This window comes from Nuphar pumila, chromosome 11 (assembly GCF_984573655.1).
Source record: "Nuphar pumila chromosome 11, dmNupPumi1.hap1.1, whole genome shotgun sequence".
NCBI classification, from domain to species: domain Eukaryota; kingdom Viridiplantae; phylum Streptophyta; class Magnoliopsida; order Nymphaeales; family Nymphaeaceae; genus Nuphar; species Nuphar pumila.
Window position 1 is genome coordinate 33,079,930 of NC_143259.1, and position 144,179 is coordinate 33,224,108.

The 144,179-nt window shown below is 36.2% G+C and overlaps 2 protein-coding genes across 2 annotated transcripts; both read left to right on the plus strand.

Annotated features, from left to right (window-relative positions):
* Positions 1 to 27,340: 27,340 nt before the first annotated feature.
* Positions 27,341 to 98,414, plus strand: LOC149822231 (pre-mRNA cleavage factor Im 25 kDa subunit 2). Its single transcript, XM_089981036.1, has 7 exons — positions 27,341 to 27,533; positions 93,082 to 93,127; positions 96,424 to 96,517; positions 96,880 to 96,953; positions 97,085 to 97,171; positions 97,253 to 97,363; positions 98,072 to 98,414. Exons 1-7 carry the CDS (start codon positions 27,412 to 27,414, stop codon positions 98,141 to 98,143), a joined length of 606 nt encoding a protein of 201 aa, XP_089837162.1. The 5' UTR covers positions 27,341 to 27,411; the 3' UTR covers positions 98,144 to 98,414.
* Positions 98,415 to 128,341: 29,927 nt separating this feature from the next.
* Positions 128,342 to 134,412, plus strand: LOC149822232 (transcription factor MYB17-like). The gene is made up of 3 exons (XM_089980996.1): positions 128,342 to 128,474; positions 132,835 to 132,964; positions 133,481 to 134,412. The coding sequence occupies exons 1-3, from the start codon at positions 128,342 to 128,344 to the stop codon at positions 134,166 to 134,168; spliced, it is 951 nt and encodes a 316-aa protein (XP_089837122.1). The 3' UTR covers positions 134,169 to 134,412.
* The last annotated feature ends 9,767 nt before the right edge of the window (positions 134,413 to 144,179 follow it).

Sequence of the window (144,179 nt, forward strand, 5' to 3'; positions counted from 1 at the left end):
GAAGAATTTTGGACATTAGACCCCGATTGACAATTGTACTAGTTCAGAAAGTGACAAAATTGATAAAAATGGGCAAAATTGTTCAAGAAATGTTTTTTGTCTTTGCCGGGCTCTGAGTGACACTGAAAATTTGGGTTTGAGCTGGATTAAAGTGAAATGAACTGGACCGAGCTGGGTTTACGGGTTTCAGAACTCAAATGAACTAACGAGACACCTACTCAACTAAACTCCCAGACTGAATTATCAAGAAATACTACCATTTTTAGAGAAATGGTCACTGGAGTGAAGTGAACTATGAACACGAGTTGGGTTTGAGCTGGAACAAAGATCAGTAATACTGTCATGAACTAAAACTGAAGCTCAAACACTAGCTCAATTGACTGTACTCAGCTCAATTTCAGCTAAATGAGCTGAAATGGGCTCCTAGACACTTGAAAGTGGATTTGAACTGAAACTGGAGCACTTGAGCTTCTGGTGATCTCAAGCTAGACTCAAAGAAATAGGATCGACTGGGAATGACTGACTCAGAGACAATTGGTTTGGTTTTGAGTGAGAAATGAGATTATTTATGAGGAAATTATCCTATTTTGACAAGAATGACCAAAAATGAACATGACCTGCTCACTGTGAGCTCAGGTGAGCTAGAAATGATTGACATTCTAACTGTTCTAGGCTTAAGAATGAGCTTGGTCGACTCTGACCGACATGGGTCTAGGATGACCTAGGGGTAAAATGGTAATTTTCCTAATGAAAGTGGTAAAATGGTAATTTCCTAAAACAGACTCAGGGTTGGACTCTTGTACTGACCTACCAGGGTTTGCATCTGCGTGAGGGGGGTTGTCTGAGAATAGATGAGAAAAATTTAGGGTGTTTACAAGCTCACAAAGGAGAATGTAGTGTCCGCCAAAAGGTTAGCGATACTGAAGAGAAAGAATAAAGATTTATGAAAGCACATGTAGAATTTGGAGAGACAAATGCAGTCACAATATAATACACTGGAAGTGATGCTTACTAGTGGGTTTAATGAGATCAAGGGAACGAAGAGGCCACCGAATAAAGAAACTCCACCAAGGCAAAGAAAGAGATGATTTATATATCCACATGAGTAGTCAAGTGCCAGTGAATAAACATATTATGTGATTTGTGTATCCCGATAATTCTATGTTGTAATTCTATCATTCTTTGTTGTAATTATATAATTCTTTCATTAATAAGTATAACACAGAAGTGCCATTGAAAAATCGACAAGACTACATAAACTTAAGTTTGAAAAATCTTACAAGTTTCCTTTACTTATGTATTCCAAACGTTACAACGATATGTACTATGTAGGATGCAATTTCTACAACGATTTGAACGTTCGAAGCAGCGATTTGCATGTTTGAAGCAACAACGATTTATGAAGTTACCATGATTTGTACTTAAGTTTGCTAAATCGTATAACAATTACTGGCTTAGGGTTTATTATATATCGTGATTCCTGTGATAGCGATTACTATGTATGGCGATTATGAAGTTACCATGATTTGTACTTATGTTTGCTAAATCGTATAACGATTACTTGTTTAGGGTTTATTATTTATAGAGATTCATGTGATAGCGGTTACTTAGTATAGCAATTAATAGGTATAGTGATTATATAGTTACCACGATTTGTACTTATGTTTGCTAAATCATATAGTGATTGCTAGTTTTGAGTTTATTATGTATAGTGATTCCTGTAATAGAGATTACTCAGTATAGCGATTACTAGGTATAGTGATTATGAAGTTACCATAATTTGTACTTAAGTTTGCTAAATCGTTAAGTGATTACTGGTTTAAGGTTTATTATTTATAGCATTTCCTTTAAGAGCAAGGAACGTCACATAACATTAGTTTAGGGTCTAGAGTTTAGGAAAACGTCATCTGACACACTACTGATGTTATGTGACATGTCATTCATTTACACATACTAACATCGTTTCGATGATACTAGCAAATAAAATGACATCTTTTAATTAATGCACAATATAATTTATTTATTTATTATATTCTTTGGGCATGATTTTTTAAAATGGGCGGGACGTGAAATGACATGAAGGCATATAAATGAATGAAGCATCACATAACTTCAGTAGTGTGTTTCGCAAGGAACACAAAACGTTTCCTTTAAGAGCAAGAAACATGTGACATTTCATTTAAAGAAGAACTGACGCCTTTCCTATAACCTGCTTCGTGAGCAACGAACAGAAAAACCGATGTTTTCTTTAACCAACTTCATCGCAAAAGCTGTATCGATGTCGAAAAAGAATGTTGTGATTCAGTCGAACATCCACAAAAAAGGTACCTTCGATTCCTTTAACCTGCTTCATCTTTTTTATGTTGTATATTTGATTTATTTTGTGTATTGTAGAAAGAAATTACAATATAATGCTACAGTTCATTTATAGAATATTCAACTAATTTCAGTGCAACATCCATAAAACAAGGTGCCAGAAAACTCAAGAAAGTGCTAGAAGAGAACATCGACCGGATGCGAGATAAATTTACAGAAAGAAACACTATAAGTAATTTTGTACGTATGAAACCACTATCAGTTATACATTAACGTATGTCGTGGTATGTATATTAACTAGTGCATATTTGTTGTAAACAGACTATACACGATTTTGTCATATATATTCAAAGCAAGGGAATGATCATGCCGGTCTGCATCGTCACCACTTATTTTATGGTATATCTGTTATCTTATGTGTTTATTTATTTTTTATTTACTAATGTACCTTCATGTTTTAAACTTACTATTATTATTGTTTCGTTCAACAGAGTATCGTTTGACGAATGCCATACGCAGCTGGATTTCTAGATGAACTACAATTCTGGGGTAACGATAACCAAATGACAGACTTTTGGTCAAGTGAAAAGGTTTGTGACCATATCGATTTGTAAGATGTTAAATCTATTTAAGATCTTGTTTTGATTCTTAATATCGATTTTTAAGCTATCAATAGGAATTTGCATATCGATTTAAGATATTGTTTTGATTCTAAATATTGATTTCTATGCTGATTCTAAATATTGATTTTTAAGATATCATTAGGAATTTCCAAATCGATTTAATATATTGTTTTGATTCTTAATATCGATTTCTATGCTGATTCATAATATTGATTTAAGATATTGTTTTGATTCATAATATCGATTGAAGATATTGTTTTGATTCTAAATATCGATTTTTAAGATATCAATAAGAATTTCCATATCGATTTAAGATATTGTTTTGATTCTTAATATCGATTTAAGATATTGTTTTGATTCTAAATATCAATTTTTAAGATATTAATATGAATTTCCAAATCAATTTAAGATATTATTTTGAATCTTAATATCGATTTTTATATTGATTCTTAATATTGACTTGAGATATTGTTTTGATTCTTAATATTGATTTCTATGCTGATTCTTAATATCTATTTTTAAGATAGCAATAGGATTTTCCATATCGATTTAAGATATTGTTTTGAGTTTTAATATTGATTTCTATGCTGATTCCTAATATCAATTTAAGATATTTTTTTGATTATTAATATTAATTTATATGTTGATTCTTAACATCGATTTTTATGCTATCAATACGCATTTTCATATCAATTTTATAAGATATTTTATAATCAATTTGCAGATATTGATTTGTACATTGTGGCAATAAGAAAAGCATTGGGTCTTATACATGTTGGATGTGCAAAAACAACAAATATGGTTCTACAACTCCTTGGACTTTAACAGTGGTATACACCATGACATTGTGCATTTGGTAAGTTTCTATCTATAGGATTGTCGTATCTTGTATCGTAGCCCAGAATTTCCTTGCTTTTGCATAAACCACAAGTTGGATTTTTCAGAGACATGTTGGGTGTTGTCATTGGCCCATGGAGGCTTTACGTCATAGAGGATGCTCCTTTACAAAATAATGGCATCAATTGTGGTATCATTTATTGAAGCAATATACTATGGACGAGAACCAGAATTCACCATTGTATTTTGTACACTTAAACATGTTTTATTATCCTATATTATTAGTGACTACATTTCTATATTTGTTTGATTTTAAATTTTTTTTTGCAGGTTGATATACCTGGATTCTGCACAAAACTATGAAAAAAATTGATGGATTTTTTAATTGCGGAAGATAAAAAAACCCAAACTGCAAGATTATCTAGAAAGGAACGAAAGACGTGAGGCCCCTAGGAGTAAGAGGAAGTCGTTTTAAACATCTATATATTCTCAAAGATAACATAAAGAGGGTTACATTCTACTGTTGAGAGAGAGAGAGAGGGCAATTTTTGGTTCAACATTCAATTTGCCGAACATGACAAATTTTTTGTGTACAGACATTTGTAACAGATTTTTTAGACTGTGTATACAAATTTTGTAAGACTGTGTACAAAATTCACATTGATCAAAAAATCAAAATTACGCACCTGGCACACATGTGTTGAATACGCAAATCGCCACCTCAAGCGGGAAAATCACAATAATGTAAATTTCACAGGCACATATTTCAAAATCATAATACAAATATCTTGCAAATTGATATAATATTGCATAATATATTACAAAATGTTTCTTAATATCGATTTGTATGTTTATTCTTAATATCGATTTCTAAGCTATTAATAAGAATTTTCCTCTCAATTTTTATGATATTTTATCATTGATTTGCAGATATTGCTTCCAAACATGATGTCTACTATAAATTTATAGGATATTATATCGATTTAAGATATTGCTTTGATTCTTAATATTGATTTGTATGCTTATTCTTAATATCGATTTCTAAGCTATCAATAGGAATTTTCATATCGATTTGTAATATAAGTTATCGATTTGCAGAATTATAGGATATTATATAGATTTAAGATATTGCTATCAATAAACATTGTGTCGATTTGTTGTTTCTTTTTTTTTTTGCCTTTTATCAATCATTGTGTAAATTACGATGAGACAAATTGTTTCTACCAATTTTTGTGAAATATTGTTTTGTTTGTTAATATCGATTTGTAATCTATTATGTTGAATTGCCATATCGATTTGTAATATATTATGCTCAATTGTTGTATAGCGATTTGTAAGATATTATGCATTTTCTAGTGTCAATTTTTATGTTATTTGTAGTATGATTTCTATTATAGAATTACAATAAAGAATTATAACATTGCAACAAAGAATTACCGATTTACAATAAAAAATTATAAAATTACAACAAAGAATTATAGGATTATAACAAAGAATTATAGAATTACAACAAAGAATTATAGAATGCTAAACATTACAACGATTTACACTAATGAAAGTTAAATGCTACAACTATTTTGTAGCTGAAGAATCCACACGCGATTCCTGTGTTGCGTTGCTCACTTTTTGAATTATAACATGCACTTCAGTTACTTTACGATGTGACCTTAACATAGGAGTCATAAATGAAGTGGTTAATTCATGGTTATGATCATTGATTAAAGTATGAACTACATATTTCCCATTCAGAAGTCTTCTTAACACAATTCTTGTTGAACAACCACATCTTGAATCTGGCTTGCTCCTTGTTGGATTTTCACTTGACTTCTTCCAACCTTGCTTAGACAAACATATGTCTTTCTCACCATGGCACCTTGTGCATTTGTTATCATTGCAAAATTTTACTTTTGCAAGTCAAACTGACCTTTAAAAAAGATTTTGAAAATAACTTGCCTCCATTTTAAAATACAGGATAATTCCGAAGAATGGGACTTGTCTGTCGGTACGAGGTTCAACCGTTCCTGGCACCATAACCAGGGGTAATTGAACCAAGGATCAATTATGTGCTTTTCTTTTCTCAACTTGTCTAAACTGATGTTCTATTCCCTAAATGCACAAAGAATCAAGCATGTGCCATGAATTTCAGAAAATGCAGATTTGAAAACATGATGTATGCTTGAAATAATTGGAGATATTTGAAAAAGGATACTTCAAAAATCGTAAACCATGTTGAGAGAACATTTCTGAAGAAAAGAAAATCAATTTTTGAAGAAATCTTGATGTGTTGTGAAAATCAATTTTTGAGAAAATTCAAATAACTTTGAGAAAATTGATTTTTCTGAGATGAAATTGGAAAATATATCAAAAAGGGATGGGCATGTGTCCCTATGAAAATCCTTTCATGATGCAATCTAATTTAGATGAATGAATGCAATTTTGAAGAAAACATTTTCTAAAGAACTTTTGAGAAAATTGCTTGAAAAAGAAGTTTATGTGCCTTATGAAATTTCAATAAAATAGATTTTCCTCGTATCCCTGACTATGGCCACAAATATGGATTGAATCTAATTCATTTAATTCTAAAAGAAAAACTATTTAGAAAACTTTGAAATATGCAATGGTTTTTGAAAATAGCATAAGAGTGTACGCTGATTGTGGCTTAAAAAAAGATGATAAATCTGGATTTTGTTCATATTCTGACTATGGCCATAACTACGAACTTAATCAAGTTTATTAACTTCTTATAAGCTAGTGCATGTGCCATTTGTGTAGACCATGGTGGAATTGAAATATGCATGAATCATCATCCATCACACAATTATTATTTATTAAAAAGTTAAACTATATGCAATGCAGTCCTATTCTAAGTAGAAAAGTAAATTCTCATTCCAAATTTATATTTAATATACATCACTAATTAAATTTAAATAGAGTAAAATAAAAATAAAATAAAATCTTGAGTGTTCCTGCAAAACTAGAAAACTTGTTAGTGAAAATATGTTGGCTTTTTTGGATTTATTCAGTAATATCTGGAAATTACTGGATTTATTCGGATATAGGCCTTTTTTCATGTTTTCCTGAAATAAACATAATCAAACATGGTGTAAAATTGAAGAAATAATAAAAATTAACAACTTTAAAATTTGAATTTTACATAAAATAACAAAAATACCCATGAAAACAAGACTATGGCCTTGAAATCAAGGTTTTCAGAAAATATTTTGGTAAAACTTTGGATTTAGGGCTCAAATGGATTCCAATCAAAGCCAAATCGGGTATAAAGTACCCTAACATGATTATAAATATGATCAGACCCAAAAAATATGAAAAACATGCATAAAATTTGAAATATCATAAAAAGAGCAATTTTTAACTGTGTTTTACCTAAATCAGGATTTCGTGGGCATCCCATTTTTGCAATTTAATCAAAAAATATATTAAATGAACTCAAAAATTAACAAAAATCGACATGGATAGTTATGATAACCCTAAAAATAAAATAGAATAAAAAAAATATGTTTTTGAGATTATTTTAATACAAAAATTGAAAAAACCCCTAAAATATTTGATTTTTGCCCGCAGGCACATACCTGTCATAGTGTCAGGCCCAAATTAGGTATCAAATCACCATAGAAATTTATAAAAATTTACAAAGAGATACTAGACAGAAAAACAGAGTTTTACTTTTTTACAAATTGGAAAAATCATTTTTAGTTAGGGAGATATCATTTTGGCAATACACGATCAGTTATAACGAATATATAACGAGTTAAAATACATGCATCCGGTTTCAGGTACAGAGAAACATAACAAATCACATTAAAAAATTTAAAAAAATTAGCAGTGAATAGAATACACACAGAGGAAAATTTTTATTTTTAAGGATCATCAATCAGATTTTAGGTTAGGGAGATACGATCTACACAAGTCGATCTAGGGTTTAAACAAGGTATACCAAGCTCTGAAAACCTGATTCTTTCTTCTGACAGAGGAAAGATAGTAGACAGATGCATAAAAATATGAAAAACATAAAAAAATATGAGACATTAATATAAAACCACAGCAACTTACGGATTGTCAATCGAATCTCTGACGACGGAGATATCACCTCTTCAAGTTGTTTCTGAATCTCAATAGCGATTTCACGGTTTAAAAATCACGGTTCGGTGTTCTATTTTTTTGGCAGAGTTTCAGAATCCAAAATAATCCAATTTTTTATAGAAAATTACTGACAAGCACCTGAACCAATCCTAAAAAAACCAGATTTTTTTGAAGGAAAAATGCACATGAAATAACGTTGTTCTCGCATGCTCCAGATTGAAAATCACACATTAGCAATAAAGCTTGAAAAACCCTAATCTAAACGTGAAAAAAATAAGACAAATATGCAAATAATGTCACAAATTTGAATTTGATGCTTGAGTAAATGAAATAAACATTAATACAGTGAAATAAATAAAAAACTCAGGGAAAGCATGGTTAGAACTCGATTTAGCCTTTGAAAAGAGAGATTCAACCCATTTAACAGGCGAATCTCATCTTTTATTGGCTTAAATGTAAACAAAATGATATCTTAAACAATTTCAACCAATTGGAATCAAGGAAAACACCCTAAAACAGTGTTAGATCGCTTTCTTGAATCAATTTTATGGTTCTTGCATGAAAGAAAACCTTGAATCTCATAACAAATGGGCGGCAATAGTGAAAACCATGAAAAACTTGCAATAAAATTAACAAAATAATGAAAACAAATAAACAAAACTCACCTTAGGTTGTTGCTGCAACAATGGAAGAGGGAGAGCTGCTGGAGGAGAGAGAGAGATCAAGAAAGGAAGAGAGAGAACCTTAGAGGTCGACCCCATTTTTACCTCTATTTATAGTTTTTCAAACTCTTAATTAAAGAGTTTTAAAAAATTTGGAACACTTCCTAATTGGATTAATTAGGGAGGGGGGGGGGGCGATTTTTTTTTGGAGAATTCTAGCCTAGGTGGGACTCTATCTAACCCTAATTGACTTATATAACTTAATTAGTAAAAAGAAATTCCAAATGTGGCGCCACCTAGGCGGGCCCACATTTGGTTTTTAAAAACTCAAATTTAAAAGCTTTAAAAATTGTTAAAAAGCAAAGATGAAGTTTTAAAATCACTTTTGACTCTTGTAACCTAGCTAGAACACTGACTAATCCTAAACTAACCAAAACTTTCAAGTGTGACACCACCCAGTGTGGGCCCCACTTGATTTTTCAAAAAACAATTTTGAAAATAAAGGGTTAAAAATGATTTTTTTCTTAGAAACTTTAAAAGAATATCTAAGCTAAGTATTTTTTTTTGTATTTTTGAGATATGAATGAAATGATATGAGATTGAAAATTAGGGTTTTGCATCCCTGCAGGGTGGGTCCCGCTTGAAGAAGGTTGAAAAATGATTTGGAAATCAGGTTTTTGAAATGAAGGATTTTAATAAGGAAAGTTTTTGAAGAAAAGTTTGAAAATAAAATCAAGGTTCTAAACCAAATAAAGTCCTAAACCAACTAAAACTCTAAAATTTAGGCTTTTGAAAGCCAAATAAAGAGGGGTTTTAAAGATTTTCTCAAAATAAGTAAAAATAAGTCAGAAAAAGCAGTCAGAGTTAGAGTTCTAATTCAATCAAAACTCTGAAATAGAGTCCTAAATCAACTGGAACTCTGCAAAATGAACTAATTTTTGGAAAACAAGTGGAGAAAATGAAAATGGAGGTAGAAACAATAATCAGTATGGAGTCCTGATCAGATTAAGTCTCTAGGACAGAGTCCTGATCGTTCTAAAACTCTAGTTTTTTTTGGCATTTTTAAAAGATAAATAAAGGAATTTTAAAAAGTTTTCTTAGAATTTGATAAAATGAGCTGAAAAACAAAGTTAGGATCAGAGTCCTAGTTCAATTGAAACTCTTGAAATAGAGTCCTAAGTTGACTAAAACTCTACAAAAAATGGATTTTTTTTTAAAAACAGGCAAAAAGGTTTTAAAAACAAGTAAAAATGGGAGTTAAAACAGAAGTCAGAACAGAGTCTTGATCCGATCAGAACTCTGAGACAGAGTCCTAATTTGACTGAAACTCTTGAAATTTTGATTTTTCTGAAAACAGGCAAGAAGATTTTAAGAGTTTTTCACGAAAACAGGTGAAAACAAGATGAAAACTGAAATTAGAATTAGAATCCTGATCCAACTGGGACTCTGGGATAAAGTCCTAATTCGACTAAAATATTTAAAATTTAGGGTGTTCTTAGAAAACAAATGAAAGGGTTTTAGAAAACATATGAAAATAAGATAGAAATTGGAGTCGGGTTCAGAGTCCAGATCCGACTAGGACTCTGCGGAAGAGTCCTAATTTGATTAGAACTCTAAGATTTAGACTTCTTTTGAAAGATTTTGAAAGATTTTTTTGTGAAAATAGGTAAAAATAGAGGTAAAGAATAGAGTCCTACTCCAACTGAAACTATGAAAAAAATCCTATTTCAACTTGGACTCTAAAATTTTATCTTATTTTGAAAGATTTTGAAAGGTTATCTTGAAAATGGATGAAAATAAGCACGAGAAGTAGAGTCTTAATCTGACTGAAACTCTGGAATAGAATCCTACTCCGATTGGGACTCTAAGATTTTTGTCTTTTTGAAAGCGAGAAGAGAAGGTTTTTGGAAAACAAGTGAAAACATGAATAAAGGATGAAATCAGGATAGAGTTCTAGTTCGACTGAAACTCTGGGACAGAGTCCTAGTCCAACTGAAACTCTAAAATTTTGAACAAAATGAAAGGAATGGACAAAAGTGTAGGGCTACTTCTGGTTTAAAACATAAATGAAATTTTGAAAAGGCTTAAAAAGGTAAAAAGACAGAGTCTTAATCCGATTAGGACTCTGAAATTTTGAGAAATTTATGAAATGAAGAAATTCAGAAGCGACACCACCTAGATCGCTCTCCTATGAGAATTGAAATCAATTAAAATAGAGTTTAAAACAAATCCAGATCATTTTCTAAGGAAAATATTTTGAAATATAAGATCTTGGGGGTTGGCAAATGGCAAAATGTCGATTCAAAACCCAGGTTTTAAAATTGTTTTCGAAAGAAAAGTTTTTAAAACTCGAATCTGGATTTAATATTTTGAAAAACAGGAGTGCTGGATCTCGATAATGAGATGCAATGCAATGAAATGATATACAATGACATACAATGATGCGAGATGATATGAAATGATATGCATTGAGATGCAGAAGGCAAACCCTAGTCGGACCCCTGACAGAGATAAAGATTTGAATATTTATGTTCGCAAGGCAAGAATTGATGATTGAAATCGAGCCAAAATAGATATTAAATTTTGATTGCAAGATGAAGTGTTGGAATTTAGTGCAAAATTTGGGCTTTGAATAGCCCTGGCTCGGGTGTCGACCCACTGGTTTCCTGAAGAATTTAAAGAGTGAATGTCGGTGACAGGAGGAAAGGTGTTTGTAAATGAAGATGGAAAATTTGAGGTGTTTACAGATGTCCCTCTTTGCTACTAAGCCGGTTGAAAGCCAAACTTAGTGGTTAAAAAAACACACGCCAAATTTGGACTATAAAATGCCCAGTTAGAAGAATCTGACTCGGTGTAAAAGAATTGGCTCTGGTGATTATAATAGGTATGGGATGGAGAATAAAAGAGAAAATTTACCTCATCGGGATGAGGTTCAGGCTTAGCCCTTAACCAGGATGGGACGAAAAATACCTCATGGAAGAATGAGATTCAGGTTTGACCCTTAACCTAAAGGGGACGAAAAATACCTTGTGGAAGAATGAGGTTCGGGCTTGACCCTTAATCTCAAGGGGACGCGAAATTGTTGAAAGGAGAAACCATGATAGAACCTTCGGATTTTGCACAATAAATCCGAGAGGGGCTTGCAAAAGGAAGAAAATGGGGTTCTTTAAAGCTTGAAATTGGATTGATCTTGGGCATCTCATTGTTGAGGTTGAATGGCTTTTAAAATAGATGATCTTTTGCAGAAACAATTCAGGTTTAACCCTTACTCTAAATGGGAACTGTCTATGGTGGGACAGTGGGGTATACAGGAAAGTGTGTGAATCTGAAAGCCCAGGCGCTCAGATCAAAAAAAGAAGGGAAGGATCTTGAAAACTCTCATTATCAAGTCCTAAAAAGGGATAAAAACAACACCAGAATTTATCAAAATGAATATCAAGCTCTCACTTCATGTCGGGATAACTTGAAAATATTGTTAATAAGATAGAAATTGTAGTTGATTAAAAAATAATTGAAATGTAAGCACATTTGTATAAAAAATATTCCCTCTTCTACCTAGAGTATTACCTCCAACTGGGCTTACTCTGTAAAATCAAGAATCAAAATCAAATTTATTGTTGTTGAGTTTTTTCAAGGAAGCTATCCATTTTTTTGATATGAAAAGAAAGGAATTTGTTCTTAGTTTCATAAGAGCAATTGATGAAAAGATATTGATAAAATAATTTCACATAAATAAAGATAATTCTTGGCAATTTCAGCAGTTTGATATCTGGGGTTTATCCATGATGATCTTTTGCACTCTTTTGAGACATAGAGAATGAGTTTTCTTGAGATTTGGTGAGAATTTCATCACATCAGCCTCCAACACGGCTATGTTATGATTTTTTCTGGAAGAACATATCACATACTCCTTTAACTCGAAGATGATTCGAGTTTTCTTTGATCCCAAGAATTATATTGATAATATTGTCTCTTTAATTGAAATCTCTTAATGATCTTTTGCGCTCTTTTGAGACATAGAGAATGAGTTTTCTTGAGATTTGGCAAGAATTTCATCACATCAGCCTCCAACTCGGCTATGTTATGATTTTCTCTGGAAGGACACATCACATACTCCTTCAACTTGGAAATGATTCACGTTTTCTTTAGTCCCAAGAATTATATTGATAGAATTGTCTTCTTAGATTGAAAATCTCTTTATGATAATAGTGATTAAATATCTTTTAGAGATTGGCGGGAGGTCCATCGCATCAACCTTCAACTTGATGATGATTTAAACTTTCCCTGGAAGGACACATCACATACTCTTTCAACTTGGAGATGATCTGAGTCTTCTTTGGCCTTGAGGGTCTAGCTCATCCATCAGTCTTCAACTTGACGATAATTGAGAGATCCCTTTTGCAGATAGTTGATTGTAGCTTGATTGATTGAAGTGATATTGAAGTTGAGATTGAGTGAATTCTTTTATATCACCCAGGATATCTTCTTTGTCTTATTACCAGAAGAATAGTCTTTAAAAATATGTCATAGCTATGATCAATATTGATTCACTTATGGCTTCTCAACATCATTGAATTTTTTTTTGCCAGTCATATCAAGGATTTTTCTTCATCCTTTTGGTTGACCAACAGACAAAGCTTGAACTTTCTTTTTTATTCACAAAAGTCTTGTCCTTTTGGAAGAAATACTGAAGGTAGTATGAGGTAAAATTTTGTGCGATACAGATTTTGAAATCAACAACTATTTTTTATAGCAAATTGATAAAATATTCTTGGAATCCTTGGTGAAAGAAATTGCTGAGGTCTAAATGATACATCCATGACTAAATTCTCCTCTCCTTTCTCCAAATGAGAGACTCAGTCTTGACCCTTACCTGAACGGGTAATAAGAAATACTCTTCTCTTCACAGAAGAGAAGGTGTTTGCAAAATAAACTTTCGAAGAGAAATAATGTTTTCGTCAAAACTCCCTATCTCTAGACTTCTTTTATGGAAAGGTGACCGATAACAAAGGTTGAGAAAAATATCATAGAGGAGCGAGTCCATCACACTCTCCCTAGAAAAGAGCCCTCGATGATGGGATGGCTTAACAAAGAATATTGGGGGGTCATAAGGAGAACGAGCTTCTGTCGAAACTCTTCTTGAAAAAAGGGTTCCTTGTGCGATAATAATAATAAAAAAATGCTTTGCAAACTGTTCGTGAAACATGAGTCCCTTCAAACTCTTTCTAAAAAGGGGGTTCAACAAACCAAAAAAATTTGCATGCAAAGAGAACGAGCTCCCTCGAACTCTCCCTATAAGAAAGGGTCCCTCACAAGAGAAATGATTGATAATTGATTTTGAGCCAATTGGCAGACGAATTTGACACGAAGGTTAAATCTTGGATGACCATGATTGACGAATGAAACCCAAAGGTTGGAAAATAATGAATGATTTTGATAGAGTTGATAACGCGAAGGTTTGCTTGATAAAAATTGATGACCAAAGGTCGATTGATTGTTTGATGAAATGGGCGGCTTGCAGGTCTGATTGATAAAAAAAAATGATGATAGAAATTGATTGATAAGAATTGATTGACCTAGAGGTCTGAAAATGATTGATTTTGACAAAATTGGTGACCAAAGGTCTGATTGATAGACTGGAGTGACCCGAGGGTCTGATAAAGATTGTTCGACTCACAGATCTAATGATTGACATTGAGCTTGAACCCTAATGCGAGACTAGTATTTAGATTGAATTTTAGAAGAGCGAATAGTATGAAAACTGAATTTTGAAGAAGCACCAACATGAATACTGGGTTTTGAAAACAAAGTACTAGCACGAGCACTGTGTTTTGAAAAGGTACTAGCATGAACACTGGATTTTGAAAAAGTACAAGCACGAACACTGGGTTTTGAAAACAAAGTACCAGCACCAGCATCGGGTTTTGAAAATGTACCAGCACGAACACTGGGTTTTGAAAACAAAGTACCAGCACAAGCATTAGGTTTAGAAAAGGTACTAGCACAAACACTGAATTTTGGAAAAGTACCAGCACGAACACTGGGTTTTGAAAACAAAGTACCAGTATGAGCACCAGGTTTTGAAAAAGTACCAACATGAACATTGGGTTTTGAGAATAAAGTACCAGCACGAACACTGGGTTTTGAAAAAGTGTCAGCACGAACACTGGATTTTGGAAAAGTACCAGCACGAACACTGGGTTTTAAAAACAAAGTACTAGTACGAGCATTGGGTTTTAAAAAAGTACTAGCACGAATGTTAGGTTTTTAAAAAAAATACCAGCATGAACACTGGCTTTTGAAAGAGGTACCAACACGAATTCTGGGTTTTGAAAACAAATACCAGCACGAACACCAGGTTTTGAAAAAAAGTAATAGCACAAACACTGGATTTTAGAAAAGTACTAGCATGAACACTGCGTTTTGAAAAGATACCTGTTGATTGTGATGGGAGATTTTCAATCTTCACCAGCACGATGACTATGACAATTTGCTGGGGTCTCAAGATTTGTCCCTTATCCTGAATGGGTAAATAAATTTGATGTAAATGCAAAATGGATGCAAATAAATATGAATAAATGCAAATGAATGGTGGAAGATTTTGTTTGATCCTGTCTGTATACAAGGTATTCCAAATAGAAGACAAATTTTCATAACAAAAGATGCCCCAATGTAGTCTGAGAGAAAGATATTCAGATAAAAGAATAATTGATCATTATTGAAGGAAATTTATTAAGGAATACAAAAAAATAGAAGTTTTCTAAGTATAGAATTTCTTCAGATTTTGGGCATTGATAGGATTGGGTAATTCTACCCCGTCTGCATTAATCAGACGATATGAATTACGTGATAATGCTTTTTTGACCACGCAGGGACCTTCTCAATTTGGTGACCATTTGCCATGAGGGCGGTGCTTGAGATGAGCTGTTGATCTAAGGACCAGATCATTAACTCAAAATCTTCTTTCGATGACTGACTTGGCATATTGCCTAGCTATCTTCTGACGATAAGATTGAGCATGCTCTGCCGCCTTGAGTCTTCTCTCATCGAGTAGATCAAGTTGTACCAACATCTGTTGCAGATACTGATCGAGTGGTAACTCTAGTAGAGATGCGAATTTAAGAGCGGGCTTCTGAACATGAAGAGACAGTACCACATCGGTTTCATAAACAAGCTCTGAAAGAGTTGCGTTGGTTGGGGTCCGAATGGTAGTTTAATATGCTCAGAGTGCATCATGGATTTTCTTGTACCAATCATGACCCGTCTTAACGGTTCTTTCCAAGATGCGAATCAGAATTTTATTTGTAACTTCCACCTGAAATTTGAAATTTGAAATCTCTTCTAAAGTGTACGCCTCACAAATAGAGCCTTCTACTCTTGCTTTGTTACAAACCTTTTTTTTGAGGTCAAACATGCATCTGTCAAAAATATACATTTAAATTTAAAATATCTGTCATTAAAGAGACATATAAAAAAACATATACCTTTCAAATGGGTACATCCATCGATATTGCACATGGCCACCAACCCTTAGTTCATATAGCAAATGTTCCATAACATCAAAAAATGATGGTGGAAAAATCTTTTCTAGCAGACAAACAGTGGTGATAACAGAGTCCTCGAGATTATTTACATCAGATACTATGACTTTTGATGTGCACAATGTTCTAAAAAATCCACTTAACTCAGACAATACCCCTCATATAGGTTTGTCTAACATATCATGGAATGCTAGGGGTATCAATCATTGCATAATGACATGACAATCATGACTCTTCAACCCATATAAATGTCCATCGTCAATCTTCACAGCCCGAGCAATGTTAGAGACATATCCATCAGGAAATCTCAATTGTCTCAACCATTGACATACATGCTTTATTTGATCAGGTCCAAGCACGTACTTTGCCTTAAGTTTCAGTACTTTGCCATTATACTCTTTGAGTTCTAATTCTGGTCTTTTACATATTACTTTTAAATTCATACGGGCCTTCGGATTATCCTTTGTTTTCCCTTTAACATTCATTACTGTATTGAATATATTATCAAACACATTTTCTCCACATGCATCACATCCAAATTATGTCGTATCAATATGGTCGGCCAATATGGTAGTTCCTAAAAAATAGATTTCTTTGTCCAATTGTGATCCTTCCTAAATATATGGAAGGGTGTTGGACTGCGGGCATTTGTTAATACATCTCGAAAGTATCACAATCTTCTTAAAATCTCTATGCCAGACAATCTTGTGGATGGACCTTCCATTTCAGTTATGCCTGCTCTAAGCACATTCCTTTGTCATCGGAACGGATGATCGCTGGGTAGAAATCGATGATGGCGCTCAAACCAGCAAGGCTTCCTTCCATGCGTCAATCTAAAAGCTTTGGAATCCTTCATGTAGTACGGACATGCCAACCTCCCATGTGTGCTCCAACCAGATAACATACCATATGCAAGGAAGTCACTGATTGTCCATATAACAACGGCCTTCATATTGAAAATTTGTTTTTGTGGGCATCATACGTGGTAACACCGTCATCCCACAATACTTTTAGTTCATCAATCAATGGCCTTAAATATACATCAAGATTTTGGCCAAGTGAGGTCGGATCAGGGATCAACAGAGACAAGAAAAGATTTGGACGTTTCATACACAAGCTTGGTGGAAGGTTGTATGGAGTTACAAATACTGGCCAACATGAGTATGAAGTTGATCTACCCCCAAATGGATTAAATTCATCTGTATATAGACCGAGTCTAACATTTCGCACTTCCATTGCAAAGTTCTGATGAGTACGATCAAAGTGCTTCCAAGCTTCAACGTCAACAGGATGTGTGATTTTGTTTTCGTTGTGTCAAACTTTATTTGCATGTCATCTCATGTATTTAGCTGTCCTTGAAGAAATATACAATCACTGCAATCTAGGAGTGATAGGAAAGTAGCGGAGCAACTTGTATGAAACTTCCTTTGATCTCGTGCTACCATTGCCTCTTGTCTTTGGCTTGAATCGAGGATGCCCACATGACGGGCATGATATGTTGTTTTCCTGATCCTTGAAATACAACATGCAGTGATTTGAACAAGCATCAATCTTTTTATACCCCATACCTAGAGCGTTGACCATAACTTTCCACAATAGAAATTTTGTGGCAAATTTCTCATCTTTGGGCAACATACTCTTCACAATCATGCACAAACGGTCAAAACATGATTGACTCAAATTATACTCGGACTTCAAATTCATTAGTTGAAGAACTACAGAAAAGATAGTGTGACTCTCGCAACCGTTCCAAAGTGGCTCATCAGCATCTCTAAGTAAATCATAAAATCTACTAGCTGCATCGTTTGGTGATTCTTCATCTACTGCAGTTCTTACATCACTAGGACTCATAGCAAAACCCAGTTTTATTCCTGCGACATCAAATATCAAATCCATATATGGATTATCCCGCACCACATTCACCCGTGCATCAAAATTGTTTCTAAATTATTCTCCATGAAACGTCCGATTCTGATAATCACTCACAAAACCCTTTCTATATAGGTGATGTCTAACGCCATGAGATTCTACAAATTGATTATTCTTACAAATCTTGCAGGGACACCTAATTCGACCTGTGGGATCCACTGTACTGACACTTGCCATTGGAAATTCAATAAAACTTTTAACACCATCCATATATTCATGCAATAACTCATTGTCCACTATCATACGGTACATCAATTCATGGTTTGTAGTCATTTTATCGTATGATGTTACGAATAATAACCTAACCAGTTAAAAGAGAACCATCAGAATGCTATGATGAAGAAAATATCAAATTTATCATGCAATATATGATGTCATACAATAACAAGAATTATGATGCATGCATTGATAACTTAATATTTTTATGTGCAAACTATTAATGACACGATACATTCATTTGAAGCATGTTTTCATTATACAATTTCACGTGGAAGCCATAATCAAATTGAAAGTAACTACATGCAAGCATGGATACAATTACATCAAACATTGCAATACATCGAAATCATTCATATCAAACAAATGTCAAACATGTACCTGCAGCAAACACACTCTAATATTCCACTAACTACTACCATGCCGAGCATGGAATCTGTATTCCAAAAATAAGAACACTTCTATTCTCATACATTAAAATCATGCTCAGCATGATATCCGAACTTCAACAAAGCAACCCTAGATATCAACAACTAAGTAAGTGTGTGAACAATAAAGTGTTATATCTAATAAATTAAATAACATGTGATGCGCTTGCATCACTTACTCACCACATGTATTTACCCGATTTGCATTGTTTTTGTCACTTACTTACCACAGGTGACTAAACACAAGTGGGTTCCGTAGAGAAATCTGCAAAAAACACTGTTTTAAAATGAAGTCACCACATACCGAAAAAAAAACAGAGGCAAATGAAAATATCATGCATAGGCCTTGAGAAGCCCAGCACCCAATGACCTACCGAAACGCATTGGGTCGACCCCCTGCCGGAAAACGCAGGGGGTCGACCCCTTGTCGGAAAACGCAAATTACATGCACGTCTGCGGGCGGCGGCGGAAGGCTGACAGAGATCGGCAGCCGGCGAATGGTGGGGGGCGGAGAGAGGCCGACGGGACGAATAGGGCAGCGGGAGGAAGAGGGCGGCAGGAGAGAGAGGTCGGCGGGAGGGAGAGGGCGGTGGGCGAGAGCGGGAGTAGCGAAAGAAGAAAAGAAAAAGAGGGTTGGGATTAGGGGTTATGCAACATTTAGTGACAGATTAATTCCATCGCTAAGCCACCATAAATCAAAACACGAAATTGGCAATGAAATATATTTTGTCACCAATTCCACCGCTAAATCGCGACGGAATATATTCCGTCACAAAAGACGTCGCTAAATGGTGCGTCCATTACGATAAAATATTCCCTCACAAAATCCGTCACTAATTAGCGACGGATTTTGCGAGGGGATATATTCAGTCGCTATTTTCGTAAATTTCATTAATTATAGCGACAGATGCGTTTCTCTTGTTAATCCGTCGCTAACTAGCGACAGAATAATTTCGTCGCTAATCACCTATTTTGTTGTAGTGAATAGTTCTGCTTCCTTCTTGTTAATAGATTAGTTCTTATTTGGTTGAATCATGTTTTTGTAATTTTTCAGGATGCTAGAATAGTTTTAACTAATTTTAATTACCAATAATATTTAATTTTAAAAAAATAGGTTAATCGATAGGTAGATGAATTAATTATTTTAATTCTTTTTATTTCAGCAGCTCAAAATAAGTTAATTTCCTGCTTTTAATTTGTTAAATCTCTGTCTTTTTGTTCCAGAATTTTGATTTCAATTCTTAGTTAGAAATTAATTATTTTTTTCTTCTTATTAGAAATCGAGCATAGTAGTGTTTCTCATTTAGCCGATTTAGTTGCAATTCAATTATCGAATTTCATAGAATAAGTTAGAATATTTTAATTTATTCACATTTTGATGTAGTTTAGAGTAGTTGTGATTAATTAAGTTAGCCCAGATTAGGTTTAATTCACGCCATTTATTTTAGCTTTATTTTTATTTATCATGCATAGTTAGTCAAAATAATAGTCGATTTTTGCTTTTATTATTCTATTTGATTCTTTATTAAGTTAGATAGATTGCTTAGGTTACTTTTTATTCTTTTTAGTTTTATTAGTTAAGTTTGAAAATCTATACAACATATGGTTCTTGTGAGTTTAGTTTGTTATTAGCTTTTGTCGTTTAGTTAATTTGTTATTAGTTTGTTATAAGTTAGTTTCTTTATTTGGTTAGTTAGTTTGTCATTTGTCTTTTAGTGATTTAGTTTGTTATAGGTTACTTAGATTTTTATTTTATGATTTTTAATCAAACTAACATTGATTTTTTGTCTAGTTTTTCCTAGTTTTATTTTCGTTTGGTGGTTTAGTTTTGCAGGAAAACAGTTGGACATGCGATAGGCTCTCAAAAGTACCCCTGAAGAGCCTTCTAAGGACCCCAAAAGGCCCTTTGAGCCCTCAAAAGAGCCAAAACCTTTTAAGAGTGAAAAATTAAAAGCCTTTAATAGTAACTCTGAGGTTTAAGTAAAGCAGAGGCATAAAAAGGACTAGAGCTCAAGCATTGAAGACCCTTTTTATCTTTTCTTTTTAGCTTAGGTTTATTTAATTCATTAATTTGGGTTTTTTATAAAACCATTTATTATTTTTTGAGCCCTCTACAAGAAGGTAACACATTGTAATAGTTAGTTATTTTTATTTGAAAGGCAATAAAGCTTGATATTGTGTAGAATACAAAGTTTTCTCCCATTCCCTGAGTTTGACCCGAATCTCACACTAGAGTGACCGGTTTTTATTATTTGGTGTTTGACTTTCACAAAACCGTTTTTATCAAAAATATCTTTTTAAAATTTATTTCATAAAATTCACACCAGCCACTGAACACTACGGATGCATCTTGAAACTTCTACAAAAGTGTGACAATCACTTACCCTTGTCTCCAAAACCTACGAGTGATGGGAGACCCACGAGAATCTATCACTCTGAAAAACAATTTCACATGTCATTCGAGGCTTGTACCACCTACCATCTCCAAGGTAAGCCTGAAGTGTATTATACTATGTTTTTTTATTAGGTTTTCAACTCATTCAATGATACTCTGTATATCTAAGCATTTCGCCTATGAAAGCAAAAAATCATTTTAAGTAAGTTTATGTGTAGGCATGATTTATTCAACAACTTGTACATAAAAGTTTTTTAATATAATAATACCTTTCAATAATAATCACATGCTACACATTCATCAACATGCTCTATGACAACAAATGTTACTCAAACCTTGGCCACAACCTCGCCAAAATAATTCATTTCATAAACAATAACTTCAAGTATTTTAATTCAGAGCCTGCAGGGTTTTATTAAACCCAAATCTTGTTATTGAAAATAAAATCTTTATAACAAGCATTCAAAGCATACTAACCTGAATGAATGCATGCAAACAAGATTTAATATATATAAACATAATTCAAAGCATATGAACATGGATCAAGGTATACAAAGACTAATATAATTTACATCTACAATTCTGATGCAAGTAACCAGAATATGTTTAATATTTTAAATTATAAGTTTTTGGTATAATAACTTAGTTTACTTTTGAAGGAATTGAGATGAAATAAATCACTGGTGCTTTCGATTTATTCTAACAAGAATTTTATTATATTAGATTATACTTTTTTTTGAATTTTGGGCAGTATTTGTTCTATAAGATTAAAGAATATTTATTTTAAAAAAATCATTAAAAAATAAAATTTATTTAAAATATAACAAGAATTTTCACAGAGTTTCCTCTATAATATCTCAAACATTGAAAAAAGATTTCGAACTTGAATTCGAGTTGTAAAAATTTGAACATGACTTTGCGTCACAAATATTTTTATAAAGGTTTTTCAAAAAATTTGACTCAAATATATAAAAAGAATTTTTAAAATTTTTGAAAGAGACTCCTTTATAAAATTTATTTTTTTCAAAAATATCTAATTTTTTTGCCATAATTTCTACTAAATTAATTTGAAAATTTTGAAATATCAGTTTTTTTTGCCAAAATTCTAATTATAATAATTCAAAAATTCAAAAATCTTTTTGAAAATTTTTGTCAGAATTACTGCTATGCTAATGCTATTTTTCAGAAATCTTTTAAAAGGATTTTTCCAAAACTTCTGCTATCATAGTTCTATTTTTTGAAAATATTTTAGAATTTTTTTTTTCAGAACTACTGCTATAGTAGTTCTAAGTATTAAAAAATATTTAGAGAAATTTTAAGAGAACCTCTCATGCATAATGGCAGGGCTGAATTAAATTTTGGTAAAATTGCCAAAATTTAAATCTGAATAGAGAAGTCCTAGGGTTTAGAGGGAGAATAAGAGGCCCTATAATTATAAATTTGAATCTAGAAGAAAGATTCAGGTACTAAGCTAATTTAGAAAATTTGGGCAACACTTCCACGATCCTAATTTGATATTTCTGCTAAATTTAGCAAAACTCTAGCAGGAAACACTTTTGAGGTTGATTCTAACTCGTCGGAGCTTCTACGAAGAAACATATTTCACCTAGGAAGAGAGGGAAGAGGCTAGAAGAGGTTTTGATGGAGGTTTGGGTTTGAATTCTAGAGAGAGAGAGAGTGTGTAGGGCTAGAGAGAAAAACAAGAGAGAGAGATCTGGTTCAGAACATGGGAGAGAGAGACGAGATGAGGGGGTATTTATAGGGAAGAGAGGAGGTGCTGCCCCCTGTGAGCCCCACTAAAATGATAACTATCATTTTAAAAATAAAATATTAATTTCTTTCAACACTTGTCAGAAGAAAAAGCAAGCTTGGTGTCACCTCCTCACTGTGGGGTGACAGATAGCAGCTCATGGTTTTGAAAAACCATGGTTGCCCATAGTTTTGGGCCTGTGGTTTTCCTAAAACCATGGATTTTGATTAAAATAATATAAAAATTTAATTTTATATTACATTATATTTTAATTTTTAGTTTTTTATACTTGGTCTATCTTTAATCAAATCTCATCTTTCAGAAATACCAATGAGAATTAAGAAGTTACTCTTTAACCCTTGTATAGTTCAAAAAATTGCTGGACTTGACATTGGGGGCGATAAATTACCATTTTGCCCCTAATAAAATTATTAATTCTTTGAAAATATCTCCAAAGGAAAAAATACCTTTTTACCCCTATATAGTTGAGGATTTTACTGAAGGATACCACTGGATTGGTAAATCACCAATTTGCCCCTAACAATTTAATTAATTATGAAAATGTCCCTAAATTTTGAATTTTAAGCAATTCTCTACTTAATTTCAAATATAAATTCAAGTATTCATTTTGATCAATAATTACCTTAAAAATTCAGTTTTTTATACTATAACTTATATCCAGAATAGATCAGAATTAAAATCTTGAATCCTTTTCATAATTTATTAATTATTGAATTTTTAGGTATTATAGCTCGAGTGAAACCTCAGTGTGAGGTTGCAAATTCTTTAGTTCAATAACGTTAATAAAATACATAGCATAATATACCCCTTATTGGATTGGTTGAATTAGAGTTAGGAACCCGAGAGTGTACCTTTAGGTAGGAGAAAAAATAAAACATAAAAATTTATAATAGAATCATTGTAATATTTTAATTTGTGCATAAATTGTTATATTATTGATATAATGCATTGTTACATGTTTATTTCTGTAATATGAATGAAAACATGATTATTTGTATAATTATGAATTATGCTTAATTCTGATATTGTGATGTTGCATGATTTAGATGTTATCTAAAAGTGTGCCAACGTTTATTTTTGTGATTGAAATATTTGTATTAACGTCTTTGGTGCTTACCTATTGAGGCTATAAACTTATGCCTCTACTTATAATATTTTAGTTAACGAGTAGGCAAAAAGGTGATAGTAGGCTCGGGGTGACGGCAAAAGAGTCATGATTCTTTAAAGCTTTGAGATGACTTAATATTTTTATTATTTGTTTATTTGATTAAGTTCTGTTAACTCTGATAATGTTTGAGACTAATATTTGATTTATTTTAAATGCAAATTATGGTTTGATTGAGTTATTCTAGTCTCATATGTGGTGTGTGTTGTATTTGTAACCTGCCCAAGGCTTGAACTATATTTAAAAATAGTTTTCATTGTGTTTCTTGAAAATCGTGTAAAGGAGTTTTAAAAAAAATCCCTAAATTTTTTATTTCAAAAATTATAGTGTTACATTATTTATCAACATACTCAGACTCTAAAGGGTTTGGTTCGGGTCAGGTACGAGTAAACCCGACCCATTGACACTCTTAAGCCAACCCCACTACCAAGTAAAGGTCGAAGCAGTCTTCTTCAAGGGAAGGTCCTTACTTCCCGACGATGGAGAGTGTAAGTCCTGCTTCAATTTGTGTCTTCCAACGATCAGTTGCATAGTATTCGTTTACAAACACCTCTCATATACTCTCTCACTCAAATATAGGAAGTCATGTGTGATATAATAGTTAAAGTGATGTCCTATATTGTTGGCCAATGGTTCATGTTCAAAGTCTAGGTATACAAAGTCTTTGGTTATGGCCGTTACATTATTAGCTCCATCAACAGGCCTCCACCAATACACTTTCCTGAGAATATTACCTTCCTTTTTTTTGGATAAGAGAATGTTATATTTCTGCTCTAACTATGAATCAACCATAAGAAATGATGGTTTGCAATCTTCTTATATATATATATATATATAAATAAACTTACACAAGTCTATAGGCATGTCCAGGTACCTAAAGTGTTTGTGACTTGTAAGTGTGCTCATCATAGACAATGTGGTTTGTCACACTCATTGTTACTTGTATGCTTGCTTTCTGGCTATTTTAGGATGGTTATATGCTTGCTTTCAGGTGGCATGACCATGTGTTGAATGTTTGTGTTGCAATCTTTGTTCAAATGCACATTTATAATATGAATGTGTTTGTTCAATATTCGAGTAACAATTATGTACATAGGGCATCAACCATATTAAGTCACATGACTCTCATCCATGATGAGAGGGTTCCAAGTCATCTCCCTCAATGTTTACATGTGACTCTTCTCGATGGGATTTGTTCAAATTTTCTTTTAGGTTTATCCCCATGCTGGTCATGTGTGGTCTTTCTCTGGTCCAACCAACATATCGAATTAGGTGATTCTTACAGAGTGTTTAGTTCATAGGTTACAATTTTTTCTTCCTAGTATTTCTTCCTGTATCTCTTCATGAATTTCAAATGGTAAGTGTATATGTTTTTGCACATTTTGCTATGTTATTCTTTCCTGCTTTTGTTTTTTTTTTCCATCTGCTGGTCTATCTTTTTGCTTAGTGATGCCCTTTTTTAAATTGAATTTGTTGAATTTTTCTTCGTTGAATGTGTTTTTTTTTTCCCATGGAGGAACAAGAACTCCCTCTGAAATACACGCATCAACCGTACGTGAGATTTTAGAGAATATATCCTAAAAGTGCCCATATTTCTACATCATATTGGACTTCTGTGTTTTGTAAAGGTGCAAACAGATTCATCATGGAGTCCACCTGAAGTCTCAATTCACTCTCATAATTAGCATAAGAAATGCTTCCCATCAGTTCATAACCAACAGGGGCGGGGGCTCCGCTTGTTTGGTAGGAGCTGTTAGTTGTGTGAGAGCGTATCCTGTCAAACACGCCGGGTGAGATTGCTAATGTCACCCAGCGTTTTACAACCACAAACCCTACCCCCCACTGTACTGTAGCTTAGTCCAAGTGGGGACCTGCAGTGGGGTGGGGTTTATGGTGGTGAGATTGTTAGTCTCACCCAGCGTTTTACAGTATCGACTCTCACCATGTGTTGGGACGTTGCAAGTTCAAAACCCAATGGCATGTTGTGTAACTGGTGGGTCTGTATAACCCCAGCTTGCCTATCAAAAAAAAAAAAAAAAATCAATGCCCAAAATAATACTGGAACCAATCCAATAGTCAGGATGAGAGAAAACACGGAATTGAATGAGTGGAGATCCTGTAAAAGAAATTTTGATTATTTTTAGCGGTTAAAATCCTGTACCATAGGTGGAGAAGCTCTAGTAGAGGCGTAGAATTTCACTCTTTTGGGTTCAACGTACTGGATCACACTCGATGCCAAATGAGCCCATAATACTTTCCCATACCTGAACACTTTCTGTGCCTCTTACATGACCATTACAGGTTGGAGTGATGCGCTTCCTCCACGCACTGCTAGGGTTGGTTTGTTTCAGAGAGAGAGAGAAGTGTGGGCTAGGGTCGGAATCGGGGCATACCCGGCACGTTGGCCGGCCTAATTGTACCCCACCGCCAAAACGATATGATTCACTCAAACGGACGCTTCCGGTTCCAGATACGTTTCCCCAATAGGCAGTCTGTATGGTGCAAGCGTGCCCTACAGAGAGGCTTGCAGCGCCCCTACGAGGCTATGATACGAGGGATGTCAACCCTAGGGATGGCAGTGGACCGGGTGAAAGCGAGGCCCCGCCCCGTTTGGACCGGGGATGAAGGGTATGAAACAGGGATGGAGGCGGGGACGAAGGTTAAAATCCATCCCCGTCCGGGGGTGGAGGCGGGGATGGACGTGCACTTTTCCCCGTCCCCGCCTCATCCCCACCCGACCACTTTTCCCCGCAATATCCCCGCCTCATCCCCGTTTGAACCGGGGATGGAGGACATGAAACGGGGATGAAGGCGGGGGTGGATGATAAAATCCATCCCTGCCGGGGATGGAGGCGGGGGTGGAGGATAAAATCTTGAGGCGGGGCGGGGGTGGAGACCTTGTCCCCCGCCCCGCCCCACTGCCATCCCTAGCAGTCTCCCCCTAAAATGGGTGGGTCTAAACTCAGATCCGATTAAGTGATGCGGGTATTGGATTAAAAATCGGGTTGGATTAGATTTTTATATGAAAAACCATACCCGGATTAGAAAAGATATTTTCCATACATGGTAAAATAATATTTTTTAAAATTACGGATCTTAATCGTAATTCTGGTCGGTCCCGAGTTTGGTATAAAATTTCATAAAGCATACCAGACCCATTTAATAATCTGACCTTATGGGTCCGACCCGAGTAGATAATCGGACCTCTTTCTTTGTAACCAAACCATGACCTTATAGAATCCGGTACGGGTCGAGATCGGGTCAAACCCGATCCGTTGACACCCGTAGCCCTGCGACCGCTGAGAGAAGAGAAGAATAGGGAAGATGTGCATCCCATTTCTCTGCCTTCTCTTCTTCCTCGTCGTTGTTCTTTTGGTTGTTGAAGGAAAGAGAGAGAAGGAGGCGGAGAGACGAGGAGAAGGAAGGGATGATGCATACGTCTCCGGTGGTGAACTTGTACCCTCTCTCGAGCTACACCTTCGGGACGAAGGAGCCCAAGATGGAGAAGGACACCTCGGTAGCCGACCGCCTCGCCAGGATGAAGGTCAAGTGAGTGCTGCTATTCTGTTTTATTAGCTGCAATTGAAGTCCTTTTTTGGGCGTATGTGTAGTGGGGATACATAGATCATGACATCATTGACATGATCGGTGTTCGGAAACTTGTGGGTATTCCTGTTTTTGGTTAGCTTTCTTCATTTTTCAGATCAAAATGCTCCATTTTTTTTCGTATGAGGGCATGTTGGATGTGAGCAAGATGATGAGAAATTTGTATTTAGTGTGTGTAGTATAATGATGAACTGACCATTTTTTTTTTAATACTGTTATGAAACTTGGTTTTGGTGAGTTAACCGGGTTAACGCCCAAAACCTGGCGTCGTCCAAATGCAACCTTAGTCTTTGATCTCATATTGTTTTTGTCCTTATTGTCGAAATCATGACTGCTGTTTTTTTGTTTGTCTTTCCCTTGTCAAAATTTGTATGTAAACATTGTGAATTGTTGGTAAATATCAGAAAATGTTCTGACACCAAAAATTTTTAACCCAAAAATATGTGATTTTTTAAAAAATGTTACAAGACTTTATCTATGACATTGCTTCATCCGGACTAAGCACTAGAGGCCCACTTATGCCCAAGAGCTAGTGCATATTGGCCCATTAGAACTAAGTTAGAGAAGGATATAACCAAGGATAAGAACCCTTTATCAAAGAACAAAAAATACAGCGAAAACATTTATTTTTGGTTTTGGTTAGAATTTCAAGCAAGTTATAAGTATACTAACTCAGCCGGACTTGGGTCCAAGTCCATATCATGAATCGGTTCTAACTCAAGAATCCGAATTCAAAGTATAAAGGAAATATACAATTCATGAATCAATTTAAAACAATTCACCATTTAACTGAATTGTTTATAAACCATTGTCAAACACATTAATGAGTCTTTCAACTTAAGATTAATCTTTGTCAAACACAGTTAAATACATGCATTATATTTCAAAACATAAACATATCCATATGTGAGTTTTTGCATTATTAGAGCATATTTTCAATACTAGTTTTCACATAATAAATGTGTTCAAGTGTAAGGCTTTTGTTTCTCTTCTTACCCTCCTGTGGGTACTCGCAAGCCACTGTCTTCAAGTCAGATGAGACAACTCGAGAGTTTATTATGATATGTATTTTAATAATCCGAGTGGCTACCTGAAACAGATCCAATAAGGGCAGTCCATGACCAAGAGAGACCCCCCTAGAGGTCACTGATTCTCAGGATACATAATAAATTATGTAAAAGACATTAACATACCATCTATGACACATTGATAGTTCAGGCCCTACCTTCGTGGACTGGGGACCAAATGAGACAACTTGCTTTAAGAAAAACACATAACAGTCCAACGGAGTTTTGTACCACCTACCATTTTCAAGGTAAGATCGAGTCTGAATGAGTTATGAGGTATCTTTATTAAAGCAAGGGTTCAATGCATTTTCATCACATGCGCCTATAGAACCCTTTATGACTCAATAGCCCAAGTACCCCTTCGGGGTAACTTTTCATATTGCTCTTCAGACATGAGCATCATGCCCATTCATGGTAGTTATACAATTTTATTTGCTTAGTCATATTGATAACCCATTCGGTATGCTCTTGTGCCTTTAAAACAATCGAGTATCTTGCCTATGAAGGCGATAACCAAATTAGTATGTGTGTATGCATTTTTCATAACTTGGTGCATTTTTAGCATATCATGAGTTCTTTTCCAACCCCTTGCTTGTTCATGAGCGATCTTGTGTGCAAGCATGCTTTCTATGTCTTACAACACAATATCATCACATGCCACACACATATTCATTCACTTTCTTTTAAATTACAAGCTCATTCACGTATCTACATGTGTATGCATGCATTTTATGTCTTATAGCACATTATAACATCATATAACATCATGCTGTATATCAACATATCATGCTGTATATTAACACATCATGTATATTCAAACATTATGCAGCCCATTATAACTTTATAACAGAAAATTACAACACAATATTTAAATTTTTTCACAAGTGATGGCACTATTGCCCAGCCTCAATAAGCCCACTTACTGTACCTTAACAGGTCAGGTGTCCCTCTGGTTCACCTCTGGAACCAAGCCATGTTAATCTGGTTTACTTTTGGAACTATGACATGTATTCAAACACAAGTTTCCAATTGTGTAGACAAAATTTCTCAATCATTAGAAATTCTATCATAAATTATGCAAAATAAATTTGGCTCTGAAATTTTTAGTGTAGATTCATACACATATTAATAGTGTATATAAAAAACCTTTAACCTAAACTCATTCCAGATCAAGAATTAAAAATTCTGTAAGTGCAAACTATTTTTTGTTCAGAGAATAATCTTGATCAAATCAATATTTTCAATGTAAAATCAGTCAAATCTCATATAAAACAAATTAAATGCTAGGATTTTTACTGCAATTGTCTTGATGTGTCTAATACAAGTCTTCAAAAACCCCAATTCGTTTCCAGCAAAAAATTAAAAATAACGTAATACAGACTATTTCTGTTATTTAATAGACATTTTTTCAAAAATTACATGTTATGGACTGAACTTCTTGTGATTTTTAATTTCCAAACCATGAGGAATTAGCCTCTAAGATTTTTATCATGTGTTCTTACATATACAGACTAACACACATAAAAATCTTAGCCATAAATTTTGAATATTTTGGAAGATATGATTTTTACAAAAGTGTACATCCTATACAGATTTCTTGTCAGGACAGGAATTCTATGTTGACTTGTTAAGTGCATAACTCCCAAACCACACTTCCTCTGAGTCTTAGATTTTTACTGGGATTGCTTCCATATGTCTAGAACATCCCCATCATTTTACAGGATTTATGGGTTTACCGTTTTGGAGAACCAGATTTATTTTTACAACTGGTCGAATCAAAATATACAAAACAACATGCAATTTTAAGGAAACCAAAACTTCACGATTTTCATAAAAAAAACACCAAAAACATACATCAAACGATTTGGATCTATAAAAAACATATCATATTCATGCTTGCACATATTAAATCATGCTATAATCACAAAAACATAATTTATAACATGAATCTACATCCAAAATCACACACAATTCCATAGAGAATACGTTTTTCTCAAAAAACAGTTTTCTAAAAAAAGATTTTAGCTTATTAAAACCCTTATATTCAAAGTCATATAAGTTCCTAGGTGAGGTGGATCTAGGCTGATATGCATGCTGATACACACATCCCAGAAGTATCTACCTTACACACAGACACAAGGTTGCATTGTACCTACCTCGAAATCGTTGAATATACCAGAAAAACTCTCCGAATTTGTGTTCCAACAAGATTCCTCCTACGTATACACCATCAAGATGCAACTACTCTACCAACCTTCAAAGCACCTTTTCTTCTCCAAAGAGAGGGGCGTGTAGGAGGAAGAAGGAAGAAGGAAGAGGGAGAGAGAAATAGAGAATAAGGAATATGCAAGAGAGAGAGAGAGAGGCATATGAGAGGAGGTTGTAAAGATAGGTAGAGCACTTTCAAACACGAACAAAGTATCAACCAACAAGTGCAAAATGCATAAGCACAAATGCCAAAAAGGACTCAATCACAAATGATACGAAGATCACAATCACAAGTGCCACCAAGGGCATACACAATGGATAACAAAATAATGTCTTTATTGAAGAACAAGTATACAGGAAGCATTACAATTATAAAGGAGATGGACCCCTATTTATATACACAAGAGGGAGAGAAAAGAGACTAAAAGGGAGAGAGAAGACTAAGAAGAGAGAGAGGACAAAACCCAACGACTAGATTTCTAGCCATTAGATTTCAAGTCAACACTTGTTGACTTGGTCCAACCTCCTTATATATATACAATATATATAATATGTATATATATATATAATACATATATATATATATGTATATTTCTGTACATATATGTGTACTATATTATATATAATAATATATATACATACAGTTTTATGTATGTACAATTTAACACTCTTCCTCAAACTTACAGTATGATGACCGAAAGTTTGCCTAAGAGGAAATGAAATCTAGGAGCAGAGAGAGGTTTAGTAAAGAAATCTGCCAGTTGGTACTTTGATGTATCATAGAGCAGATCGATGATTCCTTGAAGATACTCTTCTCGAATATAGTGGCAGTCCATCTTGATGTGCATTGTTCTTTCGTAAAAAGTGTTGGTGCTGACAATGTAGATAAAACTCTTATTGTCGCAGCACATCTTTGATGCTCCTAAAATTTTGATTCTCATATCAGCCAACAATCTTCTCAGCCACACCACCTCCATTGTTGTTGTAGCCATGGCATGATACTCAACTTCATTTGAAGATAGAGAGACCTTCTGTTTTTTTTTTTTTACCTATACAAGATTAATGAATCACCTAAAAAACACAAAGACCCATGATTGAGTGTCTGTTATTAGGATCGCTTCTTCAATCTGCATCAGTATATGCAAGTAAATCTAGTATAGATGAGGAAGACAAATAATCTTCTAGAAATTGAATTTCTTAGATATCTAAAAATACATAAAACATTTCGCATGTGAATAGATATGAGAGCGTGCTGAAACTGACTAGTTGTGTGTACAATGTGTGCTATATCCGGTCTAGTAATAGTTAAGTAAGAGAGTGCTCCGATAAGCTGTCGATAAGGACTTGGATCATTTAGAGGCTCTCCATCATCAATTTTCATTTTGACATTTGTTACTTCAGGAGTATCAACCTTTTTGTTATCTGTCCACCAAAAACTGAGGCGAGGCGTAAAGCGTAAGTCTTATTTTTTTTTTTGAAAACTTAAAAAAAATTATAAAAAAATATCTAAAAATATAAATAAATAAAGAAATACTTTATTGATGAAGTAACAACCAATAAGAAATAGAAAATCTCAAATAAGTACTAAAAAATATGAGATTAACACATATAAAGTAACTAAAAAACTGATTACATAACTGGAAAGCCTAATTATATAATTGAAAAATATAATGTCCTATAAAGCAACAACCAATAAGCAATAAAAAATATCAAATAAGTCCTAAAAAATATGAGATTAACCTATAAAAGTTAACATAGAAAAAGTAGAAACTAATTAAAAACTAATTAAATATAACATATAAAAGTAACTAAGAAACTGATTAAAAGTTGCATAAGAAACTGATTAAAAGTTACATAACTATTAAATATGCCTTCTTCTTCTTCTTCTTCTTCTCCTCCTCCTCCTCCTCCTTCTTCTTCTTCTTCTTATTATTATTAGCAACCTCTATTCCTAGAAATTATTGTAACAAACCCAAATGAGTCATTTTAAAACTAGTTTTAAGAATATTTTTAATATTATTAACTCCTTGTTATCTCCTCCAGTGATTATTTATATCATCAACATAGAGAAGTAAGATGACAATACCTGCATCAAAATTCTTAACAAACAAAGCTATGTCAGTCAAACACTATCTAAATCCAATATTAAGCATAACATCACTAATTTTATCATACCAAACTTTGAGAGCTTGTTTTAGGCTATACAATGCCTTTTCTAGACGAAGAGCCTTCTCTTGAGGTATTCTCATACCAGGAGGTGCCTCCATGTACACTTCTTCTATAAGATTGCCATTTAAAAAGCATTTTTATCATCCATGTGATATATAGCCAATTTTTAATTGAAGCAACTGCAATGAGAGGTTCTAACCGTGGTCATGCGAGCAACAGGTGCAAAGATTTGTTCACAATCAATACCCTATTCTTGTGCATACCCTTTAGTGAATAGCTTAGCTTTGTATCTCTCAAGGGTCCCGTCACTATTGGTTTTTATCTTATATATCCATCTACAACCTATGAGTTTCTTTTTCTATGAAAGATCTTGAACAATCCATGTATGGGCCTTTTCTAATGCATATAATTCTACACTCATGGCTTTAACCCATTCAAAGTGATCTTTGGCCTGAGTGTATGAGGAGGGTTCTATATATGAATGTATTCGAGCTATGCATACTTGATATTTGGACGAAAAAAAATCATAGGATACAAATATAGATTGTGGTTGTGACTCTAGATGATTTCTTAGTTTACAATTCTTTTTCATTCAAGTTAGAATTTTTTTAAGTGCACATGGAGGTTTTTGATGCCCCGTCTAGAATATTGTAATCAAGATTGATCATTATGAAATTTTTCTTCAAGAAACTCACTATCTCTGGATTCAATAATATTTTTAAAATCATATTCACAATCATCATTAACATCTTGGTTGAATCCAAGGTCAAATAAGAACGAGTACTCAGTTCCTTCCTTAGCTTGCTCTTTTTCAAATAAATTTTCTTTTTTCAAGAAGGTAACATTTTTAGAAATATACAAATTTTCATTTTTAGGATCATGACATTGATACTTTTTTTGTTATTAGCATAACCAGAGAAGACACGCAAAATAGCTCTTGGTGAAAATTTGTCATTTTTGTTGGTTAATATGTAACATTTGCAACCAAAGACTCGTAAGCTGGCATAGTCAGGAAAGATTTTAACAAGTTTTTCAGTAGGAGAAATATTTTGTAAAGAGGAGGATCACATTCTGTTTATAAGATAAACAGAGGTTACGAAAACTTCCACCCAAAAAATCTTTTGCACATGACGAGCAATAAGTAAGGTCCTTGAAGTTTTAATGATATGCCTATGTTTTCTTTCAACTATGTTGAGGTGTGTGAGGACAAGATCTTTAATGTGTGATGCCATATAAATTGAGATAAATTTTAAATTCATTTGAAACAAATTTTTCCCTTGAATCCTATCGAAATATAAAGATTTTGTTTTCAAACCTATTTGTAACCAATTTATGAAGGTTTTGAAAATGAAAAAAGACTTCGGATTTATGCTTAAGTATATCCAAGTATGTCTAGTTAAAGCATCCACAAATATGACATAATACCTTTAGATAAAGAAGGTGCGGGACCCCAAACATTCGAATGTACAAGCTCAAGTGGTCTAGATGAAACAAAAGTTCTATCATTAAATGATAATTTCTTTATTTTTCCAAGAATACAGTCTTCACAAGAGAAATCATTAAGATTACAAAACTTTTTCAAATTTGAAAAATATTGGATTTTGAATACATTTGGATGTCCTAATCTTCTATGCCATCATTCAAACCCAATTTTTGAACATTACAACAAAAAATATCTTTGGGTGCCTCCAAAAAATTCATATAATAGAGACCTCATTGTCTATGGCCTTTCTCAATTAGCTTCTCTGACTGGTGATCCTGTATCAAACATTCATTTGAAGAGAAAAAAACATTGCAACCACAATCGGATATTTGAGAGACAAATAAAAGAATTAAGTTTAGTTTAGGGATGTGACGAACCTTTAGAATAAAAAAGCTTTTTGAGTTTGAAAGATTTTTTTCAAAATTCTCTATTCCTTCAATTTGAAGAGATGTACAATTGGCCTTTAAAACATTTGACACACTTGAGTTGTTATGAAATTCAAATAAAATATCTTTGTTTAGAGTCATATGAAAAGATGCACCAGAATCAAGAAGCCAAGGAATTTTACCAGACTTGAAATAAGATGAAACAACGACTCCGGTTGAAGATGCACCCTTGAGAATAGTTGAAGAGCTTCCACTAATTGAGACAAAGACATGCTTCCAATGGTTGAATCTTGTGGTATAGATATATTATTTGACTCTTGTAGAGAGCCTACCAATGCAACTTTCTTCTTGAATGCCCCTCTTAGTTTGGGACATGGGGGCCTAATTGTTAAAAATGTAAAGATACATATATCTATTTATATGTACATATATATTTATATATATATTTATTTATGTGTAATTAGGTTAGTAACTAAGGTTAGTTTAGTTAGGTTGGTATCTCTGTTTTGGATGAGATTGTTAAAATGTAAACTTGTAAACATATATATATATAATATTATTATATATATATAAATAATATTTCTTCTTTTTTTCTTTTTTCTTTTTTGTCATCTAGTTCAATTTGAACTAGAATGACATAACTAGTCAAGTCTTAGTTAAGACTTGACTAGCAATAGAGCCGTTGGACTCTAGTCTAACAACTCTATTTAGAGTCGTTGGACTGAGTCTAACGACTCTATTGAGTCCCTCATTCTCTCCCTCTCTCATCCTGTGTATATATAGGGGTACAACCCTTCTTGTAAAGTATGTGTGTAAAATGTTTCTTAAGCATTGCTTTCTCCTTGTTCAATAAAAGAATATTTTTATTCCTTTTTGTTTCCTTTTATACCCTTCTTAAGGGTTATGCTTAAATGTCTTGTTAAGACATCATTTCGAATCTCAGTTTGTGTTTGGAAGATCATCATCTCATTTCATGATATCAGAGCTGCGGAAGTATTAGACCTTGAAGAAAAGCTGCGTCGGTTTCTATGCCCGTTTGCAAAAGTGTTCGCCACTTGAAGAGAAGTGTTTTATCACTTCGTTGGGAAAGATTCCACGTCTTATTGTATTGTATCTCTTTCTTTTTCTTACTTCTCTTCTTGTTTCTCTTCTATCCCTATTCTTTCTCTCTCCTTGTAATCGATGGATGACAATGATAAAGTCACCATCATGCCTATGAAATTGAGCGATACAAACTATGTAACATGGGCTTCAATCATGAAGCACCATATATGGGGAAACGGCCTATGGGGGATTGCGGATGGTTCCGATTCGGAACCTAAGCTATCTCTTACTAGAAAGGAGAGAGATAAAGAGGTTCCTCTATCGGAAGAAGAAAAAATTAAGGCTCTAGCCTCTTACGAGAAAAATGGAAAGAGTGGAGAATATCTCATGCGAAGATAATGTCATGACTTATCAATAGCGTTGACATTAAAAAATGCTCGTCTTGCCAAGTTTGATCATGCCCATAAGGCATGAAAATACCTTAAAAATATGTATTCTCTCGAAGATATTGCACACGTGTGCAATCTCTAAGAAAAAGTTTAAATGATGACCCAAGGAGACAAAACAATTCATGAATATTACAATGGTTTGTCCGAACTTTGGGAAAAACTTTTCCTTTTATAACCAAAGTGACATTGTGCCGAAGACATCGAGCTTCGTCAGAAACAACTTGATACTGAACATTTTTACCAGTTTATAACTGGATTGAGGTTAGAATTTGAAACCACTAAATCGACCCTCCTTCACCGGGGAAAAATTCTTTCTATTGTTGAAACTATTGAAGAATTAACAATGGAAGAAAATCGTCTCCGAAAAGGTTCTTCTAAAACTGAAGATGATTCTGTTCTAGCTGTGTCTAGACTAGGGAATCATGTTCGATCTTATAGACCTCCTCACTTTAATCGTCAAAATGGTGACTATGACAAGAAGAAAGTTATTTGTCATCATTATCATGAACCGGGACACTACAGGTCACGATGTCCCAAACTTAAGGAGCTGAAAGAGAAAAGAGTTGCAATTGCTGGATCGGAGCCCAAAGATCAAGATGCACCAGTTTCCATGACCCAACTAATGAAGATTCTTCAACCTCTCATCAAAAGTGCCTCTTCTTCATCTGAAGCTTCAATCGACGCAACAACCTCATCTTTTTACGATCCAAGTAAAATTTCTTGGCTCCTTGACTCTGGTGCATCTTTTCATATGACCCAAATAATCAAAGTCTATCCGAATGTGTTAAAAACAAAACAAGTGTGTCAAAGGTCTTTACAGCCGATGGGACTTCTCTTGAAATAGAAGGAATATGAAATTTTGAAAAAAATTATAAAACAAAGAAATTTTCTATTCCAGAAATTAGATATGTTCCCAAATTGAATTTAAATCTTTTATTTGTTTCTCAAATTTTTGACTATGAGTGTAATATTTTCTTTTCTTCTCATGGTTGTTGGGTACAGGATCGCCAGTCAGGCAAGCTGATTGGGGAAGGCCATAGAAAAGGAGGACTCTATTACATGGATTTTTTGGAAATGCCGAAGAATGCTTTTTGCTATAATACAACAAACAACAACAACAACAACTACGCTTTCATCCCAAAACAATTGGGGTCGGCGATATGAACCAAAAAAGAAAATCATTCTGGGTCTTCCACATGAATCCTTCTCCTCCAATCATTTCTATCCAATGCCATGTCCTCAGTGAGGTTCAAAGCAGTCATATCCTTTCCTATCATCTCCATCCATGTCTTCCTAGGCCTACCCCGACCTCTTTTAACTAATATATTTTCCCGTTTCTCCATCCTTCTAATTGGAGCATCATTAGGCCTTCGCCGAATATGTCTAAACCACCGTAAACGATTCTCTCTCATCTTATTTTCAATGTGTGCAACGCCTACCTTCTTACGTATCTCCTCATTTCGAATCTTATCTTTTATTGTATTTCCACACATCCATCTCAGCATACGCATCTCAACTACACTCATTTTTAGAATATGATGTCTCTTCGCAGCCCAATATTCCGTACCATATAGTAAAGCGGGCCTAATAGTCATCCTATAAAACTTTCCCTTCAACCGCAATGGCATTCTACGATCGCACAACACTCCAGTTGCACTTTTCCATTTCATCCAGCCAACCTTTATCCTATGATTTACATCTCCATCAATTTCTCCATACTTTTGAATGATAGATCCCAAATATTTGAAACAATCATCCACCGGTATTTCTTGCTCACCAAGCTTCACTACACTCCCATCACTACGTTGCTTACTAAATCGACATTCCATATATTCTGTCTTATTCTTACTCAACTTAAAACCTCTTCCTTTCAATGTCTGTTTCCATAATTCTAACTTAGCATTAACCCCAACTCTAGACTCATCAATCAAAACAATATCATCAGCAAACAACATACACCACGACACATTTTCTTGAATTGATCTCGTAAGCTCATCCATCACTATAGCAAATAGGAAAGGGCTTAAAGCATATCCTTGATGTAACCCAACCGTTATAGGAAAATTGGTTGTCACCCCTCCACAAGTGCGAACATTGGTTACTACTCCTTCGTACATATCTTTAATTATACAAATGTACTTGAGAGAAACACCCTTCTTCATCATATTCAGAAAATTAAGTTAGAACTGTGGCATAAGAGACTTGGTCACCCACATATAGCCAAAATCCAACTTTTTCCAAATCTAGGGAAATTTTGTAACTCTGAATCATTTGACTGTAAAGATTGTATTCTTGGCAAAATAAAAAGATTACCATTTCAGGACAAAACTTTTTTCTCTTCAAGACCACTTGAATTAGTACACTTGGATGTTTGGGGTTCTGCACCAGTAATTTCTAAAGGAGGATTTGCTTACTATGTTATTTTTGTCGATAATTTCTTTCGACATACGTGGATTTACTTTCTTAAACATAAGTCTGAAGTATTTTCATACTTTCAAACATTTCATAATATGGTTAAAAACAAGTTTCAAAATGATATTACCATTTTTCGCACAGATTCAGGGAGAGAGTTTTTATCCACAGATTTTAAAAATTATCTTAAGTCATATGGCATCACACGTTAAAGATCTTGTCCTTATACACCTCAACAAAATGGGCTGGCAGAACGTAAACATCGCCATATTATGGAAACCACTAGGACTTTATTAATAGCAAATCAAGTCCCGAAAGACTTTTGGGCAGAACTGCCTTAACTGCTACCTATCTGATTAATAGGATGCCATCCTCTTCTTTACAAAATATCAATCCCATTGAAAAACTTATGAACGTTTCTCTAGACTGAGAATATTTGGGTGCAAATGTTTCATATTTACCGACAAAAATGATAAACTTTCCCCTCGTGCGATTCCTTGTGCCTTTTTAGGATATACTGAAAATTAGAAAGGTTATAGGTGTTTTGACTTCAAAAATAATAGATTATATGTGTCTAGAAATGTCTCCTTTCTCGAAAAGGAGAGCTTCTTTGATTTTAAAAAACCAAAGGAAGACACTAGTACTCTTTTTTGTTAGATCTGACATCAAAATCTGATGAATATGATCTTGACTATAACTTTGATAATGATCAAAGAATTATTGATCTTAATAATAATGTTGACAATGGAGAAGTTCATAGAGACACTAGTATCCAATATTCCAGGCAACAAGGGTCTAATTCTCCATGTGCACTTGAAAAATATTCTGACATTCCAACTAGACGATCATCCCGAGTCTCGAAGACTCCAGGAAAGTTTGTCATACGAGTCCTTCTCACCTACATATAGAGCAGTCATTGCATTAATTCACTCATATGAAGAACCATCTACATATCTCCAAGCAAAAAAATGATGTCAAATGGATAGAAGCCATGAAAGCTGAATTAGATGCACTAGAAAAGGCTTCTACATGGACTATTCAAGATCTTCCTCCAGAGAAGAAAACTATAGGATGTCGATGGGTTTATAAAATTAAAACCAAGAGTGATGATACTCTTGAAAGATATAAAGCCCGATTAGTAGCCAAAGTTTATGCCCAAGAATATGACATTGATTATGAAGAAACCTTTGCTCTTGTGGCTCGTAAGACAACTGTCAGAACCTTAATTGCCTTAGCCTCTATTAAGAAATGGTTCATTTTTCAAATAGATGTCAAAAATGCCTTTTTAAATGAAAAGCTAATTGAAGAAATATACATGGAACCCTCTCCTGGTCTAAGTATTCCTAAGGGTAAAGCTCTTTGCTTAGAAAAAGCTCTTTATGGACTTAAACAAGCACCCAAAGCTTAGTATAACTGACACTGCTTTGTTTGTTAAGAATTCTGATGCAGGAATCATTGTGCTTCTTCTTTATGTGGATGATATGATCATCACTGGAAGCGATAAACAGAGAGTTGAAATGATCAAAACACTTCTTAAATCTCATTTTGAAATGACTGATTTAGGCTTATTGAAATATTTTTTAGGCATTGAAGTTGCTTATTCTCCTAGAAGATATTTATTATCTCAGACTAAATTTGTTTTTGACATTGTTTTCAGGTCTGGTATTACTGATGATAAGAAAGTAGTCACTCCAAAAGTTGTTAATGTTAAAATAAAGATTTATGATGGAGAACTTCTTGCCTATCCTACTCCTTACAGACAGCTTGTCGGGGAACTTTCCTATCTATCTATTACCAGGCCAGGTATAGCACATGCTGTTTGTTAAAATGTGTCTCCTAAAATCATTATTGTAAATATAAATATATATATTTATATACATAGAGATACATTTACATATAATATATTATATGTACATATATCTCTCTCTATATATAAATATATATATTTATATATTCTTACCCGAAAAGGGTATTATTGTAATTTTCTGTTTTGCGCATATTCCATTTGGAATATGCTGTAATTTTCTTATTTATTTTTTTGTTATTCTTTTTTACTTTTTCTTTTTCTTTTTTGCTATTTTTAAAGTGCATTGGGGGTCCCCCAATAGAGTCGTTGGGCCCCCCCAAAGGTCACAAATGTGACCGTTGGGGGCTTCCAACGACTCCTTTGGGAGCCCCCCTTTGCACCTTTTGGCACTTGTATAAATAGGGGTGTTCCCCCCTTGTAATTCCTAAGCTTGAGAGTCTCAAGCATTTGTTCCTTTTATGAAATACATGCATTATTGCATGTTTGCTATTTTTACGCTTTTTTGCGTATTTTGTTCAAGTGTTGTGAGGGTGTCTTCGTACACTTCTTTTATAAAGTATTTGTGCTTGTATGCGTATTGTCTCTTCATAGACATTTTCACATGGTATCAGAGCTTGGTTGGTGATAGAGGATTGTGGGATCCTCTTCTTTTCAAGTACCTCGAAAAGCGTGCCTTCGGAGCTTTGGAGGTTGAAGTGGTGGATCTTGCTTCTCAAATATTTTAGAAGAATCTTGCGCAAGCTAGCATTTGAGATATTGTGTTGGTACGCCTTTTTCCTCTTTCTCTCTACTTCATAATGGGCGAAAAAGAGTCTCACTTTACTCTTGGCTTCAAATTAAATGGGTCCAACTATCATATTTGGGCCGGAAACATGGAGGCTCACATAAAAGGGAAGGGGCTATGGGGTTATGTGCAAGGCACAATTCCGGAACCGGAACCCAAGATAACCGTGGTAAACGGAAGTGAGATCAAGATTCTTGAAGGAGAAGAAAGAGTTAGAGCTCTTGAAGAGTATTCTAAGAAGCACGATGAGTGAGAAATGAAGAATTTCAAGATTCTTTCTTGGTTCTTCTCATCTGTTGAAACCAAGATTAATGCCAACATTATTAAATTCAAAAAGACATCGGAAGCTTGGCATTATCTTGAAAAAATGTATACATCGAGGGACCTATCTCATAAGTATTATCTTCAAAAGAAGGCTCTCTCTCTTACTCAAGGTGAAATGACTATTAGGGAATATTTTGCCGATCTTTCCTCCGTTTGGGATGGGCTTGCCATGCTTGAACCAAAATGGAGTGGAGAGGCAATTGAACTCCGTCACAAGCAACTTAAAGAAGATCGGTTCTTCAACTTTTTGAATGGGCTAAGGCCCGAATTTGAGCAAATAAGGTCGTCTCTTCTATCTTCTTTTTCTCCTCCCTCTCTTGAAGATGTACTCACCAAATTAAGTGGTGAGGAGACTCGTATGAGTTTATGTAAACAAGGATCAAGTGTTCTTATGGTTCCTTGTAATCATGAAGAAAGTAATGAGGTCAATGCCGTATCAAGATCCGGGAACAATGTAAGAACCTATCGTCCCCCTCATTTTAAACCACAAAATCAAGGTGATGGTGGGCCAAGAGGAAAAATGGACTATAGCAAAATTATTTGTCATTTTTGTAAAGAACCCGGACATATCAAACCCATATGTCCCAAATGGAAAAAGCTTCTCGCAATGGCTATCACCGGTGTTCCACAAAAGGAGGAGGCATCATCAAGTGGGTCACTCTCTTTAAATCAAATAGTGGAAACCCTTCAACCCCTACTCAAGGGAGCTACCTCCGGTGCCGCCGTGTCTACCTCATTTCTTCCAGGTAAAGTCTCTTGGCTTTTGGACTCCGGTGCATCTTTTCATATGTCCCCAAACATGTTTTCACTTTTCGATTTCTCAAAAAATGTTTCTCCCTCTTTTGTTTCCACTGTGGATGGAACATCTCTTGAAATTAAAGGTATAAGTAATTTCGAATCTCAAGATTTTTTTATTCCAAAAATTAGATTTATACCTAAACTAAACTTAAATCTTCTCTCTGTTTCTCAACTCTCGGACCATGGTTGCGATATTAAGTTCTCTTGTGATAAATGTTTAATACAGAATCGCCGGTCCGGGAAATTGATTGGGGAAGACTTTAAAAAAGGAGACTTATACTATATGGAATCTCTTCGAGTTCCAAAATCTTTTTGTAATGTGGCCCAAAACAATGATATAAATGTATGGCACAAAAGACTTGGTCATCCTAATATCACCAAGTTGTCTTATTTGCATTTTGCAAAAGACCTATGTAAAAGTTCATTTTCTTGTAATGATTGTATTCTCGGAAAAATGCAAAGTTTACCTTTTGAGCAAAGAACCATGTTCTCTTCTAAAAATTTCGAAATTGTTCATTCGGATGTTTGGAGACCCGCACCTGTGACTTCAAAATGAGGCTTTTCTTATTATGTCATTTTTGTGGATGATTTTTCCAGATATTCATGAATCTATTTTCTTAAGTTCAAACATGAAGTTTTTTCGTGTTTTAAAACCTTTCATTCAATGATCAAGAATCAATTCAACAGTAATATAAAGATATTTAGGAGTGATTCTGGAGGGGAATATCTCTCTAATCAATTTAAAGTATATCTTGAGGATCATGAAATTATCTATCAAAGGTCTTGTCCTAAAACCCCTCAACAGAATGGGTTGGCCGAAAGAAAACATAGACACATCATTGAGACCACTAGGACCCTTCTTATTTCCCAAAACATTTCTAAAAATTTTTGGGTAGAAGCAGCTCTTGCTTCTGTTTACCTGATAAATCGCCTGCCATCTAGGATATTAGGAAAAATATCCCATTTTGAGATTTTATATAAACTTGAACCGGATTATAATAGGTTGAGTCTTTGGGTGTAAGTGCTTTATACTTATGGATAAGAATGACAAACTATCTCCCAAGGATATCCCTTGCGCCTTTCTTGGATATTCCGAAACTCAAAAATGGTTTCGTTGTTATGATCTTCGAAATGATAAGTTATATGTTTTTAGAAATGTAACTTTTTTGGAAAATGAAAGTGGCTTTGAAAAAAATGTTTCTCAACAAGAAAATTTTGATTATTCCTTCTTATTTTATCTATTGTCTAGTAATGATGATATATCTAGTGATGATGATGTATCATCAAATCACGATGAGGAAAATGATGGTGATGTTGGTGAACATAACTCACTCAATGAACAAGAAAGTAGACTTTCAAGTGATCCAATAACCTACTCTCGTAGAAACCAAGACACCTTTAGAAGTGCTATTGACCAGTATAGTGAGCTTGTTCCTACTATCGACCACCGGAGATCTGAAAGGAATAGAAGACCTCCAACTCGTTTTGTTTCTTTTGATTCTTTCTCACCCCGATATAGGGCTTGCCTTAGTGCCATTCACTCTTATTTTGAACCAAGGAATTTTGAAGAAGCCAAAAAATGTATAGAATGGCAAGAAGCTATGCAGAATGAACTTAATGCCCTTAAAAGGGCTGAAACTTGGGATTTCCAAACTCTACCCATAGGAAATAAAACTATAGGTTGTCGATGGGTTTTTAAGGTTAAAACTAAAAGCGATGGATCCTTGGAAAGGTATAAAGCTCGTTTAGTTGCTAAAGGGTATGGGCAAGAGTATGAAAATGATTATGAGGAAACTTTTGCCTCTGTAGCCCGAATGGTTACAGTTAGATGTCTTATTACTATTGCATCTATTAAAAATTGGAACATTTTTCAAATGGATGTGAAAATGTTTTTTTAAATGGTGATCTTAACGAAGAAGTATATATGGATGATCCACCAGGCATGAAGATCCCTAAAGATAAAGTTCTTCGTCTTCGTAAGGCCCTCTATGGTTTGAAACAGGCCCCCAAGGCCTGGTATGACAGGTTTACCAGTGTAATGTTGGAAAATGGTTTTTCCTCATGTTATACTGACACTGCTCTATTTACCAGAAGATCTAATGCAGGAATTGTGATTCTATTACTCTATGTTGATGACATGTTAATTACAGGTGATGATGTTCAAGGAGTCAAGGGTATTAAGTCCGTCTTACTTCAAAATTTGAGATGTCAGACTTGGGTTTTCTTTCATATTTTCTTGGAATTGAGGTTGCCTATTCGCAACATGGTTATTTTTTATCTCAGTCTAAGCTTGCTTGTGAGATTATTGACAGATCAGGAATTTCTGATGACAAAGTATGCGAAACTCCTGAAGTCGTGGGATCAAAAATGAAGATTGACGACGGTGTTCCCCTAACCGATCCTACTCCTTACAGGCAGCTGGTAGGCTCTCTAATGTACCTTAGCATTACTCGACCCGACTTGTCACATGCTATTCACATCGTCAGTCAGTTCCAGCACGCTCCTACAACCGTTCATATGAGTGCTGTCCTTCGCATCATCAGATATTTGAAGGGAACAATGAACAAGAGAGTATTTCTATCTTCTTCCTCTGAATTAAAATTGCTTGCTTATACTGACTCAGATTGGGGAGGTGACCCTAGTAACCGTCACTCCACCACTGGTTTTTATATTTTCTTAGGAGAATCTTTGATCTCATGGCGATGTAAAAAGCAACATAAGGTCTCTTTGTCATCCACTGAAGCCGAATATAGAACCATGACATCTACCACCATGGAAATTGTATGGATTCGACGTCTTTTGGAAGATATGGGAGTGGTTGTCGAAGAACCAACAAAGCTATGCTGTGACAATAAAAGTGCAATCTATATTGCCAAGAACCACACCTTTCACGAGCGAACAAAGCATATAGAGATGGACTGTCATTATGTTAGAGAAGAATACCTGAAGAAGGTCATTGATCTACCATATGTGACGTCTGAGTATCAACTTGCTGACTTCTTCACAAAAGCTCTATGTTCGCCCAGATTTCATTTCCTTCTTGACAAACTTGCGGTTATCACACCGTAAGTTTGAGGGGGGGTGTTAAAATGTCTCCTAAAATCATTATTGTAAATATAAATATATATATTTATATACATAGAGATACATTTACATATAATATATTATATGTACATATATCTCTATATATATAAATATATATATTTATATATTCTTACCCGAAAAGGGTATTCTTGTAATTTCTTGTTTTGCGCATATTCCATTTGGAATATGTTGTAATTTTCTTATTTATTTTTTTGTTATTCTTTTTTACTTTTTCTTTTTCTTTTTTGCTATTTTTAAAGTGCATTGGGGGTCCCCCAATAGAGTCGTTGGGGCCCCCCAACGGTCACAAATGTGACCGTTGGGGGCTCCCAACGACTCCTTTGGGAGCCCCCCCTTTGCACCTTTTGGCACTTGTATAAATAAGGGTGTTCCCCCCTTGTAATTCCTAAGCTTGAGAGTCTCAAGCATTTGTTCCTTTTATGAAATACATGCATTATTGCATGTTTGCTATTTTTACGTTTTTTTGCGTATTTTGTTCAAGTGTTGTGAGGGTGTCTTCGTACACTTCTTTTATAAAGTATTTGTGCTTGTATGCGTATTGTCTCTTCATAGACATTTTCACACTGTTCACACAACAAGCCAGTTTCAACATGCTCCTACTTCTGTTCATATGGGAGCAGTCATGCGTATTATCAGATACATCCAGTCCTCTTTTTCACGAGGACTTTTCTTGTCTTCTTCCTCCTCTCTTGATTTACTTGCATATACTGATGCCAATTGGGGAGGTAATCCTAATAACAGACACTCAACCACTGGTTTTTGTGTCTTTTTAGGTGAATCATTAATCTCGTGGAGGTGCAAAAAGCACCAAAAGGTATCTCTATCATCCACCGAAGCTGAATACAGAGCCATGGCAACAACGACCACGAAAGTAGTTTGGCTCTGACGACTGCTTGCTGACATGGGAGCTGAAGCAACAAAAGTTTCACAGATGTGCTGTGGCAACAAAAGCTTCACAGATGTGCTGTGACAACAAAAGTGCGATCTACATTGCAAGTAACAGAACATTCCACGAACGCACAAAACACATCGAAATGGATTGTTACTACATCATAGAGGAATATCTACATGGGACAATTGATCTGCCATATGTTACTTCAGAATATCAGTTATCAGACTTCTTTACAAAGCCTCTCGTTGCTCTTCGATTTCACTTTCTCTTAGACAAACTTTCGCTCATTGTACCGTAAGTTTGAGGAGGAGTGTTAAAATGTAAACTTGTAAACATATATATATATATATATAAATAATATTTTTTCTTTTTCTGTATTTTTTTTTGTTTTTTGTCATCTAGTTCAATTTGAACTAGAATGACATAACTAGTCAAGTCTTAGTTAAGACTTGACTAGCGATAGAGTCGTTGGACTCTAGTCTAACGACTCTATTTAGAGTCGTTGGACTGAGTCCAACGACTCTATTGAGTCCCTCATTCTCTCCCTCTCTCATACTGTGTATAGATAGGGGTACAGCCCTTCTTGTAAAGTATGTGTGTAAAATGCTTCTTAAGCATTGCTTTCTCCTTGTTCAATAAAAGAATATTTTTATTCCTTTTTGTTTCCTTTTATACCCTTAAGGGTTATGCTTAAATGTCTTGTTAAGACATCATTTCGAATCTCAGTTTGTGTTTGGAAGATCATCATCTCATTTCAGAGATGGGACTAGTCAAGAAATGTTGACTAGTCAACTTTGAGAGTGTTGGGGGTCCAACGACTCTATTTAGAGCCGTTGGATCCCCAACGACTCTCTCTTTTGAACTCCATCATTTGTATAAATAGGAGGCAAAACCTGACTAAATGTAATACTTTTTGCATTGATTCTATCATCAATAAATTATTATTTTTTATTGTTGTGTTAACCACCTTTGGCAGATTTGGTCTCTGAACCCATTTTGTGGTTTATGTATGTTCTTTTGGTGAAACTTTTTGAATGTCCACTTTGTTGATTTGGTGAACATCTTTGGAAAACCTTGTTTCCTTTCATGGTATCAAGGCTTGGAGATCAAGCTGATTTTTTGGTGCATTGGGAAGCATGCTACTCAAGATTTGAAAGAATTAAAGCCTCTTTTACCAAATCCATTTAAGTACGTGTGAGATCGTGATTGTGCTTCAAGAAAAAAGTTTGTGGAAGAGTGTTTGTGCTCTTCATTAGAGGTGCTCTCTTGATAGTGGAGCGCTCATGATCCTCTTTGTTTTTTTCTATCAACCATAAAACCTATCAAGCTCAATGACACAAACTATGTAACATGAGCTTGAATCATGAAGCACCTCATATGGGGGAAAGGGTTGTGGGGATTAGTAGATGGGTCCGATTTGGAACCCAAACTAATTCTTACTAAGATAGAAGGAGAAAAAAAAGTGCTTCTTACGAAGGTGGAAAAAACCAATGCAATGGTCACTTATGAGAAAAAAATTGGAAGAGTGGAGAATAGGACATGCCAAGATTATGTCTTGGCTTATTAGTAATGTTGATATCAAGAAGTGCTCGAGTGTAGCTAAATTTGAGCATGCAAATAAAGTGTGAGACTCTTTTAAGAGAATGTATTCTTTTAAAGATATTGCACACATATGCAATTTGCAAAACAAAGTACATACTCTGACTCAAGGAGAAAAAAATATTAGAGAATACTTTAATGAGTTGTCAGACTTTTGGAATGAGTTGACTCTTCTTGAGCCTAGGTGATATTGTCCCGAAGACATAGAACTCTGCCAAAGACAAATTGATGCAAAGCATTTCTATCATTTCATCAATGGTCTAAGACCAGAATTTGAGTATACTAAATCAACTCATCTTCATAGAGGAAAAGTCCCCTTTATTGAAGATACCATTGAAGAGCTAAGTATGGAGAAAAATAGACTAAAAAAAATGACATCTAAAGGTGATAATGATTCAGTTAGGCTAGGTAACCATGTCCATACTTACAAACCACCACATTATGGGAAACCAAACAATGATCACTATGGAAGACAAGACAATGAATTTGAGAAGAAAAAAATTATTTGCTATTATTGTCATGAACCGGGGACACATTAAGATGTATTGTCTTAAAGTAAAGAGGCAGTATGAGAAGAAGGTTGTTTCGGTTGCACAAGAGTCAAGTGAGCTCAAAACTACACAAGAATCAAACATTAGGAGCACGTCCTTGACTCAACTTGTAGAAGTTCTTCAACCTCTATTCAAAGGAGTTTTAGCAACCGGAGCCGTAGTCTCTTCTGTTGGCATCTCTGACCTCAGTAAATCTCTTTGTCTTCTTGACTCAGGTGCCTCATTTCATATGACACAAAATGGTGATCTTTTATCCAAATGTCGTAATTCAAGCGGGTCAAACATATTTACTGCGATGGGATATCTCTTGAGATAAAGGGAATAGGAAATTTCAAAAATATTTAAAAAAAGTTTTCTATTCCAAAAATTAGATATATTCCCAAGTTAAATTTAAATCTTTTATCTGTCTCTCAATTATCTGACCATAGGTATAATGTTTCTTTCTCTTCTATTAGTTGTCGAATGCAGGATCGCCAGTCATGGATGTTGATTGGGGAAGGCCATAGAGAAGGAGACTTATACTATATGGATTTTTTGAAAATATCCAAAAATACATTTTGTTATAATGTTCAAAAACTGAATTTAGATTTATAGCATAAAAGACTTGGCCATCCTAATGTATTCAAAATTCATCGCTTTTCAAATATGAAAAAAATTTGTAATCTTGAAAATTTTACTTGTAAAGATTATATTCTTGTCAAAATGAAAAGATTGCTATTCCAAGAGAGAACTTTTATCTCTACACGACCGCTTGAGTTAGTGCATTCTGATGTTTGGGCCCAACACCTGTTATATCTGAGAGTGTGTTTGCGTAATTATGTAATCTTTGTTGATGATTTTACTAGACACACGGGGATTTATTTCCTTAAACACAAATCTGATTTTTTTTATATTTTCAAATATTTTAGAATTTGGTCAAAAATAAATTTCAAAGAGATGTCTCTATCTTTCCCACTGATTCAGGAGAGAATTTTTATCAAAAGAATTTAAAGATTATCTATAATCAAATGATATTACACATCAAAATTCTGGTCCCTACACTCTACAAAAAAAATGGCTTGGCTGAAAGAAAACATTGGCATATTAATGAAATAACAAGAACTTTGCTTATTTTAAATCATGTACCATCTGTTTCTTTGAAAAATATATCACTAACTGAAAAACTTTTTAAACTTACCCCTAATTATTCTCGATTTAGAGTTTTTGAGTGTAAATGTTTTGTTTTCACTCATAAAAATGATAAACTTTCTCCTTGTGCTATTCTTTGTGTCTTTTTGGGATATTTAAATAACCAAAAAGGCTATAGATTAGAGTTAACAGAAACGCCTAGGCAAGTGGGGAAGAACACTTCCTCGAAGCGCGTTTCGGAAGCGTGAAACGTTGCGCTTCCAAAACGCACTGGGAAGTGCCAAATTTTTTTGGGAAGCATACTTCTTCCTCGCTTCCCCCCATCTTTTTCAGTTTTTTTTTTTGTATTTTTATTTTATTTCTCTTTTTTCGCTTTCTCCTTGCTTCCTACGTCGCTTTCGGTTCACTTCCTAGGTCGCTTCCGGTTCGCTTCCTAGGTCGCTTCCGAGACTATTCCTGATTCGCTTCTAAGTCGTCCCATGCTTTTCGCTTCCTAAAATTTTGAAAGTGCCTTGCTTCTCGCTTCCGCTTCCTCGAATGACAACCATGCTATAGATGCTTTGACTTTGAAAATAAAAAATTGTATGTTTCAAGAAATGCGTCTTTCTTAGAAAACAATTTTTTTTAATTTGAAAATCCTAAAGAAATAATTGAGTATTCTTTCCTGTTGGATCTGATTCTAAAGTTTGGTGATTGTGATGCTAACCTTGATGAGGATCAGGAAATAAAAAATGTCATGATAATGAGATAAGTAAAGAACAACCTCGAGATCAAAACTGCATCAAATATTTCAAACCTAATAATTTTGAACATCCATGTGCCCTTGAAAAACATATTAATGAAAACCATATAGAAATACAAACTAGAAGGTCATATAGAGTATCAAAACCCTTTGGGAATTTTGTGTCCTATTAGTCATTTTCAAGCTTACATTGCATTAATACCTTCCTATATATAACCCTCAAACTAATATGAAGCAAAGGAATATCCTGAATGGGTAGAAGCCAAGAGGGTAGAATTAGATGCTTTAGAAAAAGCGAATACTTGGACTGTTCAAGATATTCTCCTAAGAAAGAAACCCATAAGTTGTTATTAGGTATACAAGATAAAAACAAGAGTGATGAAACTCTTGAAATGTACAAAGCTAGGTTAGTTGCTAAGGGATACTCCAAAGAGTATGAAATAGATTATAAGAAAACCTTTGCTCCAGTTGCTAAATGACCACAATTAGAATTGTAGTAGCCCTTGCCTCTATTAAGAAATGACCTATATATCAAATGGATGTTAAGAATGCATTTTTCAATAAAAATTTGGTTGAAAAGATCTGTATGGAAACATCGCCTGGTATGATTATTCTTAAAGATCGTTTAGATAAAACTTTGTATGGTCTTAAACAAGCATCAAAGGCTTGATAGGACCGGTTTAGTCAACTTATGTGAAGTTGGCTTTTAATCTTGTTTGAATGACACATCTTTATTTGTTAAGATTTTTGATGCAGGTGTTATTATTCTCCTCCTCTTGTGGAAGGTATCATCATCACAGGAGGAGACAAACAGGGAGTAGAACACATTAAGAAATTTCTCAAAACACATTTTAAAATAATTGATTTGGGGATTTAAAAATATTTTCTTGGTTTAGAAGTTGCTTATTTTTCTAGAGGTTATTTGTTGATTCAATCTAAATTTGCTTTAGATATTGTTGCTAGGTTTGGTATCTTAGATGATAAGAAGGTTGCCACTCTCGAAGTTGTCAATATCAAAATAAAGATTGATGATGGGAGAACTACTTGAAAATCCAACACCGTACAAACTTATCGGAGCACTGTTTGTCATAAAATGATGCTGAACCCATGACATTCCAAATCGTAATCCAAATGCCAAATCAAAATACATTTGAATACTAACAAGATACAAACTAATGCAAGTTTTGTGAATAAATGATTTCATTCACAATGAACAATAAAATACATAACAAATAAATACATAAAAACCTCACTACAAAATGCACTTATGAACACTAAAAAATATCTAGAACTACCCATCACTTTTACACTTTATAAAAGCATACACCCACCCATATTTATAGAGAAAAGTAGAGGAGAGAAGAAGAGAAGAAGGGGAATGGAGAGGGGAAGTCCTCTCTAATTAAACAACGAGAGAGAGCTCCCTGTGAAAGTATCTTCAATAAGATACTAAGATCAATACCTTAATATTCTTGATAACAAATACGTGCACACATGCACAATATGAACACTTAGAACACTTGTGCACAAAAGCGCAAATCAATTTCACAAATGCACTAAAAGAATAAAAGCTTTATTGAATGCTTGGGCTTTGACCCAAAGCCATACCTAATACAAGAATGAGGGCCCATATTTATAGGGCATTAGTGGGCCTTGGAAGGGGCTCCACACATAGTCGTTGGAGCACTTCCAATGGTCACAAATGTGACCGTTGGAGGGGTCCAACGACTAGTGTGTTGGCCCCTCCCAAGGTAAGTACAACTTTATCTAATAAAAAAAAAAGAATTTAACAAAAAAAGAAAAATAAAATACAAAAAAGTGAATCGTATAAGACTAAAAGACTAAACTACCCCTATGGCTATCAATACAAAAATATATATTTTATATATATAATAAGTAGATACATATATATAATATATGTATTACCTTATATATATAAAATATATATTGGAGTACATGAAATTGATTACATAATTTAACACCCCCCCTCAAACTTAGGGCACGATGATCGAGAGTTTGCCAAGGAGGAAGTTGAATCGTGGAGCACACGAAGCTTTAGTGAAGAAATCTGTCAGCTGATATTCTGACGTGACATATGAAAGGTCAATGACACCTTACGCCTCACAAACATAGTGACAATCCATCTTTATGTGTTTAGTCCGTTCATGAAAAGTGTGATTTTTAGCAATATAAATCGCACTTTTGTTGTCACAACATAGCTTGGTGGACTCTTCTATTGTGACCTCCATGTCTTTTAGCAACTGATGGATCCATACAATTTCTATGGTAGTAGCCGCCATGGCACGATATTCGGCTTCAGTTGATGATAGAGACACTTTTTGCTGCTTCTTACATCTCCACGAAATCAGTGAGTCTCCTAAGAACACACAAAAACCAGTGGTGGAGTGACGGTTATTTGGGTCACCTTCCCAATCAGAGTCAGTATAAGCAATTGATTTTAAAACAGAAGAAGAGGACTGAAAAACTCTCTTATTTAGAGTACCCTTTATGTATCTTACGACTCACAAGATGTCACTCATGTGAATCGATGTTAGTGTATGCTAAAACTGACTTGCAGTATGAACTGCATGAGAGATATCTGGTCTGGTAATACTCAGATACATCAACGATCTTACAAGTTGTCTGTAGGGAGTAGGATCAGAAAGAGGAACACCATCATCAATCTTCATTTTAGCTCCTACTATAGCAGGAGTTTCGCAAACCTTTTCATCTGTAATACCTGACCTGTCAATGATCTCAGAAGCAAACTTAGTTTGAGATAAGAAATACCTTTTATGAGAGTATGCTACTTTAATACCCAAAAAATAAGTTAGAAAACCCAAATCAGACATTTCAAATTTATCTTTCAAAATTGATTTTATGCTCTTAACTCTGTTAGAATCACTACCAGTGATGAGCATATCCATCCACATACAACAACAAGATCACAATCCCTTCATTGGACTTTCTAACAAACAAAGCAGTATCAGTAAAACATGATGAAAAACCATTTTCTAACATTACAAAATTAAACCTATCATACCAAGCCTTGGGAGCTTGTTTCAAACCATAAAGTGCTTTCTGAAAGCGAAGCACTTTCCCTTTGGGGGCCTCCATTCTGGGTGGGGCATCCATATAAACTTCTTCATTCAGATCCCCATTTAGAAAGACATTTTTAACGTCCATTTGATAGATGCTTCAACGATTTGTATAATCATCCATGATTTCAAAGGGTTTTGCTGAAAACATGGATCTTTGAGAAAAAGGAAGACTTTTCATCTTTCCAAAAATACATTCATTACATACAAAATTTCTTTTACAAAGATGTTTAATAAAAGGCAAATAAGAGATTTTAACAATGTTGGGATGTCCCAGTCTCTCATGCCATACATGAATAGCTTTGTTTTGAACAACATTACAAAATTGATTTTTGGGAACTTGGAGACAATCAACGTAGTAGAGGTCTCCTCTCCTAGAGCCTTCCCCAATCAATCTCCCGAACCGACGATCCTGAATTCAACATTTATTAGAAGAAAATTTTATATCGCAACGATGGTCCGAGAGTTGAGAGACCGAAAGTAAATTTAAATTTAGTTTTGGTATAAGACGAATTTTTGGAATAAAAAAATCTTGTTTTTCAAAATTGCCTATTTCTTTAATTTCAAGAGGTGTTCCATCCGCCGTTGAGACAAAAGATGAAAGAGAGTTTTTAGAAAATTCAGAAAGAGAACAAACACTTGGGGTCATATGAAAAGATGCGCTGGAATCTAAAAGCCAAGATGTTTTACCGGGAGGTGAGGAGGTAGACATAGCAGCTCCGGAAATGCCTCCCTTAAGAAGAGGTTGTAAAGCTTCTACGATTTGTTGAAGAGAAAGAGACCCATTTGATGATGATGGCCGTTCCTCCGGTTGAGATGACATAATTATTGCAAGAAATTTCTTCCATTTTGGGCAAATAGGCTTAATATGCCCCGGTTCTTTACAAAAATGACAATTTAACTTGCTATAGTATCTTTTTTTATATCGATCATTTCCTCCTTGACCTTGATTCTTGAAATGAGGAGGTTTGTAGGCCTTCATATTATTCTCCGGTCTTGACACGACATTCACCCCTTCACAATCTTCTTGAGTAGAAGAGGTAGCAAGAATGCTAGGATTACTCTTACTAATTCCCATACGGGTTTCCTCCCTACTTAATTTAGTGATAACATCTTCAATTAAGGGAGATGTGAAAGCGAAGAGAAGAGATGATCAAATTTGTTCAAATTCGGGTCTAAGTCTATTTAGGAAATTAAAGAAACGATCTTCCTCAAGTTGTTTATGTCTTAATTCGATCGCTTCACCACTCCACTTTGGTTCAAGCATAGCAAGCTTGTCCCAAATGGAAGATAACTCGGCAAAGTATTTCCGAATAGTCACTTCATTTTGTTGGAGGGTCAATGTCCTCTTTTGAAGATAATATTTGTGTGACAAGTCTCTTGAAGTATACATTTTTTCAAGATATACCCAAGCTTCAGAAGCTTTTTTTGAACTTAATAATGTTGGCATTGATCTTGGTTTCAACGGATGAAAAAATCCAAGACAAGATCTTGAAGTTTTTCATCTTTCATTCGTCATGCTTTCTTGAATAATCTTCAAGAGCCATTTGTCTTTCTTCTCCTTCAAGGATCTTAATATCCTCCTTTTCAACGATTATAATTTTTGGTTCGGGTTCCGGTATCGAACCTTGAACATACATGAATTTGAACCATTAAGTTTAAACCCAAGGAAGAAGTGAGAGTCATTTTCGCCCATTAGAGAGGATAAAAATTGAAAAATAACATGTACCTCAAAAGATTTTCAAGTCTTTTTTGACAAAAGAGGCTTCTAAAATATTGCTCTAAGAAGATGATCCACTTCAAACTCTAATAGCTTGAAGGCACATTTTTCGAGGCACTCAAAAGAATAAAAAAACGCATGATCCCTACGGCTATCAATACCAAAAAAGAAAAAAGAATTTAATGAAAAAGAAAAAGAAAATACAAAAAAGAATTATAAGCATATTCACGAAAAAGAATATGCGTAAAAGGACTAAACTACCCCTACGGCTATCAATACCAAAATATATATTTTATATATATAATAAGTAGATACATATACATATATATATAATATATGTATATGTATTACCTTATATATAAAAAATATATATTGGAGTACATGAAATTGATTACATAATTTAACACTCCCAACGGCTAGAGTTCTAGCGGTTGGGGAGCAAGTCAAACTAGCTTTGACTTGACTCCCATATATATTATTACAATATATATATATAGTGTCTCACTGTAAGTTTGAAATTGCAAAAGAAGAAACCTATTACACAAAATGTCTTCGTAGACTTCATCAAGTTCCATTTGGTGCCTCTTCAAGGGGTGCTCAATCGTATGCTCTATTACATAAAGGATCTTCAATATCATTAATTCTTGATATTTTCAAAACATCTTTCAAATCATCCATACTGCCAATATTTGGAGAACTTGTAAAGAGAGCAAACCAAGAGTAATCTAACAAGAGAGGCTCTTTCTAGTGGTTAACAGGGCAAGTGTCTCTATTTAATAGACAGAATCGTCTGTCAAGTTCTGATATCAGACTTAGAAGATGATTTTGGTTCTATTGTTGAGAAGGTACTCCCTTCTCTTCTTGTCTTGCTGTGACAGTTCAGCAATTAAGAGTAGGTTTTGTGATAAGTAGATTGGAGGTGTTTGACCTCACACTGGTCCATGCATGCAGCACGGTTTCTAGACCATAGCCATTTGTTGCACGTGTCAGTTAGTAAAATACTGGGTATGAACTAGAGTGATAATTCATTTGACCATGATCTTAAGACAACACAGTCGATGCCAAAAGGGATCAACTGTTGTTGAAAGATCGAAGGGAATACATCCAGTCGTCACCTCTTTCTTCTTTTAAACTTGCCGTTTCCAATCCATATGATGATTGGATGTCTATTTTATCCTGTAGATGCTCGAAACTTGTGGTGGTTGCATCCAACGGACTTCTGATGGGTTAATCTCCTCTACCAGACTGTTGAGTTTTCTCACAAGATCAAGCTGGACCAGAATAATCAGGCCTTACCATGAATATCACCCATCCAGGGACAAGGACCGAGGTCGAGCCGGCCCCAGTCCATTCCCGAATCCCCACCATGATCAACATTCAGACACGCTATATATATATATTGTCGTGAATCGAGAATCAACCTAAAGTGCGTGTGTGCCGAGATTAACATGAATCAACAACAATATAAACTGTATGCAGTTTCTTTCTGAATCCCCTAAGGAACAAATGCATTGATCACATGCAATACATGCTTTTGCCATAAACGAACATTTGAATCTGTGACACACATAACCAGCTATGTGTGAATAAAATTTTTTCCAATAAAAACCTTGCACAACCCATCCTATGCTCCTTTTCCCTATTCTAATCAAGAGAGAAAATCTGTACCTTATTTTTAAAGTTCGAAAACGATGGAGGAAGCGTCGGATGATCGGAGAAGAAGGTAGATCCTTCTTCTTCTCCTTCTTTTCTCTCTCTCTCTCTTTTCCTCTTTTTTTTTTGAGTTTAAATAATGGGCATGTAGGGGGTGACACTATATGGATCCTGAGCTGGATCAGATCCTAATTAATATGGGTCTTGGATTGAGTCTAGATCCATATTAGCTTGGATCATATGAGTCGGATTCGGTTCGATCCAATCCAGACCTGGTCCCATTGAGGCAGACCTTTTTTAAAAAATTACGATTTTCGGGCCAACCGTAACCCGAATTCGGAAAAGTAAAATACCGTTGAACTCCAATTTTTGAGGTGCATCTAACGATATATAATTTGAATTTCGCCTTCGAAATCCGAATGAATTTAACTCGAATTTTGCTTGATTTTAAAGGTTGAAAATAAAACTTTTTATCATCTTTTAATTGGCTCATTTTGATCTTATCAATGAGACCTGGGTCACGCCCAGACTCAATTATCACATCCTAATATAGAGGGTTTTCCTATATTTCTACAACACTTAGCCAAATTTCGAAAATCTCAAAATTTAACTAAGTATAAAAATACACGATATTACATAGATTTTCATCATTATTAATACTATGAAAAAATAACTCAATCACAAATCATCTTTATACAACAAAAGATATAAATAAGCATGTATCAATTAGAAGCAATATTTAATTCAACAACTAATGCATATATGAATTAACCATGCAATAATTTAGAACCAATGAAGAAGGCACATATGAACCAATAATAATAAACAATCTTTCAAAAACACATGCTTAGACATAAGCGAAAGAAAGAGATCCCAATGCGACTCCACACAAATACAATAAGAGTGCCCAAGTTTTACCAAAAAATAATACAAAGTGAGATCAATCTCAAGAGCAATCAAATGCACACAATAACCGCTATGGGCATACACATAAGAGATTTTACTAATGAAATGCTTAGAAAAGCATGTAATAAAATATGTGGAATTACAAAAACAAAGTGCAAAAGCACATACAAGTCTAAGCATGAACAACACAATGACACAAAAGCACAATACAAGCACAAAAGTACATAAGTATAAGTCTACTATGGGACAATACAAAGAGCCAACAAATGACAACATAAGTAAAAAAATTTATATATTTGTTTATTGAATATGTGCTTGAAAAAAGCATAACCTTATGCAAATTATGCAAAAAAAATTAATCATGAAATAACTTATGCAGTTAAAGCATATACAATGCAAAATGCATTAAAATATTTCAACAACCATTTCTCGTAAAAGAGCAAATGAGTTTAGAAAAATTACGAAGAGATTTTAAAAATCTCATACATCATAATGAATGAATTTTGCAAATTAAAACACTAGTTTGACCACCACAATCAATCACTTCTTAGGCCTCAAACATAAAGTGTATCAGCGACTAGAACATGAGCATAATCATCATGCCACTAAAGGGCCAAAGGCACACACGTGTATAAACATCTCTTGTCTACATATGATGACACTTAAAAACAAGTGTATCAACGACTAGAACGAGAGCATAATGTCAATGAAGGGCTAAAATCACACACGAAGGTGTGAATAAACATCTCTTTTCTACCTATAATGATACTAAAAAATCAAGTGTATCAGTGACTAAATCAAGAGTATAATGCCAAACAATGGGCTAAAATCACACATGAAGGTGTGAATAAACATCTCTTGTTTACATATAATGACACTAAAAAATCAACTGTATCAACGACTAGATCAAGTGTATAATGCCAACAATGGGCTAAAATCACACACAAAGGTGTGAATAAATATCTCTTGTCTACATATAATGCCACTTAGATAAGAGGCTTAATAGGAGAAAACACAAAAGGTAAGAGAGCTTATAATGAAAGTACACTAATGTTATCAATAAATTTATCAATTTTAATAATCTTTTGAAACACCATGGTTTCAAAAATAGATAACTTTCATAGATAAACAAAGTTACAATAATCCATAATAGCAATAGCCATACAACAAATGAGTGATACAACACACTCAGATTTAGAGTTCAAATAACTGTCAGTTAGAGGAAAACCATGAGTTTACAACCTAAACTGACACAAAACACGGTGCATATAACTCACCCCAACATCTCTGAATAAAAAATAACAAGGCCAAGAGAAATGATGCATCATATAAATTTTTGTGAGAGACATAACAAATGCCATAAAAAAAAAAATACTCACGAAAATCATTTTCCAAATAGGTGAGTTCATAAAAAGAACCGATTTGAAAAGACGGTTTCAAATAAAAAATCCAATAAAGAAGAAATCTTAGAATGAATGTAGTGCAATTATATGCCCAACAATATGTCTCATGACAATTTTTAATAAGCAAACAAGAATCATGCTTAATATAAGCAGTTCTTCAAAAATGAATTCATAATGCACTAAGGCACATCACATACAAATGATCTAATAACTCTCAAAGAGAAGACAAGAACAATATATATATATATATATATATATATATATATATATATATATATATGAACTAAAGAAAACCTTTTAGATTTAAATCATAAGTCTACTATAAGACAATAATGACATGAAACATTAATAGAGATTCTCAAGGAACTATTTATAAACCCAAAAGCATACACAATTATCACTAATCATGAATACTCAAAGCAATAAGATAATCTAATAACTTATAGCCGGATAGGCTATACAAAAGCTATGAATTTTAATACTATATACTAAATATCACTCACAATGCATCAAATATAAACCTTTTAAGGGGCAACATACAATTTATAAGGAGAAAAACAAGTTAATATTATGTCATACAAAATGCATTCAAGTATATGTGAACAAAGCATCCAATGCAAGAGTCATTTGAAATACGAATGACAAAGAAAAATGAACACAAGTCATATAAAAATATCCAAGATCATTCTCAAGCATAATCAATCGTTGATGTTTTTCAAAGAATTAATTTAGCACAATGAGAGCAACATCTTAAAGTCAATCATTGAAGCCACATAAAAATATGGGACATGAGCATGTCGATATGAGAGCATACACGATATTCATGGTATTACCAAAGAATTAAAATTATGATAACTCAAGATATACATTATACAAGAATCTAAATTTCTCAAGGAACACATTTTTAACATAAAATTCACATAATATACTTAATAATCATGCTTTGACATATGCTTAAGGGCACCAATGATCATTATGATAAAACAAAATACACACTGTTAAGGTAAGTCGACTAATTAGAGTTTTATTCATGCTTAAGGTTGTTTCTTATATTTTATAAATAATAAGGGACCTAACTATACTTTTATTCTTTTGGCTAATCTCTACTTAAACAGGAGATTAGACCTAATTTCAATGTTAAGAACGACTTTTCCTCTCTCTCTCTCTCTCTCGGTTCTCTACTGTACCAATCTACATGGTATCAAAGCCGACACTCTATGACCTCTGGTTCTGCGCCATATCGCGTGAAGGTGGATCGTGTGAAGAAAATCGCGTGAAGGTGGATCGCGTGATCTCGAGATCGCGTGAAGGTAGATCACGTGTAGAAGATCGGGTAAGGTGTCCATTGTTTTCTTTTGATCGCGTGAAGGTAGATCACGTGTCGAAGATCGAGTAAGGTTCCATTGTTTTTTTTGGGTACAGATCTGATAACAGATCTGTAGTCTGACAAAAGTCATGACTCAGATCTGTAATCAGATCTACAAGTCATGGTGAAGCCATGGGCTTTTGGTCGACCCGATTTGGTGAGTGTAGGTATGAGTGCTGTGCAGATGATGTGAAGTGGGTGACAAGCAATATCTGTGCCTATGCTTTGGTGATGAAAGAATGACAGCGTGGAGCAGACGCTGTTCTCAAAGTTTTTTTTTTCGGCAGCATGAAGCAGACGCTGTTATCAAAGTGTTTTTTTTTGGATCTGATACAAATATGCAGTATGGATCTGCGTATTGTGGAGCGGATCATTACTATGTTCTGCTGCTGTGCAGTAGCGTGAAGCAGACATTGTTATCATTTTTTTTTGATCTGATACAGATCTGCAGTGTGGACCTGCATAGTGTGGAGCACATATTTTTTTTCTCCCAATCTGATACAGATCTGGGTGTCGTGGTGAAGAAAAATCACCGTCATCGATCTGCTTATTGTGCAGCAACAACAGTTGTTGAGATTTCTTTTTTTTAATCATTATGGGTGAAGCTCCCAAATCTGATTACAAGAATGAGGTTACTGGGGAATACAAAGCCTTTGCCAATCCTTTCTCGTATGGCTCTTCCGTTAAATTGAATGAAACAAATTATGCAAGGTGGTCCAGGATGTTTATGATGTCGGTGTCTGGACATCGTAGAAAGCATATTTTATTGGAATCTGAGCCAAATGATAAAACTGAAAAATATAATACTTGGGAAGAAGATAATGACATTGTTATGTCATGGATCATGAATAACATTGAACTTCATATTGCAGATGGCCTAATTTATTATAATACAACCAAATAGATGTGAGATAATCTTCGAGATACATATTCTCAAGAGACGAATGTGAGTCGTATTCTCCAAGTTAAACAGGAGATATATAATTTACAACAGGGTGATCAGACCTTTGCCCAGTACTATGCTTCTGTTAAGACTGCCTTTAAGAGACTTAATGCTCACAGACCTCTGTGTTGCTCAAAATAGAAGGATCATCAAGAACAGACTATGGTTGCTCGGTTCCTCACAAGCTTATCGTCAGACTTCACAGTTGCTAAAGTCTAAATGTTGACCGGGTCTGATGTTCCTACTCTTGCTGATGCATACAATCGATTGAGTAGACTTGCCATCTCTCTTCCACAATCTCAACTTGCATCTCAGTCATCCGCTTTAGCTGTTCCATCTAGTTATGGACGAGGAAATACTATGAATGTTAAAGGCAGAGGTCGTGGAAGAGGTAAACTCCAATGTACCTATTGTGGAAAATTAGGATATTTAGAAGATCGTTGCTGGGATAAACATGGACGGCCTGCATTTCTTCCATTAAAGCCAAATGTTCCAAAAGCTAATGCTACAAAACTAGAGGTGGAGCATGAATCTAATTCTCCTAGTGAACCTATCACTCTTAGCCGTGCAGAATATGAGGAGCTGGTCTCTCATCGTCCTTCAAGTTCCTCTTCTCCTGTAGCTGGTGTGACCTACTCTACCGGAGATCATCTTTCTCCCCATGATAGTAAGTGGATTATTGACTCTGGTGCTTCTAGACATCTATGTGGAAATTCTCAAAATTTTTCAGATCTAAAGGCTATTACTGCACATCGGGGAGTCTCATTAGCTGCTGGGAGTTCCTCTCCGGTTATCGGTCAGGGAAATGTCTCTATATCCCCTTCCTTACAGTTGAAAAATGTCCTTCATGCTCATTCATTTCCTCAAAGTTTACTGTCAGTGAGTTGCCTTACAAAAGAGCTAAATTGTAGAGTGATATTTGATCCTGTGTGCTGTCATTTTTAGGATTTGCTGACGGGAAAGAAGATTGATGGAGGCTATGAAGAAAATGGAGTCTACTATCTACATCACCCTGTGGGAAACATTTATGCTGCAGTCGATTCTTCCTCAAGTCTTGTTCAGTGGCATCATCGTCTCGGACATCCTTCATTGTCGAAGCTTCGTCATGTCATTCTTCAAATTCCGTCTACTACATCATTCCAGTGTGAAGCATGTCAGTTGGGCAAGCATCATCGGAGTTTGTTTCCTTCTAGTCAGAGTCCGTCCAGTCATAAGGTCTTTGAACTTCTTCATGCGGATGTATGGGGTCCTAGTAAGATTCCTACCAGGACCCAATGTCGTTATTATCTTGTTATTGTCGATGATTTTTCTAAGTTGTCTTGGGTATTCTTAATAAAAGAAAGATTTAAAGTTCCTAACATTCTAAAATCTTTGGTCATTGAAATAAAAACCCAGTTTGAGTCAGTTGTTAAGATTATTCGCACTGATAATGCTCTTGAGTTTAAAACCACAACATTCTTGCAATTTTATCAGGATCATGGAATTAAACCTCAAACCTCCTGTGCCTATACCTCTCAACAAAATGGGGTGGTTGAACGCAAATATAGGCATCTCCTTGACGTAGCACGCACCCTTATGATTCAATCCAATGTTCCTGCTTCATATTAGGGTGATGCAGATATCACTGCCTGCTATTTGATCAACCGCATGCCTTCATCATCTGTGGAAGACCAAATTCCTTTACAAATCCTGTATCCGAGTGCACCTCTCTTTCCTCTTTCGCCTAAGGTATTTAGGTGCGTTTGCTTTGTGCACAGACTTGGACCCGATCATGATAAGTTAGCACCTCAAGCCACTAAGTGTATATTTATAGGATATCCAAAAAACCAAAAGGGGTGTCGATGTTATGATCCAAACTCTCGCCGGGAGTATGTCAGTGTGGATGTATCCTTCTTAGAGTCCCTTTCATACTATTCTAGTACTGGTACTCGACTGCAAGCTGATCACGATGACTCTTTTTCTCTTCTTGTTCCTCCTTTTCCTTTGGAATCAATGCCCTTATTATCGAATCCAACTCCACCTACCTCATGGTTTCTCAATCCTCCATTGGTGTATGTGTGTAGAGCTCCAACTCCTCCAGTGCCTCCATCTACTTCTTTTCCTGAGGTAAGTACTTCTGATAGCAATGACATTCATGTTGATGATGACAGGCCAATTGCTCTGCGGAAGGGGACACGACAATGTACCTTATACCCTATATCTAAGTTTGTGTCAGATGCCAGACTCGGTAATCAGATGAAAGCTTTTATTTCAGCCTTAACTGCTAAAACTATTCCTATGAGTTATCAAAAGGCAGTTCTCGATAGTTGATAGAAGCAGGCTATGCAAGATGAAATGGATGCTTTACTGTCTCAACAGACATGGGACCTCGTTGATTCTCCAGAGGATGTGGACATTGTTGGATGCAAATGGGTATATACCATTAAGTATAACTCAGATGATTCAATTGAAAGGTATAAGGCCAGGTTAGTAGCAAAAGGCTATACTCAGACATATTGGGTTGATTTCTTTGAGACCTTTTCTCCTGTAGCACGAATGAGCACCATTCGTCTTGTTCTTTCTGTAGCTGTTCACCGTGGATGGAGTTTGTGTCAGCTAGATGTGAAAAATGCATTCTTATATGGAGATTTGTCTAAGACAGTCTACATGCAGCAACCTCCTGCGTTCGAGGTTGAGGGAGAGTGTCAGAAGGTGTGCAGATTAAGAAAGACGATATATGGTTTAAAGTAAAGTCCTCGGACATGGTTTCAAAAGTTGTTTGAGGTGATGTCAAAGTTTGGTTTTAATAGATCAGCGTCAGATCACACATTATTTATTAAGAAAACTAACTCATACATAGTAGTTATGGTGGTATATGTGGATGACATCATCCTTACAGGAGATAACATGAATGATATTGCAGCTACAAAGGCTCATCTTCAAAAACATTTTGTTACAAAAGACCTTGGTTCCCTTAGATACTTTCTGGGCATAGAAGTAGCCAGGGGCAGTGAGTGTGTGGTTTTGTCACAACGGAAGTATGTTCTTGATTTACTAAAAGAGACAAGAATGTTGGGAGCTAAACCAACAAATATTCCCATGGATAACAAAGTTCATTTGTTTGATGAGGGGTCAAAACCTGTTGATAGCAAGAGCTATCGCTCATTGGTAGAAAAGTTACTATATGTGACAGTGACTAGACTTGATACTGCTCTGGCTGTAAGCAAGGTTAGCCAATTCATGGACAAACTGACTGAGGTACACTGGAATGCTATAATGATGATACTTAGGTACTTAAAATCCTCTCCTGGAAAAGGGTTGTTATTCAAGAAATGAGGCACTTTGGAGGTAGTTGCTTATTCGCATGCTGATTATGCTGGGTCTGTAGAGGATAGGAAATCTACCACAGGATTCTGTGTATTTGTGGGAGGTAACTTAATCTCTTGGAGAAGCAAGAAGCAAACTATTGTTGCTAGGTCAAGTGCTGAATCAGAATATAGAGCTATGGCCCAAACATCAGCTGAATTAATGTGGGTTTGAACAGTATTGACTGATCTTCAAGTGAAGGTTTTATCTCCTATGGTGATGATGTGTGATAACAAGGCAGCTATATATATAGCCAATAATCCGGTATTTCATGCGAGGACAAAACATATTGAAGTTGACTGTCACTACATACGAGATATGGTTCAAGCTGGACATATCTCTACCAAGCATGTAATCTTTGAGGATCAAGTTGCAGATATCTTTACAAAGCCTCTTGCCAGGTCCAGTTTCTCAAAATGTTGCGGCAAGCTGAGCATGATTGATATCCATGCTCCAGCTTGAGGGGGAGTGTTAAGATAAGTCGACTAATTAGAGTTTTATTCATGCTTAAGGTTGTTTCTTATATTTTATAAATAATAAGGGACCTAACTGTAATTTTATTCTTTTGGCTAATCTCTACTTAAACAGGAGATTAGACCTAATTTCAATGTGAAAAACGACTTTTCCTCTCTCTCGGTTCTCTACTGTACCAATCTACACATATAACAAAAAATTAGTATTTTGCAAACATGAAAAACATATAAGCATAGTATTTAAGATTTAAAAAAAAATCACATGCTCTTATAAAATATAATTTTCATGACGACATTTTTCAAAACATATACACATTCATAATCAAAACGTATATTTCATGTAAACATGCTTACAAAAACATACATCAAAAGTCAATAATTTTTAGTAACTTCTAATTTTAATTAACTTGAAAATATATTTATTTTTAACATATTAATAAATATCTACTATATTTCAAACACATTTTTTAATATATACCATAAATATTTAAAGTAGAGAATAAAAAAAATACATATCGGAATACGAGAGTTTCGAGTCGAAGCCGTTAATCAATTCAATTTTTTTTTCGAAGCACAAACACAAACAAGATACCAAGACCAAGATACCTTGCTCTGATACCATGTCACGAAATGTCGCGGAAACCAAATTATTCCAAATCGTAATCCAAATGCCAAATCAAAATACATTTGAATACTAATAAGATGCAAACAAATACAAGTTTTATGAATAAATGATTTCATTCATAGTGAACAATAAAATACATAAAGACCTCACAACAAAGTGCACTCAAGAACACTAAAAAATATCTAGAACTACCCATCACTCTCATACCTTACAAAGACACCCACCCACCTATATTTATAGAGAAAAGTAGAGGAGAGAAGAAGAGAAGTGGAATGGAGAGGGGAAGTCCTCTCTCAATATGGAATGAGAGAGAGCTCCCAACAACTAGAATTCTAATCGTTGGTAGCTAGTCAAACTAGTTTGATTAGCTCCCAACGATTAGAGTTCTAGCTGTTGGGAGCAAGTCAAACTAGCTTTTACTTTACTCCCATATATATTATATATATTATATTATTATTATATATATTATATATATTATTACAATATATACATAATATATATTAAAAAAAAAAAATATATATATATATATATATATATACTTATATTACATTAATCTTAAGACTGTCTTGTCTTTCAATTACGAGACCTAATATAGTGCATGTAGTTTACACAACAAGCCAGTTTCAACATCCTCCCACCTTTGTTCATATGGGAGCAATTTTGCGTATTATTACATATATTAAAACTTTTATTATTCAAGGACTTTTCTTGTATACTTCTTCATTATCAGATTTAACTGCTTATACTGATGCTGACTGAAGAGGTGATCCCAATAACTAACACTCAACTACTAGTTTTTGTGTGTTTTTAAGTGATTCATTGATCTCATGGAGGTGTAAAAAGCAACATAAAGTTAATTTCTTCAATTGAAGCAGAATACCGAGCCATGGCTACAACTACTATAGAAGTGGTCTGGTTGAGAAGATTGCTGGTTGACATGGGCGTTCACATTCAAGGAGCCTCATGACTGTCTTGTGACAACAAAAGTGTCGTCTACATTGTCAGCAACCGGACCTTCCACGAATGAACCAAACACATTGAGATGGACTGTCACTATTTACGAGAGAAGTATCTACATAGCGCCATTGATCTTCCTTATGTTACTTCAGAATATCAATTGACATACTTCTTCACCAAACCTTTCGTTGCTCCTAGATTTTACTTTCTCTTAGGCAAACTTTCAGTTATCCAACCGTAAGTTTGAGCGGGAATGTTAAAAATGTAAATATACATATATCTATTTATATGTATATATATATTTCTATATATATTTATGTATAACTAGGGTTAGTCTAGTTAGGTTAGTATCTTTGTTTTGGTTGAGATGGACTAGTCAACAAATGCTGACTAATCAACTTTGAGAATTGTTGGGAGTCCAATGACTCTAATCAACTTTAAGAATCGTTGGGAGTCCAACGACTCTAAATAGAGCCGTTGGACCCCAATGACTCTCTTTTGAACTCCATCATTTGTATAAATAGGGGGCAAAACTCCCACTAAATGTTATGCTTCTTGCATTGATTCTATCATCAATAAAATATTATTTTTTGTTGTTGTGTTAACCACCTTTGGTGGATTTGGTCTGGGAACCCATTTTGTGGTTTGTGTATATTCTTTTGGTGCTTTGGTGGAACTCTTTGAATGCCCACTTTGTTGATTTGATGAACATTTTTGGGAAACCTTGTTTCCTTTCACTGTGTCCCGATTCATGACAATGATGACATAACTTTTCTTTTATCGTAGTCTTTGCCTTGTCTTCTATAATGAGGTGGTTTATATGCACTTATATAATTTTCTGGTCTAGAGACAACCAAAACCGAGCCATCTTCATTTTTGGTTACATGTTTTTTCGTCTATTTTCCTCTATACTCAACTCTTCTATAGTATCTTCAATAGAATAAACTTTTCCTATATGAAGAAGAATAGACTTTGTAGATTCAAATTCCGGTCTTAGACCGTTGATGAATTGGTAAAAATGCTCCACATCCATTTGTCTTTACCAGAGTTCTATATATTCGGGACAATGCCATTTTGGCTCTAGAAGAGCCAATTCTTCTTAAAGTTCGAATAGATCATTATGGTATTCTCTAATAGTTTTATGTCCTTGGATCATAGTTTGAACTCTATCTTGCACATTGCATATATATGCAATATCCTTAAGAGAATAAATTCTCTTAAGATAAACCCAAGCCTTGTTAACGTGCACAAATTTGGCAAGGCTTGAACATTTTTTAATATCTACACTACTAATAAGCCAAGACATGATCTTGGCATGTCCCATCTTCCATTCTTTACACTTCTTCTCATAAGTGGTTATAACCTTGGTCTTTTTATTTTCGGTTAGAAGTACCTCTTTCTCACCCTCTACCTTAGTGAGAACTAACTTAGGTTCCAGATCAGATATATCTACTAGTCTCTACAACCCTTTTCCCCAAATAAAGTGCTTGATAATAGAAACCCATGTTGCATAATTGAAATCATTGAGTTTTATGGGTTTAATGGTGACATTATCATTGTTATTCATTTTACAATGGCTAAGAGAAGCGGGAAAGAAAAGATAAGGAAAGAAGACAGAAGAGAGGAGGAAAGAACTGTTAAGAAGACACATTTGGATTGGATCAGATCTTGATCCAATCCATAACACCGCCTAAGGCACGCGCCTCTAGGCGGTGGCATACTTGTAATTACATTCCTTTTTTTTATTATGTATTTTGTAAAATGTACATTTTGAGTATAAATAGAATGATACAAAGGGGGAGAAGCATTCTGCGCCCCTACTTTATCTCTCCTCTCTTCCTCTCTCTCAGGTTTTCCTATTTCCCTCTCTATCTCTCTCTCTTGTTACAGCCCACATATATCAAAATCTTACATGGTATCAAAGCCAGGTTCGGGCTGAAGACATATCGTGCGGGATCTCTCTCTTGATCGTAAGTTCCTCTCTCCCAAAATCCCTAAACCTCTCTCCTTCTTGCCGTGAATCCCTCTTTCTCCCAAATAACCCTATTTCTCCTCTTCTTCTTCTTTCTTACCGTGAAGATCTCCTTTTACTCCGAAAACACCATCTGTTTTTGTCTCCATTGTGCCCTAATTTCTGCCCTAATTTTCAATCCGCCCCTAATTTTCTCAAATTTTGCCCTAATTTTGCCCTAAATCTTAAATTCGTCTAATTTTATCTTAAATCCCTCTATGGCTGCCCTCTCTTCCAGCTTTCTTTCTCAACTTATCTCTCAAAAACTCAATCAAACCAATTATTTGACGTGGAAACGTCAAATCATCCCCTTTATCAAGAGTCATCGGCTTTATGGCCACATTGATGGCTCTCTTCCTGCACCACCTGAGTTCAATGTGACTGATGTGAAGAATGCTGCCGGGGAAGTTGAAAGCACATTAACTGAGCCTAATCCGGATTATGATACATGGACGGCACATGATCAAGCTCTTGTTGCTTATATTACATCAACCCTTTCAGATGAAGTGCTCGCAGGGATTGATGATGATCTCACTGCAATGGAGTTGTGGCAGGCCTTAGTCACAACATATTCCCAAATTTCTGAAGCCCGATTTCTTCAACTTGAGAGGCAATTTCAAGATTGCAAGCGTGGTACTAGATCAGTTTTGGAGTTTATGACTGAACTGAAGAATATTAGCGATCAACTGGCCATTGTGGGACACCCTATTAACGATAAAGACAAAGTTCAACAAGTCCTAAGTGGGTTGGGACCTGATTTCGATGTCTTCTGTACTGCTTTAGAGGTGTTGCCTTCCCTTCCCTCATTTGAAGACCTCAAGGCAAAACTGCTTCAACATGAAGCCAGCCGATTGCAACGTCAGGACTTATTGCCGCATGGTCAACACAATGTTCTTGTTACAAACACTTATTCTCATCCAGGGAATCGTGCTAGAGGGTTCCATGTGCAACCAGGGACGGGAAGAGGAATCCTTCCTACTCCTCAGGCTACCACACAGGGCAATATCCCACGGAGGATCCCTACTTGTTTTTATTGTAACAAAAAGGGACACGTAAAGTCTGAGTGTTGGCACAATCCGCAGAACAAAGGCAAAGGGGTTCGACGCGATAACACGCAGACGAGTTCACATGTGCCAGGCAACCATATTTCTCCAGATGTGCAACAAATTCTTATGACTGCTATGTCCAAGATCAATTTTAAACAGAATGAGGAAGGAACTTGGTATGTGGACTCTGGTGCAGCAACTCATGTGACTGATAATGCAGGTAAACTTTCTAGTGCTCTCCCTTATTTAGCTCAAGGCTCAGTTGTTACAGGAGATGGATCCCATCATAAGATATCCCACATTGGAAATGCACAAGTGTCTTTGTCTCACTGTTCTTTACCCTTGAAAAATGTTCTAGTTGTTCCAAATATCAAGAAAAATATTATTTCTGTCTCTAAGCTTATTGATGATTCTAATTCCTCTGTTGAATTTACTCCATCTTCTGTTTATGTTAAGGATGCTCGAACCAAGAAGACATTCGCTGAGGGTGTTCGCAAGGGCAACATGTACGTTCTTGAGGAAGCTCCAACAGTGTCTGCGTCAAGTGTCTCTGTTCCGTCTTCTCCTAGTCCTCATCCTGTTGCTTTAACAGAGTATGATAGGTCATTCATTTGGCATGGCCGTTTAGGTCATTGCAGTCATTCTTTTATTCGTGATCTTGTTAAGAATGGGTTCATCCCCAAGTCCAGTCTGAGTCCTGCCAATGAGTCAGACATGTGCTCTAATTGTCATATTTGTAAGAGCCATGCCTTGCCTTTTCAGTTGATAAATAAACGAGCTTCCAAATTATTTGAGACAATATATTCTGATGTTTGGGGACCAGCTCCTCTTTCTTCTTCTTCTGGGAGCAAATATTATGTTGTTTTTATTGATTCTTACTCTCGATACACTTGGATTTATTTTATGAAGCATAAATCCGAAGTGTTTCACTTGTTTACTCAATTTCATGCCTTAGTCCGCAACAAATACTCCTCTAATATTGTGCATTTCCAATGTGATGGTGGGGGAGAATTTATCTCAAAAGAATTTACTGAATACTTACTAAATCATGGGATCACTAGACAAATTTCCTGTCCACATACACCTCAACAAAATGACATAGCAGAGAGAAAACACAGACATATAGTTGAATCTGCATTAAGCATGTTACATAATACTGGCATCCCCATGACTCTTTGGACTGAAGCTTTCCATACTGCCGTATATATCATCAATCGTTTGCCATTGTCATTACTTGAAGGAAACTCTCCATATTTCCTTTTACATCATGAACACCCTGATTACAATGTGCTGCGGGTTTTTGGGTGTATTTGTTATGTTCATGTTGATGTCTCTTTACGAAACAAATTTCAGGATCGGGCTATTATGTGCAGATTTATTGGTTATTCTGACAGTTATAAAGGGTATAGATGTTACAATCCCAAAACTGGGCGTGTACACATTTCCCGTCATGTTGTTTTTGATGAACTCAGATTCAAGGACTCGACAGACACATTTGTGGAATCCAATGCTGATCCTCAGTCTTATGATCCATGGCTAAGTGCTGAAATCTTATCTCCACAGGGTGATCCACATCAATCTTCGGCTCCAATATGTCATGACACTTCCTTTGCCTCATCCCAAGTTGATTCAGAACCATCCACATGTGATCCTCGACCATCTGGTTATTTTTCAGGGATGACTTATAGTAGAAGGCTTCCCTCTATCCGTGCTTCAGACACAACCGATGTTCTTCCACGCAGATCAGAACGGGTGAGACATCCAATTGACAGGTGGGTCAGCTATGACAATTTTTCTTTAGATTTTCAGATCTTTATGACAGAGGTGAACAAAAATGAGGAGCCCAAGAGTTATGATCAAGCCTCTCAAGATAGACGTTGGATTGATGCCATGAATGAGGAGATGTCTGCCTTGCATGAATGTCAAACTTGGGCTCTTGTTCCTCGACCAGACGGGAAAAATGTAGTGAGTTCCAAATGGGTTTATAAGATTAAATATAAACCCGATGGCAGTGTTGATCGATACAAAGCCCGTCTTGTTGCCAGAGGATTCACTCAACAGTATGGTGAGGATTATGATGAAACTTTCAGTCCAGTTGTCAAGATGGGGACAATACGAGTCATTCTTTCACTGGCAGTGTCACATGGATGGCCTTTATATCAGTTGGATGTGAAGAATGCATTTCTTCATGGCTATTTGAAAGAAGAAGTATATATGGAGCAACCTCCAGGGTATGCATCAAGTGATCCTACTCAATGGGTTTGCAAACTACAGAAGTCATTATATGGGCTCAAACAAGCATCTAGATCATGGTTTGACAGGTTCTCTCTCCATATTCAGCAGGCTGGTTTCACTCGAAGCGCTCTTGATCATTCTTTATTCTTATATCGGTCAGGTGAAACTGTAACTTGGCTTCTCATATATGTGGATGATATAGTACTCACGGGAAACTCTTCCTCTCATATCGCTCATGTTAAAGAGGTCCTACAAGAGGCTTTTAAAATGAAAGATCTTGGCGAGCTACGATACTTCTTGGGGGTTGAACTTGATAGAAAGGATAATGAGATGACTCTCACTCAACATAAGTATGCTCTTGACATATTAAACAAGGCAGGGATGTCGCAGTGCAAACCCATAAATACTCCCAGTGTTCTTAACTTCAAGTTGCGTGCTCTTGATGGAAGTGATGCATATCCTAATCCTCGGTTTTATCGAAGTATTGTTGGCATGTTGCAATACCTCACTTTTACCCGTCCTGACATAGTATATGCAGTGAACCAGGTCTCTCAATTCATGCATGCTCCCACAGAAGAGCATATGGAAGCAGTTAAGCGGATTTTACGCTATCTCAAAGCTACTATTGGAGATGGCCTCGTTTACACAAGGTCCTCAAATGTCTTGGATGGACATCATCTTTATACCTATACTGATGCTGACTGGGGGGGTGATCCAGATGAGAGACAGTCTGTTTCGGGTTATTGTGTTTTTCTTGACTCCAATCTCGTCTGTTGGAGTAGCAAAAGACAACGGGCCATTTGCAAGTCAAGCACAAAAGCAGAATATAGAGCCATGGCTGCCGGCACTGCTGAAGTTGCATGGTTACGACACCTCCTTGGAGAACTCTTACTTCCCATTGCCAGCTCCTCCTTCCTTTGTGATAATCAGAGTGCTATTAAAATGACTTTCAATCCCATCTCTCACAGTCGTACCAAGCACATAGAGATTGATCAACATTTCATTCGTCAAAAGGTTGAAGACGGGGTCATTTCTCCAACATATATTCCTACATCACAACAGGTGGCGGACTTGTTTACTAAAGGACTTACAGGCGAGCACTTCTGGACTTTGAAGAACAAGTTGTGCATGATTCATTCCCATGCCCAACTTGAGGGGGGCTGTTAAGAAGACACATTTGGATTGGATCAGATCTTAATCCAATCCATAACACCGCCTAAGGCACGCGCCTCTAGGCGGTGGCATACTTGTAATTACATTCCTTTTTTTATTATGTATTTTGTAAAATGTACATTTTGAGTATAAATAGAATGATACAAAGGGGGAGAAGCATTCTGCGCCCCTACTTTATCTCTCCTCTCTTCCTCTCTCTCAGGTTTTCCTATTTCCCTCTCTATCTCTCTCTCTTGTTACAGCCCACATATATCAAAATCTTACAAGAACAATATGCGGAACACGATCACTCCTCTACCAATGGTTCACACGATCACTTCAAACACTTACAAGATCACCGACACTTTAAAAAAATGAGTCTTCAAATGAGTTTCAATACTTCCAAGCTCTGATACCATGTAAAGATAGGTGGAGTACCTTCAAACACGAACAAAGTGACCACCAACAAGTGCAAAATACACAAGCACAAATGACATCAAGGATACAATCACAAGTGCCACCAAGGCATACACAAAGGATAAAAAATAATGTCTTTATTAAAGAACAAGTATACAAAAAGCATTACAATTACAAAGAGGATGAACCCCTATTTATATATACAAGAGGGAGAGAAAAGAGAGAGAGAAGACTAAGAGTACAGATAGGACAAAACCCAACAACTAGATTTCTAGCCATTGGATTTCAAGTCAACACTTGTTGACTTGGTCCCACCTTCTTATATATATATAATACATATATACATATATTTTTGTACATATACGTATATTATATTATATATAATAATACACATATATATATATATATACCATTTTATCTATATACAATTTAACACTCCCCCTCAAACTTACGGTGGTACGATACTACGATGACCGAAAGTTTCCCTAAGAGGAAATAAAATCTAGGAGCAAAGAGGTTTAACACTCCCCCTCAAACTTACAATACACTTCCCATATGGACTCTAAAAATCTAGGAGGAGCTCACATGGGGGGAGGGGTCAAGCTTCATTGATTTACTACAAATTGACTCAAAATTCCAATTAAATTCCAAATTAAATTCAAATGCAAATTCAAATCCAAATTGCAATTAAATATCAAATTGAAATTGAAATTGAAATTAACTTAGATTCAAACCCAAATGGAAATTCAACACTAAATGAACTTAAATTCCAAATTAAAATTCAAACCAAATTTGAGACATAAATTTCATCTTTATTTGTCAAAAAATTTTGAAAAATTCCCGGGTGTTACAATTGTGGGTTTGTTGGAGTTCAGTGAGGAAAAGGATTAAAAGGTTAGTTTTAAACTCTTTGTCTCCTCAGGTTGATGTTTCCATCTTGGAATCCTTCTTTTCTTTTTTGGTCTCTCTGATCATTTGAAGGTGTGGGTTTTCCCTTTTCCTTTTTTGTGGCAAAAAGTGGGGATAGAAGTTTATTAGGAGGATATCCATGTATCTGCAAACTGCATGTGGATATTCATTGTTATTCTGGTGCTTTATTCTAATCATTCTAATGTCCCGTAATTAATATATATATATATATATATATATATATATATATATATATATATATATATTTATATTTATGTAGAAAAGGTGGTAGCTGCTAACCACTTTTCTAGCTAACTGCCATGCTAACCAGGCTTTCAAAGGGTTTTTCTATATTGTCCTTAAATTTAACTGTACAAATGTGTTCTACATGCTTGATTTTATAGGAATCGACTCTTGGATCATCCGACTCCGATACACAAGTAGGTTTTTATAAGGTTTAAAAACTCGACTGTCTAAGTTTTTTCTAAATATTAAGGCTTAAAAAAATCATGTTTCATCAAAAAAATATGATCCAAGTGTTGTTTCCTAGTAATTCGACTGTGCCGAACACATCTGTAGGGTCAGATTTAAGTAATACATGGGAAAAACCCTTCGAAAGCCCACTTAGCTAGAAAAGTAGTTAACAACTACCACCTTCTCTCTCTATATATCTATATTTATATCTATATCTATATATATTAATATATAGATGAATGACCTTACTCTCTTTTCGCATCAGTCTTTGAGTCTTGTGCGTCTACGGTTTCACTATCAAGGCATCTTGAAAGTGAACATATTCCATGAATATAATGTCTATCTATTATGATATATATCTCACAAATATGAAGTGTTGGTGTATTTCTATTGATCAGTCATGCCACATAAGGGCTGAGTTGGATGTCAAATTACTTCAATTTGAATTAGCTAGAGTCCCTTATATAGATAAAAAAGACCGCATCAAAACAATTTTTTGATTCAATATAAGCCCAAAGAAGTGAAATATGGTATCCAAATAATGATAAATATGTAAAAAGCAGGTCCAATTATGCCTGATCCTAAATGGAATGTGATGACAATGGGATCCATTTACATTCCAATGATCCCTTCTCATAACAAAATGAGAGGATAGATTTACTTGAATAACGTCAATCGGTATAGCGTGTCCTGCGGTTTTAGCGTGTCCTAGTTCATTTTGATCGTTTATTAATTTTAGGTCAATAGTAGTTAGATTAAAATTTATTTTTATCTTGCTGTTTTGCATCAAATTCTGTTTTCATCCACGTTTTAGGATTAAATTAGTCGATTTTAACCGAGTGTTTGCTTGAGTTAGCGGTAGATCATTTAGTGTGCGGTTTAGTTTTTCCTTGTATTTTAAATTAATTTTCAGCATTACGTCATCATGTTAGTGATTATTTTTTTTAGTTTAGAATTGATTCTAGTATTGTAACGCCCCAAAATTTCAAATTTGCGAACCTTTCAGAAAATAGGCAAGAGACTAGAAGAAAATCTTTTTCCTTTTAGAGTTTGTTTATGTAATTAGCGGAATATAATTCTTTTGTTGAATTTAGAAAGGCAAGCTGACAACTTTGGGCACGTTAGCTAAAAGAACCAAAACTCACTACACATTATACTTGCAAAACACTTGGAAAAACCACTTTCATTTAAAGAAGTTCCCAAATAGTACAAAATTCGGATATCTCAAGGAAAATCCATTACAAAACCCAAAAAACGTCCAGGACACGAGCTAAGAGCAGAAAAAGGAAATCTTGAAGCCATCTTGCCATCGCGCCATCGCCCGTGTACCTAATCATCACCTGTACCCATAGAATGGGTTAGTTTCGCGAAAAACTAGTAGGTGCACAAGAGTGACTACAAGAAACTGAATTAAAAGCATTTAATTCAGCATGCTAAGCAATTTAAAGCAGATATGCAGCTAAACAGGTAAGCAGTTCAAAGCAAGTAAGCAGTGCAACTGTCAAACGCCATATGATGATTCATTTGATCGTAAGCTGCGAACTACCACGCAACAAGCAAGTCTCATGACCCATCAACCAGTGTGGACAGAGTTTATGTTTCAATATTACTGGTCTGCGGGTACGCACAGACAAATTATAGAAACAACTGAGACTAGTTCGGGCGTCTGTTATTCTATGTATTTTCAATGACCCGAATAGCTAGTTGAGTCCGCTCCTAAGGGGACGGCTTTAGCCGAGAGAGGATTCCCCAAAGGCAGGTACTTGACAACGGATGCATCCAACTTCTGCAGAAGTCCATGGGATCTACCACCTAGGATAATGTCTGGTAGTCTCTTCCCCTAACTCTAATGATTGGGGAGGCCGGATCTTTGCCCGTGCGGTGGTTGTTAACAACCTGTCCATTGGAGTTTTGTACCGATCCATCCTCTCCCTTGACAGAAACATTAGGGTGAATGAGTGCATCAGGGGTAAATTAACTGACGACTCATTCTATATGCTCTGGTCTTTTGACCAAATGAGCATCTTACCTATGAAGGCGATCCCATTTTTATGTGTTTACAATATTGTGCATTTAACACTGTTCGAGGTTGCACGACCATCTCATCCGATCATCGCAGTACTAGCGTGTAGTGCACAACTACAAGTACTCTAGGATGAAAGGGGTGTAGTCCCACAATAGGAGCCTCAACAAAAGTGTTTCACAAAGATGTAATGTTTCTCAAACTTTACTTTTGACATTCTTTATCTTTTGAAACAACCAACAGCTTGTGTCAACATTTGACATGCGATTTTCTAGAATCTCATCCGCTATCGCGGTATCTACATGCCTCGCATGATTCGATATCGACCTTTATAAGCGGGATACAGGTTTCTCAACAGAACCCCCCCGCTAAGAAGTTCGCTCAAGCCCTAATTTGGGGTTACCCGAGATATGTCGAATAGAACCAGCCAATCACATCATTTCAAATACTTCGATTTGGGCAGTCTTTGATGCTTTTGCGCAGCTTCCTAAATTCTCAAGTATATTTTGCAGGACTGCTCACTCGAAAAGCCAGGATCCCTGCTAGGGATCCCTCTCCTTAGACGAGGATGTATCGTTAAGCTCCCGACTGAACTCTTGTCGCAAGAGGGAGAGTGGTAAATGCCTCTTGCATCCTCCACGAGGATGCCTTTATAGCACATGCAATGAGCGAAAACCTGAGTGTCATCTGCAATGGCAAGGCAGTAACAAAACATTTGCAAAAGCAAGAGCCTGGGCGCAAAGCGCGACGGCAAAGTAAAGACATGACAGAAAGTAAAGGACAAGGATCGCGAAACCGCGTCCTTGAGTTAAATGCGTACTTGTATAAATATATATATGCATATATATTTATTTATTTATCCTTTTTAGTTAATTGAACTCAATTCAATTGTTCAAGTCCTCTGTGCAATCTTCTCCTACCTTGGGGAGTTGCGAGCTTGTTGGCGTTTGCGGGTATAAGCGATTAATGGTTCGGGTCGCGGAGCGCGAGCGGGATTCGTCGTACGAGCTGCAAAAGCAACAGTCTTAACAAGCTAACACAAAAAATAGAAGGTCATGGGCACTGCCACTGACCTGACGTGAAGGAAGCAGAGGCAGGGGCAACATGCCCCTGCAAACCTACTGAACGCGAAAGAAGCAGGGGCTGCGAGCCCCTACTGACCTGCTGTCAGCAACCACGGGGAGGCAGGGGGCTGCACTCTTGCCTGATGAAGGCAACGAGGGAGGTCGGGGCTTCGCCCTGCCCGCCGAAAGAGCAAAGAGGCAGGAGCGAGGCCCTTGCCCGCTAGACACAAAGGGGGGATGCAGGAGGCTTCGCCCCTGCCTGCCGAATACGCAAAGAGGCAGGGGCCTGACCCCTGCTTGATGAACACGCGAACAGGCAGGGGGCGAAGCCCTTGCCTGATGCCAGAGAAGAGGGAGCAGGGAGGGGGCTCGACCCCTCCTCTGCCGTCAAAGGCAGCAGGGAGGGGCTTGACCCCCTCCTCTGTCGTAACAAGGAGCAGGGAGGGGATCGACCCCTCCCCTGCTGTAAAAGGGATCAAGGAGGAGGTCGTGCCCCTCCCTTGCTAAAGATGGTGCAAGGAGGGGGTTCGACCCCTCCCTTGGCCGCAGGGAGCACAGGGAGGGCTCGACCCCTCCCTTGCCAAAAGGAGACGCAGGGAGGGGGACCGACCCCTCCCCCGCCAAATACGGCACGCAGGGAGGGGCTCGACCCCTCCCCTGCAAATAGAGACATCGGGAGGGGGCTGAGCCCCTCCCTCGCAAAACACATCTCAGGGAGGGGGCTGAGCCCCTCCCTCGCAAAACACATCTCAGGGAGGGGGCTCTGCCCTTCCCCTGCGATTTAAGGAAGCAAGGAGGGGGCTTTGCCCCTCTCTTGCGATCGAGGGAGGCAGGGAGGTGGCTCAGCCCCTCCTTGCACAAACGGAAAGTGAGGGAGAGAGAGACAGAAAGAAAAGGAGAAGAAGGACGAGGGGAGCATACCTGGGGGTTGTTGGAGGGAGGGTCACCAGCGTGCGAGCGTCACCGGTGGTCTGGTAGTTGGGAGGTCTCCGACGAGAGAGAGAAAGAGTCGGGGGCGAGAGAGAGTGCAGAGAGAACCGAGAGAGCGAGAACGGGAGAGCAAAGGGGAAGGAGGTTTTGAGAAACCTCCCCCCTTTGCCTCGCTGTCTTTAAAAGGCGCGAGGGAGGCGGTGCCTCCATTGGGTTCGGGTCGGGTCTGGGTCCGGGTCCGGGTTCGGATCCGACCCGAATCCAAATTATTAATTTTTTTCGGGTTTTACAAGTATAGTTTACATTCTGATTAGTATTTAATTAGATTGAATTGCTTAGTTTTTAATTGAATTATCATTAGAAATAGAAATCAGTAAAGTAAATTTCACGTTGTAGTGCGTCATTTCATGTGAATTTTTGTAGAGTTTCGTCCATGGACAAGGCAGACACGTAACTAGAGGATATTGGCTAGGTCTATGCCAAAATTGAGGAGATTCTGATATGTTTTGACCTTGCCCATCATTTGCCCAAAGTTGACAGGTCTTGCCGAAGTAGGTTTTCTTTATTTGCAATTCGGGTAGAATAGTTTAGTTTTTTTAGTGTTTTCGGGTATTGCTTAGTGTTATTCAATATATTAGTGTTAGTTAGGTCTGGTACGTGTGTGTGTGCGTTGATTTTCATCAAAAAAATAGAAGTACTTTTATTTAGTTTTCTTTTTAGTGGTGACCGTTAGCACAATCTTTTTATGATGACCGTTAGTATAATCTTATTGTTTTTATTTTAGTTTTTTAGTAGTGTTAAATTAGATAAATTTATTGTTGATTATTTGATTAGTTGTTGATTTCTTTTCAGTTGTTCTCAATTTTAGTTAGATTGAATTTATGTGAGTTTTTAATTGTTAGGCCCGCGGGCTTTTTGTTATTTTGATAATATTCTTGTTAGTATAGGTATAGTTGTGTTATTTTGTTTTGCAATTAGTTTTTCTTAGAGGTTGCTCCCTTGGAGAGGCGGATATCTATCATTGCCTCCTTAATTGGGCCCGAAGAGAGAAAGTCTCGAGCAGTGTTATAAAAAAAAACACCTTGAGGCGCAAAAGGCATGCCTCGCCTTGAGGCGCGACCCTCTGTGCCTCAAGGCGCAAGCCTGATGTGCAATTTTTTTTTACAACAAGATTTCTGAGACATAATCAACAAAGTTTTTGTAGGTTAATCTCATATATTTTCCAGTTATTTCAGTTATGTAATAAGTTTCTTAGTATATTACTATATTTTAACTTTTGATGGTTAATCTCGTATATTTTTCAGTTATTTCAGTCATGTAATTAGTTTCTTAATATATTTTAACTTTTGTTGGTTAATCTCATATATTTTTCAGTTATGTAATCATTTTTTTAGTTACTTTTATATGTTAATCTCATATATTTTAACTTTTGCAGGTTAATCTCATATAATTTCCAGTTATTTCAGTTATGTAATCAGTTTCTTAGTATATTTTAACTTTTGTTGGTTAATCTCATATATTTTCTAGTTATGTAATCAGTTTTTAGTTACTTTTATATGTTAATCTCATATTTTTTTGAATAATCTCATATATTTTAACTTTTGTTGGTTAATCTTATATATTTTCCAGTTATTTTAGTTATGTAATCAATTTCTTAGTATATTTTAACTTTTTTTGGTTAATCTCATATATTTTCCAGTTATGTAAATGTAATCTGTTTTTTAGTTACTTTTATATGTTAATCTCATATTTTTTAGAATAATCTCATATATTTTAACTTTTGTTGGTTAATCTCATGTATTTTCCAGTTATGTAATCGGTTTCTTAGTATATTTTATCTTTTGTTGGTTAATCTCATATATTTTTCAGTTATGTAATCATTTTTTTAGTTACTTTTATATGTTCATCTCATATTTTTTATAATAATCTCATATATTTTAACTTTTGTAGGTTAATCTCATATATTTTCCGGTTATTTCAGTTATGTAATCAGTTTCTTAGTATATTTTAACTTTTTTTGGTTAATCTCATATATTTCCAGTTATATAATCAATTTTTAGTTACTTTTATATGTTAATCTCATATTTTGTAGTATTTATTTGAGATTTTCTATTTCTTATTGGTTGTTATTTCATCAATAAAGCATTTCTTTATTTATTTGTATTTTTAGATATTTTTTGTATAATTTTTTTAAAGTTTTCAATTTTTTTTGAGGCTTACGCTTTACGCCTCGCCTCGATTTTTGGTGGAGTGCCTCGCTATGCCTCAACGCTTTTCACAACACTGGTCCCGAGTTTAGTTTAGGATTTGCTTTCATTTTAATTGTGTTTACTTTTATTGCATTGTAATTACAGGGGTAGTGTAGTTCTTTTATTTTCTTTTGAAATATTAATAAAGTAAGGTTTTTAAGTTAAATTGTATACCTTATTTCCTGTTCCCTGAGGAGAGGATCCGACTTGCCATTCTACATGAGTGCAAGGGCTGGTTTTAAATTTATTATTTGGTGTGCAGTTCTTGTTTAAAAAAACAAGTGTTTGCAAAATCGTACCAAATTTTTGGTGCCGTTACTGGGGAACAACACAAATAAGGTCTAATTCATTACTCACTTTATTGATATTTTTATTTAGTTAGTAAACATAGGTTTTAACTTAGTAAATATAGGTACATGATCTTTTGCATTGTGATATTTAAAATTATTTGTTTAGAATAGTTAGTGCACTCATACTTGACACAAACGTCTATGTATGCAAGAGTGTAGATCTTTGGGCTTCCCGTTGCATCCTTTTGTCGAAGATCTTGAGAGACTACTTCGTTCTTATCGAGGTCAAAGCAAAATGGATGATCAAATGGAGCCTACTGGACCTACACGTCATTTGAGGGAGTGCTTTCTACCCACAGAGTACACCCAAGCATCATGCATCAAGAAACCTGATGTAGGAGTGCCAAATTATGAGATTAAGGCCAGTGTTATTCAGATGTTACCTTTCTTTTATGGCCTTAGTCAAGAGAATCCCTGCAGGCATTTAGACGAGTTCTTTGAGGTATGCTCTGTGAAAATTCAGAATTTTGGGAATGATGCCTTAAAATTGACCCTGTTTTCGTTGAAGGCCAAGGCTAAGTATTGGCTTAAGTTTTTAGATACCATAGAAATAGGGTCTTGTGATAAAATGCAGAAGGAGTTTCTCAAGAAGTATTTCCCGATAGGTCGTACTAATAAGTTTAGATGAGCCATCATGAGCTTTACAGAGTTTGATGGTGAACAATTTCATGAGACCTGAGAAAGAATGAAAGAACTCCTTAGGAAGTGTCTCTATCACCAGGTGCCGAAATGGCAACTAGTTTAATGTTTTTATTATGGTCTATCTGAACGGAATCGTCAGATGATCGACTCTTCGTGTGGGGGTACTTTCATGTTAAAGAATGAGGATGAGGCATGACGTCTTTTTGACACCTTGAGCGAGAATTCGTTACATCATGCCTCTACCTCATGGGCCGAGAGGGCCACACCAGAGATCGTGAAAAAAGGTGGTGCTCTTGAGGTGGGTACAACGGCTGAGTTGCACTGCAAAGTAGACTTGCTCACTCAGAAACTGCATTCACTTCTTGCTAGCCCATCACCTACTCATATGGTGTGCGTTCTATGCGTTAGCCCGACACATGTTGATAAGTGTCCTTCAATATCTCAGTACCTTGAATTTGTCCAAGAACAAGTTCAGGCAGCTCAGAGGTTCGCTAAACCCGTGAACAACTCATTTTCTGTTACTTATAATCCGCGTTGGCGAAACCATATATATATATCGTAGGTGCGGATAATATTTGGTCATGTCGACCTAACCGACTGAATGAGTTAAAATCATAGGTGCGGGTTGTGTTGGCCCTATTGCACCTCATGGATGGATTCAAGATGCTCTAAATGCTAGGAACAACTCTTGTATTGTGCTTCTTTGATAAAAAAAATACGATTTTGTGAGCTAAGTGATGCAACTTTTTGAGAAAATATTTTTAAAAGAGTTTTTCAATCAAATTGCTTGTGTAAATCGTGCATCAAATTTCAATTTTCAGCTCACACCAGTGGCGAAGTCTAGGTCGAATACAGGGAACATGCTTAAATACTTTTGCACCCTACACAAATACAATCTTTATTGTCTTGAATAAAAATAATTAAATAAATGAAATGTACTACCCTCTGTAGGGCTCATAAATAAAAAGGCCTTATTACAAACCAACTTAAAATAAATGACCCTCTAACCCAAAAAATAAAATAAAATAAAGAAAAGTAAAAATTGCAGGGCTTCTTTTTCTCGTGATCTAGCCTTCTCATAAAACGTGTACGACCTTTCGCTATCACGCTTCTATCCCCCAAAGTGAACCCACCTGCAAAAACACAAAAGAACACAAAAACACAAAACAAAGGTAACTATTTTCTGAAACTAATGTTAGTATGTAAAGAAACAAGAATAAAAAAAAAACTGAACTAAATAAATGTAACAATCTAACTAACTTGTAACAACTAATGTAACAAACTGCTATTCTAACAAACTTTAAAACAAACGAACTAAATACGAAACTCTAATCTAATTACAGTTCACGCTGTTTGACTCTGATCTGATCAATCAAGAATCAGATCAGATAAAAAAGCTTCAGATTAAATCTAAGCACTCGTGCATGAGCACGCTTATTCAGATTTAATCTTTCAGCACTTACAAATATGAGCAAGTCTAAACATATCAGCGTGCGTGAGCACGCTCGTTCAGTTGCCTTTGATTGGATCGGTACTGCGTATCCTCTAAAACAAATTCAACTACAACTAACCCCCAAAAGTAAAAACCAGCAAGATGCAATGAGTCAGATTTATTTCTAGCCTAAATGCAGAAAATAAGATGGTCCGTCTTCGACAAAGGGATTGAGAAGAAGAGCGGTCTTCCGATGAAATCACATGCATACCCCACCCTCTCACGATGGGGAGTAGAAGCTGGTGACGACGAAGAAGAAAAGAAAAAGAAGAAGAAGAAAGAGGAGGAATAAGGGGTAGGGAACCAGCTGGAGAAGAGAGAGAGAGAGAGAGAGAGAGAGAGAGAGAGAGAGAGAGAGAGAGGAGAGGGAGAGAAGAGAGAGAGAGAGGATGTGAGGGGGCGTGAATCCCAACGTGGAAGATGTCCCCCCCTCTCTAGATTGCTCTTATTTATAGCCTAAATCTAGGGTTAGAGGGGTTTTAAGAAACTTTTTTGAACACTCTTTAATGTTTTTCTAGATTCAAAAAGACTCTATTTTCAAAAGCTATTTTCAAAGAGACTTTGTTTTCAAAAAGACGATTAAGAAAACTTAATTTTACAAAAATACTCAAATGGGCTCACTTTGTTCAATTTTCCTCTTTTTTGTAAAATATGAAGTGTCACGCCAAAACTCGATTAAACATGAATATTTTAGCCTTGTTTCATATATAATCATGTATATGAAATAGATATACTATGCATAAAAATTATGCATGATCAAATTCCCCCATGCTTATCGTATGCCAGTTCTCGAGCAAACTAGCCTTCAAAAAAAAAATGAAACATGCAAATCAAACCTAACTCACTTTCGTAGGAATCACGGTTGCATTTAGCGTATGCAACAATGTAATGACGCTTATTTTTATACATAGTTAAATTAGAGATTTCTGAAAATTTGGCTAAGTATTGAAGAAATCGGTAAATGCTCGATATTAGAAATATGTTAGTTGAGTATGGGCTTGGCACATGTCTCATTAACAAGACCTAAACGAGCCAATTAAAAGGTGATAACAAGTTTTATTTTTGACTGTTAAATTCAAATGAAATTTGAGCGAAATTCATGCGAATTTTGGAGGCAAAATTTGAGTTATATATCTTTAGATGTGTCTCAAAATTTTGAGTATAATGGTATTTTACTTTTCTAAATTTGGGCTACGGTTGACCCAAAAATCATAATTTTTCAAAAAAGGATCACCTCGATGGGTTGAGTCCTGATTTGGATCAGATTAGATCTAATGCATTTGATCCAAATTGATATGGATCTGAACTCTGTCCAAGACCCATATTAATTAGGAATTGATCCAGCCCCGAATCCAATTGGGGTTTGGATATGGATTTGGATTTGGATCTTGGATCCAGATCTACATATAAAACCCATACCCAATGAAAATACAATTTTAAATTCAATTTTTATGTTTAAATTGAAGTTAACTAGAGTTAAAAAAGACTCCTAGAAGTATAAGGTACCCTTTGAAAGTTTTTGAATATTTAATTATTAATAAATAAACAATAATTAATTAATTAGTTAATTTTAATTAATTCCGAATTTGAATTTTTGTAAACTAATTAGGACTCCTTAGTAGATGCCTTAATAGGTTTAAGAAAAGTAGAGAAGGTTTGAGAAAGTTAAATTGATTTAGGAAAGTAGGTGGAAAAGTCAACTTAAAAGAGTTTTGAAAATTTTGGAAAAAAAGAGTAGAGAGAGAGTCCCAAATTGGGAAATACTCTCCAGCCCTCTAGCTCCAGCCCACTCTAGAGGGCTGGAGGGATAAGGGGGGGCGTCACCCTCTTGTTTTCTATATATAGATAAAAAGAGAGAGAGAGAGAAAAACAGAAGGAAAAAGCGAGAAGAGAGAAAGAGTGTAAAAGAGAGGGGAAGGAAGAAGAAGAAGAGCATAGAGGAGGCCCTCTTCACATCCAGCCATTTGGTGGTTCAACCATCCATTTTTAGTTTTTTCTCAATCTATGAATAAGGTACGGGTTCGTTCTTTTGATTCAAATAGGGAAAAGAACCTAAATCTGGTTCGGGCGATATTTTTGAACGAAACCATGAATCTGGTTCGTTTTTCCATGCTCGAATTAGAAAAAAAACAATATATGTGCTTGGTATGGATGCATATTTTCAGATTTAGGATTTTGTTTCGTAATGAATGCATGCTTTACTAAGGATTCATACCTATTTGTTTGGGATGTACCTCAGGTCAGATTTGGACAGATCTGACCATTGTCATGCTGGGCAGATCTGCACAGATTTGCCCCAACACCTATGCTGCCAAATCTGGACAGAACTGTCCCCTGCAAAAGTGGACAGATCTGATGAGACAGTAAATGCAGAAAAAAATGACTATAAGTATAGTCCTATATATATATGTATATATAGCGTTGTAACTACGTATTGATGTTAGTCTAGATCCCCTGAAAAAATTCTGTTTTGAATCTATTTTCTATTCACTAGCCGAGCATGTTTTGAAAATTTAGTTTGCATTAAATAAAGAATATATATAGGGCCCAGCCGACTGTTTGCTGGGTAGGCATCATGTTACTGTCTGCTGTGCAGTTCTCTAAAACTGTCAAAAAAGAACCCAGCCACTGTTGGCTGGATAGTAGCATTCAGAAAAAATATCAACTAACTAGGTGGTTGACTCATCATAGACCTATGGTTCAGAACAACAACTAAAAGTACCTCAGAATCACACAGTGACATGGTTCTAAATTATTTGTATCCACATTTTGTAAACAGAGTACCTAAGCGGGTCTCATAACAGCACATAAATGTGCGTGGAAACACCCTTACGTGGTGCCACACTGCATATGACAACACATAAAACAGTACCTAAAAGTGCTTCAAAATAGCACACAAATGAATTGTGAACAACACATCTATGGGGCTTCAATTCAACATATATAGAGCTATGTACAGAAATATATAAGTGGACAAAACTGGGCAGCGTACAGGTTAATTAAGAACCTCAACTTAGGACTGTTTTTAAAAAGAAAAAAAAAACTGGTACAGCTTTGGACAGTTTTAGAATATATATATATATATATATATATATATATAAATAATTAAATAAATAAAGTAGTAAATATTTGTGCAACATTTGTGGAAGAGAAATTCCCAGAGGTGCAATAAACGAATGAAATCATTTAGTTGAAGTTTGACACTGAAGATGACTTTTATATATAGGCATATGTTTTTGAACTCTAGCTTGTATGCCTTTCCTCTTAGCATGACATTCTGTAACTAAAAAATATAACTTTAACTTTTGTAGTGAGTTAGGAAAACTTTTTAGCTTTTAAATGTATCATTATTTTGTCTCAACTAATTGTATTTGTGGTGATTAGATTTATTAATAGATCGACGTCCCAACGTGATGACCGGTCGGTGTAGCGATACATTGAATATTAGATTAAGGGAGCAAGCATCACAAGCATTGACACATGCCCTAGCAGTAGCTGCACAACCTAATGTGTGCTGTTAATTGTTTAATGACATCTATGTTTAGTTAATCTTATTACATAAATATATTTGTGTTGTATTTTATGATTTTTTTTTTGTTTTTTCAGTTTTTTTTTTAAATTTTAAAGATTTTTTTAGTGAAATTTATGATTTTTTACGATACGATACAATATGTATTTTACTTTGGATCCGACCGATACGGGTTACGATATGCTACTTACAACCTTGATCTAAGGCAACTTCCCTGTCTATCAAGAGCCTCTCACCATTGCATCTAATGTACAAATTCACAATGGCAAAATGAGAAAGTAAAATAGAGATTTACATTTACATATTTATAATTTCCTAATACATATTGATAGCTATATATATATATATATATATATATATATATATATATATATATAGATAGAGAGAGAGAGAGAGAGAGAGAGAGAGAGAGAGAGCATGTATGTATTATCGATTTAGTCAAATAAGATGTCAAAATTTATAGGTGTGCCATGTGTGTGAACACATGGCCTTTTAACAAAACCATATTATGATCTTTAAGCAAATTTGAAAATGACATGCACAACATAGCAAAAGCTGTCATTAAAAAAAATTATAACAGCCTCACCAAATTGCGCGCTAGTGCCCTTCATCCATCTTTAAGTGGTAGTAAGATTTGCTCTGATATTTATCAAAAAACGATAATATCTCAAGATTTTTCCTCGCTGAAATATAGCTGAGACCGATATTTTTGACTATGGTATGCTGTCACATAGGTGCGGCTGTGGCGATGCGACACTTTAAAAAAACTTGGGTGTGGGGGTGTGGGAGGGTATATATATGTATAATTTTTAACAGTTAACAGTAACACTAATGAAATAAAAAACCATTATCATAATATCATCAATTCATCATGCATGCAATAAATCAAATCAACAATCTACAATTCTATTCTTCATCATAAAAACTAACCACAATTAAATCAACCTAAATATATTATTGAAACAATCAAACAAGTAAAGCAAAAAATAAATAAATTATACAATATACTAATAAAAGAAGCAAACAATGTATATGGCGATGAGGTAATGATCCTAATAATTTTCTGCTTCATCATCAAATGCATCATAAGAAGGGAGACTAGGCTCAAATAAGTACATGTTTGTAATGTTGAAATCATGCTCTCCTTTTAAGTCACACTGTTCTTGGTTTACATCACAAAATTTGGATGATTCTTGTCTGCATTACAAACCCAATTTGAAAATGTTAAATACTTGCATATTTAAATAAAGAAACTAAGAAATAGTCAAATAACTAAGAGAGCAATTAATACCTTTATTCCTCATTGGTTCGCGAAATTAATCGAAGATTAGAATGAACTTTGACTAAATCCTCTGTACGCTTGCTGGTGAGTTTATTTTTTTTTCATGTTGTGGATTTGAGAATATGTGCTCCAATTTCTTTTACAACAAGATGAACTAGCAGGTTGGGATAACAATCTTAATGCGAGACATTGGAGAAGAGGTGTTTCTGATCTATATGTTGACCACCATGTGATATGATCTATATTTTCCTACTCTCTCGCTATTAATGTCTGTCCATATAACCTCGAAAATAAAAAAATTTCAAACTCTTATGTGACTTGATTTAGAATATGTGATTCTCGATAAAGTCTTGTTATACACATATTTCTATGCCTTGATATATCTGAGTCTAAATTTAGAGGGATACAACCAACACCACCTTCTTGCCACTTCTTTGCATAATATTTGTGATTGAGAGAATGTGCAATGCAATGCAAAAGAGTGTTGCTCTTATCTCATCTTCTGACTAAAATTGAATGAATATGATTAAAAAATTCTGAATCATCCAATGCAGGATTCATGCTTGAAAACTACAAATTGTATTTTTCAATCATATTATCCCACATTTCATAAACTTTGTGAAGCATGGGCTCATCCTTTTCAACTTCTCTCAACATTTTCCAAATAGGTTGTGTAAACTCAAGAAAGTATACGAATCTATCCCAAAACTCATCATCAACAATAAATTTCTTAATTTCTTGAGTCTTGACAACATCATTAGCACGATAGAATGTCCAAGTCTCATCAATCACCATATTAACTAAAGCATTTTTGACTTCTTTAATCATTTTCACCATCACAATGATGGACGCAAAACGTGTTTCAGCAACATTCAACAATTTTAGATCAGAATGTTTATTAAATTCCTAATACTTTTGATATTTTTTTCTAATTCTTTAATCCATGAACATAGAGCATATGCTGATGAATTTTTTTCTTTGGGGTTGCAAATGGTCTTTAGGGTCAGATTCAAGCTGTGTGCTACACAGGGAGTCCAAAAAATATGAGGATACTTAACTTCCAAACTCAATGCTGCACTTTTACAAACTGGAGCATTGTCTATGATGATTTGCACTACTTTCAGATCACCCATTTCTTTTATTACTTCTATAAACAACTTTAAATACTCATCATTTTTATATTGCCCAGATGCATCAACTGCTTTCAAGAATACTGGGCTACTAAGCGAAGAAGCAATGAAATTAATCAGTGGATGCCTTTGAATATCTGTCCACCCATCCAAAACAATGAAAACTCCATTGTGTTCTCATGAAAATTTCTTAATCTCTAGCAATTTCTCAACATTTGCCCTCTCTTTTGCAAAAATTATCGTTCGTAGTTTTTCTGAGCTTGGATGTATATCGCCACCAAAGTTATAATTTGCTAGTGAAGTAACTAAATCATTCTAATAAGGATTTCTAGCTGCATTAAATGGAAGTGAACTAGAATAAAAATACCTCCCTACTTTTCTATCGATCTTCTCCCTTCCATATGTATTGAATGATGCTTGTATCGTTCCTCTTTCTCTACTTTATACATCCATTTTTCTTTTTTTGAGCATCTTCTTGGTGGCTTAAAAATAGTACACTAATTGCACAAGAATCACACATTGTCTTCCTCTTCTCAAATTCATCTTGTATTTTCTTATATTGTCTTTGCATTGCCTCATCAACTCTTTTGCATCCTGAAATGCCATGTCCTGATATCTCATACAAATGAGCCTTAACTCTTGTGTAAGACCCAACATAATCTCTCTCACAAAGTTTGTATCAAAATCTCTTATTTCTACCACCTTCTTCAGCTTTTTCAAGCTTATTCACATGTTCCCATAGTGGCCCCCCATAATCATATGATGTAACTAACAAACTTGAATAAACACTCCCACTGCCATTACCAGCAACATTAGCCACAAAACTTACATGTGGGGATGAGGATGACACAAGTCCTTTCCCTTTATCTGTCATTTTTGTCCTTAAAACAAAAAAATATTATATTAAAATAAAATTCATATCAGAAGGACTGGGTTCGACAGCCCCGGGTGCTGGGAGCCGAACCCAGCCTAACAGGGATAGGTTCAACCGAGCTTATCTTGATGGCTAGTTGGGTCAAGGCAAGGAAAACTGAGTTGGGCTCGGTGCTAGCCGAGCTCATCTCGGTTGTGCCTGACAGAGCAGGCAGAGGGAGGGCTGGCAGGATCGGGGTAAGGAGAACCGAGCTGGACTTGGTGCTAGCCAAGCTCGACTTGGCTGTGCCTGATAGAGCAGGCAGAGGGAGGGCTGACAGGGTCGGCCCGGAGTGCTGGACCGAATTGGGCTGAGCTTGGCCTTAGTCGAGCCCAACTCGATTCGACCTGACTCGAGACAACAGTAGCAGAAGCTACTGTTGCTCGAGCATAACAAGGGGAGATGGCTCGGCAGTCAGGCCAAGCCAGCCCGGGGTGTTGGACCGAATCGCGCTAAACTCGGCCTTAGCTAGGCCCAACTTGGTTTGGCCTAACTCGAGACAGCAGAAGTTGCTTCTGCTGCTCGAGCACAACAAGGGTGGCTCGGTAGTCAGGCCGAGTCGTGTCCGGTCCCAAATTGGGACAGGCTCGGTCCACCAACAAGAGGAAGGGGATAGGATCGAGCTGGCTCGGTCCACCAACAAGAGCAGGGGAAAGGGGAGAGGGGCGGAGCAGGGCTCGAGTTCAATAAGACCGAAACCCATAGCCAGCCGAAAGAGCAGGGCTCGAGTCCCTGCCTGCCACTGGTCGCGTGACTGAGAGGCGGCGAACCCGGCCACCACCATCGCAGATGGCCGTGTCGTGCCCTCCCTGCCTCCGGCAAAGGCAGAGAGGAAGAAAAGAGGGCGACAGGGGAGTGGCCTCAGCCACCCCCTTCCGGCATGCCTCAGGAAGAAGAAGATGAGGTTGGGGAGAGAGAGATACGCAGAGAGAGAGAGAGAGGCAGGGCAGGGGTTTAGTCGAGAAGAGCGAGAGAGATGGGGGGGAGAGGGAGATTGAGAGATACATACCTGCAGTCACTGTACCGGAGTCGCCGGAGGAGATGGCTTAGAGGATAAGTGGAGGTGTCGAGGTCCGGGGGGGGGTCCCTAATCCCCTGCCCAACCCCCATTTCATCTTGTTTTTTTTTTAGAGTCAAGATTTGGACTATTATGAGCCTGACCGCACCGGGTGCCGCACCCGAATCGCATCGCATCGACATGGGTGCGGCACCCTGCTGACCGAATCCCTGTGACATAGATGGTATGTATGTATGTATGTATGTGCATATATATTAGCTTTGCACTCGTCTTTTGAAATGGCTGTATCGCACCCTTTGCACCTGCACCCTCCTCACACCTGTGTGAAATAGCCTGGGGAGTAGATATTATAAAGTTTCAATCAGTCTTAGTGCGATATAGGAGCTTAAGATTTACCCTTTTTGTGTTAACAATTTAATCATGTTGATTTGACAGTCATCATACTTCTTTTGTCAAGATATTAGTTTGTTAGTTACTTTTCATTTTTCTTTCAAGAAAAGTGCTTCCTTGATCTTAGTTTTTTGTTTTTTTAGGTTTCTGTACTTGTTCAAAAGAAGTCTTATGCTTCATCTACAACCTTGTTGATGCCCATATCTTGTTAGAACCTTTCATCAGTGTGTTACTGCTAGTAAAATTTAAACTCTTTCCCAAAAAAACAAAATATCAGTGGATACCTGCTAGGCTGCTAGACAAAATTAAACTCGTCTCTTTCCATACTATATGTAGAATAGTAAGTCATTATTTCTTTGATGTTTCATCAACTTCTGATAGCTGATTCTTGGTGTATATTGCAAAATGATGGTCTTCGTACATACCTGTGTGTATGGGCATGTGTCAGGAAGGAGGTCTTTGGCAACATAACATTTTTCTTTTGTTTATTTGAATCTTCTAATAGATTAGTTGTTTCCTAGTATTCAAGACACCATGAATGTGTCACTCTGTGTGTGTCACACATATATACAAGTTTAAGTATTATAATTAATGTTATTTCATTTGATGGTCTCTGACTGTTTATGCTTCACATATTCACGCTTGTATTCACTTGATGTCAATAATGATAATCACTCTTAAATATGGTGATCGTTGGTGTGGTTGACTTTTTTATTTGTTTTTAAATAAAACTTTTTATAGGATTCATTGTACTGATGCTGTTCATCTTTTAACGTGTTTTTTTTTCTTTGTCCCCAGCTATATGAAGGAAGGAATGCGAACAAGTGTGGAGGGGATTTTGCTGGTAAGGAATCAGCATCTGTGTTTTTTTTTGTTGATAGTTTAAGGTTCAATTTGGAAGAACATGGTTCAGATTGATATGGCTCTATGAGTACTTTGTATGGGTCAATACATTACTTGTTAAGCGATCCTTACTGCATGGTTATGGTTCCCATAAAAGACATGGTGCATTGCATGACCAATAATTACCTATAAGATGTCTAATAGACCCAGCATCCACCATGTCTTTGGTTCACTCACTCTTATTAAATTTTCTATAAATTTGTGGCAGCTGAGTGAACGTTTGCTCTTAAGTGGATTGGTTGCCTGTGATTTAGGATTGTGCATTATAATATTATCAAACATGGACATCTTTCTGACCTTAGTTCTGCTTCCTTCATTGAGTTCCTGCTATGTGTTATGCATTGATTTATGAAAAAAGACATTGAAAATTGATTTTCAAATCAGGTTCAATTTCATCCTCTTTTTTGCCCCTCACCATTATCTTGTTGTTTGGCGGTCACCTATGTCACAGGGACATGCCCCTCAAGGGGCGAATCGCACGCCGGTACAACACGACATGGATCTGATAGCCCCATCCTCCATTAAATTCTATATCCAGACCACCCCATCTTGACCCTAACCCAGATTTTGCCCCTACAAGAACCCAAGGTCCTCTTGGTCCCGTAGATCTGCAATCCACACAACATGGAGTTCAGCCAGGGCAACATGTGTGTGATGAAAGGCAAGCTAGAGTTCTTCCAGACCCTTTCACACAAAGAGAATTGTTTCAACACGCAGTTTGGAGCAGAGTAGCAGATCAATTTGGAGAGCCCGACAACAAAAATGATGTTTGGCTCTTGCATCCTTTAGGGTATATTGAGGGTTGTCTAGAGGCTAGAGGCAAGCGACCTGTTTAGGATATGGATCTCCCACATGTGGGTCTAAATCCTATAGGTCCCTAGGATTGAGAGAACCACTATTGAGTGGCAGTGGAGTTCCCGGAGTTTTGGGATTGCTTGGATCCAAATGAGTTCTTTTCCTAGAAGTATGCAACAAAGCACTTCTTCATGTGGCACCATATCCCCGAGCATCACAAGGAGATATTGGTGTCTACGAAGCTGTAAGGATTGACGTAGGCGTGATGGGGCACAGATGGAGTAGAGTCCGGTTGATCAATGCTTGCCTTTTTAGGCATGGGAAAAAATATGCAGATCTATGTGAGAAAAGTTCGTCCCTCCAAACTACCTGCAACAAGTTCATAAGCAGTATGTCACACTTCGTGTGGAGGAGTATACCGAAGAGTTCCATCGCTTTATTTATAAAGCCAAGTGACCGAGTCTGAGGGACAAAAGGTGGCAAGGTATATTGCCAGGCTTAAATCCTATATTTCTGAGAAATCTGATTGTCACAATTCATAATGTAAATCAAGTGTATCCCTATACTTGATGTGGAGCAAACACAAAAAGAGCATGCTAAGGCTCGGCATGACACATTGGATTTTTCTTCACGGTACAAGGAAACTCCTCCAATCCTTGGAGGGAGTTCCCATAATGACAAAGCCCCAAGACAGGCAGATCAGAAGCAAGCACCACCAGATTGAGGGATCGGGTCCTGCATACAATACCCAGTCTCGAGCTCAAGCAGCTGAGAATGGACAATGATGTTTCAGGTGTGATGGTATTGGGCAAGGTGTGATGGTGTTTGGCATCTCGCTTCCCAGTGCCCTACCCTCAACAAGCGCATCCATCTCGCGGAGTAGGAGGATCAGGAAGAGCCAGTTGAAGAAAATGATGAAAGTGCAAACCAAGAAGAGGATGTTATTATTATTCATGGGGTTGATGTTTACAACTTAATGCTTGATCATGCTGGCCTTGATCCCTATTGTTCATCATAGCCGAACTCTTCCCAAGCCGGGGAGAATGATGCAGGGGCAGAGCCAGATCCGGATCAATCCAAAAAGAAGAAAGGCAAGAAGCTAGAGGAGTATTAGTCTCAGGATCCAATTTGGATCTAGACCAGGTTGAGTATTGAAGCAGAATATCACACATGTTAGTAGTTAAAGCCGAGGTTTTGTGGTTGGGACATCTGCTCACAACATTGCATCAAAGAATGAAGGAATCTTTATAATTTTGTGATAATTGAACAGTTATCGCCCTATCCACTTGTCCAATACAACATGGAAAAAATGAAGCATGTTTAAATAGACCAAACTTTGTTCGAGAAAATGTGGGGGACAAACATATTCAACCTATGTTTCTTGTGATCAGCAGATTGCCGACCTCTTAACTAAGCCTCTCACTGTTACTAGTCATTGGACCTTGAAGAACAAACTGTCCATGGTGCTTAACCATGAGAATGTCAACGGTATGATGTGTTTAAGGTGTAGCCTTGAGGAAAGTGGGCCAACTCCTATTACAGTCCTAATGTCTCTTTTCTTCTTCTAGTACTTTGTCCCAGTATCTTAGTGCATGATTTCCACGGAATTTTCACATCTTCAATGTAGTTTAACTAGCCAGATTTTCCACATCATTTGATTTTTAAACAAGGAACTCTAATTCAGGTAGAATTGAAATGGTTATATTTGAATAGAATTGTATATCTCAAGGTACCGAATTGTCGCATGATTCTTGGTATATTAAAAAACTGGAGGCAGTCTTATGACTTCTTTTGTTGTAAAGGAAACTGCAGACTTCTTATGAGCTTGTTTTCCATGCTTTTATGAGTAAACAACGCCAAACCACTATATTTGTTGAAATCCTTTGAACTGGGGTTATGATAGTATTAATTCATCCTATTTCTCTTGCTTTTAGGAGAACATTTTTCAAGTACATCTACCAAGTTGTAAGGGAAATCAAATTATGCACCATAAATGGTATATAATATGATCCGGAGTCGGTAAGTGTTCTTCTCGTGAAGCATATGCTTCTAGGCATCAAGCAGTTAGCTTCCTTATCAACTAATTTCCATCGATTTATGATAAATATGCATGCATGTGTTGATTACATTTTAGCTATCTCATAAGTAATCTTGCTATTCTGTGACCTTTATAATGATAAATTTACTTTCCAGATCTTTATCTCTGCTGCTTTTAAATGCTACATCTTGTTGATGCTTATTGTCAGCTATAAAGCCCATCTCCAGATTGGCAACACTTGTTGCGGACATGTGTTGTATCACAAAGATCAATTTGTTTAGATTTGACCCGATTAGCATGTTATGGAGATCAATCTGGACTGGCTTGAGTCTTACCTGGGTCTCTCTTGGAGAACTCGAAAGTTCAACATTGTAAGATTGTGAATTGGGTCGGGTATTTTTCAGGTGCAAGAACACAACCATCCCCATATATTGCTGTTGCAAATTGGAAATACATTTTGCAAGCTTCCTGGTGGGCGTTTGAAGCCTGGAGAGAATGGTATAGATGTCATTTCACATTTAGTCTTGTTTTATATACATCTTTTGATATTTCCCACGAGGGCTCCACATGTCTAGTAAGGGTGACTTATGCAAGTTACCAAGTTGATGGGACATCTCAGGTTTGAAACCCACGGTTCCATGTCCTTTGCTGCCAGGCCAAAGCTGGGTGCCCGGTGGGCAAAGGGGACCTGGGGTTTTATGCTAACAAAATCGGTGAGCGAGGTGGTTTTTCCAGTTGTCTAAAAAAATATATTGATATTGCTCTTGCATATGATGCACTTTTTAAGTAGTAGCTGGTGATATTGCTTATATATGGAGTAACTTTTCATATTCTTTGACCTGGTTTTTTAAACCATACAGAGACTGAGGGTCTGAAACGCAAGTTGTCAAGCAAACTTGCTGCTAATTCAGCTGCACTTCAGCCAGACTGGCAGGTCCAACAGTGATCATTTCATCTCTTTGGCTTCTAAAGTTGTATATGCCTCAATTCTGTGAATTTATTTTTGCGAATATTTGACTAAAATACTTGACTTTCTTGCTATGTCTAATTTCCTTTTTTCTACAGATTGGTGAGTGTGTAGCTACCTGGTGGAGGCCTAACTTTGAGACCATTATGTATCCCTATTGCCCGCCTCACATTACTAAACCAAAGGTAACCAGTCAGCTAATTTTGTAGGCTTCTGTATTCTGTTGATATTTCCTGTGTTTCTGAACTCAAGTTGATGTTATTCAGGAGTGCAAAAAGCTTTTCCTTGTTCACTTGTCTGAGAGAGAATACTTTGCGGTGCCAAAAAATTTGAAACTGCTTGCTGTTCCATTGTTTGAACTCTATGATAATGTTCAGGTATATTCCATTTTTTCTTCACTTTGCTCTTTCTGCCTTAATTTATACAGGCATGTTTAATTGATTATGAATATATTCAATCTACATCAAATTCTACTCTTAAAATGGTTTACAAGGATTCATGTTGATTTTTCTTGTGTTGCTGCCTTTTTTCATGTTTGGCACCTATAGGCTAAAATTTCTTGCCGGTCAAATATTGGTTTTCTCTATTTTTTCCTTTATATGGACAATTTAACAAAGCGCCTCCACAATCTAGTTTGTGGAATGTATGTCTAATGGTTTTCATGAAATGAAACTCTAGTTAAAGAGTGAATTGCTAATTTATCATTATCTGCTAATTTTCTTGTGAAGTAATTTATTCTGCATTCTTTTTACAACATAATTATAGTTCTGTCATTCCATTCTCGAAGATGGTTTATCAATATACGAGGAAACAAACTTTCAAGCATGGGGGATCCAATCTCAATAGCTTATTGCGTTGCATAATTTTAGGATCCACTACCCAAAAAGACACAGCAAATAGGCTTGAAATTTGAGCACCTTTTAATGAGCTGCCAGATTCTCTGCTGCATGGTTTGGAGTTTGAGTGTATCCTCGTGCATCTAACCCTAGCTCCAGTTCATTCCATGCCTTTTGAATGGAGCATTTATCTTCTCATATTTTGTGATGCTTCTGACCTGATGCAATGTTCTTTTCTCTTGCCTGCAGAGATATGGGCCGGTCATCTCCACCATTCCTCAGCAACTATCAAGGTTCTTAGTCAACACGGTCAATGCATGACTGCGGAGAAATTTCCAAACTCTTTTAGATGTTATTGGCCTCTAGGAAGAGTGCTTGCCATTTTTGGTAAGCTCATGCCTTGAGTTTTGTCTCTTTGATCTTGTTCACCTGAGTTCATTTTAAACCAAAAGGTCTACTTTGTTTCATGGATTGTGCATATTATAAAACTAATATTGTGTATTGGGATTCTATTCTTCTTTTTGTCCTTGGACATGTACGAGTAGTGTTCAGCATTAAAGAACCTATTCACGTGTGAATTAAAGAGAAATCATGATATACAGAACTTTTAGAGTAGGGACTATATTATGTTGGAGGCTTATGGGTAATTGGCGTAGCAAGTGCTATACCAGGAGCCCAATTAGATTTGGACGTTTGTTTTACAGTATGGGACACTCATATCTTCCTGATTAGCCCAGAAAATAGATTAGCTTTGTAAGATGATATTTGAAAGCAGCTGTGTGTGTGTGTATGATATTTGAAAGCAGCTGTGTGTGTGTGTGTGTAGATATGCCAAAATTTGTTGGCTCAAAAGGTGCACGTTTAAACCCCCTAAATGCCCCTCTCTCGCCCACCACGAAAGACTCCATGTTTTGTGTTTGAGGCAAAGATGCATACCACGTATTGGGGTCTTGATGTCCTCCAACTTGAATGCATACCACATAAGCCCACCCACCTAACCAGGTGTGCGGGGACCTTGTGGGAAAGCTTGCATCTTGCTTGATGCCAACATCAAAAGAATCATATCTTGAAGGTCCGATATATAAAAATTTCTTCCAAAGTCTTAAAACTTTCTTGTCTACCCCATATCCAGGCTAAATCTGCGTGCAACGTGATCCATATTATTTTTCGTTCTGTGAAAAAATTATGAAGCAATACAAAAATATGAAAATAGTCAAGGTTATGATCTGATCTGGATCTTGGGCTCATTGTAAAGATCTAAATTGGTTCTGTCCTCTGCCTGTACCTATGGATTCAAAGTTACAAGAAGGTTGATACATTTGCTGCTCAATCTAACATGCTGAATGATGCTGCATGATTTTAACTTCTCATTGAAACCTGGTGAATTTGTTTACTTTCATCGAAAACCATTGGCAATAGTAGCTTGTGAGTGTTGGTAATATCCATGCTCCAACAATCCTGGTAACTGTTGTTGGCCCTTAACAATTAGCTGGAGACTAATACAAGCTATCACATTTTTATTTTGTAATTTTGTTGTTTAAAAAATTGGCTTGTGCAGTGTATGCATGCGTGGGGAGAGTGGGTGTGTCACATATACAACAAGATCTTAATCTATTTAATTGAAATATTGGATTCATTAATGCAAGTAACATCTGGTTAATAATCATATTCAGATTTTATTTGGGTTTTACATCCAAACATGACTAAAATCTGAATATGGATACTTCTAAAATGTCCATACTCAATAGTGGCTTTCTCCATTCATATCCAAATCTGACTCTATAGACATTCCAATTTTGACCTAGTCATTTCTTATGTCAAGATCTCATGATTTTTGACTAATTCCAAAGGTTAATTTCAATATCATTTTTGGCCCTCAAAATGGCTTCTTCAAGTTTTTTTGTTTCAACAGATGAATCAAACTAAAAGATCTCAACTTTCAAACAACTCAAAAATCAAGTCAATCAAATACTAGAATAAAAAGTTATTGCCAAAACAAGTTGACATCTCCTAACAACATATGAAGTTTCGTTAACCTATATACTTGAATTGTGGTCGAAGTATTTTACGAATGACATGAATTATCATTAGTAACTAGCTGAAATCTAAACACTAATACTTTTCAAATGATACATGGATTGTTGTTAGCAGATCTTGATTGTCGTTAGCGACTCATTTGGTCTAGAAACACACACCATTTGGAGATAAAACTTGAAAACCTTTATCCCTATCTCACAAAGTCTTGAAATAGGATTCAATGAATTTAGCTCATTCATAAAATCCTAAAGTATCTTCTAACCTATCATTTCCATAAATCCTAGCTTAGAAAATCCCTTAACCAATCACAAGAACACCTCCTAGATCTCAATCAATAGGATCCCACCATCTCACCTTTGGACGAATTCGGATCCTTGGATCATGGATACATATGAATTACAATTTTTTTATAAATAATAGCTAAGACTCCCTATTCCAATATCTAAAGTTTGAGATCTAGAAGCGTCAATATTCTACCAAAATCCTTACCTGTCTAGACTTAGTACCCTAGCCTAGCTAAGCCCACTTAGCCTAGTTTAGGACCCATATTCCATATCTCACCCACCCTTGGAGCCTATGTGTAACATCCTAAATTTTCTATCCCAAATTTTATGTAAATTTCTTTTAAAAGGTTTTATAAAATTGCACTGAAAATTTAATCAGATACAAACTTTGGCGTATTACTTATCGATTACATCTTTTTTCAAATACACATTGAATTTACAAATTAAATATCCATAATAAATGAATTGTCCATTACACATCAAATTTAAATACTATTTGTCCTTTCAAATCAAATTAATATCAAAGTCTTGAGCATTTGTAAATGCTCACAATCCAAAACTATTCAAAAGTGGAAAAGTTTTGGCTCGGTCCTTGTTGCAACCTCTTACCATTGCTTAATCCCTCATCCGCTACCTGAAAATATTTAATTTTAATAGGGTCAGACAATTAAGTTTTAGTAGAGCAGAGTTATTCAAAACACTAAATTAAAACAAGTAGACAAGAATTAATCTATTTTTTCACACACCCAAATAGGATTAAACACATCAAAATTACTTGATGCTCTCAACCACACATTTACTTAACTATGAACATTTAAATATGCATGATTAGTTAAAAATGCATGCACTTACTATTTCAAAAGTCAACTGTATGCATGAATCACTTATTATCTTTAATTAGGTTTTCTTTCTTAGATGATGCATGCAATGTCTAAATAAATGCGCAATCATTTTAGGTTTCAGTTATTAGCCTTGTGGATACTAATACAAGCTTAAACCTGGATCAGGGCAATGATTGAGACAGTGTTTTCATACAATTGTGGCTTTGGCCTAGCCAAACACCTTTCACTAGTCCTACGAGTGAGGTACGAGTATATTAAGAGAGCACTCTCAACATCATCATCCTGATGCATCTGTTTTTTCACTTATGAGTTTCTATCCTCTATATTGCAGTCTAATACAGAGGTTTCTCCTATCTTCGTGGTTGAAAAAGAGCAACCTTCTATGCTCAAAACAAAGCCCACAAAGCTAAAAGTATCGCTTGCCCTCTCCTTGCAAGCATCAATCTTCAATATTACATGGTTAAAATTTTTAAATTAATTACTTTCATGCAACACTCACATATGAATTCAACTCAAGGACTCGACCTTTTCAGGGCCCATGGATGCACACTTTTAAAACATACATTTCAAGTATGATTGCATAAGGTCTTTCTTTCGTTTGACTTAAACATACATTCAAAATAAAGCAATGATTTTAACAACTAAATGCATCTAATCATTCACATCATCATGTATATATCATTTATATCAAATCAGTATGCATGAACAATTAACAATTTTATTTGATCACAAGGCAGACTCTATTCGTCCTGTTTATTAGCGAAAGGTCATGAAGGCAAGCTAGTGCATCAACACTTTATTCAATGCATGCCTAATATTTGACACTTAATTTCTTCCAAAAACTTATTTTAACAGTTCATATACAATATGATGTTCATTCATAAAAGCGCACATGAAAACACATCGAAATCGCAAGTACATGTTAACCGGTCTTGAATTGGTTTAGAACTTATAAAAACTCAATTCTATCCTGCTGTTATAGAGGTTACAAAAAAGTGTACACTCGTCAGACATGGACGAATTTTTAAATATTATAGATAATTTTGTCAGCTTTTTGATCCCATAAACCGTTCATAAAAATTCCTCCGAATGAGGAAGATACACCTAGTTTAGTGCATACATATACTTTTTTGTTCTGACTATCACAGTTCAATGCTCAATCCGATAACAGAGCTTAAAATTTCACAGAAGCTGTAAAATTTTGTTAGCTTTTCAACGCAATAAATCATTCATAAAAACTCCACTGGATGAGGGAGTTATGAATGATTTACCGGTTGGGTGGTGGGCCAAAAATACGTATTAATGGACAATATGCATTCAGATGAGTAGAAATAGGCCACCCGAATTCATATTTTTGTTTTTTTTCATATGAACATATCAAAGATAACTTTAAAAATATCATCACATGATTTCTAAATAATCTACCATAGACAAATCTCATTTTTGCAGTTATTAGACTAGAAAATCGATCTATCTCTTTGAACCCTATTTTCTCAAAAATAGTTTTGATATTTTTGCAATAACATGCATAACAATGCATATTTTTTCATGACAAAAATAACAAAAACATACTAAGCACCATAGCACATGTACATGAACATTAAACTATGATTTCTAACTAAAATTTTTGCATTTTTTGTTTATGACAAACCCTTAACATGTATTACCTAATTTTATTCGGTTTTAATTTCAGTAGTTCAACCATTTATGAGGGGGGGGGGGGGGGGGGAGGGAAGGACCAATTTCTTCTTGGGGAAATCTGAATCAACTCTTCTTAATTAGATCAACTTAGATTTTTATAAAACCCCTTTCTTTTACAATAGGTTAAATCGAACTCAAAAACCCGATTTTGACAAAAATGATTTTTGAGAGAAGTTTTCTTCTGAAAACCCTCTCTTTTAAATTTTTCAACAAACCCAACATCAATCCCACGTATGGGGGCTTGGTATAATGTTTGTTCATATTAGAAATAAGAATAACTCGTGCCTACGAGTTTTGATTTACGTGTAGAGAATAGAACTCCTTACATCTTTTGCAAAAACACCTATTTCGATTACAAAAATGAACTCCACAAGTGAACCGGCCATCCGCTTCGTATGACAAGCGCATCGAGACAATCTTTCTACTTCAATCATATATGTAGGTTAACCAAGACAAGAGGGAAACCACAAAAGAATGGAGGAAAAGGAAGAAGGGGCAAGAGAGAGCAAGAGGGAAAAGAAGAGAAAACACAAAGAAGGGAAAAGTGGCAACTAGGGGGGCGTGAGCCCCTCCTCTATTTTTATAGGGTTTAGGGGTTAGGTCAAGGGCTGGGCTAATCTCATCCCTTGATCTAATCTATGCCTCCTTTCCTTTCTTCTACCTCTTCTAGTTTCCTTTTCACTCTTTTTTTTATGTTACATTTTTTTTTCTATTTAAACTTTGTTTCATATATGTTACATAAATATTTTATACTATGTATATGATATACTATAGTTAAAAGAGAGATATAGGCTGGTCGACCCTTATGGGGTTTCAACCTTTCCATAACTCAAGTTGTCAAACTTGCTTGCTTGGCAAGCAAGTTTGACTAGTCAAATTTATTTTTATTTTATTTTCTTCATTTCTTTCTTTCTTTCTTTTTCTTATTTAGCCTTCCCTTCTTAATTATTCCAGCCTTCCCATCCTAGAAGACTCTAGGATGGGATGCCCTCCCCCCTCTTGGGAGGCTTACTCTATAATTAGGTAAGTTTTGACTTTTACATTTTGGTTTTGATTTTTGGTAACTTTTAAAATCTTGTGAACTTAAAGTTTTAAATTCATTTTTTGCTCTCTTAAAATTGACGAAGTGCCACATAAGATGGGATGACCCACCTATGGACTTCTACCTATTCACTTAATTTAATTGAATTGTATTTTCCATTCTAAATAAATTATTTTCTTAATTAATTAAATTTTATATTTTGGATTTTAATTCTTTTAAAACTAGATTTTAGATTTAAATGAAATGACTCCAAATGCAACTCAAATTATTTTCAAATATAAGTGAATGTCTCTAAACCAAAAATTCAACTAGTTTAATTATATTTCTTTTTTTTTAATTCTAATTTCTCAAGGATGTATTTAGAAAATACTTTCCACTAGGGTCGACTAGACCCCTTGGCATTTTGAAAGTATTATATATATATATATTCTAAGTCTTGTTCCAATACATAAACTATTGTATAATACTTAGTACATATTATCATTTTTAATTTATCACATATAAAGACATTTACAAAAATTAAGAAAAATTTCTCGAAAAAATTGCAGGTATTACATCCAACTCCTCTTAAAAAAAAATTTGTCCATGAAATTTGGTTAAGGTTACATACCAAATAGGCTTAGATATTTTGCTTTCATCTTTGCTTTCGGCTCCCACGTGCATTTTTCGAGTCTATGGTGTTTTCATCGTACCTTCACTAAAGGAATCATCTTATTCCGTAGCACTTGCTCTCATCGATCCAAAATCTCTATCGATCGCTCCTCAATCATGATATCCTTTTGCACTTATACCTCGTCGTATTGAATAATGTGTCGGGTCTGACATATATTTTCTCAACATTGATATGTGGAAAACATTGTGAATATTCAAAAACTATAGCGAGAGTGCTAATCTATAAGTTGCGCCTCCAGTCTTCTCAAGGATGAGGAAATGTCCTACATACCTCAGACTTAGCTTATCCTTTTTGCCAAACCGAAATATACTCTTGGTTGGCGATACCTTGACGAATACATGATCTCCAACTCCAAATATGACTTCACGACGCTTCGGATCTGCATAACTTTTCTGACAGCTCTGAGCGGTCAAAAGTCCCTTTCGTATCAACTATACCTGATTGGTATAGTGCTTCATAACTATTGGTGACTCGATAACTCGATCACTAACCTCACTCCAACATACCAGAGACCTACATGGTCGCCCATATAGAGCCTCATATGGAGCTATACTAATGCTCGAGTGGTAACTATTGTTGTAGGTGAACTCGGGTAGCTTCACATGTTTACTCCAATCGCCCTTCCACTCCAATGTACAAGAGCGCAACAAGTCCTGTAGGGTCTAGATTGTTCTCTCCGACTGTCCATCCGTCTGTGGGTGAAAAACTATGCTAAACTTAAGTTTTGTTCCCAAAGCTTTTTGAAGTTGTCCCAAAAACTTGGACGTAAACCTCAGATCTCTATCAGAAATAATTAAAACAAGTACTCCATGTAATCTGACGATTTCATCAACATACAAATCCGCCAGACTTTCCAATGTCTGATTCGCCTTGGTCAGTAAGAAGTGTGCTGACTTTTTAAGGCGATCCACTATGACCCATATAGTGTCTTACTGGTGTTGTGTACTGGGCAGACCTACCACGAAGTCCATGGTAATGTCTTCCCACTTCCATTGAGGTATCTCGATTGTCTGCAGTGTTCCAACAGGTCTCTGATGTTTTATATTGACCTACTAGCATACCAAGCATTTCAATACATATTTTGTGATATCTTTTTTCATACCATTTCACCAGTAGTTCCTCTGAAGATCCTTATAGATCTTGGTACTATCGGGATGTATAGTATAATTGGTTCGATGCACCTCATCGAGTAGCTCATTCTGCAGTTGTTGATCCTCTGGCACCCATAGCCTCTGATTGCACCAAATGCTACCATCTTCTTTTAGATGTAGGGTTGTCTCGACATGCTTGCACGCTGCGACCATCTTTGCGAAGCTCAAATCATCCTTTTGCTGAGCAATAATCCGATCCTTAAGTTCGGTTCACAAAACTAGAGTGGTGATCTGAATGTGACATGAGTCTGTGTTAAATGGTCTTCAATCGATCAGATCCACAAGTAGTCTTCAATCACTGTTGATCAAGCTCGCAAGGCTTTTCATTTTCTTGCTCAATGCATCAGCCACTACATTGGCCTTCCATGGCTGGTAGGATATGAAAAAGTCATAGAAAAATTTCTTTTTGTTGTGTTACATAACATCTATGTTAAAAATATATTTTTTCTTTTTGTAATAGGGACTCAGTCCCAGTCGATCAGTTGGCTGGGACTGGACATAATTTTGTCTGGTCCCAAACACCCAGCCATATATATATATATATATATATATATATTCGAGTTTCCTAAAAAATATATATATGTATATCACATATATCTATATGTATATTTTGCATAGGAGCCCAATCCTAGCCTGGACAATTGGCTGGGACTGAACAATAGACTGTCTTGTCCTAGTCGACTGTTTAGGCTGGGACTGGACAACTCTTCGTCCTGTCCTGAACAAAAAGCACCAAAATAGATTTTTTTTAAACACATATATATTTCTTTGCATGCATATATTTAAAATTTCAAGCACTACAGTCCCTTGTCCACTTGCCCAAAATTATCCACTTGTCTAGCAAATAGATCTGTCTAGGACGGACAAAACAAACAAGGGTTCAGATTTGCCCATCATCATGATGGCCAGATTTGTCCAAATATATATGTAAATACATACGTTCCATGTATGTATATATATATATATGCATGTAAACTAACATAGGAATTAAAAATACGTATTCTAACCATGTATACATCGATTCCCATGAATCAAAATGGTGAAACTAAAATAAAATCCATGTTTTTTCTTTAAAATCTTGCTTGAAGCCTATTTAGGCTCTCTTTCTCATCCGAAACAAAAGAGAACACCCGTACCTTGTTGACGTTTGAAAAGAGAGATGGGTGAAACGTCGGATGGTTGGAGAGGAAGATGATCTCCTCTTCTTCTTTATCCTTTTTTCTCTTCCCTTCTCTCTTTCTCTCTCTTTTCCTCTTTTTTTTTGACCCCTTTTATAAAGAAATAAGCCCTTATCCTTCCAGGCCTTTATAAAGTGGGCTGGAGAGAGGACTTCCCCATTTGGGAGTCCCTCTCGCCCACTTTCCAAAAATTTTAAAATTTTATATATGTCAACTTTTCTACCTCCTTTCTCATTTCATGTAGTCTTTTCTCTTTTCTAGATTTCTCTACATTTCTCAACTAGTAAGGACTCTTCTAGAGAGTCCCAAATTAGTTAACAAATGTGGAAATTTAGAATTAATTTTAATTAATTAATTAAATATCCAAAAACTTCCTGATGGTACCTTATCTCTCTGGAAGTCTTTTTAACTCTAGTTAACTTCAATTTAAACATAAATATTGAATTTAAAGTTGTATTTTTATTGGGTATGGATTTTGGATTTAGATCCAAGATCTAAATCCATATCTAAAATTCCTTTGGATCCCGGGCTGGATTAATTCTTAATTAATATGAGTCTTGGACTAAGTCCAAATCCATATTAATTTGGATCATATGGATTGGATCTAGTCCAATCCAAATCCAGACCCATCCCATCGAGGCAGTCCTGTTTTGAAAACATGTAATTTTTGGCCATCTGTAGTCCAAATTCAAAAAAGTAAAATACCGTTGAACTCAGAATTTTGAGATACATCCAATGATATATAACTTGAATTTCGCTTTTAAAATTCACCCAAATTTTGCTTGAATTTAAAAGTTGAAAATAAAACTTTTTATCACCTTTTAATTGGCTCATTTAGGCCTTGTCAATGAGACCTGGGCCAAGCCAAGACACAAAGCACATCAACCTAATATCGCGGTTCTACCAAAGTTTCTTCTATACTTGTGAAAATATATGATATTACATCCTTACCCCTTTAAAAAAAATTTGTCTACGAAATTGAAATGTAGTGAATAAGTGTGGGTATATATCTAAAATATAAAAACTTTTGAAAGTTATACCCTGATCGATCCTACACTTTTAGGATTGATCTCAACACAAATACAAACATTACAATCATATCAAATGTTCTTAATTCACAACAAAGGAATTAATTTTAAACTACGCATGCATTCCATCATAAGAAATTCAAACACTTTCATAAAAAGTATCTAATAGCCTTATCATTGATGAAGACTGCTCTAGAGCATGAGGCACAACTTTCTGACATTTTTAGACATGACTCAATTACCAAAAATAAAAATTTTGGTACACAAGATGGTAAAAATATAAGATTTTATGGTATGCGCCGGTACCAAAGCTGTAACAACCCCAACTCATACCTGTTAAAAAAAGTTTTTTTTAAAACATTTACGAAAACATTCTCAGAGACCTGTGTTCTTTACAGTCATAACACATCCATAATCATAAGAGATCTTATACTACTATCATCCAAACCAAACCAACTCTATTAATCAAAAGTATAGAGTTTGAGAACAAGATATAAAAAAATATAAATGAATCAAAAAGTGGAGCCACACTATCCCTAAATAAAGTTGTCAAGCAGTCGTGTAGCCCTCGTACTAGCAGGTCCCCTCACCAGGTCTCTGGGAATGTTTCTGCAATTGTTTTAAAAAAAAATTGCCATTTTTTAATGGGTACAAGTTGGCATCGTTACAAAGCCTATTTGAGTGGTCTTACTTTTCAAAGGTAGCCTTCTGATCGATTGTACTTTGCTCTATCAAAGCGGGAGGTTCATCAATTCTTAAAGCTAAATCTAGGTCCATGTATCCCAACGTGAACACCACTATTCCTTTCTAATTGAAAAAATTAAATCCGTCTAAAATAAGGATATTGCTAGAATGTCAACAATCAAGGAACCTGGTATTTCAAGAATAAATAAAATCACTTAATAATTGCTTATACAAGATTCATATTGAAAAGGCAAACTTGAGACCCTTTATTATTCACACTTTCTAAGGCAATCATAATAGAGTCATTATCATTCCATTTTGGTGAAATAAATAATATTCATAGCTGCTTCACCTCTTTAATTAATAATAAATTGACATTTAATAAATGAAACTAGTAAATCATGTAACTAGAGATAATTCAACACTGTACCTTTGGATACGATCATGCTTCATGGGTTGGTGTACACACTTACCATTACATCATGTGTTAATGACTTGCCTTTGAGTAGAATCATTATTTCATAAAGTCATATACAATCGTAATATCGAATATTGCTCTCAATACAGTCAAAAGAATCCTCAATCAACACAACTCAGATCACTTTGGTGATTGCAAGAGTGAGTTGATCGAGATCTTTTACCATAAGTACTTGCAAGACATGTCACTAACACAAAAATATTGTATATTCATAATCTCATGCTTAAATAACCATGAATAATTCAAAATAACATGAAAGAAATCAAATATCATGGTAAAGTCACCAAAAAGTATGAGTTATGAGAAAGACAAGCATTTACAAGTAATATTTGGGATTGAGCCTAAAAAATGTCCTGAATGGGTCCTTAAAGACCCTTAATGGATCACTAAAAGCTCTAAACGGGTCACAAAAACTCTGAATCAATCTTGGAAACCCTTGAACCGGTCAGGAAAACCCATAAAATGGTCTCAAAAAGCATGAATCGGTCTCAGAAAACCCTAAACTGCTCCCAAAATGCCTGAACCGGTCTCATAAACCACTAAACCGATTTTCAGGATGTTTAAATCTATTTTAGAATGCTTGAACCGGTTCCAAAAATCCCATAACCAATTTTAGAAACCCCAAAACTAGATTTTGGCGACCCTACTTGCTGATAGCGACCACCACCAGCCTTCGCGAGGGGACAATGACCACTACCTGCCCATAGGCAGTGGGTCACCAGCCAATGGCTCCCCTCTCGTTGTTGACTTCCCTAAAATCGAACAATAATCTGGTAAAGGAGAAAAGAAAACTCTGATGAATTCTTCGGCAAGTGTCGCATGAACACCGACACACCCACAGCTAGAATACGTGTAAGAAAACACGGTGGGCTCATAACCCAATGTTAGCTTAAATGGACCGAGAAACACCACTTACCAAAAGCTGCCATGGATGATCTGGATGAGGCTTCAGTAGAGGTGGGTTGTCGACGTTCTCCTCAGCCAATCAACTCGCCGATTCGTACAGGTCATTAGAATGAGAGAAATAAGTAATCACCCTTTTAGCTCTCATGGAGTCCTATTTATAATAGAAGATCGGTGGGAGGCTCATAATGGGTGGTTTACCATGCATGAACAATTATGATATCTCATAACTGTACTGTAACCCCCAAAAACTCAAGAGCCACTTTCATGTTGGTCCCTTGATGTGCCCAGGTCAATATACCTCATATCTAGGTTGGATGTGATCCAAAAATCTAAGCCAATGATCCATCCTTCTTTTAATAGGGTTAGACGATTTCATTTATTTGATGGCATCATTAATCATTGACATTATTGCTCTTTTAGCTGCACTTCCAAAGAGGAGTGGTTCATTTTGATTGGTTCTATAAGTTTAGGAATACGATAATATGAAATGGTGCTTGAGAGATCAAATCCAAGGGACCTATAGGAAGGTACCTTGGATGTCATCGCCAAGATGAACGACACCCAAAAACCTACAAAAATGGTTGGTCTCCACCTAAAAAGGTCTCACAAGCCTTGAAGTTGTTTGTCATCAAGATGAACGGCATCGAGAGTTTCAAAATGGATGGTTCATATCTGTCTAAGAGCCCTTTGTTTGGTTGGTTTTTGGGTGCCAATCATCTTGGCCTTGAACATAGCTCAAGGGATTGGGACGTGTTTCTGTCCAAGGTCCCTTGGACCTGGTCCTCTGTCTGGGATTGATAAGTCATAAATGAAGTAGATCTGCAAGAAAGCATCGTTCTTGGTCCAGCAAAAGGAAAGTGTTTGCTACCTGTAGCTTACATTAATGGCCAGGGTACTGCGAACTCTGTTATTCTGCTACCAATTTTCTTTTCCCCTTTTTTTTCAGTGGCTAGCTTACGTCAAAACATCGCTTCAGCTTGACTGAACCTCTCTCCTTGTCTCACACTCTATTACCCATCCGTAAGCACGAGCTGTTTTCTAATGTAAAATATGCATTAACTTCAATATACATACAAAGTACTTGACTCATGCCAAGATGTATCCAATATTCCACAAACATCATAACCCCAAGCCCTACCGGCATATTATTGTGGTCATGTTTAGATCAACTAAGTGACATCGGGTATAGTATTTTTATGCTTACGCTTACACTTGACCATTCAAGTTCGGTTTGGGTCGACACTTAATACATGCACGATCCATTGACATCCAAACTTTTGGTAACTGAGTACCTCTTCACCGTGAGCAATGGACCCTCTTCCTAGTAGTCCGTTCGACGAACTTTATCAATTCTTCAACCTGCAAAAAATATCTCTTAAGCCCCATGTGGCAGAGGGATTCGAACCTGGGCCTTCAGCTTGGCTCAGGACTCTGCTTACCACATGGGATACCAGCTCGGTGGTTTTACGAAGATAAAAGTCTGCTGTGAGTAGAAGAGAGTTTTAAGAAGTTTGTGGGCATTTTGGTCTTTAAGATATGATGCGAACCAAGCTAAAAAACCCAGATCCAGCTCCTATGGTCCACAAGAAGCAAACAAATCTATTGATGGCGGACCCAGATATGTTATCCATGCTTAAATTGCTGCAAGTCACCTCAGTCAAGTGGGACCTATGCCAAGTGATGCCACATCAGCCTTTAAAGAACGGAATTGAAGCCTCTCTCTCTCGTTCACATCCCCCTCCCTTAGTTGATGTTCTTCTCTTTCTCTCACCCCTTTGCGAGTCTCTACCCCCTTGACTCATCTTACCCTTTCTAAGGGCTCTCCCTTGCCAACCAAATGTGATTAGATCCTCATTGAATCTGTGTTGCCTAAAGAATAGAACAAGCAACCAACTACATTTAGACTACACCAACTACTTGGAGGATTCAACTCTGCCCAGCCAATTCAGTGTAACCCTAGGCAAACCCGGTTGACCCATACCTTCAGCAGACCCTATCACACTCAAACAAAGTCTTGTAAGTCATTAGTATCTTTTCCTAAACCATGCCTAAGCTCAAACCCTTCTTAAACCAATTATGTCCAGAACCTATATTGTGACAAAGCTGGAAATTTGTTGGACTTTTCAAAGTTGCCTAGCCCAAACCATTAGTCATATGGATCTGAAATTTTGACCCAAACCTTCTTAGGATATATAGTTAAGACTCTCCAAAGATCTGAATTTTATCATGTTTCTGTACAGAGATATATATTTTACAAACCGGATCTGTTTTGCCCATACCCAGTCCAGTTTGCAGAAAACCTAATCCTGACCTAAAACTTGTCCAAATTATTTTTCTCAATCTACAAAGCCTTTGACTCTAAAACTTGGTATGTACATTTATTAATATATCTACGTAAATCTCATAATTTTTGGGATTTTTTTATGGCACCATTTGGGTGCACTAGATTTTTATCAAACCCTATCAGAACCAACATACCATGTTACCTGATTTGACTTTTTGACTTAACATTGAACCTAACCTAACCCAATGGCCCAATAATCCAACAAAGTGGTATCCAAGCAAAGTTCTTATATCTCTTCGAAAGACTTAAGACCAAAATCTTGAAATAAACATCGAAACCTTCACCTAGTTCACAGGAGACACCAACACTAAAATTGGTGTCAAAAACTGGATGACCAGTATCGAGACCAGCATAGCTAATTTCATCTAAATGGTGCAGCAACTCCAGACCACCATAAAAGTCACCACCCAACACCTGTAATTCAACATTAGAGGTGCAAGTGGCAACGATCGTGAGTAGCATGATGATCATGATGGGGAAGATGTGCGTAAATCCATGCTTAGTCGTCACCCAGGAGATCATAGATCTAGTTTGAGAGCTTTCAACTCTAGCATCTCTCTCTCTCTCTCTCTCGTAACCTATGAAGATACAATTTTCTATTTTTTTTTTAAAAGGACCCCCCATAATTGGTTATATAAGTCAAAACAATACTGTACAAACTAAGGAATTCCATGCGAAAATAGATTAGGATGCATCATTCCTCACCTTAAAGGTGAAGCACTCTAGTGATATCGTTGACGTGAACAACGCCACGTAACACTGACTTGATATAGTTTGAAAGAGAATTCTTACAAAAATTTGGACCCTCTCCATACATAAATCATAATGTGGAGATGAAAAACTTTAGACAAAAATGGTTCATCCAAGAATATCAAGATGAGTTCGATGACCTAATCACAATGTGCGGTGATTGGTCTGAACTTGTCTTGATAGGCGCATTCATGGGAGGTCTCAAAAAAGAAATTTGAATCAAGCTTATGGCTCTAGAACCGCAGACATTGAAAGAATGCTATATCAAATTATGATTAGTTGAGGAAAAATAAAAGAGATTTAGTCAAGTCAAGAAGCCTACTTGACCTTTTGATAGGATCACGCACCCAAGTCAAGAAAGAGGGTGATAAAAATAAATTTGGACCCCCTCTAAAAATCAAATTTGTTAGTAAATCTCAAAAGGCAGATCAATGCAGCAAAAGGCTGTGCTATAATTATGATGAGAAATTGAGCCAAGGGCATAAGTGCAAGGTCCTCAAAATGTATCTTGTATGTGAAAGTGAAGAGGAGACAAGTGAAGATGAACCGGTCTATACTTTGGACGATTCAGAGGGAAGGGTGAACAAGCAGTAGGTTGAGGTGTCAATAAACATCGGATCAATCCATAAGTGTGGAAAGTGAAATTCCAATAGAGGGGGGGGGTGAATAGTGAAATATGATATAGATCGATAAAATAAAATTAAAGACAATAAGGCACAACACAATAAAGACAGAATTTATACTGGTTCGGCCGAGTTACTGACCTACATCCAGTCCCCAAGTAAAACACTTGAGCCTTTCACTATAAAATCTGTGTTACGGGATAAATAGTACAACACCCTCTTCCTCAGAGGTCTACTTCTCTCAACAGAGAAGGGATACACCCTCTTTCCCAAAGGTCTACTTTTCTCAACAGAGAAGGAAAACACCCGCTTTCCCAGAGGTCTACTTCTCTCAACAGAGAAGGGAAACACCCTCTTTCCCAGAGGTCTACTTCTCTCAACAGAGAAGAGAAACACCTTCTTTCACAGAGGTCTACTTCTCTCAACAGAGAAGGGATACAGAAGATAACAGAAAGTAACAACACTTTCCTAAAGAACCTTCAGAATAATATGAATGCACGTATGGAAATTCTCAGAATGTTCTCTCTCTGAAAAGTGGATAGAATAATCTCACAGAGGAACAAAATGTTCTTTTCTTTTTCACACAGTTGATTCTTTTGACAAAAGAGCATTTCTTGTCTTTTTCTCTTTCTTTTCTCTTTCTTTTTTTTAGCTCTTTTTCAGAATAATGAATAGGAGTTTTTCTCTTTGAAAGCTCACATGTGTCTCTTGAAAATACTATTTTGTTTGTATATATATAGTCTTAAGAAAATATTTGTTGCTTTTTGAAATGATTGTCCTTTTGAGATGTGAGGTGTCAGGTCATCTCAAAAATAACTTTGTGTGAAATGATGTGTACTATATTGCTTTTTCAAAAAGTCGTCATTCATAAATTAACTATTTGAGGTACACTATACGTTATTGTAATTAAAAATAATATTTAATTTGTAATGAGTCTTTTCTCAAAATAAATGCTTTGTAGTACATTGAACGTTGAAGTGTAATTTTGTCTTTATTCAATTTAATGATTTGTAATGTGTTAATAGTTTTCTTACAAATCGTCACTTCTTTGGTTAAATGTATGTAAGTACAATAAATGCTTGTTAAGTACTTTATTTATAAGTGGTCATTTCTCAAATGCTTTTTGAGATGACATTTAATGTTTACAGAAAGAATAATGACTTTAAGTATAAGTCGACATTCTTGAGTGTGTATTAAAAAATAAATAGTCTTTTCCAAACTTAATTGTCTTGTTTAAACAATACGTAATTTTGTATATAAAACAATATTTGTTTTCTCAAATTGTCAATTCAAGATAGACAATTGTGTATTGTGAGTAAATTCATTTTGTCTTTTTCTTTCATATTTGAAATCATTAGCTTTTATTTCTTTTTAAGTTGTCTTTTTCATAAATGCTTGTTAGAAGGTACAATTAATGCTTTTGAAATCATGAGCTATTATATCTTGTCAAAATGTCTTTTTTATAAATGCATGTAAGAAAGTATAATGATTAGTTTCAAAAAAGGTGTTTTTGAAATGTCGTATCCTTTTATGAAAAGCTTATCTTTTTGTAAATAGATGACTTGTATGATGTTTAAAGCGTCTAATGTAACATGAGATATGCAATATTCATTCTTCTGAAGGTTCTGTTACATATGACTCTAAAGAAGAAAAAAAGTCTTCATCTTGAAGTAGCCGATCTTCTTAGATAATCTTTATGAATGTATGACCCATCAAGCTTTTTCTTCAGAGAGTATGATTTCATCAAATAGTTGTACTTGATCAGGTTGTCTCCATTCTTCTTAGGTGAAATAACCTTGCATCAAATACTCATTAAATGCATGACAAATCATATCCAATCATAATATAACATATTCACGAAGACATATCATATTTATCATATCATATTAAAGCATATCATATATTTATCATGTATGACAGCATATCATATTATGTATCATCAAAACATAGTTTCTCAACATTCCCCCCCTTTTTGATGATGACAATATATGCTCCCTCTGTCAATAAGCCATATGCATAATAATAATTTGAATATGATATCATAAAAAATGCATAAAAATAAGTAAAAGTTAAGTTTAAGAGAACGAGTTTAAGAAAACAAATTTCTCCAACATAGGAGAGACAAGTTTTTCTCCCCTTTTGTCATAGACAAAAAAGAGGAATCAGAGTAGGAAAGTATTATTACAGACCAAAAAAAATAGTTCATTCAGAATTAGATAAGTGATCAAATTTCTGAAGTAGAGCATCTTGGCCAATCTTCGGTGATTGAAAGACTTGGTGCAAAGAAGCTTGATTCTTTAGTAGGAGATCCTGAGTGTTCTGGACATCGACAAGAGCTGAGAATATGTCTAGTTCAGATTGCGGAGCTGGATCTGCCTCACCAGGGCCTTCGTCGTCAGAATGTTGTGGAGGTGACCCTTCTTCGGGGAAGTAGGTGTCATCAAATGCATGTATTGAATAAGAGACAACATCATTTTGAAGTGGCACATTGAAGTGCTTGAGAATATGAGTGATAAAATATCTGAATGGAAGTGAACGAAAAGCACGAAAATTAATCATATTGTTGAAAATGATGCTCGACTAGTTTATTGGGAAGGAACAGAAGATCACATAGATAAGAAGAGAGATTTCGTTTGGCATGAATCCCTTGGACGTTTGTTTGGGGAAGACATTGTGGGAAAGAATTTGTGACAAAAGCAGAGCATGAGGTTTCAGATTGCTCAGATGCCACGAAAAGTGGGTGGATTGAGTGGAGTGAAATACCTTTTTAAACACAATACGATCAATAGGTACTATGTTTGGTAGTTCGATTCCATAGGAGGAAAGATTAAGAATGCACCCTAACGAATGAATGTCAAAGGAAATAATTTTACCATGGACCATGGTGGAGATAGTCAATTGGTCATGGTTTACAGAGAGGTTGGTATAAAAAATTTTGATGAGATGGGAGTAATAAGACATAGTGTTGGACAATCCTAAGATTTGAACAAAATCTTGTAGGGAGGTTTCAAGATCAAAAGAGGTAAAATCTTGAAAGTTGACTAACTTACATGTTTGGTTTGAAAGAGAGCTAACGTAGTGGAAGTTATGAATGAGATCAGGATATCTCAATTCTGCAGACTCAATCATGTTGACATCACCTGAGAAAGATTTTGAAGAGGAGGCCATGGCAAGTAATCTTAAGAGACTAAGAAATGAACTTGGAGAGAATGTATGTTGATAGAAGATTTCGAATAGGTGATGAATTCGTGAAGAGTGAATCATTTTATAAATAGAAGGATGAAATTTATTATAATAACAAGTGAATGACAATTGAAGTGAATGAAGTTTGGATTTTAGTTGAGTGGATCACTCGTGAATATCAATTTATATCTTAAGACACATGTGAATGAGAGATCAAATCACTCTTTGGAAGAGTGTGAGGATAAAAGTTTATTATATTATGTTAGATGACAAAAGGAACATAGTTTCATTTTCATTATAAGGAAACCTTGATATAGGAGAGTCCATCGTATTGTAAGAGTAGTCATGGTTTGAGTATGAAGTGCTCTTTTGAATTATTATGTGTGATTGAAAATGGATGGACAAAAAATGAGAGATGAATAGAAATAAAGTCAAGCTATGACATCATGTCATAATAATGAAAAGACATAAAGAGAAATTTTAAGTTGGGCGTATGAAGAGAAGTTCAATAATGTCATAAAGAAGCAAACAACAAGTTGAGAGAGTAGTCAAAGAAAAGAGTGATGACAGACATTGATTTTCAAATAAGACATGGATAGAGAAGAGGACAAAAATAATTAATGAGTGGCATGAGATGAAAGACATAAAGAAATGTCATGATTGTCTTGAATTAATGTTTATAGCTCATACATATTGTTGAAAGCCATAGTTTTAAAGACAAAAGAAACTCGACATGAGAGAGTCCATTGTTTTGGAGAATAAAAAAATGAAGTTGTAAAATCTTGTCGAGATGACAAAAGGTGAATTCAAATTTTGTGAAAGAGAGAGAAAGATGGGATCAATGAAACAAAAAAGGACAACTAATACTTAATTGATTTGCTATATAAAAAAGAAGAAGAGAGACATGATTGTCGAAAATGAGTTTTGTATAGATTCTTTTAGAGATGTGTAAAAGAGGTGATTAGACATAAAGTTGAGTGTACTTTGAAAGATATGACATAAAGCATTTGTTTTGTATTAAAAAGCTTGTGGTGTACGTGAATATGTGAATTACTCTTTTTGACTTTGAAAAGAGGTAAAAGAGATGATGAGACACGAAAAGTAAAAAGGATAAGAATAGATGAAAGAGAAAAAAATAGGAATTGACAAGAATGAATCAAATTCAAACAAAACTTAAAATATATAAATGATAAAAAATCATAAGATATTATAAAGTTTTATCTAGTTAAAACTATAAATAAGTGTGATTAATTATAAGTCACTTAGTTTACAGATTCCTAATTCTCTTCTAATTCTTATAAAGTCTTTATTTTTTAAAGGTTTAGTAAAAATATCAGCTAATTGTTTATTAGTGGGTATAAATTTCAGTTTGATTATGTTGTTTAAGACTTGTTCTCTTAAAAAGTGGTGTCGAATTTGAATGTGCTTAGTTCGTGAGTGTAGAATAGGTTTTTTAGATAAATTTATAGCACTTGTATTATCACACAAAATAGTTGTATTTTCAAATTTTAAACCAAAATCTTTTAATGTCTGTTTCATCCAGATGACTTGTGTACATGCTAGGCTTGCAGCTATATATTCAGCTTCAGTAGTTGATAATGATATGCAATTTTGTTTCTTACTGAACCATGAAACTAGTGAGTGCCCTAACATATGACATGTTCCACTTGTGCTTTTTTTGTCAGATTTACTTCCAGCGAAGTCAACATCACTGTATGAGATTAAATCAAATGTAGATGATTTTGAATAAAATAACCCAAAATCAATTGTTCCTTTTAGATATCTCATTATTCTTTTTACAGCTTTAAGATGTGATTCCTTTGGATTTGATTGATATCTAGCACACAAGCAAACACTGAACATGATATCTGGACGGATAATAGTTAAATAAAGTAGTGATCCTATCATACCTCTGAATAACTTTGTATCCACAGTCTTACCATCTTCATCTCTGTCTAATACAGTAGTTGTGCTCATAGGGGTATTCTTTGAAGCAGTTGAGTTCATGTTGAACCTCTTCAAGAGTTCATGAGCATATTTAGACTGATTGATGAAGACTCCATCATTGGTTTGCTTAATATGCAGTCTAAGAAAGTAGGTGAGTTCTCCCATCATACTCATTTCAAATTCTTTTTGCATGAACTTAGAAAAATCTTCACAAAGATTGTTGTTAGTAGATCCAAAGATGATATCGTCTACATATATTTGAACGATTAAGGTATGATCATTCACTATTTTTATAAATAAAGTTGAATCTGCTTTGCCTACAGAAAATCCAATTTTTAATAAAAAAGTTTTAAGTCTATCATACCAAGCACAAGGTGCTTGTTTTAAACCATATAAAGCACGTTTTAGTTCGAAAACATGATCAGGAAATTGTTCATTTTCAAAACCCGGAGGTTGTTTTACATAAACTTCTTCATTACAAAACCATTTAAAAAAGCACTTTTAACATCCATTTGGTACAGTTTGAAATCCATATAGCTTGCATATGCCAAAAACATTCTTATACATTCAAGTCTAGCAACAAGAGCAAATGTTTCATCAAAATCAATACCTTCCTTCTGATTGTATCCTTAAGCCACTAGTTTTGCCTTGTTTCTTATAACATTACCTATTTCATCCAGCTTGTTTCTGAAGATCCATCTTGTCCCAATGATTTGATGATCTTTTGGTCTTGGTACAAGATTCCATACATCATTTCTTTGGAACTGATTCAGTTCTTCAATCATGGCTAGCATCCAGAACTCGTCAATAATGGCTTCATCAATCTTCTTTGGTTTAAGTTGAGAAATGAATGCCATATTTGCAATACGTTCCAACTGAGCTCTAGTTTGAACCCCCTTAGTCAGATCTCCCAAAATCTGCTTTTGAGGATGATATCTGATTTCAACAAATGTTTTTTGAAGATCATCTTCATTAGGTTTAGCTGTGTTATCTAAGAAAAAAATCTGTACTTTCAAGATCATCATCGTTAGCCTCTTTATGAACAGATTGATCAATAGATTCATAGAAACTCACATGCATAGATTCTTCAATAGTATTTGTACTCTTATTAAAAACTCTGTATGCTTTACTACGACTTGAATATCCTAAGAATATGCCTTCAACAGATTTAGCATCAAATTTATCAAGGCTATCTTTTGTGTTAAAGATAAAGCATTTACACCCAAAGACTTTGAAGTAGTCTATTCTTGGAGTTCTGTCATAGAATAGTTCATAGGGAGTTTTATTCAATAAGGGCCTGATAAGAACTCTATTTGAGATATAGCATGCAGTGTTAACAGCTTCAGCCCAAAAATATTTAGCAAGATTATTATGTTGGAGCATAGTTCTAGCATATTCTTGAAGGGTTCTATTCTTTCTTTCTACTATACCATTTTGAGATACAGCTCTAGGAAAGGCAAAGTTATGAGAGATACCATGCAAGTTACAAAAAATTACAAAAAGATCATTATCAAATTCTCCTGCATGGTCACTACGAATTTTGATAATTGTAGAAGTTTTTTCATTTTGTAACTTTTTACATAAAATTTCAAATTCACAAAACGTATCACTTTTATTTTTCAAAAATATTACCCAAGTAAATCTTGAGTAATCATCTACAATGACAAAAGCATATTTATTATGATTAAGACTAGCTACCCTAGAAGGACCAAAAAGATCCAGGTGAAGAAGCTGTAAAGGTCTTTTACTTGTCACAATATTTTTTTGATTTGAAAGATGATTTTGACAATTTTTCTAATTGATAAACATCACAAAAATAGTCCTTTTTAAATGAAATTTTAGGTAACCCACGTACCAAGTTGTTCTTAGCTAATTTAGACATATATTTAGAGTTAACATGTCCCATTCTCATATGCCATAAATTTTGAGAGTCATTATTAGCTATAAGACAATGTTTAGTAATATTCTTTAGGTATAATTCATATATATTATTTTTTCTTATACCTTTTAAAATAATATTTTCATTGGTGTCTGCTATGAGGCATGCATCATGTTTGAAGCTAACATTATAACCTGTGTCACACATTTAACTGATGCTTAAGAGATTGTGTTTTAAACCTTTAACAAGGAGAACATCTTTGATAAGAGGTTTATCGATATTACCAATACTGCCAATACCAATTATTAAACCTTTGTTGTTGTTTCCAAAGGTGACGGTTCCTCCTTCTTTATGACGAAGAACAACAAAAAGATCTGGATGTCTTGTCATATGTTTTGAACATCCATTGTCTAATATCCATCTGTTCTTCTTCTTTAGAGCCTGCAAAAGATCAAGTAAAACTTCTTTTTGGTACCCGATCGGGTCCCTTTTTGTTAGACTTTGGAACCCATATCCATATTGATTTGGGTTTGTCTACAGATTTAGAAGAGTACATGGTATTAAGATTGAAATTGTAATACTCCTGTTTAGGCTTAGTAGAACCTTTGACAAATGTAGTCCTTTGATTAATACAAGAAGGTTTATTTAAATGAGAGTAACCAATACCATTTTTGTAAAAAGAGAATTTTTGAGAGGATAGGAGTTTGTCCAGGTTCTCTTTCCCTTTGGTAAACTTGAAAACTGTTTTTATAAGGTTTTCAGTTTTGCTTTTTAGTTCTGAAATTTCTACTTGAAGATTTTTCATCTTGGAACTAGTAGTACTGATTTCAGAAGTAAGAATAAAATTTTTCTTTTTCAACTCAGAATTTTCAACACTGAGTTTTTCATTTTTCTAGAAAAGCTCTAAATTTTTGGATTTTAAAATTTTGTTTTTAAGAGTCGTTTTCCTAGATTCTTCAAAGAGTTCTTGAAAAGTATTTAGAAGTTCATCAAAAGAAAAATCAGAAGATTCACTTACAGAGTTTTCTTCTGCCATGAAGCACATATTTGCAGTTTCAGCTTCATCATCACTTGACTCTTCACTGGTGGATGGTTCTAAATCATCCCATTGAGCATGTAGAGCCTTCTTCTTGAAGAACCTTTTCTTTGGTTCCTCAATTTTAGATTTTCTTTTTAGAAGAGGACAGTCACGTCTCATGTGACCTGACTTATTACAATAATAGCACATGGTATCTTCCTTAAAATCTTTCTTTTCCTTGTGCTTATTTGACAACCTGTTCTTTCTCATGAAGCGCTGAAATTTTCAGGTAAGCAGCGCAATTTCAGATTTCTTTTCTGAGTCCTCATCCTCAGAAATGGCTGAGAAGGCTAGATTTTTCTTTGTAGGTTGTTCATCTTCCCTTCTTTCTTTCATATGAACTTCATAGGCCATAAGATTGCCTATTAAGTCATCTAAAGTAAGCTTGGATAAGTCTTCTTCAATAGCTGTGGTCTTTTTCTCCCAGTCAGTTATAAGAGATCTCAAGATCTTCTTCACCTTATCGGTTTGGGAATAGGTTTCTTCCAGAGATTTAAGGTCGTTGGTGATGTTGGTGAATATGGTAAACATCTCTGTGATTGGCTCATCTTTATTTATTTTGAATAGCTTATATTTTCGAACCAGAGATAAGATCTTAGCTTCTTTTACTCTGTTAGTTCATTCATGAATAACCTCCAGAGAGTGCCAAATATCATATGCAGATTCACAAACTGATATTCTGTTAAATTCATTTTGATCAATGGCGCAATACAAAGCATTCATAGCCTTTGCATTTAGATTGACCATCTTCTTTTCTTCATCAGACCATAAGCTATAGTCTGAAGATGGAGATGTGTATGGACATTCAACAATTTTCCATACAACAAAGTCTATAGATTTTAGGAATATGGCCATCCTGCATTTCCAATATCCGTAGTTGGTGCCATTGAAGAAAGGAAGGCGAGATGCGTGTTGACCTTCAATGTCACGAGTATAAGATGTTAATGCCATTTGTGCTGGAAGACTTGTTATGTCGAAACCAGCAAACCCTGCTCTGATACCAAATGAAATTCCACTAGAGGGAGGGGGGTGAATAGTGAAATATGATATAAATCAATAAAATAAAATTAAAGACAATAAAGCACAACACAATAAACACATGATTTATACTGGTTCGATCGAGTTACTGACCTACATCCAGTCCCCAAGTAAAATACTTGAGCCTTTCACTATAAAATCCGTGTTACGGGATAAATAGTACAACACCATCTTCCTCAGAGGTCTATTTCTCTCAACAGAGAAGGGATATACCCTCTTTCCCAGAGGTCTACTTCTCTCAACAGAGAAGGGAAACACCCTCTTTCCCAGAGGTCTACTTCTCTCAACAGAGAAGGGATACAGAAGATAACAGAAAGTCACAACACTTTTCTAAAGAACCTTCAGAATGATATGAATGTATATATGGAGATTCTCAGAATGTTCTCTCTCTGAAAAGTGGATAGAATAATCTCACAGAGGAACAAAATGTTCTTTTCTTTTTCACACAGTTGATTCTTTTGACAAAAGAGTTTTTCTTGTCTTTTTCTCTTTCTTTTTTTTAGCACTTTTTCAGAATATCGAATAGGAGTTTTTCTCTTTGAAAGCTCACATGTGTCTCTTGAAAATACTATTTTGTTTGTATATATATAGTCTTAAGAAAATAGTCATTGCTTTTTGAAATGATTGTCCTTTTGAGATGTGAGGTGTCAGGTCATCTCAAAAATAATTTTGTGTGAAATGATGTGTACTATATTGCTTTTTCAAAAAGTCGTCATTCATAAATTAACTATTTGAGGTACACTATACGTTGTTGTAATTAAAAATAATATTTAATTTGTAATGAGTCTTTTCTCAAAATAAATGCTTTGTAGTACATTGAACGTTGAAGTGTAATTTTGTCTTTATTCAATTTAATGATTTGTAGTGTGTTAATAGTTTTCTTACAAATCGTCACTTCTTTGGTTAAATGTATGTAAGTACAATAAATGCTTGTTAAGTACTTTATTTATAAGTGGTCATTTCTCAAATGCTTTTTGAGATGACATTTAATGTTTACAGAAAGAATGATGGCTTTAAGTATAAGTCGACATTCTTGAGTGTGTATTAAAAAATAAATAAAGTCTTTTCCAAACTTAATTGTCTTGTTTAAACAATAAGTATTTTTATATATAAAACAATATTTGTTTTCTCAAATTGTCAATTCAAGATAGACAATTGTGTATTGTGAGTAAATTCATTTTGTCTTTTTCTTTCATATTTGAAATCATTAGCTTTTATTTCTTTTTAAGTTGTCTTTTTCATAAATGCTTGTTAGAAGGTACAATTAATGCTTTTGAAATCATGAGCTATTATATCTTGTCAAGATGTCTTTTTCATAAATGCATGTAAGAAAGTACAATGATTAGTTTCAAAAAAGGTGTTTTTGAAATGTCGTATCCTTTTATGAAAAGCTTAGCTTTTTGTAAATAGATGATTTGTATGATGTTTAAAGCATCTAATGTAACATGAGATATGCAATATGCATGCTTTTGAAGGTTCTGTTACATATAACTCTAAAGAAGAAAAAAAGTTTTTATCTTGAAGTAGCCGATCTTCTTAGATAATCTTTATGAATGTATGACCCATCAAGCTTTTTCTTCAGAGAGTATGATTTCATCAAATAGTTGTACTTGATCAGGTTGTTTCCATTCTTTTTAGGTGAAATAACCTTGCATCAAATACTCATTAAATGCATGACAAATCATATCCAATCATAATATAACATATTCACGAAGACATATCATATTAAAGCATATCATATATTTATCATGTATGACAACATATCATATTATGTATCATCAAAATATAGTTTCTCAACAGAAAGATCTCGTGTTAACTCTCAAGTGCCAAATTAAGGAGCAATCAATGTTCGTTGTAATGGTTGGGGATGGCAATAACCTCCAATGTGAGAGCGTGTTTCGGATGCGGAAGTAGATCTCTAAGGATCCAAGTTTAAGGTAGACCTTTATGTGCTACCTATGAAAGGAACAAATATAACACTAGGGATGAGTTGGCTCTAATCTTTAGGAAAAGTTCATTGGAATTTTGAAAAGATGAAGACGTGTTTTGTAAAAAATGGGATAAGTGTTTACCTTAAGGCCCATGGGCCTAAGGAAAGTGATGAGTAAGGCTTGGAAGAAGCTCTTAAAATCTTTAGAGCAACTCGAGTAGCATTGTTATGCACGGTCCAAGAAAAAAAGCAATTGGTGAACGAAGAAGAGGAAGAAACCCATCTCAAACTAAAGAAAGTTTTAAGGGAGTTTGAGGATGTGTTCGCAAAACCAACATTCCTACCCCCAGAACAATTCCAAGATCATCATATCACCCTAGTTTTGGGTGCGGAGCCCGTGAGTGTTAGACCTTACCGATATGCACATTCACAAAAAGATTGATATGAGAATTGCTTGATAGTGGGGTAATTCGACCATGTTTCAACCCCTATTCATCACCGGTCTTGTTGTTAAGAAAGAAGGATCACACTTGGCAGTTTTTTTTTTCGATTACCATGCTCTCAATGCGGTAACTTTGAAAGACAAACATCCAATATTGGTTATTGATGAGTTATTGAATGAATTGCACGGGGCACAAGTATTCACAAAGATTGATCTTAGAGTCGAATATCATCAAATTTGGATAGCGAAAGAGGATATACCGAAGATGGCATTTCCAACTCATGATGGCCAATTCAAGTTCCTAGTAATGCTTTTTGGACCGACGAATGCCCCAACCACCTTTCAAAGGGTGATGAATGATGTCTTCTAACCAATGCTTAAGAAGTTTGTCTTCTTATTCTTTGATGACATACTTGTCTATAACTACACTTGGTAAGAGCATCGAGACCATGTTAGGGTTGTCCCATATACCCTAAAGAAGCATCAATTTGTTGCCAAACAAACTAAGTACAATTTTGGGCAACCCCAAGTATCCTACATTTGTCACATCGTTGATGAGAATGGTGTTAGCATGAACCCCAAAAAAGCTGAAGCAATGATTTCTTGGCCAAAGTTATCCTCTATCAAAGCCTTGAGAGGATTCCTCATACTCATCGGGTATTATAGGAGGTTCGTGCGAAGATACAGAATCATTGCTGCCCCATTGACAATAATGCTGAAGAAGAACACCTTCTGATGGTCAAATGGAGTCGAGCTTGCTTTTGAAAAGCTCAAGCGAGCCATATGCAAAACCCCAGTGCTTCTTCTACCCAACATTTCGTAGGAGTTCATAGTAGAAACTAATACACGTGACATCAATGTTGGAGTTGTATTAATGCAAGAAGACCAATGCTTGCTTTCTTTAGCCAGAGCCTCACAAATTGTGCCAAAGCACTATCGACATATGAAAAGGAGATGTTTGTGATCATTGTAGCTCTAAAATAATAGAGGCTCTATCTCCTTAGTCGGTAGTTCGTGGTTTGCATCGACTACAAAAGCTTGAAATACTTCATGAAGCAACACATCATGACTTTACTGCAACATAAGTGGGTTGCTAAGATGATGAGGTATGATTTCGAGCTCCAATATAAGAAGAGGCTTGAAAACTAAGTCGTTGATGCTCTATCCCAGTGAATAGAGGAGTCAAGATGATTGTTAACGAAACAAGAGGAAAAATGATTTTTGCCCAAGGGACTAGGAAAATCTCAATAGGGAGGAGATGATGCGGACCAAGCCAAAGAAAATCCAGCTCCTAGGGTCTACAAAAAGCAAACAAATCCACTAATGGCCGACCTAAATCTGTTATCCAAGCTCAAATTGCAAGCTACCTCAGCCAATAACCACATTGGTAGTGTGCGACCCACCCTTGGGCGCCCTCTTATTTAATGAAGGTATTGAATGCAAGTTGGACGCACATGAGACATTTCCTCTAGAAGGCCATGGAAGGACGTGTGAGCCATACCCTCTTTGTGCTCTAAGGTCATTAAGACCTCTAAGAAAGTCGGGCAGCCCCTTGGAATGCCTTCTTAAAGATTCTTGGGGAAGCATAAGTGATTTTTGTGAAATGAGCTTCACGATTAAAGAGCTAAGAGAGGTTTTACTTAATTAGAGAATTACGCTTAACTAGAGGTAGGTGTTTTTTATTTAATTGTGTTTTATTTATTGTGTAGCTTTTATGAGAACTCTCTTAGTTTATAAAAGGGACTCATTTTGGTGTATTTGAAATGATGAAAGGAATTGAAGCTTCTCTCTCAAACTCATCTCTCTCTCTAGTTCATGTCCACGTCCCTTAGTGGACGTTCTTCTCTCTCTCACCCCTTGTGAGTCTCTACCCCTTTGACTTGTCTCAGCCTTTTTAAGGGGTCTTTGTTGCCAACCAAAGGTAATTAGATCCTCATTAGGTCTGAATTGCTTAAAAACTAAGAACAAGTAATCAACTTCATTCATGTAGAGTGCACCAATTACTTGTAGGAATCAATCATGCTCAGTCAATCCGGTGGAACCCTATCCAACCACGATTGATCTAAACCTTCGACAACCTCTAACACAATCAAACAAAGTCTTGTAAGTCATTAAAACTTTTTTCCTAAGCCAGACATAACCCCAAATTCTTCCTAGACTAATTATGTCCATAACCTATTCCTAAGTCCGACTTCACAAAGTCACCTATCTCAAACCTTTAGTCATTTGAGTATGAAATTTTGGTCCAAACCTCCTTAGAATATCTAGTTAAGACCTTTCAAAAATCTAGATTTTATCATATCTGGAGATTTAAATTTTTACAAACTGGGTATATTTTGTCCAAACCAGTTCAGTAGCAAAAAAAACCCAAATCCTACCTCAAATTTGTCTGAATTAATTTTTTCAATATACAAAGTCTTGACCCTGAAATTTGATAAGTACATTCGCTGACGTATCTAGTTGAAGTTTCTAATTTTTGAGATATTTTTGATACCGTCTGATCGCACTATCAACTTTAAGGGTATGAAAAACACAAGGACCTACATGGAGTTTCTGGAAGGTATCTCTTCCCTTTGCCGTCTAATCAAAGGGGTCAAACAGCCTTAATTGCATCAAGCACGATCTTGACACATGTTTATGGTACCCCCTAAATTCTCGCTTGTAAAACATCTCTCCATTCCCCATCTTCTCTCATTTTTTTCCACCCACAATTTCTTTTTCGCACTCGTCCTCTTCAGAGCTTCAGACCCTTTGACTCTGTGAGGGATATAGTATCTCTCTGTCAGTCTCTCATAGCTGGACTTTAAATTGAAAGTTACAACCTCTCTCTCCAGAGAGTGTATCTCTCTAACGTAGCAGATTCATCTCGCTCCAAAGCGATGGAGATGTGAATGTTAAGTCTCTGCAACTCAATCAACTGCTCATTTAATTCGTGTCTGGCAGAGCACAGCGTAGAACCCGCCTCGCGCACCCTGCCTTCATTTATTGTTCTTTCTTTCTCTCTCTCTCTCTCTCTCTCTCTAGGGAAACCCTTACTCGCCCTTTGTTGTTTTCGTACTGCTTTTGATCTTTTTCCTACTGAGGAAGAAAGAGAGACACCGACCTCCACGCTTATCCATCCTACGTTTCGCATTAAATTCTCGGCCATTGACTGCCTCTCTCTTTCTTCTTTTTCTTCGGTATAGTACGTAATATCTCCAGTATTTATAGCTAAAGCAGTCGATTTATAGACGGCTCTTTCTTTTTTGAAATTCAGACCCTGCATCTCCTTCAGCACACACACAGAGAGAGAGAGAGAGAGATGGGGCGAGCTCCCTGTTGTGAAAAGCAAGGTCTGAAAAAGGGGCCATGGACGCCAGAAGAAGACGAGATCTTGGTCGATTACATCAAGAAGAACGGCCATGGGAGCTGGCGTTCTCTTCCTAAACTCGCTGGTATTCTTTAGTTCTCTATGTTGCACTCTTTCTTCTTGTCCGTCGTTATTTTCTTTCGTTATTGTTGGTCTTGGTTTAGTCTTTTCCATGTCCTCGAATTTTCTCTTCCTGATAACTTCTAACAATTAAATGTTTATGTTATTCACTAGGTGCACCCCCACAGTATTTCTCGATTAGAAAAACGTATGAAAGGACCTTCTAAACCCTAAACTTTATATAGTGAATTATGTGCAAATTGTTAAGAAGCGTGTCTTTCCATGAACTCCAAACAAACACTGCAGAGTCAATTTCTATGTGCTAATGGTTCTTTTTTCTTACAAGGTCACCGTGGAGAAAGCATCTAGAGTCTTCCTCCAAACACCTTAGGTATTATTAATAGGTCATGATCTAAGGTTTTTTAAGATCTCAAAATAGTTGGGGTGGGATGCCAACCAACCGAAACTTGTTTTCTTGGTTTAATTGAAAATCAAGATTCACTAACTCCATCATAGCTTGGGTAGAAGGGATCAAGGGGGCTACTTACTCAGATGTAGGGGTCGATGCGTTTGGAAAGTATGGTCGTCCTTTAAGAATAGGAGACCTCTTTGTTTTTCATAATGGCAGTAACATATCTCACTGACTCCAACGTAGACAATTGTAGGAGATGAATTGTCAAAAGAGTGCATTGCATTGTCAAAAACCTCTTCTGGCAGGACTACAATTAAACTGAAGCAGGTTATATGCAACCCCCCCCCCGCCAAGACCCACTGTTTGTAGTGTGTGTTTGGAATGAGCGCCATGTATGTAAGCACGTGTGGCTCGTATCCCCATGTTTGTCAGCATAAGGTAGTGTCAGAGTGCATTTGCAAAGACTTAAGTACCCTTTCTGCCATTGGTGCCATAAAACGACGATTCTAGTAAAGGAGCGATTGCAAAGACTTAAGTACCCCTGAAATGGTTATTTAAGACCCAATCCCTGCACTGCAGAATTATCCGAGAAAGAAATCCTCCCTGAAGAAGGCCATGAACATCAACCCTCTCTCTCTCCCTTCTCTTTCTGCCTTTGTCCAACAAACGATCCTACACTGCTCCATCAAGCATCGATTGACCTGTATACTGACTGGAGCATGATTCAACTTGATGAGTTGTGGAGCCTGATTCAGAGTTTTTGCCCTTATAGGAGGGGAGGGGAGGGGGGGGGGGTCCGGGAGCTCCTCCCATCGTAGGTCTCGCTGCGCGTTTAGTAGGCGGGGTCCAATGGGGCCACCCCTGGGGGGGAGGGGGGAGAGCGCCTCCTAGCAGATTTTTTTTGGGGGCCTTGTATAAATCCTTTCTTTTCTTTTCCTCTTGTAACTGTAAAAAAAAAGCAATAAAGTTTTTCCTCTGGGCGGACATGGTTTTTTACTCCCTCTTGGATTTGAGGGAAGTTTTTTTCACGTAAATCTGTGTATTGTGTTTTGTTTAATCATTCTTGTTTATTGTTTTCTTCGGTTGTTTCTTGCTCGTAGTTTTTGTAACATCCTTTCCCGTCATTGGTGTCATGAAACGACGATTCTAGAAAATGACAATTTTTTTTCGTTACGCGTTTTACGAAAATTGCATTGCAATTTGCCTTTTTTTTACAACATGATTTAGCAATTTACGAATATCGCATAGCGATTTGCATTTTTTTTTTGCTACGCGATTTTCATAAATCGCTATTTGATTTAGCGATTTTCTATTTTTTTTTTTGCTACGCGATTTTCGTAAATCGTTACTCGATTTAGCGATTTGCCATTTTTTTTGCTACACGATTTTCGTAAATCGTTACTCGATTTAGCGATTTGTCATTTTTTTTCGCTACGCGATTTTTGTAAATCACTACTCGATTTAGCAATTTTTTTTTCTATGCGATTTTCGTAAATCGCTACTCGATTTAACGATTTACAATTTTTTTGCTACTCGATTTTCGTAAATCGCTACTCGATTTAGTGATTTGCTATTTTTTTTCGCTACGTAATTTTCGTCAATTGCTACTCGATAATGATTTTCCTTTTTTTTTTTCGCTACGCGATTTTCGTAAATCGCTACTATGTGTAAATCGTAAATCACAATGCCAAACTCCGTCCCCTTGAGTGCGATCTTCGCCGTGATCTGGCTGTAGTCGCCAGCCGTCCCGATGGCAGTCTTGAGGTCCATAACGAGAAAGCGAAAAAGGAACGTGCCATTCCCGACGTTGGTGGGGAGGTGGGTCCTGTCAAAGAGCACGATGCTTGAGGTCAAGATGAGGATCTCGCGGTGCCAGAACCCGACGAATGCCCGTCAGGACTTGAGGGTGCGAATGCTCGTGTTGAGCAGCATCAGGGTGACCTAGAAGTCCTAGCCCTGATTGGAAGTATTGCCGACGTAGGGTTAGACGGATTGTACTTTGAAAGACTCCGTTGTAGGTATACTGGAGGAAGATTCCGTTGTAGGTGTCCTTCGAAGGCGACAGAGAGGCCACCACAGTCGGTTGCCTACTGGACGAGGGCAGCATTCCGGTCACTACTAGCAGGAAGAGGACGACGATCGTCGGCTCTTTGCCTCCCTTAACTTCTCTCTAGAGAGAGAGAGAAAGAGAGGGGGGTTTTACAGTGTCTCGTAAAAAAGGAAGAAGAAAATGATGACGGAAAAGAAAGAGAGAGTGCTTTAGGTTCGTTTCACTATTTGGACTTTGAAGAAGATGACAACGGTGGATGGAGAACATTTTTGTCCTTTTCTCGAACCGTCGTTTCTCTTTTTTTGAATGAAAGATATTTTTATTATTTTCTCAAACACTCATTTCATGGCGAGAATAGCAAGAAAGAGTACTTAAGTCTTTGCAATCGCACTCCGATACTAAGTGATGCCGACACGCACACGAGTACGAGCCCCACATGCTTATATACTTGGCGCTCATTCGGACCCCGAACACACACTATAAGGGGGGGAGAACACACCACACCCTCCCATGAGTTACTGATCAATCACGGTTGAAGATATTATGTACGTCCTCCCTAATCCCAAAAGAATTTAAGACCACTCATTTTGCGTCGATCATTCAGAACCTCAAAAGATAATTTAATTTCTTCCATCAAAACATGTAAATATTTCAAATAAAAGGGGTCTGCTCTTTCTTAAATTACCACCTAATTTATTGCTCTCATATCATTTTGGTGTTGCAGTACGTTGAACAATAATCACGTGAATAACATGTCATTTTCAGAAGTTTATTGTGAAACCGGGTTGTGATTGCTTCTGAGTAAGAAAAACGCCCTGATCTCATTATTTCACGTCTAATCTGCGTTATTTTGATGGATCTCTGTAACTATTTTTTTATTAGATCCCGTCAAAGTGAGCTTTGGTAGTAATATCGTCAGAGCTCCTTTGGGTGACGTTGATGGCATCCAAACTCTACGGATGAGATGCCTGTGTCACTTAGATGTGCCCCCACGTTTTTTTTCCAATGTTGCTCGTGTTTCGAATGAACGCCATCTCACAATGAACTTTATTCCCTGTTTGATGGGTGTCGTTCATTTCTAAGATGAACGGCATCCAAGGCACCTCCGACAGTGTTACAGTCAGAGGTGCCTCTAGTATATGAACCTATCTATCTGGACTTTAGCGGGTCACCCAATTAATGCAACCCATGTTCCCAATCCCCAAAGTTGTGGTACGCTCTTGTTTGTTTAGATCTTGCCATTAAATATTTTAACTATCCTTAAAAATGCGTTGAGATTGGACCAGAGATGGCCCATAATAACATCATGTTTGAGTTTTAACAAATGAAGATAGCAAATAGAACCACTCAAAGGCTAGTTTTTTGGTTCTTTCTTTGTGGACGTGTGTGTGTATGATTTGGAAGGGAGGGGGTGTTTCGGTTGATTTGGGGGTTGTGGGATGGATAGGTGTATGTATGTGTGGGTTTATGGAAAAATCTATTGTGGCTTTGATCCCTTTTAACATGGGGTGGTACACTGGTGTTTAGAACCTACTGTGTATGTCTAAGTTGGTAATCAAATCCAATATATATACATCAAGGTTCAATTTTTAAGACGGTGAGAAATCAACAGCCCATAATTAATGGAAAGGACGTCTTAAAATGACATAAAACATCGTGTTGAAGGCAATTTGAACACATGAGTAAACATGATCTAAAGGTTAGTTTTTGCTTTGAGTTTCAAATCTATGTAAATGGAAGCATGCCGGTATTAGTATGGTGACTCAGTACTGCAACAGATGCAGTATATGCACGCATGTACACACATGCGAACACAGGCGCACGCAGGTACTTTCATATATGCACGCACACTCACACATACACACACACGTGCTTGTTGATTATGAGAGGTAAATATGGTATTTTCTCTTTTGGTAATTTTAGGTCTGCTTCGTTGTGGTAAGAGTTGCCGGTTAAGGTGGACCAACTATTTGAGGCCTGACATCAAGAGGGGCTCCTTCACTACTGAAGAAGAGAAGACCATCATTCAATTGCATGGCATCCTTGGAAACAGGTATTCTTATATTAAATGCCCCCTTTTCATGATTTTGTAGAAAACCCCAAGACATCCCCATCCTTTTATCTAGCTAATTGTCCCAGTTCACCCTGATGAAACACATGTAACCATGGCCTCTGAATAGCTTGGCAATTGCTGAAAGTTTGACATTGCTTTTGATCTACGATTCGACACTGGGACAGTGTTTGAGTTGGCAAATGGGACCTAGCTGCTGCATCTTACTGCACCTTGATCCATCAAGATGACAGACAAGGACTACTACTCAATGACAACCATGAAACTTAGTTTATCCGTTGTGGTCCCATGGATGACTGCCATTCATGATTCAGCATTTACTTTGTGTCATCCTTTTATGAGTTTTCTTCTTGAAATAGGATCCATCCAATTGCTTTGCTTCATGCTCATTATGAGAGACAAATAATAATATTGCCAGTTTCTTAATCCATGTTAATCTCATCTGGTTGTTATCATCATCATTATGATTATCATTCAATTCTTGTTATCCGTCTTTAGGTGGTCTTCTATCGCCTCTCAGCTACCCGGCCGGACTGACAATGAGATCAAGAATCTATGGAACACCCACCTCAAGAAGCGCTTGATTCTCATGGGGCTCGATCCCATGACCCATGCTCCTCCTTCTGGACCTGCCACCGCATCTCCCTCTCAATCTTTAGAGACCACTGCAATGCGCCACATGGCCCAATGGGAGAATGCCAGGCTGGAAGCCGAAGCAAGGCTTTCCCAAGAGTCCCTGCTCTTCTCCTCCCAAACCACCATGGCCACAAAAGAGTATGGATCCAGTTCAGATTACTTCCTTAGGATGTGGAACTCTGATGTAGGAGAGTCCTTCCGGAGTTTCAGCAGAAGCAGCAACAGCAACAGCAACAGCAACAGCCAGGTATCTCCGGCATCCTCATCAACCAAACACGGCTCGGAGACAATGGTGGCGATGGCTAGCACCAAGGTTGAAGAATTGGAGAGTGCTTCGGACCATGACATTGGTGGGGTTGCAGCCAACGATGAGTCTAAAGATGACGGTTCTTCCAGCTCGAACGAGATGGACGAATCAGCTGTTTCATTTGATGGGCTATTGGGGACTGAATTGCTCATGGAATTTACACAAACCATGGGAGAATCAGCTACTTTCAATGGTGCCCCCCCTCATGCTTGGCCATGGAGTGACTTGAGATCCGATTTCTGATCCAATTACACCACCATTCATTTTGGAATCAGTTTATGGTTGTCTCTGTATGTACGTGTGTGTTTGCATCCTCTTGCGTGTCTACAGTTAGCACAAGTTACAAACGACTCCACAGTTGAAAAAAAAAAACTACAACAACGAAAACAAAATGGAGGATGACCTTGTTTGGTTTAGATGGCCAAAAAGGCTCCTACTCATTTTGTGGTGCATGAGGAGAGCCTTTAGAGTTCAAGACAGTTCTCTACTGTGGGAGGAGTTTGTAGTTTGCATTTATGATTTTTGTCTATGTGTTGACTAGTTGGAAGTATGATTGTAGAGATGATGTGTACTCCGTGTAGGTTAAAGATATACAAAAGGGTGCCTCAAAGTGTGTACATTTCTTGACTCCTCTTTTGGACTTTTCTATACGCAAATTCCGTAGATCTTCATAATTGGCTGCTTTGAATTTTCTTTTTCTTGGTATTGTATTTTTTTTTTTATCATTTTTGATGCATTGTGTGGGGTAGGCCCTGGCCCTTATGATCAACTGTGTTTTTAATGTTGGACTCGGTGTCCACCATGTTCATCCCATCATCATCCTATTGGTTTGGAGGTATCCTTGTCTGTTTCGTATCCTTTAATTAATGTTAGACAAGCTCAAAATTTAGAGCAAACATCCTATGGTTGACATGCACTATAACTCAAAAAAGAGTATAGTCCATACCCTAATTTGGGGTATTGCCTTTGTGAATAATAATACTAATTTATGTAATGATTTTTTGAGAAATTTTCATAAATTTTAGCAATTCCCTTATTGTGTGACAAATTAAAAATGATAATCGGAGATTGAGTACTATGCTATAGGAAATGTAAGACTTAAAAAAAATGTTTAAGTATATGAAATATACCCACATGCCACAGGAGTCCCTCGACCTCAGTCAAACTCCTTTTGTCAAAAAGATTTTTTTGAATAATTTAATATTCGATAGAAAAAAATAATAATAAATTAGCCAAAATTTTAAAGGGCACTCAACTACATGTAAACCTAATGTATGTGTCATTTCACTATTGATGCGTTCCAAAATCATTCGCCCCATTATCGAAACCTTGCCCCCATTGGCACTCCTTTTGGACAAGTCCCGCACGACCTCGACCACATGCCGCAAGTTCAGACAATCCTCCACAACAACCTCACCTCCTGCACACATGGAGATGACTCACGCAGACAACAAGGCCGCATGATTCCCACACGCGCCTCAGTGCGAGCCTAGCAGCAATTACATGCTTCTTGCATGCACCATGGTGTTGTGCATAACAACGGTTATGTGTGTCCCGCGCACGTCGTGGTGTTGCGCACGACAGCAGTTACAACTGCCATGTATGCCTTAGCATTGCGTGCTGCACTGCATCACGGTGCTGCGCGCGATAGCAGTTACGCATGTCATGCATGCCTTAGCACTGCACGCATATTGAGAAGGTAGAGAATTTTTAAAACAAATTAATAAGAGAGCCTTGATTGAGATCAAGGGCTGAGATTTCATCCAGTCCTTGACCTCATGCCTAACTCTATAAAAACATGGGAGGGGCTTATGCCTCCCACTATTTGCAACTTTGAGAAAATTTTCTCTCCATTGCTCCCTTAATTCCCCTTCTTCCTCCTCTTCTTCTTCCCTAAGTATTGTGTTAGAAAGCTAACACAATTTCACACTTTTATGAAATTTTTGGCTTTGTTCATAGATTAAACACTAAACTGTCACAGTCAGAACAAAAAAGTATAGGTCTGTTCTAAATTGTTCGTAACTCTCTCATCCGAAGAAATTTTTATAAACAGTTTGTGGTATCAGAAAGCTGACAAAATTTCTTACAAACTGTGAAAATTTTAGCTCTGTTCGACGATTGTAGAACTTTCTGTAACCTCTGTAACAGTCGGACATAGTTAGGTTTTTGCAAGTTTGAAACCAGTTTAAGACCCGACTATCGATTGCTTGTGAATCTTATACATGTTCATGTATGCCCTTGCGAATTTAAATTGTACTGTAATGGGCTGTTAAAAATAAGTTTGCTTTAATGAATTTAAGTGTCCACTTGTGAGGCTTGATTTAATTGATGCGCTAAAGCATAAGCATGCTCTTGTGGCCTCTAGCAAATAAATAGACCGAAGTGTCGAATGTTAAGGGATTGTGCATGTTGCATTTTACTGATATAATACTCACATATACCTGCTATTAAAGATGGGAGAGCTTCAATGCAATTAGCTCCAAAGGAAATTCATTGTTTCATTAGTGCATGTGGGCTTAGAATTGAGATGAACTAAGCATATACAATGTTACTAGTCCAAGGTTAAATGCATACTATAATTTGTTTATATGACTGTCATGTATATGATAATAATGATGTGAATGATGGCATGCATCTATTGTATAAGAAAAATTCATTGCCTTGTTTATGCATATACACATAATTTTGAAAAGAATGAAGCATATGTAATAATATCAAACTAAATGTTTCAAATATGCATCCATAAGCCGAATTCTTTGAATGAGACTATTATGTGAATGTTGTATGTAAAATAAATAATTTAATAATGTAAACATGTAACACAAAATGATCGATACTTACTAAGAGAAGGTAAGTAGTACTAGTCTTGCTTCGTGGGTATCGAATTGAGCACTGAAGGTTGCTCATCCTAAGCCAAGAAAATAGGAAAACTCTCTACATTAGACTGCAACATGGAGGTATAAAATCTCATGAGTAAAATCCAATGCATAGGGATGGTAGTGTGAAAACTTTTCTTGCTCTTGGCATCCTTCACCTGGCACTAGCGAATGGTGCCTGGTCAGGTCAAAGTCACCTTTTGATTGAAAATATCACCTATGCCGTGGCCCTGACTCGAAACTACTAGCCGTGTTTGTACCCACAAAGATAAGAAACTGTACCTTAATTTGATTGTACATTAGATAGGCATAACATGCATTATATAAGAAAAAAAAATTAATTAAAACTAATAAATGACTCATACATAAAGTCAACTTTTGCGATGATAAGTGCATGCATTTTTAACTATTCATGTATATTTAATTATTCATGTTTAAATAAATGACTGATTGAATGCATATTCGCAAATGTATGCCTGAATGATATATTAGAAATTGATGTTTATATATTGTGTTGCATTTAATCATGTTAAATATATGAAAAATCGAAGTAATTTCTGCTTACCAGTTTTAGTTTATATATATGTTCTGAATAGCTCTATCCTACTGAAACATGTTTATCCGACCCTATTGATTTTAAATATTTTTAGGTAGCGAGTGATCTCACACGCGATGACGAAAGGTTGCGACGGAGACTGAACTAAGCCTTTTCTAACTTTCGAGTATTTTTAGACTGCGAGTATTTTAGAATGCTAATCATTGATTTAAATTTTAAACAAATTGTCATTATTATTAAATTTAGAGATGTAATGAACGTTTATTTGATTTATTAATGTTTAATTTTCTAAATTAAATGCATGTATGAAAATGAATGTGATTCGAGAAGTAACACACCAAGTTTTTGTCCTGTTTAGATTTTCGTTGTAGTTTATATCAAACCATTTAAAAAAAAATGTATAACTTTCTCAATACAAAATTTGAGATGTTACATTTTATGTGATTCATCGCAATTCCAAAGCATTTGTTACCGCCTCAAATGTCAGATCAAACATCCTACAGTTGACATGCATTAAAGCTCAAAAAATAGTCTAGTCAGTACCCATTACTTTAATTTAGTGCATGAGCTTGTAAATAGTAAACCAATTTAGTCATGTGGTTAATCACAATTCCACACTAAGCAAATTAAGCAAGCCATACACATGAATACATAAAGGTGCCGCTATGTTTAGGGATGGCATTGGGGCGGAGCGGGGGACAAGGTCTCCACCCCCGCCTCAAGATTTTATCCTCCACCCCCGCCTCCATACCCGACGGGGATGGATTTTATCCTCCACCCCCGCTTTCATCCCTGTTTCATGTCCTCCATCCCCGGTTCAAACGGGGATGAGGTGGGGCAGGGATATTGCGGGGAAAAGTGGTCAGGGCGAGAATCGTGGCGGGGACGGGGCAGGGCGGGGAAAAGTGCACGTCCATCCCCGTCTCCATCTCTGGACGGGGATGGATTTTAACCTTCGTCCCCACCTCCATCCCCGTTTCATACCCTTCATCCTCGGTCCAAACTGGGCAAGGCGGGGCAGGGCCCCGCTTTCCCCCGGTCCACTGCCATCCTTAGCTATGTTTCTTGGTCTTCTAATGACAATTATAGAAAGATGCTTTCAATAAGAGTACATGAGGAGCATCCGCGTGTAACGCAGTTAAGGTTAGTCAAGGAATCTGGATCATGACACCACTTGATGACTGGTGGTGATTGTCATGAGTTGAACATTTAATGTACGTAACATCACTAACTTTGTCCCCCATTTCATTTGGCCATTCTTGCTACGGTAGGTATGCAAGGACCAGCCACCCAGGGCCTACTGTATTAAATATGTTCGAAAGTCTTCTATCTTAACTCAAACATCTTATGTGTCCCAATATACAGTACAATTTGATATATATATATATATACAAATTAATACCAGGTCGATGTTCAATACTGCACTAAGATCACTAAAGGCTGGACCCGCAGTTCATGCATGGTTCGTTTATACCTCCACTGGATTTAATTAATATTCCTCAAAAATATCATAAAACGAAAAAGTGATGATCTTTAATGGAAAAGTTGCAAATCAAGATTCATTTTGTCATTTACAACAGAAAATATCACAAAATTGCAATATTAGTTTTTTTATAAACAATTTTTCAGGAAAAGAAAAAGAAAAAGAAAAGAAAAACCTTTGGCGTGATTTTTGATATACTTGTTGAAATTTTAATGCTGCATGCTTTTATTATATAATTTATTTGACTTTTATTAGGGGAAGAAAATTTTCATTAAAAAGTAATGTGCAATTAGTACAAGGATAAGTTGATGAGATCTCAACTACCATGGACTCAAACAGAGAAAGATCAAAAGAAAAGAAGGGACGAACCCATACGAGGTCCGAGCTGCCCCACTGCATCTTAACCAAAACAAGAATATCAGATCAACAAACGCCGAATGACAGCCGGCTGGGATGGAGAGCCATCGCAGATGCGAGTAGGGATGGCAGTGAATTGAGGGAAAACGAGGCTCCGCTCTGCCTCACCCTGTTTGGATCAGAGATGAACAACATGAGGCGGGGATGAAGGTTAAAATCTATCCACGTGCAGGGGTGGAGGCGGGGATGGATTTACGCTTTCTCCCGCCCCGTCCTCATCACAGTCTCCGCCTTGCCATGCCCCATCCCAATCCTTCAAGGGATGACTATAGACCATGGGACAACGGGCCCCACTCTGCCTCGCCACCGTTTGGACCAGGTATGGAGGACATGAAACAGGGATGGAGGCAGGGGTGGAGGTTAAAATCCATCCCCGTGTGGAGATGGAGGCGAAGATGAAGGTTCAAATTTTGAGATGAGGCGGGTGTGAAAACGTTGTCCCCCCCCCCCACACACACACACCCGAGTCCACTGCCATCTCTAGATGCCAGAATTCCGTTACTAGTTAGCAGCCAACAGCGCTTGATAAAAGACCATCTACGGCTGCCATGAAGTTTATTCGACTTTATGATACCTTCTTATTAATAACATGAGAAATTTAGACGTTATCAAAATCTCTTTTTCTTTATTTTTGGAAAGGCAAGCTGGGGGGTAAGGGAGACACCTACCAGTTATACAACTATATCATTGGGTTTTGAACCTGCAACGTCCCAACACAAGGTGCTCATACGGTCATACCAGACAAGCAGAGCGCCCATTGGTAAATCTCTTCGTAAATACTTAGCTCATATTGCCCCTAATCGTTTTTGGTCGTAGGACAAGTTAGGCCTGGTCTCGTCATAAGCCAATATCCGGCGAGTCCTCTGTCCCTGTCATGCACATTCTTATTATGAAACTACCCTTATTCATTTACTATATTTACAATCATGCCATTCCAAAATTTGGTTTTGGCTATTTGCATCGTCTGGAAAGGTCTGAGACACTTTTTCCCTTTTGTCTAGTAATGAGCAGTACTTTTGGCATTTTGTGTCTCGGCGCCCACTGTGATGAGAGATGCTTTTGGCTTTCACGGTACAAATTGTTGCTATTTTTTGAAATTATTATGTTTATTTTTTAATTAGTATTGAAATTGTAGTTACAAGATCGTGCCAAACCATTGATAAAAATCAGGAATTTTCCTGGCCGTAATAGGGATGATGCCCATTATATCCCAGTCAAAACCAAACACTTTGGCGCACCCCAATCAGAACTGGTGAAGATTAGTAGTTCTTGGAACGTCCGTGGTCTCAACTCAAGAGACCGTCAGTTGTATCTAGCCAACCAACTGGCGTAAGATATTATTGCACTCGTTGAAACAAATATCTTGTCAACTGCCTCCAGAGGGAGAACGGATTATGCAAAACACTGATCTCACCCCACTGTACTGTACAGTAGCTCAGGACAAGTGAGACCCACGGAGGGTAGCTTTTGTTGTTAATCTCACCCAGCGTTTTACAGGATCAACTCTCATATGGAGGGGATGCAACTTTAGAAGAAACTTTGAGAAAATCATAATCCTTTAATACTTTTGTTGGATTTAAGAGTTTACTGAAAACTAAAAAAAGGACCGAAGTTCATGTTGACGCTAAATCGTTGAAAATCAAAATTGAAACTAAAACTTGATGCGGAAGCGTACTTGAATTCATAAGTGCTCTGATAGATTGTTGACAGGTATGAACCTGTATACGTGACCCTATCTTTTTCTCTAAACCTTATAAGAGAGACTCAATTTCTTGATGGTTATTGAGAGCCTCAAAGAAAGGGCCATTATATAAGGTTTGGAGACTATAACTTAATTTATTTTTAATTAAAAATATGTTTTCAATTCAACGCATTACAGAATTATAGACATAACAGGTCTCTTCACCTAGTATACCATACCATATGAAATATCATATATATGGCCTAACCAAATTTGATCACATAGACTAGGCCTAAACCTGAGACCGTCTATAACGTGTGATTAAACATATGTAGGCCTACACGATTTTTCCCAACAACTCCACTCTAGATGAAACTTTGGTTGATGTCTTCGGCCTGATGCAACAAATTATGGTTATGGAACAAATTAGAAGTTATTGCGGCCACAACCACCCTATCATAGTGCGTCATGGGAGATTTCAGCATGACAATAACCAACCCGTCAAAACCACATGGTCAATGCAGAAATTCAAACTGTTGTCTCGTTGAGACCTCTATGATGTACCCGTAGCCCTAGGGGGTTTACCATATTCTTGGTCCAACAAAAGGCAAAACCCCTACCTACAGAAACTTAAAAAGGTGTTAGGTCAGCCTCGCATTCCTGGAATCCTTTCATGACCAAATTAGTTCCATCTCGACAAGGGTGGAATCATACCACAAGCTAATCATGTTGAAGTTCAGCTTTGGGATGAAGAAACCAAAGCATTTCAAATACAAAGATTGGTGGATTCGTGTACCACACCTCATCGAGATGGTCAAACACCATTAGGCAGTCCAAACTGATGGTCAGTGGGTCAGGTATTGACTCATGTCCAAACTACTCTCACTAAGGCCCTGTATTTAGAAATTGATCAAGCATCTAGGTGAGGTTGGCTTTCAACAATTGCATGAATGGGAGAATGAACTCATAGTGGCACAAGCAAGCTAGGGTCTGAATAATTGTTCCATCCCTACCAGATCTCACGAATTAGAAGACTTGACCTGACAATGGCGTATTCATGATGAGATCAGATGGAAGCAACAACCAAAGTTCAATGGCTTTGCTAGAGTGACCAAAACACCAAGTTGTTTCACCTTAGGGCTTCACACTATAGAAAGATGAACCCCTTTGAATAGGTGAGGAGTCATTCTCTGGAAAAGACATTATCCTGGCTGCCCTCAACTTACTTTTAAAACCTTTTCTCTCACCTTGGGCAAGCAATAGGGAAATTGGAAGGTCTTCTCATCACCATGCTTTCATCTAAGATTTTCAGAAGCATAGAAAGACCTTTTAAAGCGGGTAGGGGGTCGTTGTCAAGGGTGACCCTTATCCCTCCTTTTGTTTAATATTGTTGGTGAGGCCCTTAATGCCCTATTTAGGAAAGTGGTCTCATCTGGTGTAAGACCCACAAATTTTTTTGAGAAAAATCAATACATGATGAAATTTTTAGAAAAAAAATGTACTTATGTGGATCTATGTATATATATATATATATATATATATATATATATATATATATATATATATATATATATATACATTGTAATGATATTATACCAAATCTTTAAGTTTTTATTTAAAATGCATAGAAACATTTGAATTGAACCACCAAAAATTTTAAATGCCTAAACTCAATATATTTTAAGATTTTTTTTAGGTTTTACCGGAGTTTAGAAAAATTATCTCCAAAAAACCCTAAGTGAAATTTCAAAAGGAAAATAAGACGAAATTCAAATTTTTGTCATGTTTGGGCTTGACCTGGAAGGCTCAAACCAAGTCAGCGTCAAATCCTAGCTAGGGCTCAGTGGGCGCAACCCACGTGATGGGACCCTAGCTGGGCGTGATTTGGACCAGTTGGGTGGTGGCCCAGTGGTAAATTTTCATGGTTTTCAAAAAAGAAAGGATGCTCATTGGCCATAGGGGGCGGCAGCCCTATGGCATTTTTGAAAGAAAGTTCAAAAACATTTAAATGTTATAACCCCATAGGGGGCGTGAGAGGCAAGCTTGAAGTATTTCAAGTTTTCCCTTGCCTAGAAGGGTGTGAGACACACCCCAGCCGTCCCTTTCTAGGATTAAATCCTAGCCATCCATTGTAAAACCCTACCCTACTTAAACTTAAAAAAAAAATAGAGAGAGTCCATTCTCTCTTCTCCCTTTCCCTCTCTCCCCAAAGGGCGCAGACCGTACCTCTCCTCTTTTCTCTTTCTTTCTTCCTCCCAACCGAACTCCATTGTCTTCTTCCTTGAGCTTGGGTGTGTAGTGGAGGGTACCGTGCTTGTGGGACTCTCCCCTACACGGCAAGTCTTGAAGAATCCCAATCATTTTTTCCCTTCCTTGAAGACAAAGGTTAAAATCTTCTACAACTTCCATCCTTTGAAAAATATATTTCAATGCTTAAACATAAAGCCTAGCATCCTCCAATGCATTTTATGAAATGCTTGAAGGTCGGTGGATTAGGATCTTTAATGGTCGCATTTTTCTTTGTGGTATGCTATACACATGGTAATGACTCACCCACGCACAAGTCTTTCTTACTTGTTGTTCTTTTTCCTTCTTTTTGTTTTGACCCACAACACGGATGGGTGTCCCATGACCTCTGGTCATGTGGACCCCAAGCACATGGAACAACCCAGGTGGGGGTGGCTGGAATGCACCCTTGCAGCTTTGAGAGCAAGGATTGCCATTTCTGGCACCCCAACTTACAAAAAAAAAATGCATATCGGTTTTTCCTTTTCTTTCCAGGCTTTGGGCATCAGCCCGGTAGACCCAAACCAGGGTCTAAACCATGTGGTTTAGACCAGGTCGGTCTGACCTCGTTTGGGTCAGACCCGGATGCACTTTTTGTGGCCATTGGGCGGCTGCCGCATGGTAGGTGCACCACTCGGCTATGCCGAGTTAGGTGTCGGCCATGCCGACCCTAGAGCAACCCAGCACCCGAAGGTTTTGCTCAGATTTCATTTCCACTTGGGTGAACAAAAAGAAAATGAATAAAAAAAAAAGAGAGAATGAACATGCCTAAGTTAAATATGTATACACACACACACACACACACACACACACACATATATATATATATATATATGTGTGTGTGTGTGTGTGTGTGTGTGTGTGTGTGTGTATTCTTATATTGAGTTGGCAGGGTGGGTGAGCCCGGACCAGCTGGTCAGCAAACTGACCAAGCTAGAGGTTTGCCCTACAGTGG

Bases quoted from the DNA above. Each gene is read 5' to 3' on its own strand.
- LOC149822231 (XM_089981036.1), top strand. From the start codon at position 27,412: ATGATGCATACGTCTCCGGTGGTGAACTTGTACCCTCTCTCGAGCTAC. The intron at 96,518-96,879 runs GTATAGATGTCA...TAAACCATACAG, and splicing joins TTTGAAGCCTGGAGAGAATG to AGACTGAGGGTCTGAAACGC. The intron at 96,954-97,084 runs GTCCAACAGTGA...TTTTTTCTACAG, and splicing joins CACTTCAGCCAGACTGGCAG to ATTGGTGAGTGTGTAGCTAC.
- LOC149822232 (XM_089980996.1), top strand. From the start codon at position 128,342: ATGGGGCGAGCTCCCTGTTGTGAAAAGCAAGGTCTGAAAAAGGGGCCA. The intron at 128,475-132,834 runs GTATTCTTTAGT...TGGTAATTTTAG, and splicing joins TTCTCTTCCTAAACTCGCTG to GTCTGCTTCGTTGTGGTAAG. The intron at 132,965-133,480 runs GTATTCTTATAT...ATCCGTCTTTAG, and splicing joins CATGGCATCCTTGGAAACAG to GTGGTCTTCTATCGCCTCTC.